Genomic DNA, 126,600 nt, shown 5'->3' with positions numbered 1-126,600 from the left:
GGCCTAGTCGGCCATCAATGGAAAGAGAGGCCCATTGGACTTGCAAACTTTATATGCCCCAATATAGGGGAATGCCAGGGCCAAAAGAATGGGAATGGGCGGGTAGGGAAGTGGGGGGCGCTATGGGGGACTTTTGGGATAGTATTGGAAATGTAATTGAGGAAATTATGTAATAAAAATATATAAAAAAAAAAAAAAAAAAAAAAAAAAAAAAAAAAAGAAAAACTTCAAGTTGCAGATTCTGATACTTTGGTAAAATTAAAAGTTATGGCTAAAGTACAAAAAGAGACTTCATAAATGTCAAAATATAGCTCAATTCTTACAGTTACCTTATTTACAGCTTCCCAATCCTACATTGTGCCAAAAATTTGTAGATAAGGATTTATTGGTAGTTAGGAAATAATTTTCTCAAACATATATAATTCATTTTGTGGGTGGTGTTTTTGTTGGTGGCAAAAAGTGGAGACCGGGCAAAGCAGGTTTTGCAGATGGCTGTAAAATGTTTGACTAAGTGTGGGCTGGTGGTCTCTTCAAAAGAGATTCAGCATGGTAAACTTTTAGGCTATTTGAGACATTTAGTGTATAGAGATTGTGTGGTTTATCAGTGAATTTCCCTCAGATTAAATAAATTGGAAGTTTCAGAGGCTTACCAGAAGCTGTTAGAGAATTTGGGGTTTTAATCCTGGTTTGACAAGCTGGCTCTTATAAGCAGGAAAGGAAGAAAAGAAAAGGAAAGGGAAGGGAAGGGAAGGGAAGGGAAGGGAAGGGAAGGGAAGGGAAGGGAAGGGAAGGGAAGGGAAGGGAAGGGAAGGGAAGGGAAAGAGGGAAAGAAAGAAGGGAAAGAAAGAAGAAAGAAGGGAAAGAAAGAAGAAAGAAGGGAAAGAAAGAAGAAAGAAGGGGAAGAAGGGAAGGGAAGGGAAAGGGAAAGGGAAAGGGAAAGGGAAAGGGAAAGGGAAAGGGAAAGGGAAAGGGAAAGGGAAGGGAAGGGAAGGGGAAAAGATAGAGGAAAATGGATTTTTGGAATTCTCCTAGAGACAGAAAAATTAGGAGATGTCCTGTTAACTTTCTCTGTCCCCTACAAGAGAAGTTCTCTACCCTCTTTGTATTGTCTATGTTTGGTGCACCAATCTTTCCATGTGTCAATTCAGGTATGTTTTTGTTACATTCTCTGAATGACTGACTGTTCTATGTTTAATGTTGGAAAGAAAAAAAATGGTTAAAACTTTATCTGCTGAATCAGTCTCATTATGCACAGTGGACCCTGAGAGTGGAATGCACATTAGCCAAGAATCAAGCACAAGGAGAGCTCCTGCTGAAAAGCTGTTCTTAAAAAGGACTCTGCAACCTCTTAGTTCTAAGGTAGATAAGCTGATAGTTGTTTTTTCCAAAAAATTCTCTGCAATCGTGATTATTGTGTTTAGCCATCGACAAAGTGCTTTTTATCGTATAATTACAGCTAGAAAAAGCAAAATTCTTTGATTGGAATAAATTTATAAGATTTGTGTAGCTGCTTCATTTGGCTTTTGGCTGGTCTTAAAAGTATAAATATGCTCTGTATGTCTTTGTCATAGAATATTGGCTTATAAATTATTGGGTATGATTAAAAAGGTGTAACATTGGTAACAAGACAGTTAGCTTTAAATTGGTAACTCAGAGTTGGAGTCATTTTAAAACAACATGTGGCATAAACTAGGCCAAAAACATAGGCCTTTAAGAATACTTCTAATTGAGACAATATTTAATGTGATTTTTATCTTAGATAGTAGATTTATAGAGATAAGATTCAAAACAATGTCTCCTTAATAAAATTTTAAAATTACACTGTCATGCACTCATGAATTGAAAGCCAAACTTCGTAATGTAATAGTGATGTTTATAATATTGATTTTAAAGAGAATAAATTGTTTAAAATTAGGTTTGCTTCCAAAAGTTGTAGATAATATTCTAATGTATCAAAAGAAACTTAAAAATTATGGTTAAAATTGCCAGTGTTCTATTGACTGCAATTTGGAGGTTGATCACAAATTTAAGATTTTTTACTCACCCATATATTATTAAGATTATTACAAGAGTAATCATCTTATGAGATCACTAATGCAGCTCATTGTGGCCATCAGGCCATACAAAGCAAAGACAGACTTATCTAGATATATTCGTCTTTGTACGGAAATTAGCCCCTCATACAATCTGTTTGGTTATGGTTGTGACCTTAAAGGAACATAAAAGGTTATAAAAAATGTTTTAAGTATAAGTCATCTTAAGAAAGACTGTGCAAAATTAGAGGCATAGATAGACAGTTGAGTTGTTCCCCTGGAATCTGTCCTTACTGCAGGAGGCCTGTATGCTCAGATTAAGAAATATTTACATTTGAGTTAATGCAAAACTCAGAGAAGCCTTGCCCAGGCTTCTGTGGCATTTTCTTTGTTTTGCAACTCTTGCCCAAGGAAGTTCTTAAAACCTAGCCTCTCCCTTCCTTCAGGGGAATTTCTTTTTAGCTAAACGACCTTGTTTCAGATCTACCCAGGTGTTGTTCATAGTAAAGTTTAAAGTTTAAATTTAAGATTTATAAAAGGGAGAGAGAAATCCGGCCTACATAGGGCCACAACCCTCTTCCAGTCAGAAAAGCACCTGAGCAGCTGGGGCGCAGGGTCTGCTGACACTCGCCAACTGCCCACAACACCCGCCACAGGATCTTAAGACTTCTGGTGAGTGGAGCACAGCTTCTGCTCCAATCCAATTGCGCGGGACCTGAGACTGCATTAGTTAGGGAAGCAGAAACTGGCCTGAGTAGGGCCACAGGTCTCACCCGGCCAGATCAGCGCCAGGGTAGCTGGAGCGCAGGGTTGCCTGACACCCGCCAGCTACCCACGACCCCCGCCGCAGGATTTTGGGACTGCTGGTGAGTGGAACACAGCTTCTGCTCCAGTCCAATCACGCGGGACCTGAGACTGCTCTGGTTGGGGAGAGAGAAATCCGGCCTACATAGGGCCACAACCCTCTTCCAGTCAGAAAAGCACCTGAGCAGCTGGGGCGCAGGGTCTGCTGACACTCGCCAACTGCCCACAACACCCGCCACAGGATCTTAAGACTTCTGGTGAGTGGAGCACAGCTTCTGCTCCAATCCAATTGCGCGGGACCTGAGACTGCATTAGTTAGGGAAGCAGAAACTGGCCTGAGTAGGGCCACAGGCCTCACCCGGCCGGATCAGCGCCAGGGTAGCGGGAGCGCAGGGTTGCCTGACACCCGCCAGCTACCCACGACCCCCGCCGCAGGATTTTGGGACTGCTGGTGAGTGGAACACAGCTTCTGCTCCAGTCCAATCACGCGGGACCTGAGACTGCATTAGTTAGGGAAGCAGAAACCGGCCTGAGTAGGACCACAGGCCTCATCCGGCTGGATCAGCGCCGGGGTAGAGGGAGCGCAGGGTTGCCTGACACCCGCCAGCTACCCACGACCCCCACCGCAGGATTTTGGGACTGCTGGTGAGTGGAACACAGCTTCTGCTCCAATCCAATTGCGCGGGACCTGAGACTGCATTAGTTAGGGAAGCAGAAACTGGCCTGAGTAGGGCCACAGGCCTCACCCTGCCGGATCAGCGCCAGGGTAGCGGGAGCGCAGGGTTGCCTGACACCCGCCAGCTACCCACGACCCCCACCGCAGGATTTTGGGACTGCTGGTGAGTGGAACACAGCTTCTGCTCCAGGCCAATCACGCGGGACCTGAGACTGCTCTGGTTGGGGAGAGAGAAATCCGGCCTACATAGGGCCACAACCCTCTTTCAGTCAGAAAAGCACCTGAGCAGCTGGGGCACAGGGTCTGCTGACACTCGCCAACTGCCCACAACACCCGCCACAGGATCTTAAGACTTCTGGTGAGTGGAGCACAGCTTCTGCTCCAATCCAATTGCGCGGGACCTGAGACTGCATTAGTTAGGGAAGCAGAAACTGGCCTGAGTAGGGCCACAGGCCTCACCCGGCCGGATCAGCGCCAGGGTAGCGGGAGCGCAGGGTTGCCTGACACCCGCCAGCTACTCACGACCCCCGCCGCAGGATTTTGGGACTGCTGGTGAGTGGAACACAGCTTCTGCTCCAGTCCAATCACGCGGGACCTGAGACTGCATTAGTTAGGGAAGCAGAAACCGGCCTGAGTAGGACCACAGGCCTCATCCGGCTGGATCAGCTCCGGGGTAGAGGGAGCGCAGGGTTGCCTGACACCCGCCAGCTACCCACGACCCCCACCGCAGGATTTTGGGACTGCTGGTGAGTGGAACACAGCTTCTGCTCCAATCCAATTGCGCGGGACCTGAGACTGCATTAGTTAGGGAAGCAGAAACTGGCCTGAGTAGGGCCACAGGCCTCACCCGGCCGGATCAGCGCCAGGGTAGCGGGAGCGCAGGGTTGCCTGACACCCGCCAGCTACCCACGACCCCCACCGCAGGATTTTGGAACTGCTGGTGAGTGGAACACAGCTTCTGCTCCAGTCCAATCACGTGGGACCTGAGACTGCTCTGGTTGGGGAGAGAGAAATCCGGCCTACATAGGGCCACAACCCTCTTCCGGTCAGAAAAGCACCTGAGCAGCTGGGGCGCAGGGACTGCTGACACTCGCCAACTGCCCACAACACCCGCCACAGGATCTTAAGACTTCTGGTGAGTGGAGCACAGCTTCTGCTCCAATCCAATTGCGCGGGACCTGAGACTGCATTAGTTAGGGAAGCAGAAACCGGCCTGAGTAGGACCACAGGCCTCATCCGGCTGGATCAGCGCCTGGGTAGCGGGAGCGCAGGGTTTCCTGACACCCGCCAGCTACCCACGACCCCCGCCGCAGGATTTTGGGACTGCTGGTGAGTGGAACACAGCTTCTGCTCCAGTCCAATCACGCGGGACCTGAGACTGCTCTGGTTGGGGAGAGAGAAATCCGGCCTACATAGGGCCACAACCCTCTTCCAGTCAGAAAAGCACCTGAGCAGCTGGGGCGCAGGGTCTGCTGACACTCGCCAACTGCCCACAACACCCGCCACAGGATCTTAAGACTTCTGGTGAGTGGAGCACAGCTTCTGCTCCAATCCAATTGCGCGGGACCTGAGACTGCATTAGTTAGGGAAGCAGAAACTGGCCTGAGTAGGGCCACAGGCCTCACCCGGCCGGATCAGCGCCAGGGTACCTGGAGCGCAGGGTTGCCTGACACCCGCCAGCTACCCACGACCCCCGCCGCAGGATTTTGGGACTGCTGGTGAGTGGAACACAGCTTCAGCTCCAGTCCAATCACGCGGGACCTGAGACTGCTCTGGTTGGGGAGAGAGAAATCCGGCCTACATAGGGCCACAACCCTCTTCCGGTCAGAAAAGCACCTGAGCAGCTGGGGCGCAGGGTCTGCTGACACTCACCAGCTACCCACAACACCCACCACAGGATCTTAAGACTTCTGGAGAGTGGAACACAGCTTCTGCTCCAATCCAATTGTACGCGGGACCAGAGACTGCATTAGTTAGGGAAGCAGAAAAACGGCCTGAGTAGGACCACAGGCCTCTTCCGGCTGGACCAGCACCGGGGTACCGTCAGCTACCCACAACCCCCGCCGCAGGATTTAGAGACTGCTGGTGAGTTGAACACAGCTTCTGGTCCAATCTTTAAATAGTGACAACGATAACAACTAACCCCAGAGATTACCAGATGGCGAAAGGTAAATGTAATAATCTTACTAACAGAAACCAAGACCACTCACCATCATCAGAACCCAGCACCCCCACTTCATCCAGTCCAGGGCACCCCAACACACCGGAAAAGCTAGACACGGATTTAAAAGCATATCTCCTGATGATGATAGAGGACTTCAAGAAGGACGTTAATAACACACTTAAAGAAATGCAGGAGAACACTGCTAAAAAGGAAGAAGACAATAAAGAGGAAGCACAAAAATCCCTTAAAGAATTGCAGGAGAACACTGCTAAAGAGTTACAAATCCTTAAAGAAAAACATGATAACATAATCAAACAGGTAGAAGTCCTTACAGAAAAACAGGAAAACACATCCAAACAGATGATGGAAATGAACAAAACCATACTAGACCTAAAAAGGGAAGTGGACACAATAAAGAAAACCCAAAATGAGGCAACACTGGAGATAGAAACCCTAGGAAAGAAATCTGGAACCATAGATACGAGCATCAGCAACAGAATACAAGAGATGGAAGAGAGAATCTCAGGTGCAGAAGATTCCATAGAGAACATCGGCACAACAATCAAGGAAAATGGAAAATGCAAAAAGATCCTAACTCAAAACATCCAAGAAATACAGGACATAATGAGAAGACCAAACCTACGGATAATAGGAGTGGATGAGAATGAAGATTTTCAACTCAAAGGACCAGCAAACATCTTCAACAAAATTATAGAAGAAAACTTCCCAAATCTAAAGAAAGAGATGCCCATGAACATACAAGAAGCCTACAGAACTCCAAATAGACTGGATCAGAAAAGAAATACCTCCCGACACATAATAATCAGAGCAACAAATGCTCTAAATAAAGATAGAATACTAAAAGCAGTAAGAGAAAAAGGCCAAGTAACATATAAAGGCAAGCCTATCAGAATTACACCAGATTTTTCACCAGAGACTATGAAAGCCAGAAGATCCTGGACAGATGTTATACAGACACTAAAAGAACACAAATTCCAGCCCAGGCTACTATACCCAGCCAAACTCTCAATTAACATAGATGGAGAAACCAAAGTATTCCACGACAAAACCAAATTCACACATTATCTCTCCACGAATCCAGCCCTTCAAAGGATAATAACAGAAAAAAACCAATACAAGGACAGGAACCACGCCCTAGAAACAACAAGAAGGTAATCCCTCAACAAACCTAAAAGAAGACAGCCACAAGAACAAAATGCCAACTTTAACATAAAAAATAACAGGAAACACCAATTTCTTTTCCTTAATATCTCTTAATATCAATGGACTCAACTCCCCGATAAAAAGACATAGACTAACAAACTGGCTACACAAACAAGACCCAACATTTTGCTGCTTACAGGAAACTCATCTCAGAGAAAAGGATAGACACTACCTCAGAATGAAAGGCTGGAAAACAATTCTCCAAGCAAATGGCATGAAGAAACAAGCTGGAGTAGCCATTCTAATATCTGATAAGATTGACTTCCAACCCAAAGTCATTAAAAAAGACAGGGAGGGACACTTCATACTCATCAAAGGTAAAATCCTCCAAGAGGAACTATCAATCCTGAATATCTATGCTCCAAATACAAAGGCAGCCACATTCATTAAAGAAACTTTAGTAAATCTCAAAGCACACATTGCACCTCATACAATAATAGTGGGAGACTTCAACACACCACTTTCACCAATGGACAGATCATGGAAACAGAAACTAAACAGGGACACAGTGAAACTAAGAGAAATTATGAATCAAATGGATCTGGCAGATATCTACAGAACATTCTATCCTAAAACAAAAGGATATACCTTCTTCTCAGCACCTCATGGTACCTTCTCCAAAATTGACCACATAATTGGTCACAAAACAGGCCTCAACAGATATAAAAATATTGAAATTGTCCCATGCATCCTATCAGATCACCATGGACTAAGGCTGATCTTCAATAACAAAATAAATAATAGAAAGCCAACCTTCACGTGGAAACTGAACAACACTCTTCTCAATGATACCTTGGTCAAGGAAGGAATAAAGAAAGAAATTAAGGACTTTTTAGAGTTCAATGAAAATGAAGCCACAACATACCCAAACTTATGGGACGCAATGAAAGCATTTTTAAGAGGAAAACTCATAGCTCTGAGTGCCTCCAAAAGGAAACTAGAGAGAGCACACATTAGCAGCTTGACAACACACCTAAAAGCACTAGAACAAAAGGAAGCAAATTCACCCAAGAGGAGTAGACGGCAGGAAATAATCAAACTCAGGGGTGAAATCAACCAAGTGGAAACAAGAAAAACTATTCAAAGAATCAACCAATCAAGGAGCTGGTTCTTTGAGAAAATCAACAAGATAGATAAACCCTTAGCCAGACTCACTAGAGGGCACAGGGAAAGCATCCTAATTAACAAAATCAGAAATGAAAAAGGAGACATAACAACAGATCCTGAAGACATCCAAAACACCATCAGATCCTTCTACCAAAGGCTATACTCAACAAAACTGGAGAACCTGGATGAAATGGAGAAGTTCCTAGACAGATACCAGGTACCAAAGTTGAATCAAGATCAGGTTAATGATCTAAACAGCCCTATATCCCCCAAAGAAATTGAAGCAGTCATTAATAGTCTCCCAACTAAAAAAAGCCCAGGACCAGATGGGTTTAGTGCAGAGTTCTATCAGACCTTCAAAGAAGATCTAATCCCAGTTCTTCACAAACTATTCCACAAAATAGAAACAGAAGGTACTCTACCCAACTCATTCTATGAAGCCACAATTACTCTGATACCTAAACCACAAAAAGGCCCAACAAAGATAGAAAACTTCAGACCAATATCCCTTATGAATATTGATGCAAAAATCCTCAATAAAGTTCTTGCTAACCGAATCCAAGAACACATCAAAACAATCATCCATCCTGACCAAGTAGGTTTCATCCCAGGGATGCAGGGATGGTTCAATATACGGAAATCCATCAACGTAATCCAGTATATAAACAAACTCAAAGACAAAAACCACATGGTCATCTCCTTAGATGTGGAAAAAGCATTTGACAAGATCCAACACCCATTCATGATAAAAGTCTTGGAAAGATCAGGAATTCAAGGCCCATACCTAAACATGATAAAAGCAATCTACAGCAAACCAGTAGCCAACATCAAAGTAAATGGTGAGAAGCTTGAAGCAATCCCTCTAAAATCAGGGACTAGACAAGGCTGTCCACTTTCTCCATACCTATTCAACATTGTACTTGAAGTCCTAGCCAGAGCAATTCGACAACAAAAGGAGATCAAAGGGATACAAATTGGAAAAGATGAAGTCAAAATATCACTTTTTGCAGATGATATGATAGTATATATAAGTGACCCTAAAAATTCCACCAGAGAACTCCTAAGCCTGATAAACAGCTTTGGTGAAGTAGCTGGATATAAAATTAACTCAAAAAAATCAATGGCCTTTCTCTACACAAAGAATAAACAGGCTGAGAAAGAAATTAGGGAAACAACACCCTTCTCAATAGTCACAAATAATATAAAATATCTTGGCGTGACTCTAACTAAGGAAGTGAAAGATCTGTATAATAAAAACTTCAAGTCTCTGAAGAAAGAAATTATAGAAGATCTCAGAAGATGGAAAGATCTCCCATGCTCATGGATTGGCAGGATCAACATTGTAAAAATGGCTATCTTGCCAAAAGCAATCTACAGATTCAATGCAATCCCCATCAAAATTCCAACTCAATTCTTCAACGAATTAGAAAGTGCAATCTGCAAATTCATCTGGAATAACAAAAAACCTAGGATAGCAAAAACTCTTCTCAAGGATAAAAGAACCTCTGGTGGAATCACCATGCCGGACCTAAAGCTCTACTACAGAGCAATTGTGATAAAAACTGCATGGTACTGGTATAGTGACAGACAAATAGACCAATGGAATAGAATTGAAGACCCAGAAATGAACCCACACACCTATGGTCACTTGATCTTCGACAAGGGAGCTAAAAACATCCAGTGGAAGAAAGACAGCATTTTCAACAAATGGTGCTGGCACAACTGGTTGTTAACATGTAGAAGAATGCGAATCGATCCATTCCTATCTCCTTGTACTAAGGTCAAGTCTAAGTGGATCAAGGAACTTCACATAAAACCAGAGACACTGAAACTTATAGAGGAGAAAGTGGGGAAAAGCCTTGAAGATATGGGCACAGGGGAAAAATTCCTGAATAGAACAGTAATGGCTTGTGCTGTAAGATCGAGAATTGACAAGTGGGACCTCATGAAACTACAAAGCTTCTGCAAGGCTAAAGACACCATCAATAAGACAAAAAAACCACCAACAGATTGGGAAAGGATCTTCACCTATCCTAAATCAGATAAGGGACTAATATCCAATATATATAAAGAACTCAAGAAGGTGGACTCCAGAAAGTCAAATAACCCCATTAAAAAATGGGGCTCAGAACTGAACAAAGAATTCTCACCTGAGGAATACCGAATGGCAGAGAAGCACCTGAAAAAATGTTCAACATCCTTAATCATCAGGGAAATGCAAATCAAAACAACCCTGAGATTCCACCTCACACCAGTCAGAATGGCTAAGATCAAAAATTCAGGTGACAGCAGATGCTGGCGAGGATGTGGAGAAAGAGGAACACTCCTCCATTGTTGGTGGGATTGCAAGCTTGTACAACCACTCTGGAAATCAGTCTGGCGGTTCCTCAGAAAATTGGACATAGTACTACCGGAGGATCCAGCAATACCTCTCCTGGGCATATATCCAGAAGATGTCCCAACCGGTAAAAAGGACACATGCTCCACTATGTTCATAGTAGCCCTATTTATAATAGCCAGAAGCTGGAAAGAACCCAGATGTCCCTCAACAGAGGAATGGATACAGAAATTATGGTACATTTACACAATGGAGTACTACTCAGCTATTAAAAAGAATGAATTTATGAAATTCCTAGCCAAATGGATGGACCTGGAGGGCATCATCTTGAGTGAAGTAACACAATCACAAAAGAACTCACACAATATGTATTCATTGATAAGTGGATATTAGCCCAAAACTTAGGATACCCAAGATATAAGATACAATTTGCTAAACGCATGAAACTCAAGAAGAATGAAGACCAAAGTGTGGACACTGTGCACCTTCTTATAATTGGGAACAAAACACCCAGGGAAGGAGCTACAGAGACAAAGTTCGTAGCTGTGATGAAAGGATGGACCATTTAGAGACTGCTGTATCCAGGGATCCGTCCCATAATCAGCTTCTAAACGCTGACACCATTGCATACACTAGCAAGATCTTGCTGAAAGGACCCAAATATAGCTGTCTCTTGTGAGACGATGCCGGGGCCTAGCAAACACAGGACTGGATGTTCACAGTCAGTTATTGGATGTATCACAGGGCTCCCAATGGAGAAGCTAGAGAAAGTACCCAAGGAGCTAAAGGGATCTGCAACCCTATTGTTGGAACAACATGATGTACTAACCGGAACCCTGGAGCTCTTGTCTCTAGCTGCATATGTATTGAAAGATGGCCTAGTTGCCCATCAATGGAAAGAGAGGCCCATTGGACTTGCAAACTTTATATGCCCCAATATAGGGGAATGCCAGGGCCAAAAGAATGGGAATGGGTGGGTAGGGAAGTGGGGGGCGCTATGGGGGACTTTTGGGATAGTATTGGAAATGTAATTGAGGAAATTATGTAATAAAAATATTAAAAAAAAAAGATTTATAAAAGGTCAATCAGGCTATAGAACTTATAAAGGCATTACAAGCTAGCTTGTCTGCTTCATATGAAATTATTATAGATTTGTAAGATTGTTTTTTTCCTTTGCATCCTGTTAATTGTAAAGACTTTCCTACTAGTGAACTGATGACCATTAAAAAGTTTTGCCCCTCAGTATGTCTAATAGACTTACATTATGTAAAAAAAAAAATTTATTGTCTCAGCTTCAATAGAAGAAGCTAAGACCTTGAATCTTTCAGTGTATTGTTTCTTAAATGAAAAGTAATTTATTAGCAAATGCTTCTAAAGAAACATTTACTTCAAATCTTTGCTGTCACATAATGAACTTTAAAGTTCTGGGGAGTAGCTATTGCTCCATAAAAAAAGATTCAGAGGCAATATCTTTTACATATTTAGGGTCTTAGTTATCCTAGAAAAAGTGTGGTGCATAAAATTTAAGAAAGAAATTATTTGCTTACTTCAAATTATTTTTGAAATCTTCTAGGAGATGTTAATTGGCTAAGACCTCACCTTAAACTCACCACAGGAGAACTTAACCTTTGTTAGGTGCTATTAAGTGAGATTCAAATTCACTGGTGAGAAACATGAAGGCTTTTCAGAAAGTAGAGGAAACTTCTGTGATCAATTGTTATCAATTATAATCAATGGTAATCAAATATTAGCTACTTATTCTAATTATTGTTATGACCGCACAGCAATTCTTTGACAAAGAAAACATTAATGTAAAATCATTTTTCTTCATGTCCAAGTAAAGTTTTAACATCCTATTATAAGGCTGCTGTGGTGCCAATTAAGAATTGTAAGGTAGAGCCAGGCATGGTGGCACAAACCTTTAATCTCAGCACTTGGGAGGCAGAGGCATGTTTATCCTGTACTTTATAACTAATGTCTATATCAGAGGTGAGTATATACAATGTGTTTTATTCTACGTCTAGGTTACTCTACTCAAGATTATATTTTCTACCTACATACACTTGCCTGAAAATTTCACGATATCCTTGTTTTTAATTGCTGAATAGTATTCCATTATCTACATATATCAAATTTTCTTTATGATTCTTCAGTTGAGGTACACCTTGGTTGTTTCCAGTTTCAGATAGAACAAATAAAGCTACTATTAGACTAGCTGAGCAAGTGTCCTTGTGTTATAGTAGGATATAATTTGGGTATATTTCCCCGAGTGATTTACCAAGGTTGTGGGGTAGAATTATTCCCAATTTTCTGAGAAACTGCCAAATTCATTTCTGAAGGGTTTTTTTTTTTTTTTAACTAGCTTTCACTTTTACGAGCAATGGAGCAGTCTTCACCTTTTTCACATCTCTCCAACATGTGCTGCCACTTGAAGGTTTTCTTTTGTACTGTTTTGTTTTCTTTTGTACTGTTTTGTTTTGTTTTGTTTTGACTTGTCTTATCTTGTTTTGTTTGTTTTGTTTTGTTTTTAATCTTACCTATTGCAATGGGTGTAAGATGGCATCTCAGAGTCATTTTTATTTGTATTTCCCTGATGACTAAGAAAATTGAACATTTCTTTAAGTGTTTCTTGGCTGTTAGAGATTCTTCTGTTGAGAATTTTCTGTATAGCTCTGTGATCCATTTTTAATTGGGTTATGTAGTTTATTGGTGATTAACTTCTTGGGTTCTTTATATATTTTGGATATTAGCTGTCTGTTGGATGTAGGTATGGTGAAGATTTTTCCCATTGTAGGCTGTCCTTTTGTCCCATTGATGGTGTCTTTAACCTTGCAAAAGCTTTTCAGTACCGAGTCTCAATCCTAGTGGTTCTTCTTTCTTGTTTGTTATTCCTAAGACAGTGGAGGGAAAAGAGTGTTGTGGGGTAAGACTTGGTCTTAGGAGATATTTAGGATTTCTATATAACAATAAAACATTTACATGTCTTATGTCTAGGTCACTATGCTTAAATAGCAGACATGCCTTCTGTGAGATCCTCTGAAGGGAAAAACTGTTTAGCACCTCATCATAAAAGAGCAAGGGATAAGAGAAAGGATTTATTGCTAGTGCTCCTTCTTTGGTGAGTCACCTAGAAGCCTCTCTGGCTAAGCTGGTCAACTATTTGTGAAACAGAAGAAGGGCAGGAAAAGGATGAAGATGTTCTTTACAAGTAAATATGCACAGACACATATACATTTAAATATTCATACACCGGTACACTGGACAGGCCGGATCATTCGTCACAATCAGTTCCACAAGTATTCATGCATGTTTACCCATATAGTCATATAGCTACATACAAACATTTAGACAAACAGACATACTTATTTGGATGGATGGAAGAATGGATGGATGGATGGATGGATGGATGGATGGATGGATGGATGGATGGATTGATGGGGCAAAGCTCCATGCTAAATCACTCAACTAAAAACTTTATTTCTTGCTTCTAGTCTTTGTATATTTTCTTACACAGAAAATGCTTTAGAAAATTACCTCAGACTTTAAGTGTTACATAAAATGGAAGTTACTGAAGGATGTTAATATTAAGTTTAAAGCAGTGTTTTGTTATAGTATACCCATTAAAAGTTGAAAGCAAGTTTTGCAGGGCCTTGCCTTATCATAGTACCTTTCTGTGACTTTATCCTTGGACCTAAATGCTTTTCTATGAACACAAAATTCTCCCAAGTCTTTCTCATTTTTGGTGTGATTATGAAAGTTGATTGTGCCTCTTATTATGCAGTCTTTACATACTATTCTGATGAGTAAGCATATTCTAGTCTTGCTTCTAAATTTATTACACCCTTTTAGCAACCAAGGCCATCTCTAAAAATTTTCTTCCCAAACTTGTTTGAATTAAATTAGGAATACTACAAAATCATTATCTGGTTGTATATATAGCATCACTCTAAGTCATACATCTTCAATATATACATACAGAGATCTGAATAAAAGGATGAGATAATACCTAGTGATTGATATATATTTTTATTAATAACAGAACAGTATATTAATAGCAGGAATATTTCCTAAAATGGATTTCTCATGAGGCTTGGCAAATCTGTTGTAAGTTTTTGATCTAACATAAACTTATCTCAGGATGATCACCTTCTACTTTTTAGCTTTGATTTGTTGACTCCTGACATTTCAGTTTTAAGAGGTCACTTTTATTAATAATTAATCTTTGTGCCTGAACTCTTGGTGTTTTGTTCAGGAATTTGTCTCCTGTAGCAATGAGTTCAGGTAATTTACCCCAATTTCTCTTCCATGAAATTTAGTGCATGTGTGGTTTCTTTTGTTTCATTTGAATGTAAGTTTTGTGCAGGGTGATTGCTATGGGTCTGTTTACATTCTTCTACATGCAGTTATTCAAATAGACCAGAACAATTTCTTTAAGATGCTTTCATTTGTCGATTGTATAATCAAATGTCAAGTGTCCATAGGTGTGTGGGTTCATTTTTTTTAATTAGGTATTTTCTTCATTTACATTTCCAATGCTATAGCCTCCCTCAGCCCTGAAGTAGGCTGATCCAGACTTTGCTGCCACTGTGAAGGAAATTGCCTAAGGTGGAGCCTTCCGACCTTGTTGCGGCCCGCCCGCAGTCCACAACACGAACGGTTCACTGAGAAAGGCAGTTCAGGCTGAAAAGAGAGGAAACTAGACGGGGCGGAAGAAACAATGGAGCCAAGACAAATCCTGATCAAGACTCAATTTTACTAATTCCAGACACTCAGTTTATAAAGGAAGGGGGAGGGAACCCAATTTCCCGCCAAGTAACTCAGGGTCCAGTAGCAGGACGAACACGTGTGTGACTCCAGGCAGCAAAGGCAGGTTCCAGCAGTGGGCGTGTCAGGACGAATGAGCCGGTAGCTCCACCCTTGAGCAGGCAGGTTCCAGGCTGGGGGGAAGGGAGGCCACAGGACCTAGATGGCTCTTTTGTTCTGCCACCTGCCACTGCTCCCTCCAAGACACTGCTACCTGGTGAGAAGCACCTGATACACTCTAGAGGAACATCCTATTCTGCACATCACCTACAGGCTGGCTCCAGACTCCAAGAATGGACTGGCAAGGGATGGGCCTTCCCACATTTTATAAGCACACTCTCTTAGTAAACAGAGGGCCTTGAACAGAATCATGTCTTGGCTCCATTAACCTCTCGCCATCGAAGTCTCTTTCAGCCCCAGCCTGCCTCCCTGGTGTACTCAGCCTTGTAAGCCACAGGCCGTCATACAACACAATGCTATCCCAGAAGTCCACCTTAGCCAACCCCCCACACCCTACCCACACACTCCCACTTCTTGGCTCTGGCGTTCCCCTGTACTGAGCATATAAAGCTTGCAAGACCAATGGGCCTCTCTTTCCACTGATGGCCTACTGGACCAATTTCTGATATATATGCAGCTAAAGACACAAATTCCATGGGGTACTGGTTAGTTCATATTGTTGTTCCACCTATAGGGTTGCAGATCCCTTTAGCTCTTTGGGTATCTTCTCTAGGTCTTCCATTGGGGGCCCTGTGTTCCATCCAATAGCTGACTGTGAGCATCCACTTCTGTGTTTGCTAGGCCCCGGCTTAGCCTCACAAGACACAGCTATATCAGGGTCCTTTCATCAAAATCTTGCTAGTGTATGCAATGGTGTCAGCGTTTGGAGGCTGATTATGGGATGGATCCTCGGGTATGGCAATCTTTAGATTGTCCATCCTTTTGTCTCACCTCCAAGCTTTCTCTAAGTAACTCCTTCCATGGGTGGTTTGGTCCCAATTCTAAGAAGGGGAAAATTTTCCACAATTTGGTCTTTATTCTTCTTGAGTTTCATGTGTTTTGCAAATTTTATCTTGTACCTTGGGTATTCTACGTTTCTGGACTAATATCCACTTATCAGTGAGTACATATCATGTGAATTCTTTTGGATTTGGGTTAACTCACTCAGGATGATGCCCTCCAGGTCCATCCATTTGCCTAAGATTTTCATAAATTCATTCCTTTTAATAGCTGAGTAGTACTCCATTGTGTACATTTTCTGTACATTGGATACATTTTCTGTATCCATTCCTCTCTTGAGGGGCATCTGGATTCTTTCCAGCTTCTGTCTATTATAAATAAGGCTGCTATGAACATAGTAGAGCATGTGTCCTACCTACTGATTAGAACATCTTCTGGATATATGCCCAGGAGAGATATTGTGGGATCCTCAGGTAGTACTCTGTCCAGTTTTCTGAAGAACCGCCAGAATGATTTCCACAGTGGTTGTACAAGCTTGCAATCCCTCCAACAATGAAGGAGTGATCCTCTTTCTCCACATCCTTGCCAGTATCTGCTTTTAACTGAATTTTTGATCTTAGCTATTCTGACTGGTGTGAGGTGGCATCTCAGTGTTGTTTTGGTTTGCATTTCCCTGATGATTAAGGATGCTGAACATTTTTTCAGGTGCTTCTCAGCCATTTGGTATTCCTCAGTTGAGAATTCTTTGTTTAGCTATCAGCCCCATTTTTTAATGAGGTTATTTGATTTTCTGGAGTCCACCTTCTTGAGTTCTTTATATATATTGGATATTAGTCCCCTATCTGATTTAGGATAGGTAAAGATCCTTTTCCAGTCTATTGGTGGCCTTTTTGTCTTATTGACAGTGTCTTTTACCTTGCAGAAGCTTTGCAGTTTCATGAGGTCCCATTTGTCAATTCTCAATCTTACAGCACAAGCCATTACTGTTCTGTTCAGGAATTTTTCCCCTGTGCCCATATCTTCAAGGCTTTTCCCCACTTTCTCCTCTATAAGTTTGAGTATCTCTGGTTTTATGTGGAGTTCCTTGATCCACTTAGATTTGACCTTAGTACAAGGAGATAGGAATGGATCAATTCGCATTCTTCTACATGATAACCACCAGTTGTCCCAGCACCATTTGTTGAAAATGCTATATTTCTTCCACTGGATGGTTTTAGCTCCCTTGTTGAAGATCAAGTGACCATAGGTGTGTGCGTTCATTTCTGGGTCTTCAATTCTATTCCATTTGTCTACTTGTCTGTCACTATACCAGTACCATGCAGTTTTTATCGCAACTGCTCTGTAGTAAAGCTTTTAGGTCAGGCATGGTGATACCACCAGAGGTTCTTTTATCCTTGAGAACAGTTTTTGCTATCCTAGGTTTTTTGTTATTTCTGATGAATTTGCAGATTGCTCTTTTTAATTTGTTAAAGAATTGAGTTGGAATTTTGATGGGGATTGCATTGAATCTGTAGATTGCTTTTGGCAAGATAGCCATTTTTACAATGTTGACCCTGCCATGAGCATGTGAGGTCTTTCCATCTTCTGAGATCTTCTTTAATTTCATTCTTCAGAGTCGTGAAGTTCTTATTATACAGATCTTTCACTTCCTTAGAATCACGCCTAGATATTTTATATTATTTGTGACTATTGAGAAAGGTGTTGTTTCCCTAATTTCTTTCTCAGCCTGTTTATTCTTTGTGTAGAAAATTTGTTTGAGTTAATTTTTATATCCAGCTACTTCACCAAAGCTGTTTATCAGGTTTAGGAGTTCTCTGGTGTAATTTTTAGGGTCACTTATATATACTATCATATAATCTGCAGAAACTGATATTTTGACTACATCTTTCCCACTTTGTATCCCCTTGATCTCCTTTTGTTGTCTAATTGCTCTGGCTAGGACTTCAAGTACTATGTTGAAGAGGTAGGGAGAGAGTGTGCAGCCTTGTCTAATCCCTGATTTTAGTGGGATTGCTTCCAGCTTCTCACCATTTACTTTGATGTTGGCTACTGGTTTGCTATAGATTGCTTTTATCATGTTTAGGTATGAACCTAGAATTCCTGATCTTTCCAAGACTTTTATGATGAATGGGTGTTGGATTTTGTCAAATCCTTTCTCTGCATCTAATGAGATGATCATGTGGTTTTTGTCTTTGAGTTTGAGAAGAAGGTATATTCTATTCTTTTAGGATAAAATGTTAGGTAGATATCTGTTAAACCCGTTTGTTTCATAACTTTTGTTAGTTTCACTGTTTCCCTGTTTAGTTTGTTTCCACAATCTATCCATTGATAAAAGTGATGTATTGAAGTCTCCCACGATTATTGCGTGAGACGCAATTTGTGCTTTGAGCTTAACTAAAGTTTCTTTAATGAATGTGGCGGCCCTTGCATTTGAAGCATAGATATTCAGAATTGAGATTTCCTCTTGGAAAATTTTATCTTTGATGAGTATGAAATGCCCATCCTTGTCTTTTTTGATAACTTTGTCTTGGAAGTCAATTTTATTAGATATTAGAATGGTTACTCCAGCTTCTTTCTTCAGACCATTTTCCTGGAAAATTGTTTTCCAGTTTTCATTCTGAGGTAGTGTCTGTCTGTTTCCCTGTGATGGGTTTCCTGTAAGCAGGGAAATGTTGGGTCCTGTTTCTGTAGCCAGTCTGTTACTCTATGTTTTGTTTTTGTTTTTGTTTTGTTTTTTTTGTTTTTTGTTTTTTCTTTGTTTTGGTTTTTGGTTTTTCGGGACAGGGTTTCTCTGTATAGCCCTGGCTGTCCTGGAACTCACTTTGTACACCAGGCTGGCTTCAAACTCAGAAATCTGCCTGCTTCTACCTCCCAAGTGCTAGGATTAAAGTCATCTGCCACCATGCCTGGCAGTCTAAGTCTTTTTATTGGGGAATTGAATCCATTGATATTAAGAGATATTAAGGAAAAGTAATTGTTGCTTCCTATTATTTTTGTTGTTAGAGTTGGCATTCTGTTCTTGTAGCTCTCTTCTTTTAGGTTTGTTGAAAGATTACTTTCCTGCTTTTTCTAGGATGTGATTTCCATATTGTTTTTTTTTTTCTGTTATTATCCTTTGAAGGTATGGATTCATGGCAATGTGGTTTTGTCATGGAATACTTTGGTTTCTCCATCTACTGTAATTGAAAATTTGGCTGGGTATAGTAGCCTGGGCTAGCATTTGTGTTCTCTTAGTGTCTGTATAACATCTCTCCAGGATCTTCTGGCTTTCATAGTCTCTGGTGAAAAATCTGGTGGAATTCTGATAGGCCTACCTTTATATGTTCCTTGACCTTTTTCCCTTACTGCTTTTAATATTCTATCTTTATTTAGTGCATTTGTTGTTCTGATTATTATGTGTCAGGAGGAATTTCTTTTCTGGTACAGTCTACAAGGAGTTTTATAGGCTTCGTGTATGTTCCTGTGCATCTCTTTCTTTAGGTTTGGGAAGTTTTCTTCTATAATTTTGTTGAAGATATTTGCTGGCCCTTTAATTTGAAAATCTTGATTCTCATCTACTCCTATTACCCATAGGTTTAGTCTTCTCATTGTGTCCTGGATTTCCTGGATGTTTTGAGTTAAAATCTTTTTGAATTTTGCATTTTCTTTGATTGTTGTGCTGATGTTCTCTATTGAGTCTTCTGCACCTCAGATTATCTCTTCCATCTCTTGTAGTCTGTTGCTGATGCTCCCATCTATGGTTCCAGATTCCGTTCCTAGTGTTTCTATCTCCAGCGTTGCCTCACTTTGGATTTTCTTTATTGTGTCTACTTCCCGTTAAGGTCTTGAATGGTTTTGTTCATTTCCATCACATGTTTGGATGCGTTTTCCTGTTTTTCTTTATGGACGTCTACCTCTATGGTTGTGTTTTCCTCTTTTTCTTTAAGGACTTGTAACTCTTTAGCAGTGTTCTCCTGTATTGCTTTAAGTGAGTTATTAAAGTCCTTCTTGATGTTCTCTACCATCATCATGAGATATGCTTTTAAATCCGGGTCTAGCTTTTCGGGTGTGTCAGGGTGCCCAGGACAGGCTAAGGTTGGAGTGCAGGGTTCTGATGATGGTGAGTGGTCTTGTTTTCTGTTAGTAAGATTCTTGGTTTGCCTTTTGCCATCTGGTAATCTCTGGAGTTAGTTTTTATACTTGTCTCTGGTTAGAGTTTGTTCCTCTCCTGATTCTGTTAGCCTCTATCAGCCAACCTGGGAGACTAGCTCTCTCCTGAGTTTCAGTGGTTAGAGCACTCTCTGCAGGCAACCTCTACTTTTGCAGAGAAGGTGCACAGATATCTGGCATTCTGACCTGCCTCCTGGCAGAAGAAGGTCTGAAACAGGGCCTGTCCCAGAAGCTGTTAGCTTCTGTAGTCTACACTCTCACCTGTGCAGACTAGTCTCTACAGGATCTGGTAAGCAAGGTGGCTCTCACAGGTGCTACAACAAAGCCATCCCGGGCAAGGCGAACACCTCTCCTCTGGCAGGGAAGGTGCCTGGATGTCTGGAGCCCAAAATGCTGTCTGCCTCAGTAGCTCTGTGGCTTCTGCCTGTCCCAGAAGCTATTAGCTTCTGTAGTCCATACTCTCACCTGCTCAGACTAGTCTCAGCAGGATCCGGGAACCAAGGTGGCTCCCCAAGGTGCCACAGCAAAGCCCTCCCCGGCGGGGCGAACACCTCTCCTCTGGCAGGGAAGGTGCCAGGAGGTCTGGTGCCTGAAACAGGCCTGCCTCAGGAGCTCTGTGATTTATTTACCAAAATCATTTCACTTTCCTCTTTTTTTTTTAAATCCAACACCTAAAATACTCAATTATTCTCTTTTTAAACCATGGTTTTTGGTCTTTTACACTTGTTTGAGATGTGTGTCTGTGTGTGTGTGTGTGTGTGTGTGTGTTTATACATATATATATATATATATATGTTTGTGTGTGCATAAAAACATATACTTATATATAGTATATATAGTTTACATTTATATATCATAAAGATGTAAATGCAATCTTCTAAATCTATGTAATGTTGATTGTAAGTATGTATTTCTTTTCATAGGCTTGGGGTCTATGGAGCTTCCTCTACCCCCTGCAAGTCTTTCTGTTAATGTTATTTCTCTTGGATATTTTTGGGCAGATATTTTAGTGAGATTTTATGGGTAGTCCTGCTAGTATTAATAGGGGACACAATCATGTGAGTTAACTTTTAGATGAATAAAAATTCCTCAAAAGTCTTCATTTGTAAGAAAAAGACCATGTGGAAATTTGTGTTTTATGGATATTTTGTGTTTTCCATGATATTTTTCATGGATATTTTGTGTTTTCCAGAAAGAAATGGGGATCCATGGAAGAAATGGGGATAATGGACACACTAAGAAAATTTTTGCTTCCTGTCCCTTCAACATTAAGTTCTGGGGGCCTGTATTTGGCTCCAGATTGGAGGGCACTACTGTCAGAGACATTCTACTGACCCAGTTGCATACACTTCCCATTGGCCCCTTGGGGCTTCAGAGGTCCTTTAACCCAAAGCTAAGAAATGAATAGGAGTGTTATGAGGGGTGATTGAGCCATATTTCCTTGGGAAAATTGGATTGCTTCTCTATGACAGAAATAAAAATGTTTATGTCTGAAATGAAGGTGATCTTTTAAGTCATCTGTTAATTTTAACAAATCCTCAGATTAAGTTCAATCAGAAACTACAATAGCCTATTCTGGGAATAATATCAAAGGACCCAGACTTGTCAGGAATGGACATGTACATCATTCTGACAGGATAGGACTCAAGATCTGCTGAGGTAGTAATGAGCATGGAGCAAATACAAAATGAATAGTAGTGAAAAGTAGTTCAAAATACCGTCTAAAGGTACCTGACCAGTTACAGAAATGAGGATTATAGTAGAAATGAAAGTTGAGGCTGAACTTTTTTTAGAAAGTGTTTGTACTGTAGAGTTTAGTTTCCCTAGAATTTGGGACATTAATGATCATGGATTACCAAGAAGAACCAACAATTTTGAAATCCATGTACTATAAACAATGGTAATATTGTTGGAAAATTCTTTATTTACATGCCATTGATTTAGGACAATATTTTACCTTAAGGTAAATAACTGCTGAAAAGATAACATAGATTGGTATAATTCAAGATAGGGAAAGATGTGATGCTCAAATATATTGGCCTAAAACCCCACTATACCATCTGCAAACTCTGGTATTGTCAAGATCCTGAATATCCAAAGCTGATCTTTTCATCTCCAAGTTCAATTAATTTTACCTCAGTAAACAACACAGAAAAAATGAAAAAAAGAAATGAGAGAGTGAGAATTGACCAAATTAGTGATGGCCAATACAATGTGATGTATGCAAGAATGAAAGAAACAATTTACCTTACTGAGGAATTTTATGAGTATTTGCTTAGTCAAATCAAAACAAGCATGCTAACATCTTTACAGAATGACTCTTTGCTTAAAAAGCCATTACTTCATCTGATATACAAGTCTCTGTAAAGGATGTCTCTACCCATTTTTGTTCTGCACTTTGATCCTTTTATAGTAATTTTAACTTGCAGAGCACCTATGCCCTGCATACACAAGACAAAAAGCTTCAGTATTGTGTATGCACCAACAGTGATCATAATTCTTAACAATGAGAGAGTATAAGGTAGAATGAGTGTCTGTATGGGTGCTTCAAAGTCAAAAAGACACTCTTCCTTAAATGCTTTTTGACTTAATCTTTGTGCTCAGTTATGCTGAGCCATGCTTACTTCTAAATGATTAGATTTCCTAGTGGTTGCAGATGATTTGTTAATCATGACATGATGGAGTACCTCCACCTACAAAGTAATGACATTCAATTCTAAGTTGTTCCCGGTATGAGCTATGAGACACTTGCAGTCATTCTGTCATATTGCTTCCAATTGAAATTAAAAAAAAAAAAAAAAAAGAAAGAAAGAAAGAAAAAGAATGGCCTGGAGCTCCCAGGATTTTGTTTCACAGTGGTAAAGGACAGACATCTTTCTCTAGGTAACAATTTAATATATTCTCTTACTAAAAATTATATGACTACTATATTTTTGATTAACAATGTTGATCTAAGCATAAATTGTCAAACTGTAAGTCTTCCCTTAGTAAGAACATAAACCTAAATGTTTAATTTTGCATGAACCATTTTAAATATACAGTTAAACATGCAGATGTTCTTGTGTGCATATATTTCTAGTAATTGGAGAAGGCACAAGAAGAGTTCTGAGTTTGATTCTAGTGTGATGTGTACACAGTGAAACATTATTAAATGAGGATATACCATGGGACACACAAATATCTATAAAACATTAATCCCTTCCTGGACTCTAACCTGCAAATGAAGACTTTGAGGAATTTTCATTCATCTAAAACTTAACTCAAACATTGTATCTCCTAGGAATGTCAGCATATCTACCCATAAAATGCACTCATGTGTTTGCTTCAAAATAGCCTAGATGGACAACATTAATTGAAAGGCTTGCATGGGCAGAGAAAGTTCAGGATGTCTGAAACCTCTACAAAAAATACAGACTACTAAGGAATGCTGACACAAAGAGAAATAGGTTGGCACTAATGAACTTAACAATTGATTATTCAATTTCAAATTGTCAGTCTTAAACACATATGTACAGCCAACATATAAAGACTTGATCCTAGAATGCTGATTGGTGAGAATATGGCTTTTTCTAAGGTGCTATATACTATGGTATAATTTCTAGGATGAGATTTGTAGTCAAACATTTGTGGTAATTGAATATTTATGATTACTACATTTCATCACAGGGCTCTCTAGTTTTAACATGTGTTGGGGGCCTCATAACAGCTAGTGTATTTGTCTGATTGGTAGCTCAGTGTCTTAGAGATCTCTGGAGTCCAGGTTAGTTGAGACTGATGGTCTTCCTATAGGGCAACCCTCCTCCTCAGCTGCTCCCAGTTTTTTCCTAATTCAACCCCAGGAGTCTTTGACTTCTGTACATTGGTTGGGGGTAAATTTCTGCATCTGACTCTTTCAGCTGCTTGTTGGGCCTCTCAGAGAGCAGCCATGATAGGCTCCTGTCTGTAAGCACACCATAGCATCAGTAATAGTATCAGGCCTTGGAGCCTTTCCTTAACTGTATCCCAGTTTGAGCCTGTCTCTGAACATCCTTTTCCTCAGTCTCTTCTCCATTTTTGTTGCTTCAGTTTTTTTTTTTTTTTAAACTGGAGCAATTCTGGGTCAGAATTTTTAACTGTGGGGTGACAAATCCATCCTTCCACTTGATTCCCTGTCATTCTACTGGAGGTGAAATCTACAGTACATTTTATTCAAGGTCCCTTATTTTGAGTCTTGACAGTCTCTCATCTTCCCTGGTCTCTGGTACATTCTCTATTCATCAATTATTGTATATGCTATTTTAGCCTTAGTTCAAATATTTTCATTATTTTTACATAGCATTTCATACTTTGCTTTATAAACTTTACTAAAACAAACTCCAACACAAATATTCAAAATGTATGCACTCACAAAAACTAATAAAATGATTCATTTAACTACACTAGAAGCACTCTTTGACTAGTGTTTTCCTATGCATCTTCAGAAGTGGAAGTCATATTCACCTTTATAAGTTTTGTATTAGAAAACTGATGACTGTTCCTTTGTTGGCAGGCTGGATGCTATTCACCTACTGTGTTCAAAGAAAGATTCATACTGTTTTATTTTATTTCTACATGAATAGTTACGAACATTTATTCTTCTAAATACAGTAAAAGACTGACATCAGATTTTCCATGTGAATGGCATGCACACTAAACAAGTAATCCCAGTATTTCACTTCATCTTCTTTGCTTAAATGAACATTATCTTATTACATTAAAAGGTGTTAAAATCCTGGTAAAACATTAGTAATCTCAAGGAACTCCACATGTTTAAACGCCCAACTTTGTTATCTCATATGACCTTTGTTTGTGTCTACATAGTTTAAGATCACCTTCAACACAACATCATAATTCTGAGGCTTAGATCACAGTAATTTCTACTACTGAAAGTAATATAAACAATCATGTTCTCATAGATTGTTATTGTTTTTGATCCTGTCCTAAAACACTGACCACACTAAATTGGTGTTGGGTTCAGTTGGTTTACAGGTTACAGCCCACCATTGAGGCAATCAAGGCAGGACCTCAAAGAAGGAACCTGGAGGTATTAACTTCAACAGAAAACATGAAAGATAGCTGCTCAGTGACCTATTCCACTTGTCTTTCTAGTTTTTTTTTCCTACTGCCCAACCATGTGCTCAAGACTGACATTGCCCATAGTGCATTTAGCTCATGTCCCCAACATCAGCAATGAAGAAAAAGAACAGAGACATGACCCCAGATTAGTTCCCAGGAGCAACTGAGGTTCCTGCTTATGGGTTGACGGTAGTTTGTGTCAACTTGACTAAAACTAACCAGCACAAAAGCTGATTATTTATATTCCTCACATGTAAAAATATACCTCATGACCAATATATTGTAAACATTGTAAACACATTTGTAATATAATATCTTGATACTTACTTAATGGAAAATATTCACAATTTTAGTCCTTGCTTAGATATATTAAATGTGAAGTTTAGCCATGATGAATATTTACTTTATTTTTAGTAAATGTTATTGTCTGCAATGTAATACATGTTGTGTCAAGATCATGAAGATATTTTTGTACTAGTAAATTAGGCATTTTGGCTTTACTTGCCTGTATTAGTCAGGGTTCTCTAGAGTCATAGAATTTGTAGTATCTATGTAGTAAAGGAATTTATTGATGACTTACAGTCCGCAGTCCAATTCCCAACAATGTTTCAGTAGTAGCTATGAATAGAAGTCCAAGGATCTAGCAGTTGCTCAGTCCCACAAGGCAAGTATGCGAAAGAGTTAGAGTGAGACTCCCTTCTTCCAATGTCCTTATATGGTCTCCATCAGAAGGTGTATCTCAGATTAAAGGTGTGTGCCACCACACCTTTAATCCCAGATAATCTTGAACTCAGAGATCTCCCTGTATTAATTTTCTGGAATCCATAGCCACGACGCTCAAAATCTCCATACCAACATCCAGATCAGAAACTTCTACCTCCCAGCCTCCAGATTAGGGTCACTGGTGAGCCTTCCAATTCTGGATTGTAGTTCATTCCAAATATAGTCAAGTTGACAGCTAGGAATAGCCACTACACTTGCCCTTATAATCTTTTTCCTCCTCCACTTTCTTCTATTATTCCTAGTTACTATCCAATTTTTGTTTTATTATACATTCACATTGGATATTACCGTAACATATGTATTAAATACATAGCAAAATTCATTTTTTGAAAGATGATCATGTGAAAAGAAAAATGTTCATTTGTTTTGCCATACATAGTGTTTGCTCCACCATATATTGACATTCATATCTTGATGTGTCAGTGAAAATAATCATGTATTATTTTATAAATATATTTTAATTACATCATGGGACTCTATTCATTTAGTAAATTCTTGCATTTCTTTTTAGGTTTGTCCATGAAGTCATAACATATTTTTTTAAATTATACATGTATTGAGTTACCTTTTAGAGAAAATAAAAGAAAATGAAGAATTGATTGATGTTACAAATCCTTAGGAATTCATTGATTACTTCCTAATTCAGAGGCATCAGGTAAAGGGTTAATAAATAATTATATAATTGGTTAACTGGTCTAGTATTTTATAGTTCATTTAATACTTACTACTTTATATGTGATGTTTAAAATCGTGCAAGTTATGTAGAAGAAGATGGCCTAGTCAGCCATTATTGGAAAGAGAGGCCCCTTGGTCTTGCAAACTTTATATGCCCCAGTACAGGGGAATGCCAGGAAGTGGGAATGGGTGGGTTGGGGAGCAGGGAGGAGAAGGGTATACGGGACTTTTGGGATAGCATTTGAAATGTAGATGAAGAAAATATCTAATAAAGAATTGTTAAAAAAAATAAAATAAAATAAAACAAAATCATGCTAGTATCAATTCTAAAACAATCCATTTTTTATTACATGTGTGGGTATAGCTGGGAAAAATAGGGTGAATTTCTTAATTTCAGAATATTACACTATTCTTTGAATTAAAAACAAAAAGAAAACTTAAAATAGTCAAGCAGAATAGAATGATAAGACAAATGGCAGATACAATGAGACAAATTCAAACTTGGCTATAAATCATAAATAGTTCTGTATTAACATGAACATTTTCATCATCCTTAGCCAGTATGTGGATCTCTTGTATATCATATGTATTATAAAAGTTATGGGTGTATTTGCAATGATAGACCCTACAGAGGTTTTTGGTATTTTTTTTAATTAGGCATTTTCTTCATTTACATTTCCAATGCTATCCGAAAAGTCCGCCATAGCCCCCCACCCACTCCCTACCCACCCACTCCCACTTCTTGGCCCTGGCGTTCTCCTGTACTGAGGCATATAATGTTACAAGACCGATGGGCCTCTCTTTCCACTGATGGCCAAATAAGCCATCTTCTGATACATATGCAGCTAGAGACACGAGCTCCAGGGGTACTAGTTAGTTCATATTGTTGTTCCACCTATAGGGTTGCAGATCTCTTTAGCTCCTTGGGTACTTTCTCTAGCTACTCCATTGGGGGCACTGCGTTCCATTCAATAGCTGACTGTGAGCATCCACTTCTCTGTTAATGGATGATTGTGTGGTACCATTGGAAAGAGTAGGTTGATGAAAGTTCTGAGAATAATTTTTGATAAATTTGCCCTAGTGGGGTTAAAGATAGGTGTCTATTGATATGCAAGATTAACTATTGGCATTGTGTAATTTAGGAAAAAGACAGTTTTCCCACAATTTCTTTGACATTCTAATTTATAAAATAATTGATGACATTCAGGTTGGTTGTGAGGAGTCACTTCTGTTACTTTGCCTTTTTTTATATCCTTTATTAGTGGTGCAGTGTCAGAGTTTCCCACTAATGAAACTATTTAACACTATGTAAAACTCCAGCACTGTGTGTCCCTAGACTATGCTTCTTGTTTTTCAAGACTGCTTGATCAATCTGCATTCTTTAAACTTCCATATAAATTTTAAGATATGTTGTCAGTTTCTGTAAGGAGGCCAGTGAGGATTCATACAGATTGCCCTTAATCTGCCAATCATTTAAGGGGACTGGGCCATTTATAAACAGAGATAAAATTAATATATGATGTCAGTCACCATATTTGGGGCACACTGCAGTAGGATCTCGGTCACTCACAAATACTGTAACTACCAGCTCTCTAATTTAAAAATGCTACATCATTCTATAAAACACAGCCATCAACAAGCCATAAACTCCACAGCATTATTAATAACTGTAACTGTGATTTTACTTTTTATGTACTTCCCTATATCTCTGTGACAGAGCATACCCACATCTAAACCAGATTATAGCATATGTGGCTTTACTTTCTGTGTTCTTGCATTTACATAAAACTTTGTGTATTCCTTAAGGTTCATCTTCATTTGTTTACTGTCTTTCTCTGATTCAACAAACTTCAGTTTACAAGCATGGAAGCCGTAGTGAATTATTCGGCATTCATATATCTTTCCGTTATTTCTACCTTAGAATTTTCTGAGCTATTTATCTGTAAATATCTGGGCACAAGTTTCATGGAGGTATGGTTTCATTTCTGTGTGCACATCCCATTAATGAGGTATTTTTCATTGAAACTGTAATTTCATATTTCCTTTGTCTAAAAAACAAACAAATATATACATAAATCAAAACTATTATTATTATAAAAATGAATTAGTAAATAAGAAAAAAAGGGGGGGTTTTCAACCCACAAGATAAATTCAGGCCTGCTGAAAATACTCATCAGAGAGGGAGGGGCCACCTGCAATGTGCACATGGCACTTCTTTTTTTTTTCCTTTTTAATTTATTTTTTTACTTAGGTATTTTCTTCATTTACATTTCTTTTTTTTTCTTTTTTTTAATTTTTAATATTTTTATTACATATTTTCCTCAGTTACATTTCCAATGCTATCCCAAAAGTACCCCATAGCGCCCCCCCCACTTCCCTACCCACCCATTCCCATTCTTTTGGCCCTCGCATTCCCCTATATTGGGGCATACAAAGTTTGCAAGTCCAATGGGTCTCTCTTTCCAGTGATGGCCGACTAGGCCATCTTTCGATACATATGCAGCTAGAGACAAGAGCTCCGGGGTTCTGGTTAGTACATCATGTTGTTCCAACAATAGGGTTGCAGATCCCTTTAGCTCCTTGGGTACTTTCTCTAGCTTCTCCATTGGGAGCACTGTGATCCATCCAATAGCTGACTGTGAATATCCACTCCTGTGTTTGCTAGGTCCCGGCATCGTCTCACAAGAGACAGCTATAATTGGGTCCTTTCAGCAAAACCTTGCTAGTGTATGCAATGGTGTCAGCGTTTAGAAGCTGCTTATGGGATGGATCCCTGGATACGGCAGTCTCTAAATGGTCCATCCTTTCATCACAGCTACGAACTTTGTCTCTGTAACTCCTTCCCTGGGTGTTTTGTTCCCAATTCTAAGAAGGGGCACAGTGTCCACACTTTGGTCTTCATTCTTCTTGAGTTTCATGCGTTTAGCAAATTGTATCTTATATCTTGGGTATCCTAAGTTTGGGGCTAATATCCACTTATCAGTGAATACAGATTGTGTGAGTTCTTTTGTGATTGTGTTACTTCACTCAAGATGATGCCCTCCAGGTCCATCCATTTGGCTAGGAATTTCATAAATTCATTCTTTTTAATAGCTGAGTAGTACTCCATTGTGTAAATGTACCATAATTTCTGTATCCATTCCTCTGTTGAGGGACATCTGGGTTCTTTCCAGCTTCTGGCTATTATAAATAGGGCTGCTATGAACATAGTGGAGCATGTGTCCTTTTTACCGGTTGGGACATCTTCTGGATATATGCCCAGGAGAGGTATTGCTGGATCCTCCGGTAGTACTATGTCCAGTTTTCTGAGGAACCGCCAGACTGATTTCCAGAGTGGTTGTACAAGCTTGCAATCCCACCAACAATGGAGGAGTGTTCCTCTTTCTCCACATCCTCGCCAGCATCTGCTGTCACCTGAATTTTTGATCTTAGCCATTCTGACTGGTGTGAGGTGGAATCTCAGGGTTGTTTTGATTTGCATTTCCCTGATGATTAAGGATGTTGAACATTTTTTCAGGTGCTTCTCTGCCATTGGGTATTCCTCAGGTGAGAATTCTTTGTTCAGTTCTGAGCCCCATTTTTTAATGGGGTTATTTGACTTTCTGGAGTCCACCTTCTTGAGTTCTTTATATATATTGGATATTAGTCCCTTATCTGATTTAGGATAGGTGAAGATCCTTTCCCAATCTGTTGGTGGTTTTTTTGTCTTATTGATGGTGTCTTTAGCCTTGCAGAAGCTTTGTAGTTTCATGATGTCCCACTTGTCAATTCTCGATCTTACAGCACAAGCCATTACTGTTCTGTTCAGGAATTTTTCCCCTGTGCCCATATCTTCAAGGCTTTTCCCCACTTTCTCCTCTATAAGTTTCAGTGTCTCTGGTTTTATGTGAAGTTCCTTGATCCACTTAGACTTGACCTTAGTACAAGGAGATAGGAATGGATCGATTCGCATTCTTCTACATGTTAACAACCAGTTGTGCCAGCACCATTTGTTGAAAATGCTGTCTTTCTTCCACTGGATGTTTTTAGCTCCCTTGTCGAAGATCAAGTGACCATAGGTGTGTGGGTTCATTTCTGGGTCTTCAATTCTATTCCATTGGTCTATTTGTCTGTCACTATACCAGTACCATGCAGTTTTTATCACAATTGCTCTGTAGTAGAGCTTTAGGTCCTGCATGGTGATTCCACCAGAGGTTCTTTTATCCTTGAGAAGAGTTTTTGCTATCCTAGGTTTTTTGTTATTCCAGATGAATTTGCAGATTGCACTTTCTAATTTGTTGAAGAATTGATTTGGAATTTTGATGGGGATTGCATTGAATCTGTAGATTGCTTTTGGCAAGATAGCCATTTTTACAATGTTGATCCTGCCAATCCATGAGCATGGGAGATCTTTCCATCTGCTGAGATCTTCTAGAATTTCTTTCTTCAGAGACTTGAAGTTTTTATTATACAGATCTTTCACTTCCTTAGTTAGAGTCACGCCAAGATATTTTATATTATTTGTGACTATTGAGAAGGGTGTTGTTTCCCTAATTTCTTTCTCAGCCTGTTTATTCTTTGTTTAGAGAAAGGCCATTGATTTGTTTGAGTTAATTTTATATCCAGCTACTTCACCGAAGCTGTTTATCAGGCTTAGGAGTTCTCTGGTGGAATTTTTAGGGTCACTTATACATACTATCATATCATCTGCAAAGAGTGATATTTTGACTTCATCTTTTCCAATTTGTATCCCTTTGATCTCCTTTTGTTGTCGAATTGCTCTGGCTAGGACTTCAAGTACAATGTTGAATAGGTATGGAGAAAGTGGACAGCCTTGTCTAGTCCCTGATTTTAGAGGGATTGCTTCAAGCTTCTCACCATTTACTTTGATGTTGGCTACTGGTTTGCTGTAGATTGCTTTTATCATGTTTAGGTATGGGCCTTGAATTCCTGATCTTTCCAAGACTTTTTCATGAATGGGTGTTGGATCTTGTCAAATGCTTTTTCCGCATCTAACGAGATGACCATGTGGTTTTTGTCTTTGAGTTTGTTTATATACTGGATTACGTTGATGGATTTCCGTATATTGAACCATCCCTGCATCCCTGGGATGAAACCTACTTGGTCAGGATGGATGATTGTTTTGATGTGTTCTTGGATTCGGTTAGCAAGAACTTTGTTGAGGATTTTTGCATCAATATTCATAAGGGATATTGGTCTGAAGTTTTCTATCTTTGTTGGGTCTTTTTGTGGTTTAGGTATCAGAGTAATTGTGGCTTCATAGCATGAGTTGGGTAGAGTACCTTCTGTTTCTATTTTGTGGAATAGTTTGTGAAGAACTGGGATTAGATCTTCTTTGAAGGTCTGATAGAACTCTGCACTAAACCCATCTGGTCCTGGGCTTTTTTTAGTTGGGAGACTATTAATGACTGCTTCTATTTCTTTGGGGGATATAGGGCTGTTTAGATCATTAACCTGATCTTGATCCAACTTTGGTACCTGGTATCTGTCTAGGAACTTCTCCATTTCATCCAGGTTCTCCAGTTTTGTTGAGTATAGCCTTTCGTAGAAGGATCTGATGGTGTTTTGGATGTCTTCAGGATCTGTTGTTATGTCTCTTTTTTCATTTCTGATTTTGTTAATTAGGATGCTTTCCCTGTGCCCTCTAGTGAGTCTGGCTAAGGGTTTATCTATCGTGTTGATTTTCTCAAACAACCAGCTCCTTGATTGGTTGATTCTTTGAATAGTTTTTCTTGTTTCCACTTGGTTGATTTCGCCCCTGAGTTTGATTATTTCCTGCCGTCTACTCCTCTTGGGTGAATTTGCTTCCTTTTGTTCTAGTGCTTTTAGGTGTGTTGTCAAGCTGCTAATGTGTGCTCTCTCTAGTTTCCTTTTGGAGGCACTCAGAGCTATGAGTTTTCCTCTTAGAAATGCTTTCAAAGCGTCCCATAAGTTTGGGTATGTTGTGGCTTCATTTTCATTGAACTCTAAAAAGTCCTTAATTTCTTTCTTTATTCCTTCCTTGACCAAGGTATCATTGAGAAGAGTGTTGTTCAGTTTCCACGTGAAGGTTGGCTTTCTATTATTTATTTTGTTATTGAAGATCAGCCTTAGTCCATGTTGATCTGATAGGATGCATGGTACAATTTCAATATTTTGTATCTGTTGAGGCCTGTTTTGTGACCAATTATGTGGTCAATTTTGGAGAAGGTACCATGAGGTCTGAAAAGAAGGTATATCCTTTTGTTTTAGGATAGAATGTTCTGTAGATATCTGCCAGATCCATTTGATTCATAATTTCTGTTAGTTTCACTGTGTCCCTATTTAGTTTCTGTTTCCATGATCTGTCCATTGGTGAAAGTGGTGTGTTGAAGTCTCCCACTATTATTGTATGAGGTGCAATGTGTGCTTTGAGATTTACTAAAGTTTCTTTAATGAATGTAGCTGCCTTTGTATTTGGAGCATAGATATTCAGTATTGATAGTTCCTCTTGGAGGATTTTACCTTTGATGAGTATGAAGTGTCCCTCCCTGTCTTTTTTAATGACTTTGGGTTGGAAGTCAATCTTATCAGATATTAGAAAGGCTACTCCAGCTTGTTTCTTCATACCATTTGCTTGGAAAATTGTTTTCCAGCCTTTCATTCTGAGGTAGTGTCTATCTTTTTCTCTGAGATGAGTTTCCTGTAAGCAGCAAAATGTTGGGTCTTGTTTGTGTAGCCAGTTTGTTAGTCTATGTCTTTTTATTGGGGAGTTGAGTCCATTGATATTAAGAGATATTAAGGAAAAGTAATTGTTGTTTCCTGTTATTTTTGTTGTTAAAGTTGGCATTCTGTTCTTGTGGCGGTCTTCTTTTAGGTTTGTTGAGCGATTACCTTCTTGTTGTTTCTAGGGCGTGGTTCCTGTCCTTGTATTGGTTTTTTTCTGTTATTATCCTTTGAAGGGTTGGATTCGTGGAGAGAAATTTGTGAATTTGGTTTTGTCGTGGAATACTTTGGTTTCTCCATCTATGTTAATTGAGAGTTTGGCTGGGTATAGTAGCCTGGGCTGGAGTTTGTGTTCTTTTAGTGTCTGTATAACATCCGTCCAGGATCTTCTGGCTTTCATAGTCTCTGGTGAGAAATCTGGTGTAATTCTGATAGGCTTGCCTTTATATGTTACTTGGTCTTTTTCTCTTACTGCTTTTAGTATTCTATCTTTATTTAGAGCATTTGTTGTTCTGATTATTATGTGTCGGGAGGTATTTCTTTTCTGGTCCAGTCTATTTGGAGTTCTGTAGGCTTCTTGTATGTTCATGGGCATCTCTTTCTTTAGATTTGGGAAGTTTTCTTCTATAATTTTGTTGAAGATGTTTGCTGGTCCTTTGAGTTGAAAATCTTCATTCTCATCCACTCCTATTATCCGTAGGTTTGGTCTTCTCATTGTGTCCTGTATTTCTTGGATGTTTTGAGTTAGGATCTTTTTGTGTTTTACATTTTCCTTGATTGTTGTGCTGATGTTCTCTATGGAATCTTCTGCACCTGAGATTCTCTCTTCTATCTCTTGTATTCTGTTGCTGATGCTCGTATCTATGGTTCCAGATTTCTTTCCTAGGGTTTCTATCTCCAGTGTTGCCTCATTTTGGGTTTTCTTTATTGTGTCTACTTCCCTTTTTAGGTCTAGTATGGTTTTGTTCATTTCCATCATCTGTTTGGATGTGTTTTCCTGTTTTTCTTTCAGGACTTCTACCTGTTTGATTATGTTATCCTGTTTTTCTTTAAGGATTTGTAACTCTTTAGCCGTGTTCTCCTGCAATTCTTTAAGGGATATTTGTGCTTCCTCTTTACTGTCTTCTACCTGTTTACCAGTGTTCCTTTGTATTTCTTTAAGTGTGTTATTAAAGTCCTTCTTGAAGTCCTCTACCATCATCATGAGATATGCTTTTAGATCCGTGTCTAGCTTTTCCGGTGTGTTGGGGTGCCCTGGACTGGGCGAAGTGGGAGTGCTGGGTTCTGATGATGGTGAGTGGTCTTGGTTTCTGTTAGTAAGATTATTACGTTTACCTTTCGCCATCTGGTAATCTCTGGGGTTAGTTGTTGTCGTTGTCACTGTTTAAAGATTGGAGCAGAAGCTGTGTTCCACTCACCAGCAGTCTCAAAATCCTGTGGCAGGGGTCGTGGGTAGCTGGCGGGTGTCAGCCGACCCTGCGCTCTAGCTACCCTGGTGCTGGTCCGGCTGGAAGAGGCCTGTGGTCCTACTCAGGCCGGTTTTCTGCTTCCCTAACTAATGCAGTCTCAGGTCCCGCACGCAATTGGATTAGAGCAGAAGCTGTGTTCCACTCACCAGAAGTCTTAAAATCCTGTGGCGGGTGTTGTGGGTAGCTGGCGAGTGTCAGCCGACCCTGAGCCATAGCTACCCCTGCGCTTTTCTAACTGGAGAGGCTTGTGGCCCTATTCAGGCCGGATTTCTGCCTCCCCAACCAAAGCAGTCTCAGGTCCCACGTGATTGGACTGGAGCAGAAGCTGTGTTCCACTCACCAGCAGTCTCAAAGTCCTGTGGCGGGGGTCGTGGGTAGCTGGTGGGTGTCAGCTGACCCTGCGCTCTAGCTACTCAGGTGCTGGTCCGGCCGAAAGAGGCCTGTGGCCCTACTCAGACCAGTTTTCTGCTTCCCTAACTACCATTTACATTTCAAATGTTATCGCAAAAGTCCCTCAGACCCTCCCCACTACTCCCCTACACAACCACTCCCACTTATTGGCCCTGGCATTCCCCCGTACTGAGGCATATAAAGTTTGCAAGACCTAGGGACCTTTCTTCCCAATGATGGCCAACTAGGCCATCTTCGGATACATATGCAGCTAGAGACAAGAGCTCCGGGAGTACTGGTTAGTTCATATTGTTGTTCCACCTATAGGGTTCCAGACCCCTTTATCTCCTTGGGTACTTTCTCTAGCTCTTCCATTGGGGGCCCTGTGTTCTATCCAATAGGTGACTGTGAACATCTGCTTTTGTGTTTGCCAGGCCCCTGCATAATCTCACAAGAGACAGCTATATCTGGGTCCTTTCAGCAATGGGTCCTTGCTGGTGTATGCAATGGTGTCAGCACTTGGAGGTTGATTATGGGTAGAATCCCTGGTATGGCAGTCTCTAGATGGTCCATTCTTTCGTCTCAGTTCCAAAATTTGTCTCTGTAACTCCTTCCATGCGTGTTTTGTTCCCAGTTCTACGAAAGGGCAAAGTGTCCACACTTTGCTCTTTGATCTTCTTGAGTTTCATGTGTTTTGCAAATTAGATCTTGTATCTTGGGTATTCTAAGTTTCTGGGCTAATATACACTTATCAGTGAGTACATATCATGTGAATGGGGCTCAGAGCTAAACAAAGAATTGTCACCAGAGGAATACTGAATGGCTGAGAAGGACCTGAAAAAAATTTTCAGCATTCTTAATCATCAAAGAAATGGAAATCAAAACAACCCTGATATTTCTACCTCACACCAGTCAGATTGGCTAAGATCGAAAATTCAGGTGACAGGAGATGCTGGCAAGGATGTGGAGAAAGAGGAACACTCCTCCATTGTTGGTCGGATTGCAAGCTTGTACAACTGTCGCGTCTGCTCTCAACCAGCAAGAATGACACGGCCACCAGTCCTTCTAACAGCAGTTTATTCAGTCCTGTTTCTTCTTGTTTATATCTCCCCCCACCCCCAGCCCTGGGCCTCTCACTCTTAAATACTCTCAGTTCTCATTCACACACAGCAGGCCACGACGCCTCACCAGGCGCACAACTTCAGCTAATCAGGGCAGCAGGGGCATATCTCCATCAAAATGGATTTACCGGTATCCTGGTACACCTGCGCAGCTCTCAAGATGTTTGTGGTTTATATGAGGAAGTCAGGTGCAAGTCATACGACTTAGCTGCAGTCCCTGGCGCCTTTGGGACTGCCGCCACACCCCCTCACCACATATAACCACTCTGGAAATCAGTCTGGCGGTTCCTCAGAAAATTGGACATAGTACTACTGGAGGATCTTGCAATACCTCTCTCCTGGGCATATACCCAGAAGATGTTCCAACTGATTAGAAGGACACATGCTCCACTATGTTCATAGTAGCATTATGTATAATAGCCAGAAGCTGTAAAGAATCCAGATGTACCTCAACAGAGGAATTGATACAGAAAATTTGGTACATGTATACAACGAAGTACTACTTAGCTATTAAAAGAATGAATTTATGAAATTCCTAGGCAAATGGATGGCCCTGGAGGGCATCATCCTGAGTGAGGTAACCCAAGCACATGGCACTTCTTACCCAAGATGTCATGTGGTGAGTTCCCACACTCTGAGAAGAATGGAATTTGCCAAATGGGTTTGTGTCTTACTAGTGGGGACCAGAGAGGCTTCTGCTCACTTCCTATGAGTTACATAGGTAAGACATCTATAGCATAGCCAGAGGACACCTTCCATTCACATAACAGTGTATGGCTGGATGAATTCCTGCAAGGTTCATAATTTTTCTGGAAACAATTATGTCCTAATCAGTCTGTCTGCCTTCACATATCCCTATCTTTCAGGAAATATTATGGCGAATCCCGACAACTAGTATTAAAAGCAAAGTTGCATTGACAGTATCTAGCTTGCTTTAACCCGGAGAGAAATTTGAATCCAACATACTAAGAATGAAGAGAAAATGGAAGAGTAGAAGGGATGTAAAAACTTGAATAAATATTTTATATTAATATATGAATTGGGCATGTTTTCTTTTATTGATTAACACTTCTATCAGTTTATTAACCTGGGCTAAAATGATTGGTTGTAATATATGTAATGCTTATTATATCTATGATATTTATATTTCAGAAAGATAAGTTGCAGTTTTTAATAAGCCTTCCTATTTTAACTAAATTACTAATTTTCTGAGAGAAATTGTGATTTAATCGTATTATAATAAACATTTATATGGTAATTTATCTTATCTGCTCAAAAAGCAAAAAAATTGCTTCAGCAGTAGAAAATAGAGTTTCAATAACTCTCCCTGTTATCAAAAGCCTGCCCTATAACTGAATCCCAGAATCCCATAGATTACATTACTAAAAGTGGTGGGAGAGATTCTTTCTAAATTTCCACAGGAAGACTGGCAACGTGGCAGTTTTTAAGTACATAAAGGATAAAACTTAAAAGTACTTCCCTGTGTAGCAGTGGGCCATGCCAGGAAACTTGGTAGGTTGAGCAGTACACTTTTAGACATAAATTGTTACTGAAGTCATCTATTTGATGCTGGACTCTAGAGAAATAAGTTGATGCCTAATTTAACTAAACACCAGTGGACATATAGTAATACAAGAAATGCAACAACAACAACAAAAAAGAATCCAAACTTTCAGCATAACTGGTGATATTCATATCTATTTTTAATTCATGCAAGCCTAAGTCTGGAGTTCAAAATGCTGTGAGATAAGGGACCGTTTTTCCAGAAAATACTGCATATGTGTGGTACAGCTTCTGGAGCTCCCACTTCTGTGTTTGTAGTAGCAGTAAACCAAATCTGGAATGATCAATAGAAAAATTTGTGGTGGATTAAAACTTTACACTTTAAACATCAAGTGAGCCAAGCTTTATTGCTCTATTTCTTTTTTTTTTTTTTTTGATTTTTAATATTTTTATTACATATTTTCCTCAATTACATTTCCAATGCTATCCCAAAAGTCCCCCATAGCGCCCCCCACTTCCCTACCCAACCATTCCCATTCTTTTGGCCCTGGCATTCCCCTATATTGGGGCATATAAAGTTTGCGAGTCCAATGGGCCTCTCTTTCCATTGATGGCCGACTAGGCCATCTTTCGATACATATGCAGCTAGAGACAAGAGCTCCGGGGTTCTGGTTAGTACATCATGTTGTTCCAACAATAGGGTTGCAGATCCCTTTAGCTCCTTGGGTACTTTCTCTAGCTTCTCCATTGGGAGCCCTGTGATACATCCAATAGCTGACTGTGAACATCCACTCCTGTGTTTGCTAGGCCCCGGCATCGTCTCACAAGAGACAGCTATATTTGGGTCCTTTCAGCAAGATCTTGCTAGTGTATGCAATGGTGTCAGCGTTTAGAAGCTGATTATGGGACGGATCCCTGGATACAGCAGTCTCTAAATGGTCCATCCTTTCATCACAGCTACGAACTTTGTCTCTGTAGCTCCTTCCCTGGGTGTTTTGTTCCCAATTCTAAGAAGGTGCACAGTGTCCACACTTTGGTCTTCATTCTTCTTGAGTTTCATGCGTTTAGCAAATTGTATCTTATATCTTGGGTATCCTAAGTTTTGGGCTAATATCCACTTATCAATGAATACATATTGTGTGAGTTCTTTTGTGATTGTGTTACTTCACTCAAGATGATGCCCTCCAGGTCCATCCATTTGGCTAGGAATTTCATAAATTCATTCTTTTTAATAGCTGAGTAGTACTCCATTGTGTAAATGTACCATAATTTCTGTATCCATTCCTCTGTTGAGGGACATCTGGGTTCTTTCCAGCTTCTGGCTATTATAAATAGGGCTGCTATGAACATAGTGGAGCATGTGTCCTTTTTACCGGTTGGGACATCTTCTGGATATATGCCCAGGAGAGGTATTGCTGGATCCTCCGGTAGTACTATGTCCAATTTTCTGAGGAACCGCCAGACTGATTTCCAGAGTGGTTGTACAAGCTTGCAATCCCACCAACAATGGAGGAGTGTTCCTCTTTCTCCACATCCTCGCCAGCATCTGCTGTCACCTGAATTTTTGATCTTAGCCATTCTGACTGGTGTGAGGTGGAATCTCAGGGTTGTTTTGATTTGCATTTCCCTGATGATTAAGGATGTTGAACATTTTTTCAGGTGCTTCTCTGCCATTGGGTATTCCTCAGGTGAGAATTCTTTGTTCAGTTCTGAGCCCCATTTTTTAATGGGGTTATTTGACTTTCTGGAGTCCACCTTCTTGAGTTCTTTATATATATTGGATATTAGTCCCTTATCTGATTTAGGATAGGTGAAGATCCTTTCCCAATCTGTTGGTGGTTTTTTTGTCTTATTGATGGTGTCTTTAGCCTTGCAGAAGCTTTGTAGTTTCATGATGTCCCACTTGTCAATTCTCGATCTTACAGCACAAGCCATTACTGTTCTGTTCAGGAATTTTTCCCCTGTGCCCATATCTTCAAGGCTTTTCCCCACTTTCTCCTCTATAAGTTTCAGTGTCTCTGGTTTTATGTGAAGTTCCTTGATCCACTTAGACTTGACCTTAGTACAAGGAGATAGGAATGGATCGATTCGCATTCTTCTACATGTTAACAACCAGTTGTGCCAGCACCATTTGTTGAAAATGCTGTCTTTCTTCCACTGGATGTTTTTAGCTCCCTTGTCGAAGATCAAGTGACCATAGGTGTGTGGGTTCATTTCTGGGTCTTCAATTCTATTCCATTGGTCTATTTGTCTGTCACTATACCAGTACCATGCAGTTTTTATCACAATTGCTCTGTAGTAGAGCTTTAGGTCCGGCATGGTGATTCCACCAGAGGTTCTTTTATCCTTGAGAAGAGTTTTTGCTATCCTAGGTTTTTTGTTATTCCAGATGAATTTGCAGATTGCACTTTCTAATTCGTTGAAGAATTGAGTTGGAATTTTGATGGGGATTGCATTGAATCTGTAGATTGCTTTTGGCAAGATAGCCATTTTTACAATGTTGATCCTGCCAATCCATGAGCATGGGAGATCTTTCCATCTTCTGAGATCTTCTATAATTTCTTTCTTCAGAGACTTGAAGTTTTTATTATACAGATCTTTCACTTCCTTAGTTAGAGTCACGCCAAGATATTTTATATTATTTGTGACTATTGAGAAGGGTGTTGTTTCCCTAATTTCTTTCTCAGCCTGTTTATTCTTTGTGTAGAGAAAGGCCATTGATTTGTTTGAGTTAATTTTATATCCAGCTACTTCACCGAAGCTGTTTATCAGGCTTAGGAGTTCTCTGGTGGAATTTTTAGGGTCACTTATATATACTATCATATCATCTGCAAAAAGTGATATTTTGACTTCATCTTTTCCAATTTGTATCCCTTTGATCTCCTTTTGTTGTCGAATTGCTCTGGCTAGGACTTCAAGTACAATGTTGAATAGGTATGGAGAAAGTGGACAGCCTTGTCTAGTCCCTGATTTTAGAGGGATTGCTTCAAGCTTCTCACCATTTACTTTGATGTTGGCTACTGGTTTGCTGTAGATTGCTTTTATCATGTTTAGGTATGGGCCTTGAATTCCTGATCTTTCCAAGACTTTTATCATGAATGGGTGTTGGATCTTGTCAAATGCTTTTTCCACATCTAAGGAGATGACCATGTGGTTTTTGTCTTTGAGTTTGTTTATATACTGGATTACGTTGATGGATTTCCGTATATTGAACCATCCCTGCATCCCTGGGATGAAACCTACTTGGTCAGGATGGATGATTGTTTTGATGTGTTCTTGGATTCGGTTAGCAAGAACTTTATTGAGGATTTTTGCATCAATATTCATAAGGGATATTGGTCTGAAGTTTTCTATCTTTGTTGGGCCTTTTTGTGGTTTAGGTATCAGAGTAATTGTGGCTTCATAGAATGAGTTGGGTAGAGTACCTTCTGTTTCTATTTTGTGGAATAGTTTGTGAAGAACTGGGATTAGATCTTCTTTGAAGGTCTGATAGAACTCTGCACTAAACCCATCTGGTCCTGGGCTTTTTTTAGTTGGGAGACTATTAATGACTGCTTCAATTTCTTTGGGGGATATAGGGCTGTTTAGATCATTAACCTGATCTTGATTCAACTTTGGTACCTGGTATCTGTCTAGGAACTTCTCCATTTCATCCAGGTTCTCCAGTTTTGTTGAGTATAGCCTTTCGTAGAAGGATCTGATGGTGTTTTGGATGTCTTCAGGATCTGTTGTTATGTCTCCTTTTTCATTTCTGATTTTGTTAATTAGGATGCTTTCCCTGTGCCCTCTAGTGAGTCTGGCTAAGGGTTTATCTATCTTGTTGATTTTCTCAAAGAACCAGCTCCTTGATTGGTTGATTCTTTGAATAGTTTTTCTTGTTTCCACTTGGTTGATTTCACCCCTGAGTTTGATTATTTCCTGCCGTCTACTCCTCTTGGGTGAATTTGCTTCCTTTTGTTCTAGTGCTTTTAGGTGTGTTGTCAAGCTGCTAATGTGTGCTCTCTCTAGTTTCCTTTTGGAGGCACTCAGAGCTATGAGTTTTCCTCTTAAAAATGCTTTCATTGCGTCCCATAAGTTTGGGTATGTTGTGGCTTCATTTTCATTGAACTCTAAAAAGTCCTTAATTTCTTTCTTTATTCCTTCCTTGACCAAGGTATCATTGAGAAGAGTGTTGTTCAGTTTCCACGTGAAGGTTGGCTTTCTATTATTTATTTTGTTATTGAAGATCAGCCTTAGTCCATGGTGATCTGATAGGATGCATGGGACAATTTCAATATTTTTATATCTGTTGAGGCCTGTTTTGTGACCAATTATGTGGTCAATTTTGGAGAAGGTACCATGAGGTGCTGAGAAGAAGGTATATCCTTTTGTTTTAGGATAGAATGTTCTGTAGATATCTGCCAGTTCCATTTGATTCATAATTTCTCTTAGTTTCACTGTGTCCCTGTTTAGTTTCTGTTTCCATGATCTGTCCATTGGTGAAAGTGGTGTGTTGAAGTCTCCCACTATTATTGTATGAGGTGCAATGTGTGCTTTGAGATTTACTAAAGTTTCTTTAATGAATGTGGCTGCCTTTGTATTTGGAGCATAGATATTCAGTATTGATAGTTCCTCTTGGAGGATTTTACCTTTGATGAGTATGAAGTGTCCCTCCCTGTCTTTTTTAATGACTTTGGGTTGGAAGTCAATCTTATCAGATATTAGAATGGCTACTCCAGCTTGTTTCTTCATGCCATTTGCTTGGAGAATTGTTTTCCAGCCTTTCATTCTGAGGTAGTGTCTATCCTTTTCTCTGAGATGAGTTTCCTGTAAGCAGCAAAATGTTGGGTCTTGTTTGTGTAGCCAGTTTGTTAGTCTATGTCTTTTTATCGGGGAGTTGAGTCCATTGATATTAAGAGATATTAAGGAAAAGAAATTGGTGTTTCCTGTTATTTTTGATGTTAAAGTTGGCATTTTGTTCTTGTGGCTGTCTTCTTTTAGGTTTGTTGAGGGATTACCTTCTTGTTGTTTCTAGGGCGTGGTTCCTGTCCTTGTATTGGTTTTTTTCTGTTATTATCCTTTGAAGGGCTGGATTCGTGGAGAGATAATGTGTGAATTTGGTTTTGTCGTGGAATACTTTGGTTTCTCCATCTATGTTAATTGAGAGTTTGGCTGGGTATAGTAGCCTGGGCTGGAATTTGTGTTCTTTTAGTGTCTGTATAACATCTGTCCAAGATCTTCTGGCTTTCATAGTCTCTGGTGAAAAGTCTGGTGTAATTCTGATAGGCTTGCCTTTATATGTTACTTGGCCTTTTTCTCTTACTGCTTTTAGTATTCTATCTTTATTTAGAGCATTTGTTGCTCTGATTATTATGTGTCGGGAGGTATTTCTTTTCTGATCCAGTCTATTTGGAGTTCTGTAGGCTTCTTGTATGTTCATGGGCATCTCTTTCTTTAGATTTGGGAAGTTTTCTTCTATAATTTTGTTGAAGATGTTTGCTGGTCCTTTGAGTTGAAAATCTTCATTCTCATCCACTCCTATTATCCGTAGGTTTGGTCTTCTCATTATGTCCTGTATTTCTTGGATGTTTTGAGTTAGGATCTTTTTGCATTTTACATTTTCCTTGATTGTTGTGCCGATGTTCTCTATGGAATCTTCTGCACCTGAGATTCTCTCTTCCATCTCTTGTATTCTGTTGCTGATGCTCGTATCTATGGTTCCAGATTTCTTTCCTAGGGTTTCTATCTCCAGTGTTGCCTCATTTTGGGTTTTCTTTATTGTGTCTACTTCCCTTTTTAGGTCTAGTATGGTTTTGTTCATTTCCATCATCTGTTTGGATGTGTTTTCCTGATTTTCTGTAAGGACTTCTACCTGTTTGATTATGTTATCATGTTTTTCTTTAAGGATTTGTAACTCTTTAGCAGTGTTCTCCTGCAATTCTTTAAGGGATTTTTGTGCTTCCTCTTTATTGTCTTCTTCCTTTTTAGCAGTGTTCTCCTGCATTTCTTTAAGTGTGTTATTAACGTCCTTCTTGAAGTCCTCTATCATCATCAGGAGATATGCTTTTAAATCCGTGTCTAGCTTTTCCGGTGTGTTGGGGTGCCCTGGACTGGGTGAAGTGGGGGTGCTGGGTTCTGATGATGGTGAGTGGTCTTGGTTTCTGTTAGTAAGATTATTACGTTTACCTTTCGCCATCTGGTAATCTCTGGGGTTAGTTGTTATCGTTGTCACTATTTAAAGATTGGAGCAGAAGCTGTGTTCCACTCACCAGCAGTCTCTAAATCCTGCGGCAGGGGTCGTGGGTAGCTGATGGTACCCCGGTGCTGGTCCAGCCGGAAGAGGCCTGTGGTCCTACTCAGGCCGTTTTTCTGCTTCCCTAACTAATGCAGTCTCTGGTCCCGCGTGCAATTGGATTGGAGCAGAAGCTGTGTTCCACTCTCCAGAAGTCTTAAGATCCTGTGGTGGGTGTTGTGGGTAGCTGGTGAGTGTCAGCCGACCCTGCGCCCCAGCTGCCCCGGTGCTTTTCTGACCGGAAGAGGGTTGTGGCCCTATGTAGGCCGGATTTCTCTCTCCCCAACCAGAGCAATCTCAGGTCCCGCGTGATTGGACTGGAGCAGAAGCTGTGTTCCACTCACCAGCAGTCCCAAAATCCTGCGGCGGGGGTCGTGGGTAGCTGGCGGGTGTCAGGCAACCCTGCGCTCCCGCTACCCTGGCGCTGATCCGGCCGGGTGAGGCCTGTGGCCCTACTCAGGCCAGTTTCTGCTTCCCTAACTAATGCAGTCTCAGGTCCCGCGCAATTGGATTGGAGCAGAAGCTGTGCTCCACTCACCAGAAGTCTTAAGATCCTGTGGCGGGTGTTGTGGGCAGTTGGCGAGTGTCAGCAGACCCTGCGCCCCAGCTGCTCAGGTGCTTTTCTGACCGGAAGAGGGTTGTGGCCCTATGTAGGCCGGACTTCTCTCTCCCCAACCAGAGCAGTCTCAGGTCCCGCGTGATTGGACTGGAGCAGAAGCTGTGTTCCACTCACCAGCAGTCCCAAAATCCTGCAGCGGGGGTCGTGGGTAGCTGGCGGGTGTCAGGCAACCCTGCGCTCCCGCTACCCTGGCGCTGATCCGGCCGGGTGAGGCCTGTGGCCCTACTCAGGCCAGTTTTTGCTTCCCTAACTAATGCAGTCTCAGGTCCCGCGCAATTGGATTGGAGCAGAAGCTGTGCTCCACTCACCAGAAGTCTTAAGATCCTGTGGCGGGTGTTGTGGGCAGTTGGCGAGTGTCAGCAGACCCTGCGCCCCAGCTGCTCAGGTATTGCTCTATTTCTGTATCATTTTTCTACTTCATTGGTCTACTTGTCTATTTTCTGCGAGTATTATATCACTATAGTTCTATAGTATAATTTCATGTGTTATAGTGTTGTACCATGAGCAGTATTTTTACTCCTTAAGAATTCTTTTACTACTCTTGGTCCGTTATGGTCCCATATGATGTCCTCTCTGTAAATATGGTATCAGAAGTTTGACATATAGTACTAACTCTATAAATTAAATTTAGTAGTATATGTATTTTGTACCTTGACTTCTGTTTTGTGTTCATCATGTGATCTGAGTGGCTTGTAGTTGAGTTGAAGGTTTCCACCCAAGTTGTAGTCTGGATTTCTGCAGAATAAGGTGGCCTCTGGTTGAGCAGGACATTTCTGTTCCAGTTAGTAGGTTGGAGAAGGTGAGAAGGGTGAGAGGCATGATTTCTGTTTGAGTTGATAGGTACTGAGGAAGAGAGGGTAGTCTGCAGCCAAGTGATAGCCTACCTGGAGTTCTGGTGACTGGTGTCCTGCTGAATGTTTTGATGTAAAAATTTACTGTAATCTTTGCATAACTGCCTGAACCCTATGCCATTACATGGTTGACTGCAGGCAATTGATAACTGACAATTGCCATAACGTTATATAAATTGCATTAGGTAAGTTTTCTTCTATAATCTTACTGAGGATACTCACTGGCCCTATAAGTTGGGAATCTTCACTTTCTTATATGCCACTTATCTTTAGGTTTTGTCTTCTCATTGTATCCTGGATTTCCTGGATGTTTTGGGTTAGGAAATTTTTCATTTTGCATTTTGTTTGATTGTTGTATCAATGTTTTCTATGGTATCTTCTATATCTGAGATTCTCTATCCTATCTTATGAATTCTGTTGGTGAGTCTTGCATCTATGGTTCCTGATCTCTTTCCTAGGTTTTCTATCTCCAGGGTTATCTCCCATTGTGATTTCTTTATTATTTTATTTCCATTTTTAGATCCTGGATGGTTTTTCTTAAATTCCTCCATGTTCTTGGTTGTATTTTCCTGTAAATTTTGAAAGGATTTTGGTGTTCCCTCCTTAAAGGCTTCTATCTCTTTCCCTGTATTATATTGTATTTCTTTAAAGGAGTTATTTATGTCCTTCTTGAAGTCTTTTATCATCATCATGAGCTGTGATTTTAGATTAGAATCTTACTATTCAGGTGTGTTGGTGTATGTAGGGCTTGCTGTGGTGGAAGAACTGGGTTCTGATGATGACAAAATATAGTGACTTCTGTTGCTTATGTTCTTGTTCTTGCCTCTCACTACATGGTTATGTCTAATACTAACTGCCCTTTCTGTCTCTGAATTCAGCCTGTCCCGCCTGTGATCCTGGCTGTATCAGAACTCATTGTAGTCCAGCTGTCACTATGATTCTGGGATTCTGGGATCCTGGAATCCTGGGATCCAAGACCTTGGGTGTGTCAAAGTTCCTGGTAGTTGTCAAGCTGCCTCTGTGATCCTGAAAACCTGGTATGACCAAGCTCCTGAGATCCTATTGTTTCAGAGCTCCTGGAAATCAAGTTTTCTATTGGTGTTGCAGAATATGGTGGGGAGCCAGAACCCTGGTTCTGCTCTAGCACACGTGCAAGCTCTAAAGAACATGTGACCCTGAGGGGATATTGTATTTTCTCAAAAGTGTTTGTGCATCTACTGAGATGGTCATGTGACTTTTTCTGGTGTTTGTTCATATACTATCTTAAATTGATGGATGTTCTTATATTGACACATCCCTCCATCCCTACAAGGAGGACTCCTTGATCATGGAGAATAGTGGGTTTGACGAGTTATCAGATCAGTTTGCGAGAATTTTATTGAGTATTTTTCCCTGATATTTATCAGTGAAAATGGAATGAAGTCCTCTTTCTTGTTTGGGTCTTTGTGTGAATTAGATAACACAGTTACTGTGGCTTTGTAGAATAAATTAGGTAGTGTTCCTTCTGTTTCTATTTTGTAGAATAGTTTAGAAATATTGGTAAGAGCTTTTCTGTGAAGGTCTGGTACAATTCTGCCCTAAAGTCATTTGGTTCTCGGCTTATTATGGCTGTGAGGTTTTTAATTACTATTTCTATTTCCTTGGAGATATAGGACTGTTTAGATAGTTTACCTGCTCTTGATTTAACTTTGGTATATGGTATCTGTTTAGAAAATCACTCATTTCACCTAAATTTTCCAGTTTTATTGAGCATAGGTTTTTGTAGTAGGATCTGATGATTTAGTTTTTTTTTTTTTTTTAAATTACTCAGTTTCTGTTGCTATGCCTCCCTTTTCCTTAGTAATATTGTTGACTTTGATACTACCTCTGTGTCCTTTAGTTAGTTTGGATAGGGGTTTACTTTGTTGATATTCTTAAAGAATCAGCTTATGGGTTTGTTGATCCATTGTTCCATTCATTCCCTTTTTTTCTACTTGGTTGATTTTGGCCCTGAGTTTAACTGTTTCCTACCATCTACTCTCCTTGGGTAGAAGTGTTTATAGTTTTGTTTTGGTTGGTTGGTTTTTGTTGTTATTTATTTGTTTGTTTGTTTATTTATTTTGTTTTTGTTTTTTTCTGAGACAGGGTTTCTCTCTATAGCCCTGGCTGTACTGGAACTAACTTTGTAGACCAGGCTAGCCTTGGATTCAGAAATTTGCCTGCCTCTGCCTCCCAACTGCTGGGATTAAAGGAATGCACCACCACTGCCCAGTGTGTTTATAGTTTTAATGTACTCCAAACAAACAGATTATATCTAAATCAGTATGTTTATGATTAGAAAATAATAATATCTAACTTCTAATACTAATATCTAACTCAATGATACATCATATACTCTAAGAGTAAAAAAAAAAGTTTTCTTTTACTCAATCTATATTATTTACTGAGTTTTATTCCTTCCTTTTTTCCTTTGCTGTATGAACCCTTAACTTTAAATTATCTCTTAAGAGAGCTCGGCACATTAAAAGAGAGGGGGAGGGAGAGGAGGAGGGGAGGAGGAGAAGGAGAAGAGAGAGAACCATCAATCTGTAACCTACTCTGGACAGTCAGAGTTTGTCAATTGCCTCTGTTTATATGTCACCAATTATACTGTTTGAATTTGTTCAGGGGGAAATACTCAAAGAAGATTCCTTGAGTAATTGCATAATTTAGCTGTGTGCAATTCTGTATGTAATGATCTCCGGGGCATAAGAAAGATGTCAAAATAGAGGCCAGATAAAGTTAAATTTGGACTTTTTCTAAAAGCCTCATACATAATTTTTGCAGAAAAGGACACAAAAATCATAATACAGAAAGTTCCCAAGAATGCATCATTGGGATCAAAACCCAAAAGTTCAAGATAGATTTTAGTCATCAGTGCAGCTTTGCTGGAAGTATGCTGAATTCCTGACTCTTGCCATTACTAATGAATTTCTCTTTGCCAATGTCTTCTCATTTAAAAATTTACAGTGTTATGGGAAGGAATTATAGTAACTAAAAATAATAAAATATGATGCTTCCTATGACTGTTATTCTTGCTAGAAAAAAGTAGAGAAGCTTAGAGACAATATAAAAAACATGAAAGCAAAGAATTTACTAATGTTTAAGATGAAAGACAACTATAAAATGCTTTTGCATATTAAACAGCTTTAAAATGTTTTGATTTTGATCTAGGTAAAAACAAAGCAGTAGTGGCTTTACCCTGCCAGTGTATTCCACCCTTGTTTCTATAGAGTGTGAAGCTACTCCTTGACACAGATTATTTGATTCAAATGTCAGTCCTTCCAGTAACTTCAGGTGATACCTATCTAAAGAGATTTCTCATATCATCCTCACCAAGTGCTCTGTCTCTGTCTCTGTCTCTGTCTCTCTGTCTCTGTCTCTCTCTCTCTCTCTCTCTCTCTCTCTCTCTCTCTCTGTGTGTGTGTGTGTGTGTGTGTAAAGGTGTAAGGCTTATGTGGAGGTCAGAGCTCAATTTTTGGTTTTGTTCCTTAGGAACTCCCAAAATAGGTTTAGAAACATGATATCAGAGTTGAACCATTTAATTTGCAATGACTTTTTCGCTAATGATCATTTACATTGACTTCAGAAACTACATAATGGAGAACTGTTATCCTTGGGCAATTAGAGAACAGAAGCTGTGATAAGAAGGAATATACAGTGACATTTCTGGGACTGGGTTAAATGAGGGCTTCCATGGGTAATTGAGAAAAACAGCATAGCAGAAGCGTTCCTCATCTTCACTTCTGTTTTATCATCTTCATTCCACAGGGATGAAGCACATCTGGAAATTGGGAGGAATTTTAGAAAATCCAGACCGTTTGGGTGTCACATCGATGTCCTTTGGGTCAACCAGAGGTTTCAGTTTGAAATTCTGTAAAATGGTGGTCAGGAATAGAAACAGCTCCATGCGGGCAAGGCTCTCTCCCACACAAATCCGCTTTCCTATGGGAAATAAAGATTGGAAGAAGGTAACTCTGCCTTGTACATAAGTGAGTTTGAGCGGCGTTCTGTTTGTAACTAGCATAAGAGAATAAAATTGCACGAGTTATTGGATGAGTGTTTAGATGTATTGACGATTGAATGGATATCTAGTTAAGCAAAGACACAATGATGAGAAATATTTTCCCTGCTAACATATGATGTTAAGAAATATAATGTGGCTTCAGGTTTCCACCCATGTCTGGAAGCTGACCCAAAGCCATAGCTCTTCCCAACTCAATCCTGACCAGTGATAACTTGTCCTCCAAGAGTGTTGACACACCTAACCTCACAGGTGAGACCATCACTTTTGTCCCAATACCTGGTTCAAGTGGCACCTGCCCAGAGCCCAACAAAGCCAGGAACAGAGGAACAGCCAGGGACATTATCCTGATTCTATCTGTCCCCAGGAACTGCCTCTGTGAAACAGCACACCATACCTAATCCCACCTAGTGATAACATGCCCACAGGAGGGTTGACACACCTAAGCTCACAAAATCACAGGCTCACACAAGGAAGCTCGAGTCTGCAGCAAGACCTGTTAACACTAGAGATGGCCAAATAGTGAGAAGCAAGTGCAAGAACATAAGCAATAAGCACAGAAACCAAGACTACTTAGCAGCCTTAGAACCCAGTTCATCCAACACAGTAAGCCCTGGATACTCCAACACACCTTAACACTAAGATTCTGATCTAAAATCAAATCTCATGATGATGATAGAGAACTTTAAGAAGGACATAAATAACTCCCTTAAGGAAATACAGGAGTACACAGGTAAAAAGATAGAAGCTCTTAAAGAGGAAACTCATGAATCTCTTCACTTGATCTTAGCCAAAAGGCCGAGAAGCGATGCTCATGAATCTCTTAATGAAATATAGGAAAACAAAAGCAAACAGGAAAAGGAATTGAAAAAAAAATCCATGATCTAAAAATGGAAATAGAAACAATAAAGAAACCAAAAAGGAGACAACCCTGGAGATAGGAAACCTAGGAAAGAGATCAGGAGTTACAAATGCAAGCATCACCATCAGAATACAGGAGATAGGATAATCTAAGGTGTAGAAAATACCAAAGAAAACATTGACACAACACTCAAAGAAAATGCAAAATTCACAAAGCTCCTAACCCTAAACATACAGGAAATCCCGGACATCATGAGAAGACCAAACCTAAAAATAATAGATACAGAAGAGAATGAAGTTTCCCAAATTAAAGGGTCTGTAAATATCTTCAACAAAGTTATAGAAGAAACTTCCCTAATGTAAAGAGAGATGCCTATGAACATAAAGGAAGCCTGCAAAACACCATATAAAATGGACCAGAATAGAAATTCCTCCCATTACATAATAATAAAAACAACTAATATACTAAACAAAAAGCTAGAAGATCCTGTGGAAATGTCATGCAGATGCTAAGAGAATTAAAAAAAAAAAAGCCATGGCTAATATACCCAGCAGAACTCTCAATTACCATAGATGAAGAAAGCAAGATATTTCATGAAAAAAAAAAACAAATTTAAACATTATTGTTATACAAATCCAAACCTATAATAAATAATTGTTGAAAAACACTAACACAAAAAGGTATACTACACCCAAGAAAAACAAAAAATTAATCTACTTGCAACAAACCCAAAAGAAGATAGCCACATAAACATAATTCTACATCTAACAACAAAAATAATAGGAAACAGCAATCATTGGTCCCTAATAACTCTAAATATCAATGTACTCAATTCCCCAATAAAAAGACTTAGAGTTACAGAACATATACTTAAACAGGATCCAGCATTTTGATGCACACAGGAAACACACCTCAGGAACAAAGACAGACACTCCTCAAATTAAAGGGCTAGAAAAAAAATTTTCAAGAATATGTTCACAAGAAAGAAGCTGGAGTATCCATTCAAATATCATATAAAATCTACTTGCAATGAAGTTATCATAAAAGATGAGGAAGGGTACTTCATACTCCTCAAAGGAAAAATCAATCAAGATGAACACTCAATTCTGAATGTCAATGCCCCAAATGCAAGGAAATCTACATTTGTAAAAGAAAAGTTACTAAAGCTCTAAACAAAACATTGAACCATGCAAAATAATAATGGACAGATCATGGAAACCGAAACCAATGAGAGACACAATAAAACTAACAGAAGCTCTGAACCAAAACAATTTAACAGATATCTGTAGAACATTTCACCCTAAAACAAAAGAATATACCTTCTTCTCAGTAATTCATGGTACCTTCTCCAAAATTGATCATATGATCCATTACAAAACAAGACTCAAGATACAAGAAGATTAAAGTAATCCCATGCATTCTATTAGATCTCCATAGACTAAGGGTGGTCTTCAATAACAAAAACAACAGAAAACCCATATGCATATGGAAGCTGAACAACTCTCTACTCAATGATAACTTAGGGAAGAAATAAATAAAGAAATTAAAGATATTTTAGAATTTAATGAAAATAAAGGGACAACATACCCAAACTTATGGGACACCATGAAAGCAATACTAAGAGGAAAAATCATAGCTCTGAGTACCTCAGTAAAGAAACTGGAAAGAGCAAATACTAGCAGCTTAACAGCACATCTGAAATCTCTAGAACAAAAAGAAGCATATTCACCCAAGCATATTCAGACAGCAGGAAATATTCAAATTCAGGGCTGAAATCAGCAAAGTAGAAAAGAAGAGAACTATAGAAAATATCAACAAAACTCTGGTTCTTTGAGAAAATAAACAAGATAGATAAACCCTTATCCAGACTAACCAGAGGGCACAGAGATAGTGTGGTAGTTTTACACTGTGGTCTCCCTTCCCCCACCTGCTTGAACCTGCTTGCTCAAGGGTGGAGCTACCTGCTCATTCGTCCTGCCACGCCTACTGCTGAACCCTGTCGCTTTGCTACTTGGAGGAGGCACACACGTGTTTGTCCTGCTACTGGACCCTGAGTTACTTGGCGGGAAATCGGGTTCCCTCCCCCTTCCTTTATAACTGAGTGTCTGGAAATAGTAAAATTGAGCTTTGATCAGAATGTTGTCTTAGCTTCATTCCCTTCTCTCGCCGCCTAGCCCCTCTTCTCTTCCAGGTTTCCAAAATGCCTTTCCAGGCTAGAACCCAGGCTGTGATCTGCTGGCCGGACACAACATTACACAATGAAGTACTACTCAGCTATTAAAAATATTTACTTCATGAAATTCTTTTGCAAATGGATGCAACTAGAAAATATCATTCTGAGTGAGGAAACTCAGTCAAAAAATAACACACCCAGTATGTGCTCAATGATAAGGAGATACTATACATAAAGCTCAGATTACACACCATACAACTCACAGACCATATCAAACTCAAGAAGGAAAACATAAATGTGGATACTTAAGTCCTACTTAGAAGAGGGAACAAAATAATCACGAGAGATAGACAGAGGGAGGGACTTGGGAGGAAGAGAGTCAGTAAAGGGGAAAAGGGGGCAGGATGAGGTATAGGAGGAATTGGGCTAGGTATTCAAAGGGTAAGGAAATTGAACAGAGGTGTATACCAGTGGGGGATGGGAAACTGGGGTTAGCTACCAGAAAGACCCAGATGTCAGGAAAGCAAGAGATTCCCAGGACCTAACTGAGGTGACATTGGCTGAAATACCCAACAAATGGGAGAGAGAACCTGTAAAGACCATACCCAGAGATTAGGTACTACCCTCTTTTAATGAATGGGACCACCTACCATCTCAAAATTTTTAACTCAGAATTGCTCCTGACGAAAGGAAATTCAGGGACAAAGAATGGAGCAGAGATAGAAAGAAAGGCCATGCAGAGACTATACTACCTGGGAATTCATCCCATATGCAGACACCAAACCCAGACAGTATTGCTGATGACAAAAGTGCATGTTGACATGAATCTGATATACCTATCTCCTGAGAGGCTCTGCCAGAGTCTGACCAATACATATGAAAAGAATTCTACCAGTTTCAATAAAAATTAAAGCCAGTAATCTCAATATTATTCCTCAAAATAGAAACAAAAGAACTTGCCTATTTCTGTTATGAGGTCACAATTATCCACACCCCTAAACCACCTAAACCCAAATTTGAAATAGAATTACAAACTAAATTGTCTTATAATCATAGATTTGACAATTCTCAATACACATACTTGCTAAAAAAAATACTAGAAGACAAAAAACTATCAAGTAGGTTTCATCCCAGAGATGAAGAGATGGTTTGACATACATAAATCAATGTAATCAACAATATAAATATACAAAAAGATATGATCACCATGATCATCTCATTAGAAGAAGCTTTTACTGAAACACAGCATTCCTTCACGAGAAAAGTCCTGGAGAGACTAGAAATAGAAGGAACGTTACTCAACATAACAAAAGTTATTTTAGGTCAAACCCACAAGCCAAATCAAACTAAACAGAAAGTCTTAAAACATTTTTACTAAAATCAGGAACATGAAAACAATGTCCAGTATCTTCATATTTATTTAATATAGTATTTGATTCTATGCAGGATCAATGAGACAATTGAAGGAGGTCAAAGCAATACAAGTAGAAAAGGAATATTTCAAAATACCCTTAATTGCAGATGAAAAGATTGTATCCATAAACTCCTAAAATCTCTACTAGATAACTTCAACATCTGATATCACATTAAGAAAAGTACCAGTATTCAAGATTAACATGCAAAAATCAAGAGGCTTTCTATATACAAATGACAACTGTACTGAGAGAAAAGTTAGAGCAACAGTATTGTTTGCAATATTAACAAGAAAAAACATCTTAGGGTAGCTGAACAAGTAAGTGAAAGACATAAAGACAAAAATTTAAGATATTGAAGAAATGAATTAAAGAAAAAATTAGAAGATGGAAAGATCCCAATGTTCACAGATCAGCAGGATTAATAGAGCGAAAAATTGTTATCCTACCAAAAGCAATCTACAGATTAAAATTCCATCACAAAGAAAGATTTTTTCAGCTTTATATAAAAGAAACACAAGAAGCCTTGATAGCTGAAACAATCCTGAATGATAGAAAAATGGACGGGGGTGGGGGGGATAAAACTATCACTGAACTCAAATTGTACTATAGTAATAAAGTCAGGATGGTATTGGCACAAAATCAAACAGGCAGAAGGAGTCATGTTATGATTTGTTCTCAAAATCATTTGACAAATGAACATGAAGCCATGTTAACACTTTAGGTAAGGAGATGTGATATTGTTAAAAAGTATCCTCACTAGTGGAGCAGCAGTGAGGTCCACGATCACAGCATAGTCTTCTGCCACAATCACAGGTTTTCCACAGTCTCATGGGGACTACAAATCTCTTACATCTGGAAGTAGAAAGTATTGTCTATCTGTGTTTCAACTTTTATATAAATGAATGTGTATTGCAGTTGCATCTGTGGTTGAATGAATATCAAAGTTAGCTGGTTTTGGAGTTCAGAAGCTACTCAAGGTCTCCAGGACGAAAAAATACAAGTGGTTTTTAGCACCCAAGATAGGTGCTAGGCATTCAACTCAGGTATATGGCAAGAGCTACATGTTCTCTTAAGTGCTGAGCCATCTATCAAGCCCTTTATTGCTTTTGTAAGAATATCAAACACCAGCCAAGGTTCCAGCAGTGACTGGGAATGTGCTCACAAAGCCTCAATCCTAACTCAGAGTTATGGGTAGCTGCAGGCTACTAAGAGATGGAAAGCCAATTTTATTTATCAATTAAACCATAGGTGGGTTACTTATTCTCCAGAGGTTGTCACTAAACAAATAAATGTATTACAGGACATAGTTCACACAGTAGCTTTTAAAAAGGTGTACAAGGGTGGAAAAAATTGTGCTGAAAATATGTTATGTACATGTGATGTTTATGTTGAAATATCAGGGTAGTTTTGATCAAAGGACTTGTATACACATATGAAACTAAAACAATAAAATTGAGATCCAAGAATATTATTCTCTTTTTCTCCTATCACTTATGTTCTCTGTGTCAGGTAGAAATGTCTCAATTACAATGTTGATTCACTTTTGCATTTTAAATTTGAGATACTGGAGAGCAAACCCTGTGGAGAATTCTATCCAGCAGCACACTTGTTCAGTGATATGCATATCTATCTAAACACAAGTCCAGTTATATTAGCCTCTTTGCTCATTGACTTCTATATGGACTTTATGCCTGTTGGAGAATTTCTGGTGTTTTTATTTTACATTTCAACTTTTAATTCTTTTAATATTTAATGTATAGCTGAGCCTGGAGGAGAGTGACATAACAAAGCCAAACGTTCAAATTATGGTTTAGTCTTTATCTCAATGGTGATTAATCAACGGCTAACTAACATTTATTCAATAGGGTAATGTCGTTTGCATTCACAAGATATACATAAAAGAAAATTTAAAGTGTATAAGCAATAGGATTGCTACGAAGGCATGAACACAGTGAATCCTTAATATTTGATTCTGGCAAGAAAATGTGTCATCATTACCAAGGACAGTGCATGGGCACTGGGATTAAAGCTGCAGATCATGCACAAATTGCAAGTCTACCAGCAATTGGGAGCCACTGGATAAGTCCCACAGATCCTCATGTCACTGGAGCCTTGGAAATGACTTTCTATTACCTGCTGAGAAAGGCATGAAGTAGTCACTTTTCTTAAAGTTTCCATTGTCATCTAGAAAGTGGCCAGGGTCAAACACCTCTGGGTTGGGGAACTCCTTACTGTCATGCAGCACTGATGTTAGTGATGCTATTACCTGTGTTCCCTGCAAACAACATACAACAAAGAAAGCAATGTATAAATGTCTCAGGGTGCTAAACATTGCTCACCTTCTCCACCATAGAGGAAGTACAAAGAATAGTAGATTCTTTTCAACACACTAATCATGGAAGGAACAGGGAGGAGTCTGGGATTGTCTAGAGTGGTGTGAGTAGGGAGCCTTCAGTGATATTTGAAGTCAGTATTGGGTGTTTGGTGCTAATGCTGGTGAGTCTTTACTATTTTCCTGCAGGTTTGTCTCATCACCTACCACTCTAGTTTGATTTTCTTAAGTCACATGGGTCATGGTTTCAAATGGAGACTTGTTTCCTATGTGAAGCAAACAGGAAGTCATTCATGCTGGTAAACAAGCAAGTTCTTCTAGAAAGACAATTTTACTTATTTTTTCTCATGAATATAATTAAGGTCTTACATGCCATGGATAGAAAAGCTTGCTCTCACACACAGAGTTTATGTATATAAAGACTCATGCAAATACACAAATAGAAGGGAGATTGTTGAAGGAAAGGAATTAATCATGTAGGATTGGAACCAGTAGAAACCCTTTCCCATTTTTTTATTTGTATTTATTCTTCTCTCATACAATTCATCCTGACAGGGTCCTCTCCTCTGTCCTCCCTTCCCTCTACCTAAAACAATTTATGAAGTCATACATTTCAATCAGGAGTGAGTTCTTCAGTTTTTATGTATTTGTAGGCTTTCTAATGTTTGTGATATTGTTGAAATGAAGCTTTCATCTGTAGTGGTCTTTGTCGATTTTAAATATTTGGTACCTTTTGACACTTGCTGTATGAACCAGTATGTGCTCAATTATGGAGAAATTTCTATGGGGTGTTGAGAAGAATGCATACTCATTAGTGGGGTAAATGTTCTGCAGATATCTCTCAGGATTGTTTATTTTATAACATCTCTTATCTCCACTATTTCTTATCTAGTTTTCATCTACATAGCCTATTAGTTCAGAAAAGTTGGATATTAAAGTCTCCTATTATCAATGTGTGAGTGTCAATATGTTATTCAAACTTTAGTAATTTTCTTTTACAAAAAGATGCACTTGTATTTGGGGCATAATAGTTAAGAAATAAAATATTATCTTGATCTTAAATGAATATTATGTGTCCTTATTCATTCCCACTGGAAGTCTATTTGTTAGATATTAGAAACTCTATATCAGATTGCTTCTTAGTTCCCTTTACTTGGAAAATACTTTTACAAACATGTACTCTGAAGCATTGCCTGTCTTTGATGATGCAGTGTGTTTATTTTATGTCCCTAAAGAAAGATAGAGCCTTTTTTCCATTCATTCTGTTAGTCCAAGTCTTTGGGAGAAGGGTTGAATCCATTAATATTGAGTGATATCACTGACCGATGATTCTTAAGTTTTGTTATTTTATTGTTTTGAGTGGTGGTGTTCATGCTGTGTGGGTGTAGTGGGTGGTGGGGGTCTTTCCGTAGTTTGGATTTGCTGCTGTGAAATATTTTCTGTTTTCATGGGTATAGTTAACCTTCTTAGGCTGGAGTTTTCTTTCTAGTATCATCTGTAAGACTGGATTTGTACATAGTGTTTGAGTAAAACTTTATCATAGAATATCTTGTTTTCTTTATGGTGACTGAAAGATTTCCTAAATCTAAAAATTTTGACTGACCTCTTTCATCTCTTAGGATCTGCCGTACATCCACACAGTCTCTTCTCCCTTTTATAGGCCCCATTGAGAAATCAGGTATAATTATAATCTATTATTTATATGTTACTTGATTTCCCTCTGTACCTCTTAATATTATTTCACTGTTCAGCATATTTAGTACTTCAATTCACATATTGAGAGGGAACTTTCATATCTGGTACAATATATTTCATGTCTGCTCCTTTCTTGTATTCTTCTAAGAATCTCTGATTTAACTTAGGAAAAATTTCATCTGTGATTTAGGCAAAAATATTTTGGGGGCTCTTTACACTCATTTCTTCTTCTATTCCTAGTATTCTTTAGTCAATTAAATTTAGCCTTTTCATACTACTGCAGAGTTCCTTGATGTTTTGTTTAGGATTTTTTTATATTTAACCTTTTATTTGATTGATGTATACATTTCTTCTATTATATTGCCAATACCTGAAGTTCAATCTTTCCTCCTTGTTGGTGATGCTTGTGTCTCTGACTCCTGTTTACATAGCTAGATTTTCCATTTTCAGAATTTTCTCTCATGTTTTCTTCATTGCTTATATTTCCATTTACATCAGCTGTTTTTTCATTTGCTTGTTTTTATTTTTGTTGGGAGGTGTTCTTCTTGTCCTTTGTCACAGGTTATTTATTTCCTCCAACTTTTTGTTTGTCTTTTCCTCAATTTCTTTAAAGAATTCACTCACTTCTTTAAGATCTTCTGCATTCCTCATAATGTTGATACTGAGGTCTTTTTCTTGTGCTTTAACTGCACTAAAGTATTCCAAGCTTTCTGCAGTAGCCTAGTTCTAGTCTAATAGTGAAATAATGCTTTGGCTATTGATTTTGTTCTTATCCTGGCATCTAGGCACATGGATTTGGTATGATTATATATTTAGGTGCTGTTTTTCAGGTTTAGTGTGATTATATACCTAGGTGCTTATTTTTCTAAAAACTTAGATACATAGAATTGTTCTAATATAGATTTATACCATCATCCTATAACATAGCTAATATGATTCATTATTATGTGCTAATTGTTTTTATCCTTTGACTACAACTTAATCTAATAAAATCATTTTCCAAATCATCTGAAGTCTTGGAAATTAACAGAGAAATGTTACAGTTATATTAACCATAAGTGACATGAATATGCCCATGTATCAGTTGTTTCTATTCATTCAGTCTTCTTTACCTCATAAGATTTATATCAAACTCATTATTTCTCTAGAGAATCCATAAATTAGTAGTAGTATAATTTACATTTTAAGTTTCTGCAGTCCTTTCTATTTTTTGATTGTACACATATTCCAAATGTCCTGAATTATTTCTATAAAAATTTTATTTTAATGAAATTAGAAATTAATAGCTGTACAAATTACTGGTTTCTGAAATTCATCAATAATATTTTAATGGATCAATAATAACTTAAATGGTAATGAAATACAAATATATGAAAAGAAAAGTATAGATAAAATGTTAACCAGAAGCCACCTTGAATTCTGCATATATTTTCAAAGAAAGCATCAGTAACTAGTAAAATATATGAGGGTAGGTAAAATAAAAATCACATAATAATTCATTTCTATACACCATATTTAAAAATAACAATAAAAGAATATTCATTGCTCAGTAAATCTCAAAAGCTAGATACAAGCTGTATCATTGAAAGAACATTAATATGACTAAAATAAACCAAACAAGTCAAAGTGTAATATGGCCTTTTCATAAGTTGAAGAATTAAGCATATAAATTACTTCTAGTTATTTGTAGATTTTCCTCTCAATAATAAAAATTCCAAAATGTATTGGTTGAATTCAACTTAAATTGAAAAATATATATGAGAATATAAACAACTAATCTTTATTCAATTGATCTGTGGAAGACAAAGCAAATGTCAGATTGCTACTACCATGTCCCTGCCTCATTATAGCTTCTTTCTCAGTTGTGAACCAGCATAAGAAATGGAAAGTAAGTGTGATGGAGAGGACTGGAATCACACTGAAATGGAGAACATCAAGATCACAGAAGTGTAACAGGGAGAAACGAGCTTACCTTGGGAATGAAGTAGTTTCTGAACTTAGTGTCACAGGTTACTTCATGCACCACACCATTTGGGCCAAGGTCAATGTATCGCTGGACCTCATGCACCATGGCATTTGTGTAAGGCATATGGTTCCTGTCCTGCATACAGGGGCTGCGGTGTCTTCCAATCACATTGTCAATCTCTTCCTGGACTTTAGCTGGATACAAGTAATGACAAATATTGGAATGGGAAAAATGTAGCCTGTATCTCCCATAAATGCACAGCTACCTCAGCTATGAAGAAAGTGACCCAGAAACATTTTGAACATACATTTTATGCTGACAAATAAACTTAGATACATAGGATTATTCTAATATAGTTTAATACCATCATCCTAAAACATTGCTAATATGATTCATTATTATATGCTAGTTGTATCAAATAATATGAGATAAAATAAATATTGATAACAATAAAACAGAGTACAATTAATTTGTCGATATTGATATTAATAAAAGATATCAGAAATAAGTTATTATAATGGTAAATATATGTAGTACTGATTGTAAAATTATGTATCTGAAGGTCTTTTTGTAATTTTATTCTCCCTATCTTAACTATCAGTGGTCAGGTTCATCAACAACAACTACTTAGAAATATATTTGTATTTTAAACAATAACTGTTTTATGTACTCAATCTTATACAATATTTATTGAGATATTGGTAGCAGAAAAGAACATATCAGTTATATCTATATCCTATTTACAAATACAAGTAGATAATGAACACACACACACACATACCATATACACGTGAATGCCCACACACATCATTCGTATATTACCATACTTGGTAATATAGACACATTGTGGAAAGAGATATATAAGTATGATTCCCTATCTCCAATATAAGAGTTTGTCCAAATTATTAATATACTTTTTGATTAATGCATACTGTTCACTTTAGTTTTTAATTGTCTCTTTCATGATTTTTACTTATTTCCAAGTATTTCAGTGGATGTTTCTGCTCCTAGAATAAATGTGCACTGAATGAAGACATGAGAAGACACAGTACATCTATGTGTTCCTTCATGCTCTGTTCATTCCTGAAGCATCTCCCAAGTCAATACCAAATCTGAGGCTTTCTAATTCTAGTACCCAGCATACTCTGTGAAAGTGTAGACTTGGCTCATAGGCTATAAAGATATTTGCAGTAAATTGCTTCGTGGAAAGTTACTTTAGACGATTGAATGGAAAAACTCCTACAGGGTTTCATAAAGAAAGCAGAAAAGGGAGCAAAATTTACAACTGAAGATCTATCTTTACATTTTTGCTTTTCTACGCATTAGATAATCAACACCTCCTCTTGAGAAATCTAGTGTAGTGGCACTATTTTAATGCGTATTGGGAATAAACCTGAAAATCTTTTTTCTTTCATTCCATTCCTTACATCCTGGTCTTTATATTGTTATTTCTGATGGATATTTGGAAAATATGTATTTGCATAACACAGAGATGTTTATAGTACAATACAATCTGGGTGGTAGATTCAGTTGTTGATACTCATGAAAGGGAGAAAAGAAAGAGCTCTGAGGCTATACAATATTGCCAGTTTTCTACTTTCATCCTCTTCATTATTCATCCTGTATCAACCATTCAATGTTCTTTTACATGTGGATTTCTTTTAATTTTAAAAGAAATTCTAAGATTTATGTGTTGGAAACTCTCACCAGAAGGGGAAAGTAATGAAGGGAATAGTGGGCAGAGCAGCTTCTGGTTCCCAACCTGGTATTCTATTTTAAATTATTAGAAACAAAGAGGGACCCTTAGGGACACAGGAGAGGCACAATAAGTATTTGCTATGCTATAGTATTTCTTCAAGCATATAATCCCTAATATCTTACAGGATCTTGCCCATGCCCCATGACTATCGTATCATTATTGTATTATGAAGAATTCTGTGTCTTTATTTGCTAGTCTAAAAAAAAACAAATTCTGTCTTATAATTCTTCTGTTGTCATTTCAGCGGATATTGGCAAAGGATGGAAGGCATGTTTTAGTAATGTGAAACACCTGGTTCTATTTAAAAATAAAATTTTACAATAATGTTATTTGTAACATGAAAGTTTGGTATATTTGCAAAAAAATTGTTCACCAGACCTTTTTTATTAGACAACTTCTTCATTTACATTTCAAATGCTATCCCCAGAGCCCCCTATACTGTCACGCCACCCTGCTCCCCAACGCACACACTCCTGCTTCCTGATGCTGCCATTCCCCTGTATTGGGACATATTATCTTTGCAATGCCAAGGTCCTCTCCTCCCATTGATGTCCGACTAGGCCATCCTCTGCTACATATGCAACTAGAGACATAGCTCTGTGGGGTACTGATTAGTTCATATCATTGTTCGTCCTATAGGGTTGGAGACCCCTTTAGATCCTTGGGTACTTTCTCTAGCTCATTCATTAGGGGCACTGTGTTCTATCCAATAGAAGACTATAGAAGACTGAGCATCCACTTCTCTTTCCCAGGCATTGGCATAGACTCACAACAGAGAGCTATGTCATGGTCCTGTTAGCAAAAACTTTCTTGCATATGCAATAGAGTCTGGGTTTGGTGGTTGTATAAGGGATGGATCCCCGGTGGGGCAGTCTCTGGTTGGTCTTTCCTTCCATGTTAGTTTCAAACTTTGTCTCTGTAACTCCTCCATGGGTATTTTGTTCCTCATTCGAAGAAGGAATGAAGTATCCAGATTTTGGTCTTTCTTCTTCTTCAGGTTCATGTGTTTTTCCAAATTGTATCTTGGATATCCTAAGTTTCTGCGCAATATCCGCTTATCAGTGAGTACATAACATGTGTGTTTTTTGTGACTGGGTTACCTCATTCAGAATGATATCCTCCAGATGCATCCATTTGCCTAAGAATTTCATGAATTCATTGTTTTGTTTTGTTTTTGAAATTTACACAAGGAAAGTTTATTTTTTTCTTCATTCTTTTTTTAATTAGGTATTTTCTTCATTTACATTTCAAATGCTATCCCAAAAGTCCCCCATACCCTACACCCACTCCCCTACCAACCCAATCCCATTTCTTGGCCCTGGCATTCTCCTATACTGAGGCATATAAAGTTTGCAAGACCAAGGGCCTCTCTTCCCAATGATGGCCGACTAGTCCATCTTCAGATACATATTCAGCTAGAGACACGAGCTCTGGGGGTACTGGTTAGTTCATATTGGTTTTCCACCTATTGGGTTGCAGACCCCTTTAGCTCCTTAGGTACTTTCCCTAGATCCTCCATTGGGGGCCATGTGTTCCATCCAATAGCTGACTGTGAGCTTCCACTTCTGTGTTTGCCAGTCCCTGGCATAGCCTCACAAGAGACAGCTATATCAGTGTCATTTCAGCAAAATCTTGATGGTGTATGCAATGGTATCAGCATTGGGAAGCTGATTATGGGTTGGATACCCTGGTATGGCAGTCTCTAGATGGTCCAAATATTAGTCTCAGCTCCAAACTTTGTCTCTGTAATTCATTCCATGGGTGTTTTGTTCCCAATTCTAAGAAGAGCAAAGTGTCCACACTTTGGTTTTGTTCTTCTTGAGTTTCATGTCTTGAGCAAATTGTATCTTGTATCTTGGGTATTCTAAGATTCTGGGCTAGTATCAACTTATCAGTGAGTACAAATCATGTACTTCTTTAGTGATTGGGTTGCCTAACTCAGTATGATGCCCTCCAGGTCCATCCATTTGCCTAGGAATTTCATAAATTCATTCTTTTTAATAGTTGAGTAGTACTCCATTTTGTAAATGTACAACATTTTCTGTATCCATTCCTCTGTCAAGGGAAATCTGGGTCCTTTCCAACTTCTGGATATTATAAAAAAGGCTGCTATGAACATAGTGGAGCATGTGTCCTTATTACCAGTTGGAACTTCTTCTGGGTAGATGCCCAGGAGAAGTATTGCTGAATCTGCCGGAAGTACTATGTCCAGTTTTCTGAGGAACTGCCACACTGATTTCCAGAGTGGTTGTACAAGCTTGCAATCCCACCAACAATGGAGGAGTGACTCTCTTTCTCTACATTCTTGCCAGCATCTGCTATCGACTGAATTTTTGATCTTAGCCATTCTGACTGGTGTGAGGTGGAATCTCAGGGTTGTTTTGATTTGCATTTCCCTGATGATTAAGGATGTTGAACATTTTTTCAAGTGCTTCTCAGCCATTCAGTATTCTACAGTTGAGAATTCTTTGTTTAGCTCTGTACCCCATTTTAAATAGGGTTATTTGATTATCTGGAGTCCATCTTCTGGAGTTCTTTTTATATATTGGATATTAGTCCCTTTGAGATTTCAGATTGGTAAAGATCCTTTCCCAATCTTTCAGTGGCCTTTTTATCTTATTGACAGAGTCTTCTACCTTATAAGACCTTTGCAATTTTATGAGATCACAATTATATTTTTAATATTTTTATTAGATATTTTCCTCATTTGCATGTCCAATGCTATCCCAAAAGTCCCCCATACCCTCCCCCCCACTCCCCTACACACCCACTCCCACTTTTTGAACCTGGCGTTCCCCTGTGCTGGGGAATATAAAGTTTGCAAGTCCAATGGGCCTCTTTTTACAGTGATGGTCGACTAGGCCATCTTTTGATACATATGCAGCTAGAGTCAAGAACTGCGGGGTACTGGTTAGTTCATAATGTTGTTCCACCTATAGCGTTGCAGATCCCTTTAGCTCCTTGGGTATTTTCTCTAGCTCCTCCTTTGGGGGCCCTGTGATCTGTCCAATAGCTTAATGTGAGCATCAACTTATGTGTTTGTTAGGCCCCAGTGTAGTCTCACTAGAGACTGATCAGGGTATCATCAGCACAATCTTGCTAGTGTATGCAATGGTGTCAGCGTTTGGAGGCTGATTATGGGATGTATCCCAGGATATGGCAGTCTCTAGATGGTCCATCCTTTTGTCTCAGCTCCGAACTTTGTCTCTGTAACTCCTTCCATGGGTGTTTTGTTCCCAATTCTAAGAAGGGGCAAAGTGTCCACACTTTGGTCTTCATTCTTCTTGAGTTTCATGCGTTTTGCAAATTGTTTCTTATATCTTGGGTATCCTAAGTTTCTGGGCTAATATGCACTTATCAGTGAGCACATATTCTGTGAGTTCCTTTCTGATTAGGTTACCTCACTCAGGATGGTGCCCTCCAGGTCCAACCATTTGCCTAGGAATTTCATAAATTCATTCTTTTTAATAGCTGAGTAGTACTCCATTGTGTAAATGTACCACATTTGCTGTATCCATCACTCTGTTGAGGGGCATCTGGGTTCTTTCCAGCTTCTGGCTATTATAAATAAGGCTGCTATGAACATAGTGGAGCATGTGTCCTTCTAACCGGTTGGAACATCTTCTGGATATATGCCCAGAAGTGGTATTGCGGGATCCTCCGGTAGTGCTATGTCCAATTTTCTGAGGAACAGCCAGACTGATTTCAGGAGTGGTTGTACAAGCTTGCAATCCCACCAACAATGGAGGAGTGTTCCTCTTTCTTTACATCCTCTCCAGCATCTGCTGTCACCTGAATTTTTGATCTTATCCATTCTCACTGGTTTGAGGTGGAATCTCAGGGTTGTTTTGATTTGCATTTCCCTGATGATTAAAGATGTTTAATATTTTTTCAGGTGCTTCTTTGCCATTCGGCATTCCTCAGGTGAGAATTCTTTGTTCAGCTCTGAGCCCCATTTTTTAATGGGGTTATTTGATTTTCTGGAGTCCAACATCTTGAGTTCTTTATATATATCCAATATATATATTGGATATTAGTCCCCTATCTGATTTAGGATCGGTAAAGATCCTTTCCCATTCTGTTGGTGGTCTTTTTGTCTTATTAGCCGTGTCTTTTGCCTTGCAAAAACTTTACAACTTTATGAGGTCCAAAGTATCGATTCTCAATCTTACAGTACAAGACATTGCTGCTCTATTTAGGAATTTTTCCCCTGTACCCATATCTTCAAGGGTTTTCCCTACTTTCTCCTCTATAAGTTTCAGTGTCTCTGGTTTTATGTGGAGTTCCTTAATCCACTTAGGTTTGACCTTACTACAAGGAGACTGGAATGGATCAATTCACATTCTTCTACATGATAACCACCAGTTGTGCCAGCACCATTTGTTGAAAATGCTGTCTTTTTTCCACTGGATGGTTTTAGATCCCTTGTCAAAGATCAAGTGATCATACGTGTGTGGTTCATGTCTGGGTCTTCAATTCTGTTCCATTGTTCTACTTGTCTGTTGCTATACCAGTACCATGCAGTTTTTAACACAATTGCTCTGTAGTACAGCTTTAGGTCAGGCATGGTGATTTCACCAGAGGTTCTTTTATCCTTTAGAAGAGTTTTTGCTATCCTCGGTTTTATGTTAACCAGATGAATTTGCCAATTGCCCTTTCTAATTCGTTGAAGAATTGAGTTGGGATTTTGATAGGGATTGCATTGAATCTGTTGATTGCTTTTCGCAAGATAGCCATTTTTACTATATTGATGCTGCCAATCCATGAGCATGGGAGATCTTTCCATCTTCTGAGATCTTCTTTAATTTCTTTCTTCAGAGACTTGAAGTTCTTATCATACAGATCTTTACTTCCTTAATTAGAGTCACGCCAAGGTATTTTATATTGTTTGTGACTATTGAGAAGGGTGTTGTTTCCCTAATTTCTTTCTCAACCTGTTTATCCTTTGTGTACAGAAATGCCATTGACCTGTTTGAGTTGATTTTATATCCAGCTACTTCACTGAAGCTGTTTATCAGGATTAGTTGTTCTCTGGTGGAATTTTTAGTGCCACTTATATATACTATTATATCATCTGCAAAAAGTGATGTTTTGACTTGTTCCTTTCCAATTTGTATCCCGTTTACATCCATTTGTTGTCTAATTGTTCTGGCTAGGACTTCAAGTACAATGTTGAATAGGTATGGAGAGAGTGGACAGCCTTGTCTAGTCTCTGATTTTAGTGGGATTGCTTCAAGCTTCTCACCATTTACTTTGATGTTGGCTACTGGTTTGCTGTAGATTGCTTTTATCATTGTTAGGTATGGGCTTTGAATTCCTGATATTTCCAACACTTTTGTCATAAATGGGTGTTGGATTTTGTCAAATGCTTTCTCTGCATCTAACAAGATGATCATGTGCCTTTTATCTTTGAGTTTGTTTATATACTGGATTACATTGATGGATTTGCATATATTGAATCATCCCTGCATCCCTGGGATGAAACCGACTTGGTCAGGATGGATGATTGTTTTGATGTGAACTTGGGTTCGGTTAGTGAGAACTTTATTGAGGATTTTTGCATCGATATTGATAAGGGAAATTGGTACGACGTTCTCTATCTTTGTTAGGTCTTTTTGTGGTTTAGGTATCAGAGTAATTGTGGCTTCAGAGAATGAGTTGGGTAGAGTACCTTCTGTTTCTATTTTGTGGAATAGTATGTGAAGAACTGGGATTACATCTTCTTTGAAGGTCTGATAGAACTCTGCACTAAACCCATCTGGTCCTGGGCTTTTTTTGGTTGGGAGACTATTAATGACTGCTTCTATTTCTTTAGGGGATATAGGATTGTTTAGATCATTAACCTGATCTTGATTTAACTTTGGTACCTGGTATCTGTCTAGAAACTTGTCCATTTCATCCAAGTTCTCCAGTTTTGTTGAGTTTAGCCTTTTGTAGAAGGATCTGATGGTGCTTTGTATTTCTTCAGGATCTGTTGTTATGTTTCTCTTTTCATTTCTGATTTTGTTAATTAGGATGCTGTCCCTGTGCCCTCTAGTGAGTCTGGCTAAGGGTTTATCTATCTTGTTGATTTTCTCAAAGAACTAGCTCCTCGATTGGTTGATTTTTGAATAGTTCATGGTTCCACTTGGTTGATTTCGCCCCTGAGTTTGATTATTTCCTGCCATCTACTCCTCTTGGGTGAATTTGCTTCCTTTTTTTCTAGAGGTTTTAGGTGTGTTGTCAAGCTGCTAATGTGTGCTCTCTCTAGTTTCTATTTGGAGGCACTTAAAGCTATGAGTTTTCCTCTTAGAAATGCTTTCATTATGTCCCATATGTTTGGGTATGTTGTGGCTTTATTTTCATTAATCTCCAAAAAGTCATTAATTTCTTTCTTTATTCCTTCCTTGACCAAGGTATCATTGAGAAGAGTTTTGTTCAGTTTCCACGTGAATGTTGGCTTTCTGTTACTTATTTTGTTGTTGAAGATCAGCCTTAGTCCATGGTGATCTGATAGGATGCATGGGACAATTTCAATATTTTTGTATATGTTGAGGCTTTTTTTGTGATCAATTATGTGGTCAATTTTGGAGAAGGTACCGTGTGGTGTTGAGAAGAAGGTATATCCTTTGTTTTAGAATAAAATGTTCTGTAGATATCTGTTATATTCATTTCTTTCATAACTTCTGTTAGTATCACTGTGTCCCTGTTTAGTTCTGTTTCCATGATCTGTCCATTGGTGAAAGCTATGTGTTGAAGTCTCCCACTACTATTGTGTGAGGTACAATGTGTGCTTTGAGCTTTATTAAAGTTTCTTTAATGTATGTTGCTGCCCTTGTATTTGGAGCATAGATATTCAGAATTGATAGTTCCTCTTGGAGGATTTTATCTTTGATGTGTATGAAGTGCCCATCCTTTTCTTTTTTGATGACTTTGGGTTGGAAGTCGATTTTATTAGATATTAGAGTGGTTACTCCAGCTTGTTTCTTCATCCCATTTGCTTGGAAAATTGTTTGCCAGCCTTTCATTCTGAGGTATTGTCTATCATTTTCTCTGAGATGAGTTTCCTGTAAGCAGCAGAATGTTGGGTCCTGTTTGTGTAGCCAGTCTGTTAGTCTATGTCTTTTTAATGGGGAGTTGAGTTCATTGATATTAAGAGATATCAAGGAAAAATAATTGTTGCTTTCTATTATATTTGTTGTTAAATTTGGCATTCTGTTCTTGTGGCTGTCTTCTTTTAGGTTGGTTGAGGGATTCCATTATTGCTTTTTCTAGGACGTGGTTTCCATCTTAGTATTGGTTTATTTCTGTTATTATTCTTTGAAGGTCTGTATTCATGGAGAGATAATGTGTGAATTTGGTTTTGTCGTGGAATACTTTGGTTTCTCCATCTATGGTAATTTAGAGTTTGGCTGTGTATAGTAGCCTGGGCTGGTATTTGTGTTCGCTTAGTGTCTGTATAACATCTGACCAGGCTCTTCTGGCTTTCATAGTCTCTGGTGAAAAATCTGGTGTAATTCTGATAGGCCTGCCTTTATATGTTACTTGACCTTTTTTCCCTTACTGCTTTTAATATTCTATCTTTATTTAGTTTATTTGTTGTTCTGATTATTATGTGTCTGGAAGAATTTCTTTTCTGGTCCAGTCTATTTGGAGTTCTGTAGGCTTCATGTATGTTCCTGTGCATCTCTTTCTTTAGGTTTGGGAAGTTTTCTTCTATAATTTTGTTGAAGATATTTGCCGGTCCACTGAGTTGAAAATCTTCATTTTCATCTACTCCTATTATCCGTAGGTTTGGTCTTCTCATTGTGTCCTGGATTACCTGGAGGTTTTGAGTTAGGATCTTTTTGCAATTTATATTTTCTTTGTTTGTTGTGCCAATGTTCTCTATGGAATCTTCTGCACCTGAGATTCTCTCTTCCAACTCTTGTATTCTGTTGCTGATGCTTGCATCTATGGTTCCAGATTTCTTTCCTAGGCTTATTATCTCCAGTGTTGCCTCACTTTAGGTTTTCTTTATTGTGTCTACTTCCCTTGGATGGTTTTATTCAATTCCATCACCTGTTTCATCGTGTTTTCCTGCAATTCTTTAAGGGAATTTTGTGCTTCCTCTTTAATGTCTTCTACCTGTTTAGCAGTGTTCTCGTGTATTTCTTTAAGTGAGTTATTAAAGTCCTTCTTGATGTTCTCTACCATCATCGTGAGATATGCTTTTAAATCTGGGTCTAGTTTTTCGGGTGTGTTGGGGTGCCCTGGACTGTGCAAAGTGGCAGTGCTGGGTTCTGATGATGGTGAGTTGTCTTGGTTTCTGTTAGTAAGATTCTTACATTTACCTTTTGCCATCTGGTAATCTCTGGAGTTAGTTGTTATAGTTGCCTCTGTTTAGAGATTGTTCCTCTGGTGATTTTGTTACCCTCTATCAGCAGACCTGGGAAAGAAGCTCTTTCCTCTGAGTTTCAGTGGCCAGAGCACTCTCTGCAGGCAAGCTCTCCTCTTACAGGGAAGGTGCACAGGTATCTGGCATTAGGACCTCCCTCCTGGCCAAAGATGAAGGCCCAAAACAGGACTGTTCCCAGAAGCTGTGTTGCATTAGCCTGTCCCCGAAGCTGTTTGGTTCTGTAGTGCACACTCTCCCCTTTGCAGACTACTTTCAGTGTAGTCCCGGAACCAAGATGGCTCCTGCCAATGCTGAGGGAAAGCCCTCTCAGCCTGGCAGATACCTGTCCTCTGGTCAGAAAGTGGCTGGATATCTGGAGCCAGAAAAGGGCGCTGCCTCAGAAGCTCTGTGGCTCCTGCCTGTCCCCGAAGCTGTTAGCTTGTAGTGCACACTCTCCCCTGTGCAGACTACTTTCGGCAGAGTCCCAGAACCAAGATGGCTCCTGCCAATGTTGAGGGAAAGCCCTCCCGGCCTGACAGATACCTGTCCTCTGGCCGGGAATGTGGCTGGATATCTGGAGCCCTAAAAGGGCGCTGCCTCAGAAGCTCTGTGGCTCCCGCCTGTCCCAGAAGCTCTTAGCTTCTGTAGTGCACACTCTCACCTGTGCAGACTACTTTAGGTGGCGTCCTGGAACCAAGATCAAGGTTCCAACTTTTGATCTTACAGTACAAGCCATTGCTGTTCTGTTCAGGAATTTTCCCCCTGTGCCCATATCTTCAAGGCTTTTCTCCACTTTCCCCTCTATAATTTTCAGTGACTCTGCTTTTATGTGGAGTTCATTGATCCATGTAGACTTCACCCTGCATCCCTGGAATGAAGCTTACTTGATCATGATGGATGATCATTTTGATATGTTCTTGCATTCAGTTAGTGAGAATTGTATTGAGTAATTTTGTATCAATATTCATAAGGGAAATTGGTCTGAAGTTCTCTCTTTTTGTTGGGTATCTATGTGGATTAGGTATCAGAGTAATTGTGGCTTCAAACAATGAATTTGGTAGAGTACCATCTATTTCTATTTTGTGGGAAAGTTTGCGGAGAACTGGAATTAGGTCTTCTTTGAAGGTCTGATGGAATTCTGCACTAAACCCATCTGGTCCTTGGCTCTTTTTGGTTGGGAGACTATTGTTGATTGCTCCTATTTCTTTAGGGGATATCAGACTGTTTTGGTCATTAATAAGATCTAGATTTAACTTTGATACCTGGTATCTGTCTAGGATTTTATCCATTTTATCCAGTTTTTCCAGTTTTGTTGAATATACTCTTTTGTAGTAGGATCTGATGGTGTTTTGGATTTCCTCAGGTTCTGTTGTTATATCTCCCTTTTCATTTCTGATTTTGTTAATTAGGATACTGTCCCTGTGCCCTCTAGTGAGTCTGGCTAAGGGTTTATCTATCATGTTGATTTTCTCAAAGAACCAGCTCCTCGATTGGTTGATTCTTTAAATGGTTCTTTTTGTTTCCACTTGGTTGATTTCAGCTGCGAGTTTGATTATTTCCTTTCATCTACTTCTCCTCGGTGAATTTGCTTCCTTTTGTTCTAGAGATTTTAGGTGTGCCTTCAAGCTGCTAGAATATGTTCTCTCTAGTTTCTTTTTGGAGGCACTCAGACCTATGAGTTTTCCTCTTATGAATGCTTTCAATGTGTCCCATAAGTTTGGGTATGTTGTGGCTTCATTTTCATCAAACTCTAAAAAGTCTTTAATTTCTTTCTTCATTTCTTCCTTCACCAAGGTATCATTGAGAAGAGTGTTCTTCAGGTCCACGTGAATTCTCTTTCTATTATTTATGTTGTTATCAAAGATAAGCCTTAGTCCATGGTGATCTGATAGAATGCTTGGGATAATGGGAACATTTTTTATCTGTTGAGGTCTGTTTTGTGACCAATTATATGGTTAATTTTGGAGAAGGATTCATGAGGTGTTGAGAAGAAGGTATAACCTTTTGTTTAAGGATAAAATGTTCTGTCTATATCTGTTAAATCTATTTATTTCGCAACTTCTGTTAGTTTCACTGTGTCTCTGTTTAGTTTCTGTATGAAGGATATGTCCATTGATGAGAGTGGTGTGTTAAAGTTTCCCACTATTATTGTGTGAGGTGCAATAAGTAGCATAGATATTCAGAATTGACAGTTCATCTTTGAAGACTTTATCTTTAATGAGTATGAAGTGCCCCTCCTTGTCTTTTTCGATAACTTTGGTTTGGAAGTCAATTTTATTCCATATTAGAATGGCTACTCCAGCTTGTTTCTTCAGACTGTTTGCTTGGAAAATTGTTTTCCAGCCTTTTACCGTGAAGTAGTATCTGTCTTTTTCCCTTACTCGGGTTTTTTGTAAGCAGCAAAAGGTTGGGTCCTGTTTATGTAACCAGTCTGTTAGTCTATGTCTTTTTATTTGGGAATTGATCCCATTGATATAAGAGATAATAAGGAAAAGTAATTGTTGCTTACTGTTATTTTTGTTGTTATAGTTTGGATTCTGTTCTTGCAGCTGTCTTCTTTTAGATTTGTTGAAGAATTACTTTCTTGCTTTTTCTGGGCTGTAGTTTCCATCATTCTGTTGGTGTTTTCCCATTATTATCCTCTGAAGGGCTGGATTCATGGAAATATATTGTTTGAATTTGGTTTTGTCATGGAATACATTGGTTTCTCCATCTATGGTAATTGAGAGTTGTGCTGGCTATAATAGCCAGGACTGACATTTTTGTTCTCTTAGGGTTTGTCTAACATCTGTCCAGGATCTTCTGGCTTTCATACTCTCTGGTGAGAAGTCTGGTGTAATTCTAATATATCTGCCTTTATATGTTACTTGACCTTTTTCCCTTACTGCTTTTAATATTCTATCTTTATTTAGTGCATTTGTTGTTCTGATTATCATGTGTCAGGAGGAATTTCTTTTCTGGTCCAGTCTATTTGGAGTTCTGTAGGCTTCTTGTATGTTCATGGGCATCTCTTTCTTTAGGTCAGGGAAGTTTTCTTCTATAATTTTGTTGAAGATATTTGCTGGCCCTTTAAGTTGAAATTTTTCATTCTCATCTACTCCAATTATTGGTAGGTTTGGTCTTCTCATTGTGTCCTGGATTTCCTGGAAGTTTTGGGGTTAGGATCTTTTTACATTTTTGCATTTTTTGATTGTTGTGTCTATGTCCTTCGTGGAATCTTCTTCATCTGAAATTCTCTCTTCCATCTCTTTTTGTTGTTGTTGTTGTTTCTGAGGCTCGCCTCTATGCTTCCTGATTTCTTTCCTAGGGTTTCTATCTCCAGAGTTGTCTCCCTTTGGGTTTTCATCATTGTTTCTACTTCCATATTTAGATCTTGGATGGTTTTGTTCAATTCCATCACATGTTTGTTTGTGTTTTTCTGTAATTTTTAAAGGGATTTTTGTATTTCCTCTTTAAAGTCTTCACAGTGTTTTCCTGTAATTCCTTCAGAGATTTTTGTGCTTCCTTTTTAATAAACAGGCTTCTACCTGTTTATTACTGTTCTCTTGTATTTCTTTAATTGATTTATGCATATCCTTCTTAAAATCCTCTACAAGCATCATATGATTTTAGATCCAAATCTTGTTTTTCCTGTGTGTTGGGGTATCCAGGGCTCACTGTGGTGTGTGTAAAGGTTTCTGGTGATGCCCAGTGGTCTTGGTTTCTGTTAGTAAAATTTTTTTCATTTGACTTTCGCCATCTGGTAATCTCTGGTATTGGATGTTCTAGCTTTCTCTGGAGGAAGTTGTTCCTCCTGTGATTCTCTAGCTTCTGTCAGCACTCCTGTGAGAACAACTCCTCCTGTGTCCCAGTCTTAGAACACTCTCTGCAAGCAAGCTCTCCTCTTTCAGGGAAGGTACACAGAATTCCGGAGCTCAGATCCACCTCCTGGTTCCTGCGGTCAGATCACTCCCTGGAGGCCAACTGTCCTCTGTCAGGGAATGTGTCCAATGGTCTGGGTCTCAGTTCTGTCTCCTGACTTAGGATGAAGGCCCAAATGGACCCTGTCCAAGAAGCTTTGTTGCTTCTACTGCCCATGTACTCTCCTGAGTAGACTGGTCTCAGCGATCCCAAGGTTCTGAGTATGCTAGGGCCTGCTTTTGTCTTTTGACCCTACTGCTGCTAGCTCAAGACCCTCTGGGTTTTTTGAACTGATGTTGTGTTCCACTCACCAGTGATCTCAAGATCCCGGGTGTGCTAGGGTGCCTGCAGTGTGGAAAGTTCTCTGGGGGCCTTGGGGCCCTCTGCCAAGATTGCACCCAAGATGGCACAGGTGTGGCAATGGATAAAAACGAACGCCATCCACTGTTCAGGCAGGTGTTCTTTGTCCCTGTTCCTGCTAGCACAAGACCCTCTTGGTTTTTTGGAAGTGATGTTGCATTCCACTCACCAGTGACCTCAAGATCCAGGGGGCTAGGGTGCCTGCAGCATGGACAGACAGACCTCTGGAGACCTTGGGGACCTCCACTGAGATCATGCCCAAGATAGCATGGGCACATCAGACCTTTTATAGAACATGATAAAACTCTCTATTCTCTAAATTTGACGCCATAACCTTGACATCAAGGGCAATACAATTATAATGAAACAAAAAATGTAAAATGCTTCACAGAATAAAAACATCCGAGGAAATTGCATTAAATATTGGACCTTATTTTATGCTTTAGTGAGCTCAGTTTTCTTTTATGTACACCATAGTTATATTTACCACAATTAAGAAAGCAACTGCAAGAACTCATCTGCTATGAAGGCTTGAATTGGAGGAAGAAGCATTATGAAACCATGGCCCAATATATATTCTAGATGCTTAGAAAACATCACGTGCCAGAGAACTCAAACAAAGTACTGGCCTTGATGGCTTTTCAACAGCTAAGGTATCTTCATGTAATCTGTCAATATTTTCATTAAAGCCAATGGGACAGAAAGTTAAATACTGACATTTTGAATAACAATGTGCAGGACACAATCTGCATTATTCTAGCAACTTTTAGGAATGCTGTGCTTCATTACCTGTATTCTTACCTGTGACATGTGTGTGCTTCATCAAGAGCAGGAGAGCAAATCTCATCGTTGAGCTTAAGGTCTCTGTCCCACCAAAAACCAGATCAGTCACTAATGTTGCCAGGTGTTCAATGGTATAGTCCATGTGCTCAAGGCCATTTTTCTAAGAACAGTTTGATACCATTTTCTGATAAATATTATCTTTGCATAATCAATTATAATTGAATAGACAATTTTTGACAAATCTATATTGTTGATAACACAAAATCTAAAATGTTCATCAGTGGCAAAACTATTATATCATTTCAGAGACTGTGGTGTAGATGGTCTAAACCTCATTTTCCACACATATATTCCCCGTTTCTTAAAATTGCATTCTGAAGATTATGTTCTTAAGTTTTGTGTGTGCATGTGTGTGTGTGTGTGTGTGTGTGTGTGTGTACAATGGATAATCAGTCTACAGAAAATATGAAAAAAAGCTAATTTTGTTTGTTGTCTAGTCTTACAACATGTAGTCTAGTCTTACCACATGCAAGAAATTTTTGTTTCATCTCATCTGAACATAAAGAGACACATTTATTCAAAGAAAGCCTACACAGTAAACATTGTAAGACTATTGAAAGGCACTTGACTCTAAAGCTTTACATCTCCTTCACTATATCAATATTGGGTAACAATAAGTTTCTTTGTACCTGAATTCTATAGATCCTTTATATTTTTAAGGCATTCATACCTAGACTTTCCCCTGTTGGTTAGGAAGCACAATTTGCTTTAGTACAAATAGGAAAGTTGGAGCCATTATGCTAGCTACTTCAAGTCTGTATGAAATTTTTCCTTTAGTTTGTTCTCAAAGTTTTTTATGGACATACAATAGCTGCAGGCTCTGCACAAAGTTCAAATGTTATAAACAGTGTGATGAATCACTCCCAGGCAGTACAACTAGGCTCCACTCTATATGAAAGGCAATTATCAATATGATCTTTATAAAATATAAAGGTTGATAACTTATATGTTAAAAAAATTCTAAGTCACAAAGACAGAACATGACACATTTGTGACTTGCAAAAGATAAAGCAGAGAAGGAGAGGAATGCAGGTGACAAAGCTGCAAAGATGATATGCTACAAGATTATCAACAAGGTTATAGATTTAAATGTTGAGGCAGGAGCAGAAATAAAACATAATTATTTTCTAACTGTCATCTTGATATCATCATGATCCCTAGATGGCCTTCAGGGCATATAATATTTTACAACCAACACTAGCAAAAGCACTAGCATTCTCTGTATTGATACCAACATGACAAAGACTCCTCTCCCTTTGCAATGTAGCTCCATGGATTTATCTAACCATAAATGTGGCATTTATGGCTTTAAAACATCTTCAATAAATGGTGGTGGTCAATCTGGAGGTCTGTATGTAGGAGAATGAGTATAGATCCATATTTATCACTTTGCACAAAGATCAAGTCCAAATGGATCAAGGTCTTCAACATGAAACCAGATACACTGAACCACTTTTTGGTTTTTTTCTCTATTTATGTATTTTATTAATTAGATATTTTCTTTATTTACATTTCAAATGTTATCCCCTTTCCTAGTTTCCTCTCCTAAAATTCCCTATCACCTTTCCCTCCCACTCCCCCTGTTCCCTGACTCACCCATTTCTACCTCCTGGCCCTGGCATTCCCCTATACTGGGGCATAGAACCTTCATAAGACCAAGGGACTCTATTCCTATTGATGACTGACTAGGCCACCCTTTGCTACATATGCAGCTAGAGACATGAGTCCCACCATGTGATTTCTTTGATTGAGCTGAAGGGATTTGCAACCCTATAGGAAGATGAACAATATGAAGTAGTATATACCCCCCAGAACTCCCTGGGACTGAATAACTTTTTATTAATCATTTTATTTGTTTACACTTTAAATTTTATCCCCCTTTCCAATTTCACATCTGCCAATTTTCCATCCCATTCCCCTCTACTTTGATCCAACTAGGATGTACCCATCCTTCCACTGACTCCCACCTCACACCTTTGGACTCCCTCTTCTCTGGGGAAATCAAGTTTCCACAAGACAAAGTCCCTCCTCTCCCACTGATGCCAGATGAGGCAGTCTTCAGGTACAAATGTAGTGGGACCCATGGACCAGCTCATGTATACTCTTTGGTTGATGATTTAGTCTCTGAGAGTTCTAAGGGATCCTGTGAATTGATACTGTGTCTTCCAATGGGTTTGCAATCCCCTAAGGCTTTTGCCCTGACCCTTGCATTATGGTCCCCAGGCACAGTCCAATTATTAGCTGTGAGCAACTGCATTAGTCTTAGTCAGGTTCTGGCAGAGCCTCTAAGAGGACAGGAATACAAGGTTCCAGTCTGTAAGCACATCATTTTTAGTAGAGGAAGGCCACTGATTTGGTTGAGGTAATTTTATATTCAGTCACTTTGTTGAAGTTGCTTATCAGGTTTAGGAGTTCTCTGGTGGAATTTTTGTGGTCACTTAAGTATACTATCATATCATCTGCAAATAGTGATAGTTTGACTTCTTCCTTTACACTTTGTATCCCTTTGACCTCATTTGGTTGTCCAATTGCTCTGGTTAGGAAGTCCAGTACTATATTGAAGAGGTAGGGAGAGAGTAGTTAGTCCTCAGAGACTGCCCCATCTGGGTATCCATAACATATACAGAATCCAAACCCAGATACTATTGTAGATGCCAAAAAGTACTTGCCCACAGGAGCCTGATATAGCTGTCTCCTGAGAGGCTCTGTCACATCCTGACAAATAGGCAGATGGAGGAGTTAGTTAGAGAAAGGACTGAAGGAGCTGAAGGAGTTTGCAACCTCATAGGAAGAACAACAATATCAAACAACCAGACACCCCCCCATCCCCACCAGAAGTCCCAAGGACTAAATCACCAACAAAGTATGTAGCAGATGATGGCCTAGTCGGCCATCAATGGGAGGAGAGGCCCTCAGTATTGAGAAGATCATATGCCCCATTACAGGGGAATGCCAGGGACAGGAAGCGGGAGTGGGTGGGTTGGGGAGCAGGGCAGGAGGAGGATATAGGAGGCTTTGGGTATACCATTTTAAATGTAAATGAAGAAAATATCTAATAAGAAATTGCCTTAATAAAAATTAAAAAAAAAAAAGGAGTACGCATGGAGCAACCCATGGCTCCAGCCAGATGTGTAGCAGAGGATGGCCTTGTTTCAGGCATCAGTGGGTGGAGAGGCCCTTACCCCTATGAAGTCTTGATGCCTTAGTGTAGGGGTTTGACAGGACAGGGAAGCATGTGTGGGTGGATAGGTGGGGAAGCACCCTCATAGAAGCAGTGCTACGAGAGATGGGATAGGGGTTTTTCTGGAATAGAAACTGGAAAAGAATCTAACATTTGAAATGTAAATAAATAAAAAATCCAATAAAATGATAATAATAATAAAAGGTTTTCCCTGCTCTCTTTATCACCTAAACTTATGCTCTGCTCCTGCTCTCCTCCTGTTTTTGCTCTCTTCCCTTGCTCCCAATGCTCTTACTTCCAATTTGCTTTACTATGAATGCTTTAACTCACTAGGCCTTTGAAACGTAATTTTCCCAGTCTATTGTAACTTTTCTAGGAGAGTAGATTACATGGTTATTCCAAGTACTCGTTAATTTTTTTTACAAAAGTTCACTAAATATTCAAACATAAATTCATATCATGAATTGAATAAGTTTACAAAAGTGAATTTTTAAAAGCATATCTATTAAAAGTGGTTATCTAATAAACATTCATTATCTTTCACAAGATGAATAGGTTCATTGAAAGTTAAAATCCATACATTTTGTGACAATGGTATTAATAAAGTTTTGTATAGATAAATCCAGCCAATTTTGTATCTTCTGTCCTTGCACTTATAATATATCCTTGCTTTCCTTTATTTCCTAATATCATTTTAGGAATACTTATAGAATCTTCATTAAGTATTAAGAAATTATCCTTTTGTATATAGTACTTCTAAAAAAAGAGTACAGCTTTGTTGTTATACAGCGGGGTGGATTAATACTTAGTTATATATATGAAGAGCAAATTAATATCAAAAAATTTTCCTCAAATGAAGTCTTCTTACCCTAGCCTAAAGAACCAAAACAATCATAGTTTTACAGTTCATGGTAGAACAATCTTAGGAAGATTACGTGCTAACTTTTAACTTCTTCAAAATGGTTCCTGGCAATTTATAAAATATAGTGTTACTCAACTGTTCAAAATGATTAATAAAGTTAAAAAAATAATTGTGTGTAGAATACTTGAAAACCATATATAAGATCACTGTAATATAATCATGCACAATGATCAAGTCAGCTTCATTACAGAGATGCAACACTTCTATCAAGATATAAATAGCTGCCCTTCCGGTCCCACCAGTACCTGGGTAGCTTGGGCTCGGAGTCTGATGACACCTGCAAGCTACCCACAAGACCCGCCACGGGATCTTAAGACCTCTGGTGAGTGGAACACAGCTGCTGCTCCAATCCAATCACGTGGGACCTGAGACTGCATTAATTAGGGAAGCAGAAAACTCGGCCTGATCAGGGGCACATGTCCATTTGGGTCCACACCAGCACTGGGGTACCTTAGGTGTGTAGTCAGCAGACACCCGCAGGTATACACAGGACCCTCCACGGGATCTTAAGACCACTGTGAGTGGATCACAACTTCTGAAAGGAGGCAGGGTAGAACACAAGATATCTGGGTACCTTACATGCAAGAAGGAGAGCTTACCTGCAGAGAGTATTCTGAACATTGAAACTCAGGAGAGAACTAGTCTCCCAGGTCTGCTGATAGAGGCTAACATAAACACCTGAGGAATAAGATCTAACCAGAGACAACTACAACTAACTCCAGCCAGAGATTACCAGATGGTGAAAGGCAAACGTAAGAATCTTACTAACAGAAACCAAGACCACTCACCATCATCACAACCCAGCACTCCCACCCTACCCAGTCCTGAGCACCCCAACACACCCGAAAAGCTAGACCCGGATTTAAAGGCATATCTCATGATGATGGTAGAGGACATCAAGAAGGACTTTAATAACCCACTTAAAGATATACGGGAGAACACTGCTAAACAGATAGAAGACCTTAAAGAGGAAGCACAAAAATCCCTTAAAGAATTGCAAGAAAACACGACGAAACAGGTGATGGAATTGCATAAAAAACCATCCAATACCTAAAAAGGGAAGTAGACACAATAAAGAAAACCCAAAGTGAGGCAACACTGGAGAAAGAAAACCTAGGAAAGAAATCTGGAACCTTAGATGTGAGCATCAGCAACAGAATACAAGAGATGGAAGAGAGAATTTTAGGTGCAGAAGATTCCATAGAGAACATCTGCACAACAATCAAAGAAAATACAAAATGCAAAAGGATCCTAACTCAAAACATCAAGGAAATCCAGGACACAATGAGAAGACCAAACCTACGGATAATAGGAGTAGATGAAAATGAAGATTTTCAACTCAAAGGACCAGCAAATATCTTCAACAAAATTATAGAAGAAAACTTCCCAAACCTAAAGAAAGAGATGCACAAGAACAAACAAGAAGCCTACAGAACTCCAAATAGACTGTACCAGAAAAGAAATTCCTCCCGACACATTATAATCAGAACAACAAATGCACTAAATAAAGATAGAATATTAAAAGCAGTAAGGGAAAAAGGTCAAGTAACATATAAAGGCAGGCCTATCAGAATTACACCAGACTTTTCACCAGAGACGATGAAAGTCATAAGATCCTAGACAGATGTTTTACAGACCCTAAGTGAACACAAATCCTAGCCCAGGCTACTATACCCAGCCAAACTCTCAATTACCATAGATGGAGAAACCAAAGTTTTCCACGACAAAACCAAATTCACACATTATCTTTCCACGAATCCAGCCCTTCAAAGGATAATAGCAGAAAAAAAACCAATACAAGGACAGAAATCACGCCCTAGAAAAAGGTAGAAAGTAATCCCTCAACAAGCCAAAAAGAACTCAGCCACAAAAACAGAATGTTAACTCTAAAATAAAAAATAATAGGAAGCAACAATTACTTTTCCTTAATATCTCTTAATATCAATGGACTCAATTCCCCAATAAAAAGCCATAGACTAACAGACTGGCTACACAAACAGGATCCAACATTCTGCTGCTTACAGGAAACCCAACTCAGGGAAAAAGACAGACACTACCTCAGAGTGAAAGGCTGGAAAACAATTTTCCAAGCAAATGGTATGAAGAAACAAGCTGGAGTAGCCATTCTAATATCGAATAAATTAGACTTCCAACCCAAAGTTTTCAAAAAAGACAAGAAAGGACATTTCATACTCATCAAAGTTAAAATCCTCCAAGAGGAACTCTCAATTCTGAATATCTATGCTCCAAATGCAAGGGCAGCCACATTCATTAAAGAAACTTTAGTAAATCTCAAAGCACATATTGCACCTCACACAATAATAGTGGGAGACTTCAACACACCACTTTCATCAATGGACAGATCGTGGAAACAAAAACTAAACAGGGACATAGTGAAACTAACAGAAGTGATTAAACAAATGGGCTTAACAGATAACTACAGAACATTTTATCCTAAAACAAAAGGATATACCTTCTTCTCAGCACCTCATGGTACTTTCTCCAAAATTGACCTCATAATTGGTCACAAAACGGGCCTCAACATATACAAAAATTTTGAAATTGTCCCATGCATCCTACCACACCACCATGGACTAAGACTGATCTTCAATAATAACATAAATAATGGAAAGCCAATATTCACGTGAAAATGAACGACACTCTTCTCAATGATACCTTGGTCAAGGAAGGAATAAAGAAAGAAATTAGACTTTTTAGAGTTTAATGAAAATGAAGCCACAACATACCCAAACTTATGGGACAATATGAAAGCATTTCTAAGAGGGAAACTCATAGCTTTGAGTGCATCCAAAAAGAAACTAGAGAGAGCACACACAAGCAGCTTGACAACACACCTAAAAGCTCTAGAATAAAAGGAAGTAAATTCACCCAACAGGAGTAGAAGGCAGGAAATAATCAAACTCAGGGGCGAAATCAACCAAGTGGAAACAAGAAGAACTATTCAACGAATCAACCAAACGAGGAGCTGGTTATTTGAGAAAATCGACAAGATAGAGAAACCCTTAGCCAGACACACTAGAGGGCACAAGGACATCATCCTATTTAACAAAATCAGAAATGAAAAGGGAGACATAACAACAGACCCTGAAAAAAAAAAAAAAAAAAAAAAAAAAAAAAAAAAAAAACAGACCCTGAAGAAATCCAAACACCATCAGATCCTTCTACAAAAGGCTGTACTAAAAAAAAAAAAAAAAAAAAAAAAAAAAAAACCTGGATGAAATGGACAAGTTTCTAGACAGATACCAAGTACCTCCCATATCCCCTAAAGAAATAGAAGCAGTTGTTTGGTCTCCCAACCAAAAAAAGCCCAGGACCAGATGGGTTTAATGCAGAGTTTTATCAGACCTTCAAAGAAGATCTAATTCCAGTTCTGCACAAACTATTCCACAAAATAGAAGTAGAAGGTACTCTACCCAACTCATTCTATGAAGCCACAATTATTCTGATATCTAAAACACAGAAAGATCCAACAAAAATAGAGAACTTCATACCAATTTCCCTTATGAATATCGATGCGAAAATACTCAATAAATTTCTCATTATCCAATCCAAGAACACATTAAAGCAATCATCCATCCTGACCAAGTAGGATTCATTACAGGGATGCAGGGATGGTTTAATATACAGAAATCCATCAATGTAGTCCAGTATATGAACAATCTCAAAGACAAAAACCACATGGTCGTCTCATTAGATGCAGAGAAAACATTTGACAAAATCCAACACACATTCATGATAAAAGTGTTGGAAAATCAGGAATTCGAGGCCCATACCTAAAAATAATAAAAGCAATCTATAGCAAACCAGTAGCCAACATCAAAGTAAATGTTGAGAAGCTGGAAACAATTCCACTAAAATCAGGGACTAGACAAGGCTGCCCACTTTCTCCCTACCTATTCAACATTGTACTTGAAGTCCTGGACAGAGCAATTTGACAACAAAAGGAGATCAAGGGGATACAAATTGGAAAAGAAGAAGTCAAAATATCACTTTTTGCAGATGATATGATAGTATATATAAGTGACCCTAAAAATTCCACCAGAGAACTCCTAGACCTGATAAACAGCTTCATTGAATTAGCTGGATATAAAGTTAAGCCAAATAAGTCAATGGCCTTTCTCTACACAAAGAATAAACAGGCTGAGAAAGAAATTAGGGAAACAACACCCTTCTCAATAGTCACAAATAATATAAAATACCTTGGCGTGACTCTAACAAAGGAAGTGAAATATCTGTATGATAACTTCAAGTCTCTGAAGTTAGAAATTAAAGAAGATCTCAGAAGATGGAAAGATCTCCCAAGCTCATGGATTGGCAGGATCAACATTGTAAAAATGGCTATCTTGCCAAAAGCAATCTACAGATTCAATGCAATCCCCATCAAAATTCCAACTTAATTCTTCAACGAATTAGAAAGAGCAATCTGAAAATCCATCTGGAATAACAAAAACCTAGGATAGCAAAAACTCTTCTCAAGGATAAAAGAACCTCTGGTGGAATCACCATGCCTGACCTAAAGCTTTACTACAGAGCAAATGTGATAAAAAACTGCATGGTACTGGTATAACGACAGAAAAGTAGATAAATGGAATAGAATTGAAGACCCAGAAATAAACCCACACACCAATGGTCACTTGATCTTCGACAAGGGAGCTAAAACCATCCAGTGGAAAAAAGACAGCCTTTTCAACAAATGGTGCTGGCACAACTGATGGTTATCATGTAGAAAAATGAGAATTGATCACTTCCTATCGCCTTGTATTAAGGTCAAATCTAAGTGGATGAAGGAGCTCCACATAAAACCAGAGACACTGAAACTTATAGAGGAGAAAGTGGGGAAAAGGCTCGAAAATCTTGGCACAGGGGAAAACTTCCTGAATAGAACAGCAATAGCTTGTGCTGTAAGATCGAGAATTGACAAATGGGACCTCATGAAACTGCAAAGCTTTTGTAAGGCAAAAGACACCGTCGCTAAGACAAAAAGACCACCAACAGATTGGGAAAGGATCTTTACCTATTCTAAATCAGATAGAGGACTAATATCCAATATATATAAAGAACTCAAGAAAGTGGACTACAGAAAATCAAATAACCCCATTATAAACTGGGGCTCAGAGCTGAACCAGAATTCTCACCTGAGGAATAACAAATGGCTGAGAAACACCTGAAAAAAATATTCAGCATCCTTAATCATCAGGGAAATGCAAATCAAAACAACCCTGAGATTCCAACTCACACCAGTCAGAATGGCTAAGATCAAAAATTCAGGTGACAGCAGATGCTGACGAGGATATGGAGAAGGAGGAACACTCCTCCACTGTTGGTGGGATTGCAAGCTTGTACAACCACTCTGGAAATCAGTCTGGCATTTCCTCAGAAAATTGGACATAGTACTACCGGAGGATCCTGCAATATCTCTCCTGGGCATATATCCAGAAGATGTTCAAACTAGTAAGAAAGAAACAGGTTCATAGCAGCCTTCTTTATAATTGCCAGAAGGTTTAAAGATCCCAGATGCCCCTCAAGAGAGGAATGGATACAAAAAATGTGGTACATTTACACATTGGAGTACTACTCAGCTATTAAAAAGAATGAATTTATGAAATTCGTAGGCAAGTGGTTGGTTCTGGAGGGCCTTATCCTGAGTGAGGTAAACCAATCACTAAAAACCTCAAATGATACGTACTCACTGATAAGGGGATATTAGCCCAGAAACTTAGAATACCCAAGCTATAAGTTACAATTTGCAAAACACATGAAACTCAAGAAGAATGAAGACCAAAGTGTGGACACTTTGCCCCTTCTTAGAATTGGGAACAAAACACCCATGGAAGGAGTTACAGAGACAAAGTTCGGAGCTGAGACAAAAGGATGGACCATCTAGAGACTGCCATATCCAGGGATCCATCCCATAATCAGCCTCCAAACGCTGACAGCATTACATACACTAGGAAGATTTTGCTGAAGGACCCTGATATAGCTGTCTATTTTGCGACTACGCCTGGGTCTAGCAAACACAGAAGTGGAGGCTCACAGTCAGCTATTGGATGGATCACAGGGCCCCCAATGGAGGAGCTAGAGAAAGTACCCAAGGAGATAAAGGGATCTGCAACCCTATAGGTGGAACAACATTATGAACTAACCAGTACCCCGGAGCTCTTGACTCTAGCTGCATATGTATCAAAAGATGGCCTAGTAGGCCATCAGTGAAAAGAGAGGCTCATTGGACTTGCAAACTTTATATGCCCTAGTACAGGGGAACGCCAGGGCCAAAAAGTGGGAGTGGGTAGGTAGGGGTTCAGGGAGGGTATGGGGGACTTTTTGGATAGCCTTGGAAATGTAAATGAGTAAATTACCTAATTAAAAATAAATAAAATAAAGAAATAAAGAAATAAAAAGATATAAATAGCTTTGATCTCCAAATTATGTAGACTTATACGTAATTCTTATACACATGGTATAAGAATTTAGAAATAAAAAGTAAACGATCTTATTTCTATTAAAATATACACTATCTTTTGAAAACTTTAATTTTTTTCACAGTAGCAAATTTGAAATTACAGGAGGAGAAAGCTCATTATTGGAGATGTATATATAACATACCATCAAGTAATATCTGCACAGACATTCATAGATAAATAACTCAGAAATCTCTAAGGAAGAAATAATGCAAAGGTATATGAATGATATGTAAGTTCATTGTAGTTTCCATGCTTGTAAAATGAAGTTTGTTGTATCAGAGAAAGATAGTACAGAAAGAAGTTGGCAGATTGAGGGCAATCTCTAAAGATTACTAGCTTGTCTGCTCCTCTGAATACACCATAGTCTGAAGGCCTCCCAGGAGGCTGCACATGGGGCAGCCAATAGGGGACAGTCCCAAACAGCTGCAGTAGATGGGAATCTTTATGAGGTAAAGTGGACTTGGGACTCATCAGTTCTCACAACCCTGGTCCTCCGAATTCCACTCCCCTTCTAGCCTAAACCTTCTGCAGGAACAGACTATCAGCTTGCCTGCTCCTCTGAAGAAATTAGAGTCTCAAGGCTTCCCAGGAATTCCACTGCTAGCAGGACAATAGACACTATAACCTAAAGGCCAGGTAAGAGTTCCACTGCATGCAAGGCAACAGACCACATAGACTGAAGGTCTCCCAAGAGAACAGGGCACAACAGGTGAACTGCTCTTTTGAAGAACCATCAGTCTGAAGGCATCCCAGGACATCTGCAGCCACCAGGAAAACAAATCAGCAGCTTGAATGACTGTTGAAGACACCACATTCTGAAGGCCTCCCTGAAGAGCCACTGTAGCCAGGGCAACAGGCCAATGGCATACATGCCCCTCTGAAGACCCCACAGTCCCAAGGCCTCACAGGAGGTCTGCTACAGCCAGAGTCATAAGTCTGCCAGGAGACCTGCAGCAACCAAAGGACACAGGAGGCAGCCTCCAGACTGAGACATCCAGACCAGCTAACACTAGGAATAACAAGGTGGCGAGAGTTGAGCATGAGACCACAAGCAGTGGAAGCCAATATACTTTAGAACAATCTGAACCCACTTCTACCATGGCAAGCCCTGGATACACAAAACACCTGATTATCAGGAAGTTGACCTAAAATCCTATATCATGAAGATAATATAGTCCTTTAAGGAGGATGTAAATAATTCACAATACATGAAAACGTGTAAACAGGTAGAAACACTTAAAGAGGAAACAAATCCCTTAAAGAAAAATAAGGAAACAAAATCAACAGGTGAAAGAATTGAACAAAGTGGCCAAAGCCCTAAAAGTGAAAGTAAAAACAATTAAGAAAACAAAATGGATGCAGCCCTGGAAGTAAAAAACCTAAGAAAGATTTTAGGAACTACAGATATAAGCACCACCGACAGAATACAAGAGATAGAAGAGAGAATCTCACTCATAGAAGTTACCTTAGAAGATATTGCCACAACAGTCAATGGAAATACAAATCATAAAATACTCATGAACCAAAAAAGATCCAGGAAATATAGAACACAATGAAAGTACCAAACCTAAATATAGTAGGAATGAGGACAGCAAAGATTCCCAGCTCAAAGGACCCACACACTCATTTAGCAAAATCATAGAAGAACACTTTCCCACACTAAAGTAAGAGATACCCATATATGTACAAAAAGCCTACAGAACACGAAATGGATGGGATAAGAAAAGAAAATCTTTTCATTATATAGTAATCAAAACACTAAATGCACATAACAAAGAAAGAATATTGAAAACTTCAAAAGAAAATGGCCAAGTAACATATAAAGGCAGACCTATGAGAATTACACCAGACTTCACAACAGAGAAAATAAAAGCCAAGAAAGCCTGGAAAGTAATTACACATATCCTAAGAGAACATGAATGCCATGAATATTATACCCAGAAACACTGTCGATCAACATCAATAGAGAAACCAAACTATTACAGGACAAAACAAAATTCAAACAATATCTATCTACAAATCCACCCTTCAAGGATTCTAGAAAGAAAAATCCAAAGCAAGGAGGGTACCTACACCAAAGATAAAAACAAGATATTAATCATCCCAATTAAGTTTTACAAGAAAACCAAAATGAGAAAATCACATATATAAAGCTATCTACAATAACAAACATACTAGGAATTAACAATCATCTATCTTCAATTCTCTCAATATCAATGGATACAACTCCCCTATAAAAAGATATAAACTAACAGACTAAATACCAGTCAGTTTTAGTGCAGAATTCTATTTGACGTTCAAAGAAGATCTAATACCAACACCTCTCAAACTACTTCGTAAAATGGAAACAGAAGGAACACTACCCAATACATTTTATGAAGGCAGAGTTACACTGATAAGCAAACCACACAAAGACACGACCAAGAAAGAGAACTTGAGACCAATTTCCTTCATGAATGTTGATGCAAAAGTACTCAATAAAATTCTTGTAAACGGAATCAAAGAACACATCAAAATGATCATCCACCATGATCAACTAGGTATCATTCCAGGGATGCATGGATGGTTCGATAGATGGAAATCCATCAACATAATCTACTATATAAACAAACTCAAAGGAAAAAACATCTTCTTATTAGATGCTGAAAAAGTTTTTGACAAAAAAAAAAATCATGCTAAAAGTATTGCAGAGAATAGGAATTCAATATCCATACCTAAATATAAGTGCAATATAGGGCAAGCCAATACATAACATCGAACTGAAATGAGAGAAACTTCAAACAATTCCACTAAAATCAAGGACAAGACAAAGCTGTCCACTCTCCCTCTATCTACTCAATATAATACTTGATGTTCTAGCCAGAGCACTTACAGAACAGAAGGAGGTCAAAGGGTTACAAATTGGAAAGGAGGAAGGCAAGATTTCACTATTTGAAGATAATATGATAGTATATTAAGTGTCCCAAAAATGCCACAAGAGAAATCCTATAGCTGATAAACCACTTCAGCACAGAAACTGGATACAAAATTATCTCAAACAAAAGAGTATCTTCCCTCTAAACAAAGGATAAACAGAATGAGAAAAAATAACAAAAAACACACACTTTACAATAGTCACAAATACTATGAAATATCTTGGTGTGACTCAAATCAAACAAGTTTTCACTTACTGTATGTTTTGTCTGTTGACAAAAATTCAAGTCTTTGAAGAAATAAATGGAAGAAGACCTCAGATGAAGGAACGAACTCCCGTGCTAATGGATCAGCAGAATTAAAATAATAAAAAATGGCCATCTTATCAAAAGCCATCTACATATTCAGTGCCATCCCTATCAAAACTCCAACTAAATTCTTCACAGAGGAAGAAAGTGAAATTCACAAATTTATCTGGAACAACAAAAATCCCAGTATATAAAAAACCATTCTCAACAACAAAAGAACTTCTGAAGGAATCAGCATTCTTGACCTTAATCTAAACAACAGAACAATAGTGATAATAATACTATGGTATTGGTACACAGACAGAAAGTTACATAAATGAAATAGAATTGAAGACCCAGAAATGAATCCACACACCTATGGTCACTTAATCATTGAAAAAGGATCCAAAACCATCCAGTGGAAAGAGACAGCATTTTTAACAAATGGTGCTGGTTCAACTGGTGGTCAGCATGTAGAAGAATGCAAATAGACCTGTTCTTATCTCCATGTACAAAGCTAAGTCCATGTGGATCAAGGACCTCCACATATGCTGAATCTAATAAAAGAGAAAGTAGAAAAGAACCTTGCATCACATTGGTACAGGGGAAATTTTTTTGACCAGAACACCAATGGCTTGTTCTAAGATCAAGAATTGACAAATGGGAACTCATAAAATTAAAAAGCTTTTGTAAGGTGAAGGACACTTTCAAAAGAAAAAACAAGAATCCACAGATTGGGAAAAATCTTTACCAACACTACATCCACTGGAGGACTAACTTAAAAAATATACAAAGAACTCAAGAAGTTAGACTCCAGAGAACCAAATAACCCTATTAAAGTGGGGTACAGGGATAAAAAAAATTCTCAACTGTGGAATCTCAAATAACTTAGAAGCACTTAAAGAAATATTCAAAACCCATAGTCATCATGGAAATGCAAATCAAAGCAACCCTGAGATTACACTTTATACCAGTCAGAATGTCTAAAATCAAAAACTGAGATGACAGCAGATGCTGGTGAAGATGTGGAGAAAGAGAAACACTTCTCTATTGTTGGTGGGATTACAAACTGGTACAACCACTCTTGAAATCATTCTGGTGGTTCCTCAGAAAATTGAAAATAGTTCTAACTGAGGAAACAGCTATAACACTCCTGGGCATATACCAAAAAGATTCTCCAACATATAGAAAGTATACATACTCCACTATGTTCATAGCAGTGTTATTTATAATATTCATAAGCTTGAAACAACCTAGATGTACCTCAACAGAGTAAAGAATATAGAAACTGTAGTACATTTACACAATGAAATAGTACTCATCTAATATCACATAAAATTGACTTTCAACCAAGAGTTATAAGCAAAAGATAAGAAAGGACACTTCACACACCTCAAAGGAAACATCTACCAAGATGATCTCTCAATTCTGAACTACTATGCCCCAATTACAAGAACACCTAAAACTGTAAAAGAAACATTACTAAAGCTCAAGGCACACATTGAACCTTACACAATGATAATGGGAGACTTCAACTCTCCACTCTCATCAATAAACAGGACATGGAAACGGAAACTAAAAAAAGACACAGTGAAACTAACAGAAATGAGAGCTAACTTTATTTAACAGATATTTTATAGAACATTTCACACTAAAACAAAAGAATATAAGTTCTTCTCAGCATCTCATGGTTCCTTCTCCAAAATTGCCCATATAATTGGACATAAAATGATTCTCAAGTAATACAAGAAGACTGAAATAATCCCATGCACATTATCAAATCATCATGGAATAAGACTGGTCTTCAATAACAACAAACAACAGAAAATCCACATACATGTGGAAACTGAATAAATCTCTACTGAAAGATAACTTGGTCAGGGAAGAAATAAAGAAAGAATTGAAGGCCTTTTAGAATTTAATGAAAATTAAGGTACAGCATACCCAAGGTTATGGGACACAACTAAATCAGTGCTAAGAGGAAAATTGATAGCTCTGAGTACCTTCATTAAAAAAAAATTGGAGAGGGCATCATCAGCTAGCAACTTAAGAGCACATCTGACAGCTCTAAAACAAAAAGAAGGAAATACACACAAGGTAGTAGACAGCAAAAAATAATCAAACTCAGGACTGAAATCAGCCAAGTAGAAACAAGAGAAGTATACAAAGAATCAACAAAACCAGGAGCTGGTTTTTGAGAATATCAACAAGAAATCTAAACCCTTAGCCTGAATTACCAAAGGGCAGAAAGACTGTATCCAAATTAACAAAATCAAAATGAAAAAGGAGACAAAAGAACACAAACTAAAGAAATTCAAATACACATCATATCCTACCACAAAAGCCTATACTCAACAAAACTGAAAAATTTTGATGAATAGATAATTTTCTAGACAAATACCAAGGACCAAAGTTTAATCATGATCAGGTGAACCATCTAAACACTCCCATAAACCGTAAAGAAATAGGAGAAATCATTAAAATCTCCCAACCCAAAAGAGCCCAGGAGCAGACAGTTTTAGTGGAGAATTATATCAGAACTTCAAAGAAGACCTAACAACAACACTGTTCAAACTATTCCACATTGACTTCTTTGGAAAGATCAGGAAATCAATGCCCATATCTAAACATAATAAAAGTATTATAAAGCAAACCAACAGCCAACATAAAACTAAATGGAGAGCATTTGAATCATTTCTACTAAACTTGAAGCAATCCCACTAAAATCAGGGACTAGAGAAGGGTGCACATTCTCTCACTATCTATTAAATATAATATTCAAAGTTCTAGCCAGAGCAAGTAGACAACAAAAATAGGTTAAAGGGATAACAATTGGAAAGAAAATAACATAGGAAAGAAGAAATAACATAGTAAAATGGCCATGCTACCAAAAGCAATCTACATATTTAACACAATAACCATAAGATTTCCAACACAATTCTTTAAAGACATGGAAAGAGCAATTCTTAAATTCATCTGGAAAGGAAAATTGATATCAAAAACAACACTTAACAATAAAAAAAAAAAAAACTGCTGCGGGAATAACTATTCCTGACCTCAAGCTACACTACAGAGAATAGTGATAAAAAAATGCATGGTATTGGTAGAGAGACAGAGACACTGAGCAGTGCAATAGAACTGAAGACACAAGGTCCCCAATGGAAGAGCTAGAGAAAGTAATCAAGGAGCTGAAGGGGCCTGCAACCCTATAGGAGGAACAACAATAGGAACTAGCCAGTACCCCAGAGCTTGTGTCTCTACCTGCATATGTAGCAGAAGATGGCCTAGTTGGCCATCATTAGGAGGCCATCATCATTGGTCTTGTGAAGATTATATGCCCCAGTACAGGGGAATGCCAGGGCCAGGAAGCAGGAGTGGGTGGGTTGGGGAACAGGGTCAGGTGAGGGTATAGGGGACTTTGGGGATAGCATATGAAATGTAAATGAAGAAAATATCTAATAAAAAAGGTTTTTGAAATAAAATGTGAAAAAAATATTAGGGCAATAGGAGGACTGTGATTGGACAGGGAAAATGAAGGTGGAGCTCAGAGTTGCAAAGACAGGGTGTGACACAGAAGAAGGGATAAGGAAGCATGATGGAGGACAAACAGGATGATTTAGATTCCACATAGTTTTAAGTAGCCACAGTTAGAAAAGTTATAATACTGTATAGGAATAGAATAATTGGGGTAACTTGTCTAATCTAGGAGGGCAGCTTGTACCATCATCAATTGGCCCTAAATTTATTACATGAGCATCTTGTGTATTGAGAATGTATTGATATATAAACCTAAATAATTATAAGCTTCTATAGTTTGGTTTTACTGGATTACTGGAATGTGGGACCAGCGACAACAGGGGTTTATGGCTGAGAAGTTAAAGGCTGCACTGAGACAAGTGAACCATAGCTGGGAAGCCCACAGGATCAGGGGCTACTGGGGTAGTTTAAAGACAAAGGCAGAGAGACAGCTGTCAGGACAGAGAGTAGGTGGAATAGCACAGGAACTTGCCACACATTTGACTATTTCCTGCAATATACAGCCTTTATCTCAACTCTTCATCTGAAGAAATAAAAGACATAATTATTATTATTATCATTATTATTATTAAAATTTTTGAGACAGTTAAAAAAAAAGAATTGAAGACCCAGAAATAAAACCATATATTTATAGACACTTGATCTTTGACAAAGAAGCCAAAAATATACAATGGAAAAAAGAAAGCAACTTCAATATATGGTGCTTGTCTAACTGTCTGACTGTATGAAAAAAAGAAAATAGACCCATATATGTTACCTTGCACAAAGCTCAAGTCCAAGTGGATCAAGAACATCAACATAAAACCAGATACACTGAATCTAATGGAAGAGAAAGTGCAAAAGAGCCTGAACTTATTGGCAAAGGAGGAAATTTCCTAAACAGAACTCCAATGATTCATGCACTATGATCAAGAATTAATAAATGGGACCTCAAGAAACTTGAAAGATTCTGTAAGGCAAAGGGATGGAACTAGAAAATGTCATCCTGAATGAGGTAACTCAGACCCAAAAGGACATGCATGGCAAGTACTCACTAATGAGTGGATATTAACCAAAAAAGTACAGAAGATCCAGGATAACATTCTCAGAACACAAGAAGGTTGACAAGCCAAAAAGCCCAAGTGAGGATAACTCAGTACCACATAGTAGAGAGAAGAAAGCAATCACAGGGGTTGGGAGAGGGCAGAAGGTGGAAGGGACCTGGGAGAGGGCACAGAAACAGGAAAACGGGAACATGATCATGTATTCTGGTGGGAAGCAAGACAGGAGCCCTGAGAGCCAGCAACCTCAGGAGGTAAGAGGTAAGGATCCTCAAGTATGTACCAAAGACTTGGGAGGTGAGAGACTCTCGGTACTCAAAGGGCAGAACCCTAGACAAAAGGCCCTGCAGTGGGAAGAAGGATCTTTTAGCGTCTACCTCCAGTAGAAAGACAGGATATCAAGTGGAGTGAAGGTATAGCCTTCCCACAGTCAAAAAATATGGGACCCAGGTTTGTTCATTTCTAAAAGAACTGCACAGACAAAAATGGAGAAGAACATGAGGGAAAGGAAGTCCAGTGACAGGCCCACTTTGGGATCCATGTCAAGGTAGTGCTACAAGGCCTGACACTATTACTTCCACTATGGTGTACTTACAGATAGGAGCCGTGCATGGCTGCCCATTGAGAAGCTCAACAAGCACCTGACCTAGACAGAGGCGCATACTTGCATCCAAACAATGGACTGAAGTTGGGGATCATTGTAGTTGAATTAGGGAAATGGTAGAAGAAGCTAACTGAGGAGGAGGAGGGTGACCCCATAGGAAGTCCAGCACTGTGAAGTAACCTGGATCCCCAATATCTCTCAGACACTGAGCAGCCAACCATGCAGCATACACTAGCTGATCTGAGGGCCCTGAGACATATACAGCAGAGAATTGACTGGTCTGGCCTCAGTGAGAGAAGATGCATCTAAGCCTGCAGAGACCTGAGCCCCCAAGGAGTGGGAAGTTCCAGTGGGGTAGTGAGTTCTAGATAGGAAGATCCTATTAGAGACAGGAGAAGAGGTATATTTTGAACAGTCAGAGGGCAGACCTAGATGGGGATAATGACTGGACAGTGAAAAAAGATTAATAATAGTAATAATAATAAAAACTGAATGAAAATCAACATACACTAAAGGGCAATCTCTGTATGAATGAATACTCACTGGCCTCCTTACAGAAATTGACAACCTATCTTAAAATTCATATGAAAGTTTAAAGGATGCATATTGGCCAAGCAATCTTGAAAAACATGGAGCATATTCAAGGGACACACAGTGCTGGATTTTTAAATAGTGTTTACTTCATCAATGGAGAACTGTAACACTGCACCAGAATTTACAGCTAACAGCAAACCTGATTGTGATCAATTGTTTTGTAAATTTGAGTGTCAAAGAAATTGTGGGAAAACTGTCTTTTTCCTAAATTACACAATGCCAGTAGTTAATCCTGACAGCAAAGCCAATAGATACTTATCTTCAACCCCACTAGGTCAAATTCATCAAAAATTATTCTCAGAAATTTCATTCATCAATTCTTTCCAATAGTACAACACAGTCATCCATTTACAAACATCTATAGGGTTCAGCTCAAGGGGAGGCCCCAAGACCTCACTCTATTACTGAAGCTATGGAGTGCTCACAAAAAGGGATCTATCATGCCTGCCCTTCAAAAGACCCAACAAGCAGCTGAAAGAGTAGGATGCAGATATTTGCACCCAAGAAATAAACAAAAGCAGCAGACCCCTGTTGTTGAATTAGGGAAGATTGAAAGAAGCTGAGGAGAAGGGTGACCCTGAAGGAGGACCATCAGTCTCAATTAATTTGGACCCCTGAGATTGTTCAAACACTGGACCACCAAAAAGACCATATACATCACCTGATATGAGGCCCCCAACACACTTAGAGTATACAATTGTCTGTGTTCATTCAAAGATGATGCACCCAACCCTCAAGAGACTGGAGACCCCAGGGAGTTTAGAGGTCAGGTTGGGTGGGGCATGAGGGCATCCATATGGAGACAGCGGGGTACACAGGAGGTATGGGATGTGGAGCACTTGGAGGGTGGATGGAGGGGTAGGTAATGGAATATGGAGTGTAAAAATTAACAATAAAATTAAAAGAAAAACCTCTATAGGGTATATTGTTGCTAAAAATTCCATATCTTTTAAAATACATAGGATATAAAATTGATCCACACAATAGAAAATAATGCTGAAAATGTTTATTTTAATACAGAATTAGTTATGATGTATGATCAAGTTGGAATTTATTTCATTTTTTTCCTGCCATTTGTCTTATTATTTTATTCTGCTTGACTATTCTAAGGTTTTTTTTTTCTTTTAATTCAAAAAATAGGGCAATGTGCTTAAATTAACAAATCCACTCTATAGCAGAGACCTGGGAGGTGAGTGAATCTCAGGACTCAAAGGAAGAAACCTTAGATGAAATGCCCTACAGTAGGGAGAAGGAACTTGTAGAGCCCACCTCCAGCAGAAATATAGGGCATCAAGAGAGGTAGGGGGTTGCCATCCCACATTCAAAAACTCTGACCCATAGTTGTCCCTGTCTGGAAGAACTTCAGGGATGAAATTGAGAGGAGTCTGAGGAAACCAAGGTCCAGTAACAGTCCCAAAGTAGGATCCAGCTCAAGGGGAATTCCCAAGGCCAGACACTTACTGAGGCTATGGAGTGCTCACAAAAAGGAACCTATCATGACTGTCCTCTGAATGATCCCAGGAGCAGATAAAAAAGTAAGATGCAGATATTTGCACCCAACCAATGGACATTACCTGCTGACCCTTGTGGTTGTATTAGGGAAAAGCTGGAAGAAGCAGAGGAGGAGCATGAGCCTGTAGGAGGACCAGCAGTCTCAATTAACCTGGAATCTCGAGATCTCTAAGACACTGGACCACCAACCAGGCAGCATATACCCATTTATATGAGGACCCTAACACATATACAGTAGAGGATAGCTGGGTCTTAATTCAGTCAGAGAAGATGCACCTAACCCTCAAAAGACTGGATGCCCTCAGGACTTTAGAGGTATGGTGGGGTGGGGGTGTGGATATCCTCGGGAAACAGTGGGATGGGGATAAGGAGCAATTAGAGATGGCCAGGGCAGGGAATAAAATATGGAGTGTAAAAAAACATAATTAATTAATAAAAGAAAAATTTTAAAAAAACCACAAAGTCACTCTATTTCTCTCAGCCATACCTACACATGTAATAAAAAAAATTGTTTTTTAAAGTGATACTTGCATGATTTTAAACATCATTTGTAATTCAGGAAGTATTCAATGAACTCTACAGTCCATGACAATGTCGATAATTTTACAATTATATATTAACCCTTTACCTGACGTCTTTGAATTAGGAAGTAATCAATGAAGTCCCGAGGATTTGTAACATCCAATGATCCTTCATGTTCTTTTATTTTCTCCAAAAGATAGCTCTTAATCCATGTATGATTTTTTAAAAATTTGTTATGACTTCCTGGACAATAATCAATAAGTATAGGGACTGCATTGAAAATCTACCAAAAAAAATGACAGAATTTATGAAATAAATAAACTGTAATGAAGTAATTAAGACATATTCCTAACAATGCATGATTGTTTCCATTGATAGATCAAGATATGAATGAAATTCACCTTAGGTCATTTACATATATAATAATTCTCCATTCTAATAGATTTGATGAACAAATTTCTGCAAAATGAACAAAGATCATAAAAAATATTTCCACACTCACATATCTTTTGAGTGTAAACAATGTTCATGTTAGTTACACAATGATTCAAATAAACTGTTCTACAAGTTTGAATAACCATCTGATATAGATTATTAACTCTCACACTTCTAAGGTGATAATAGCAGGTTAAATTTTGGGATGACCTGATTTATAAAAGAAATCTAATGCCTGTGCTTCATTTCTATCTACCTGTTTCTGACGTGTAATATCTATTTAGATGTATGTGGGGCTTCAAGATGCCCTGAAATCAAGAGCATACCATATCACTTTATAATGTCTGCATGATCACACAATCATTTTATTTGAAGTGTGCAGTAGGACAATTCTGTATGTCTGAGTATATAAATGGTCCACACAATATTAAAATATTCATGTTCTCATTTTGACCTTTCCTCTTGTCAACAATTATCCCAGCAAACCCATCAAACAACTGTAACTACTCAGTTCTCCTGAAAGCTTACATTTCCATTAATACTCTTCCTTATTTGAAAGAATTTTATTTCTATACTGAGGTATTCTTGCCTAGTAATATGATGAAAATGTGTTTAATTGTTTTAAAGTAGGAAAGGAATTTCCATAGTAGGAGAATGGCCTATATGTGACTACCCACACTTGTAGAAGTGAATGGAATTATTTTACACACAATTCTGTAGTAGTCATTGAGAATATTTATGGATAAGCAGATAACAGGCTTGAACTGTTTTGGCGTTTGCCCTAGTTTTAATGCTTATATAGCTGAGGGTTTCGAACTCCATTTCAGAAACTCTCTGCATATGATACTCAGAATTGAAGTACTTGTCTGACAAGTCTCTATTGATTTGGACCTGTGAGAAAGAAAGATGTTACATGTGTTTTCAGAAATAGAAGACCTTGGCTTTACCTGACACCCAGGAGAGCTCAAAATTTCAGTGCATTCATTCACTTTTACTATCAAGCTAAGAAAATCCTTATCCTTATAATCAAAACGATTCTGGAAAACAATGGAGCAGATGACATTGCAGGGAGCACATCCTATGATGAATTGGGGATCACAGGGTGAGCCTGAAGATTGGAAGCAATTGTAAAATTCTTTTAAAATAAACACGTACATTTGCCCTTGTTAACATGATAAGGTACTTTTGAAATTGTAACAAGTAATTTAATTATAAATATACTTAACTGCTAGGTACTTACCTGCTGAAGAATGGTGATCATCCTAACATTAAACCTGACTTAGTTTTCATTCTCACTAGTTAACGTGTTCACTGCTTCATTCAAGGACCTTAATTTAAATGGCATAACATCCTAAAATTTAGCCAATTAGTTAAACATATATTATTCAAAACCAAGGTTTAAAGAATGACTACAGTAACATCTTTATTTTTATAACCATATAAATGCGACCAAAATGTGTCCACCATGAGTGTTCCAAAAGAAACACGCAATAAACATCCAAACACCAGTGTATGTTTGGACTTCCAGGAGGTCTCTATTCACGGACCACTCACACTAATAGAGTTTTTGTATTACGTGTAGCATATTAAGACACTTCAGTGTTTGCACATAAGTGTTGCACTTCTAGCGGAGAATGGGGAAAAGTTTTCAGTATTACACTACTAAGCTAAGTTGCATCTATCTTTTCAAAATTTGCATCAATATCACTGTCTTCATTTTGTTGTTAAATTCCATACATTCTTCCTTTGGTACACTGACACCCTTAGAATATACCACTTAAATATTGTCACAATCAATTTCTCAGTCCCATAAACTTGTTCCTTTTCTTATACCAAACATTTTATAGAAAATTCAAATTTAACATAGATCTCTTTGATATGATTTTTATGGCATGTTTCTTAGAGACCTTTTCTGATCACCTGATGAAGACTTGTGTCCCTCAAAGGTCTGCATGATAAATCTCCTTCAAGATACGTAGAATTCTTTCCTATTTTATTTATTTTTATTTATTTTTATTTTTTGTATAGCTGTCACAGTCTCATGTGTTAACTTTCCGTTTTTCTTTTGATTTTTGAAAGAATGTACAGAATTTATGGTATGTAAATATTTCATGATCCACTTATATGAATAAATGGTGTAAGGAACTTTGTTTTTAATGTCCATATAAGGTGAGACAAACACTATTATGAAACAAATGAACCCTTTCCTTTTTGCATGTTCATCTTTCAAACACTGAATTTTACTATCTATGAAATACATATGCTATTGTAATATCCATTTTGAACCAAGTATAATAAAGGAAAATATGTGTGGTAACTAGGAATAATAGAAGAAATGGAAGAGGAAAATACTGTAATGGCAAGCAAACCAAAATGCATATACTACAATTACAAAACTGTACTAATGTTTTAGACCCAGTACCTAGTACAATTACAAAAATAACATTTACTGAAAAGAATATTCAATATTATGGTTGGGGAAAATCAGAAGCAAAGGGAGGGGCAATGGAATAGGGGGTTTCCAGAGGGGAAACCAGGAATGGGGATATCATTTGAAATATAAATAAATAAAATATCCAATAAAAAAGAAAGTAAATATTCATCATGGACAAACTTCCTATTTAATATATTTAAGCAAAACCTAAATGTGTGGATATTTTATATCAAGTAAGTATCAATATATTATATTACAAATATGTTTATAATGTGTGCATCCTTTTAGTCATGTGATTTATGTTACATGCAAGAAAAACAAATAATCAGTGTTTGTCAAGTAGTTTAGTCAAGCTGACACAAATTACAGTCAACTCAAAAGAAGGAACCTCAGTTGAGTAATTGCTCCAGGAAACTATTCTGAGGTCATGTCTCTCTGTTCTCTTCCTTCATTGTTGATGATAGGGACATTTGCTAAACCCACTGTAGGCAATGTGAGTCTTAGGCACGTGATTCTAGGCAGTAGGAAAATGAAAGTGAGAAATACAAGTGGAATAGGTGACTGAGAAGCTATCCTTCATGTTTTCTATTGCAGTTAATGCTTCCAGGTTCCTTCTTTGAGGTCCTGCATTGGTTCCCTCAATGGTGGCTATAACTTGTAAGCCAGTTATTTTATGACAGAAACAAAAACAGCAATATATGAGAGAACGATTTCAGTAGTGAAATTGCTGTGATCAAAGGATCAAAATTGTGATGTTGTGTTGAAGGTGATCTTAAATTGTGTACCTTCAAACAAAGGTCACATGAGTTAACAAAGATGAACACTTAAATATGTGGAATTCCTTGAGATTACTGATGCTCTATTAGGATTTTAACACCTTACAATAACTAAGATATCACATTCTTTTAAGGAATGAGGGTGAACTGAAGTACTTTGAGATTACTTCTTGTGAGCATACCTTTCCCATGGAAAATCTGATTGTATGTGATTTACTGTATTTAGAAGTAAAAGTGCTAAAACTTTTCATATAGAAATTTAAATAAAAAATATAATATTCTTTCTTTAGCCGGGCACTGGTGGTGCACGCCTTTAGTCCCAGCACTCGGGAGGCAGAGGCAGGCGGATTTCTGACTTCGAGGCCAGCCTGGTCTACAGAGTGAGTTCCAGGACAGCCAGGGCTATACAGAGAAACCCTGTCTCAAAAACTAAAAAAAAAAAAAAAAGGCACTAGGTGAGTAGCATCAAGTGTGCTAGCAAAGTAACAGCCAGCAACTCAACTTTCTCATACCAAAAGCCTGTAAAGGTGAATATGACTTCAACAACTGAAAACCAATAGGAAAATACTAAAGTCAATGAAACTGTTTTGAGTTTTTTAAAGGAATTATTTTACTAATTTTCATGTGTGTGTAAATTTTGACTATTTGTGTTGACGTATGTTTTAGGAAAGTTCATAAAAAATATGAAATGTTATGTAAAAAGAAATAATAACATGTTGAAATCATGCTAAAATCAGAGATATAATAATTTATAAAAATCTATTACAATCAGCTGAGAAATGAAAATAATCCATCACACTACTGTTACCGAGAACTACAAACAAGATTATAGAAGGACAATTAGAAACTTCAGTGGACAAGTGCTATCCATTGCCAGAAAGAAAGAAAGAAAGAAAGAGAGAGAAAGAAAGAAAGAAAGAAAGAAAGAAAGAAAGAAAGAAAGAAAGAAAGAAAGAAAGAAAGAAAGAAAGACAGGGAGGGAGGGAGGGAGGGAGGAAGGAAGGAAGGAAGGAAGGAAGGAAGGAAGGAAGGAAGGAAGGAAGGAAGGAAGACAAAGAAGAGAAAGAAGAGGAAGAAAGACAGAAAGACAGAAAGACAGACAGGAAGGAAGGAAGGAAGGAAGGAAGGAAGGAAGGAAGGAAGGAAGGAAGGAGAGGGAGAGAGAAAGAGAAAGAAAACCAATACTACAATACTACATGGTCTATGCTCCTTACTTTTACATGGTAACCATTATCACTGATAATCACCCTCTCATTCTGGTATGCAAAGAACAAATGACATTTGTGATTAGGGAAATTTATGGATTATAAAGCACTAAAATTATGATGGTACCTATACTCATGACATCTCATTAGAAAAATATTCATAGAATAAGATAGAAACAACATGACTCATATACAGCCATGTATAGACCAAGATATAAAAGGAGAATCTGACCTGCACTTACCATTTGTTTTCTTCAGTTCCTTCATGAGCCACTGTGCTTCCTCTTGCACTTTGTTCTCAATGGTCCTTTTTCCTATGCCCAAGTTCCTTAGGGTATTGACTGTGAAGACCCTGGTGGCTTTCCATACATTTCCATGGCTAAAACCAATGCCTAAAGAAATTTGAACAGACACTGGAAATCCCAGACACAAAAGGAGCTAACAGGTGGCAGCGTTATAGAGTCCAAAGCAAGCATGACCTCTACTCCCCACCTTTCAGTTGCTCTGGAACCTGCCCAGTATACACATAAGCACACACACACACACAGTTACCCTTTCCTTTAGAAACTTTGTCAAAAACCGGAATCTTTCCTCTTCCAGAGAACTCTTCTCCATGGTCGATGAAGGCTTCTTTTATTGCCTCATAACCATGTAATACCACAATAGGCTGTGAGCCAAAATGCAGAGTGAACACAGGGCCATACGTTTTAGAAAACTGGAAAGAAATAGCAAACATAAATATTAGTAAAAAAAAAAAAGTCATTGTATTTTCAATAGAGTCAATCTATTCAGTTTAATTATCTTATTGGATTAGGATATTTTTAGTCAGAAAACCTCAGTTTAAAGTCTATATAATTCTGTACATTATGATGATTATCATGTATTCATGGCTTACAGTATGCCAGAAAATCTTTCAGGCTGTTGACACACTAAAACCAAAGATTTATCACACTAAGATCTGATCTGTTCTTCATAGTACACAAAGATACTGAAGGAAAAATATCCACATTTATTTACAGGATTCTATTGAAAATAAGTACACTCGAATTTGACACCCTGCTTATTCATTATTGGATACTTGAGCATCACTCTCATGATAACTTCATACTGAAATGGATTTAAACTGTCAGAAGAATGCTGCAGAACCAGCTGGGAACACTTCTTGTCAAACCTAAGAGAGCCCTGTGATAAAGACTAGAAAACTAAAATCTTAGATTACCAGAAATGTTTGATTTCCATTCTTATCTATTGTTACAAATGTACATACAAAGTGTACCATAGTATGAAGCATCACAGAAAAACCACATTCTTGCTAATCAGCATCCTAGGTCCAAGTCACAGGCTATGAATGGAATAAAAGGTGATTGGGAAAATACCACATATTCAGATGCACACTATGTTTTTTTATTTCATGTATGAGCTCATGCACATTGTATTTACTGCAATTCAGACACCAATAAATTCTTCAGAGTACAAAATTAATGTCAAATTCAAGAACAATGCATGTCTAAAATTCTGATTTGTTTTATGAAATTTTCCCTACTCTTCACCTTCAGTCAAAATAGTAGAAAATGTGTGTAAAAATAGTATATAATTACCGCATTTGTTTAAAAAGAAGTGTATATAACTACCTGCATTTCACGTACTTCAATCTGAAACTTAGAGCATTACTAATTTTCTGATCAGAACTAGAGGCAAATGTCAGAAAAAAAATATTGCGCTTTTCAGGTTTTTATATCACATTCATTTCCACCATATTTCCTCCACTAATAGAATTTTATGAAAGTAGCAAGACTTCTATCTCGATTTGAAATGTCCCTGAAGAACATAAGGCATACTTACATTGGCAAGGCACTGGCCAATGTCCTTCATATCTATTAGGTGGTAATTGCCAATAATTGGGAGAGGAGTGGGGCCAGGAGGGAGGTTCCATCTTGCAGAGCTCTGTCTCCACAGTGACAGGAGAAGCAGAAAGGACAGACAAAGCACCAAGACTACAAACGGATCCATGGAGACCCTTCTTACTGACACAGGTATGATCAGGCACACCAGAAACTTTATATAGCATTCGCAAATCAATATTTGTGTTTGGGCATCTTTGTACAATCAACTAGTTACTGTTTAACTCATTTCCAATTGGACTTTGTCTCAAAGATAAGAAAAAACAAGCACTTTTAACATTTTCATTTTTGTATAGTGCCTGTAAGACTTTTGGGCTTAATTTTGTTGAGTTGTGACAAGTAAGGCTGATAAATAATAATCATTCAAAACTTGAAATACACTTGAGTTAATTTGTAAAAGTTATAAGATTGTACAAAAATTATGTCAATTTCTTCTGTTCTTCTTTATCAAAAACAACATATATAATTTCCTTATTCACTTTCTAACACATGACTTTTCTTTTATCTTTTTAAAATTAATTATTTTATTTTTTACCTTCCATATTTTATCCCCCGTCCTGTTCACCCTCCGATAATCCACATCCCATAACTCCTCCCCACCCCTGTCTCCACATGGATATCCTGACCCCTACCCCACCTGACCTCTAAACTCCCTGGATTCTCCAGTCACTTGAGGGTTAGGTGCATCATCTCTGAGTGAACACAGACTCAGCAGTTCTCTAATGTATGTGGGCTGAGGGGCACATATCGGCTGATGTATGCTGTCTGTTTGGTGGTCCAGTGTTTGGTGGACTATTTGGTGAAGAGATCTAGGGGAGCCAGATTAAATGACACTGCTTGTCCTCCTACAGGATTGCCCTTCTACTCAGATTCTTTCAGCCTTCCCTAATTCAACAACAGGGGTCAGCTACTTCTGTCCATTGGTTGGATGCAAATATCTGCATCTGACTCTTTCAGCTGCTTGTTGGGTCTTCTGGAGTGCGGTCATGCTAGGTCCCTTTTTGTGAGGGCTCATAGCCTCAGTAAGAGTGTCAGGCCTTGGGACCTCCCCTTGAGCTGGATCCCAATTTGGGCCTGTGGCTGGACATTCTTTTCCTCAGGATGCTCTCCATTTCTATTCCTGTAATTCTTTCAGACAGGAACAATTATGGGTCACAGTTGTAACTGTGAGATAGCGATGCTCTCCCTCATTTGATGTCCTGTCTTCCTGCTGGTGGTGGGCTCTATAACTTCCCTCCCCTTACTGTCAGGAATTTCATCTACTGTCCCTACCTTTGAGTCCTGAGAGTCTCTCACCTCCCAAGTCTCTGGCACATGCATGTTTAACTGTGGTTTTAAATTGGCTCTTAAAACATAAACATATGGACATATGCTTTAATTATAAAGGCAATAAAACTTTCATATATGCTTTGAGCAACACAGCTAAGCAAAAAGACAAAAATGCCTTACATTAGTAACACACATTTTAGTAAGAAAATATATTAAGTTGATATCGAGGAAAAGCTATATAGCTTTTGCCACTGTGAAATTCAATGGAAGACCTAGGCTTATCCTTCTTTCTTTCTTTTCCTTCCTTCCTTCCTTCCTTCCTTCCTTCCTTTCTTTCTTCCCTTCTTTCTTTTATCTTGCATTCTTTCTTATTTGATTGCTCTCTTTCTCTTTCTCTTTTTCTCTCTTTCTCTCATTCTTTCTTCCTTCCTTTCCTCCTTTCTTTTATCCTTTATATTGTCATCACTGTAAAAGAATGACTATAAGTGTTTCACAACTCATTGCTGGAAGAATTTAGAATTCAATGTGATTACCTTGTAGTAGCAGATATTCCCTCTGGCTTTACAGTTATTAGGATTCTCCACTTATCATCATTTAAGAAATGAGACTATCTCAGCATAACTGAACAGACGACAATAAATGAAAATTCTTGAGAAAGTTTATCTTCTAGAATTTGAAGCACTTCAGAATCATTGCTTGTGTTCATTTAATTATCCCATTGATAATAATCATAAATAGTTGGTCCACTATAATGAAGGTTTGTTAAATGTGAAGCAGTAATGGAACATTTATGGCCTATAGATGTCAAAATTGTACTATAAAATGACCAAAGTATGCGGAATTAAATAAGTAGAGGCATATATTTCCATTACTTAAATTCCAGAAGAATGACATTTATTATTTGAGCAGTAATGGCATTGTTCAATGCCATTACTTCTTCTGTAAAGATATCATTATATTGCCTCAGATTAGACTAAGTAGGTACACAAAAATGTGCTCAGTATAAGAAGTTCTCTTCTTGATACTTTCTTACAACACATTTTACTAGGAGTTATTGAAGTGGTTCTGTCAATTGTTATTCTTGTATTTCTTTATATTTGTTCCACTTTCATTACTGTGGCAATTTTTTTTACATATGAAGATGAGAAGCTGGGACTTAGTGATTCAAAACCATGACAAATTTCGTTACCCCAGTGATTAGATTGGGGCTCTAGGCCATACCAATGTGTCCCATATTTTTTTTCCTGAATAAATATATTCCATTCAATTGTATCAGTCTACAGTGCTGATTTTGTCCTAAGGTTCAATCATGACTATATTCATTAAGAATCAAAATAAATAAATAGTTGCTCAATAACACGCTCATGATTTAGAACATGCATTTTATAACACTTTGCTTTTTATACTTTATACAACATTAGTGACCCAATGTTTTGGAGATCTCTATTACCTATAACAGAATAAGCAGTAATTTGTGACTGACACATTTTGCTCTAAAATTCTCCACTTATGAACAATTTATATTGAAGAAACATGCTCAGTATATTTCTTTAAAAAGCAGAATTATTTTACATCCAAAAGAATGGGTGCTCCTTCTCCATTTATCCATTTCTTACAATGAGAATTTGTACAAACTTTTTATTTCCTAGAGTGAAAACAGCATATCCATTTAACCATGGAAATCGTTAATATATTTCTTAATTATTTAAATTTTGTACATTAGATTATGACTTCCTCCTTCCCTACTTCTCATATCACCAACCTTGTCTTCTCTTTCTTAACCCATCAAATCTAGTATGAACTCTTGGCTGTATGGTGTTTCATCTTATAGGGGACATACGTATAAGGATACCCAGTTTCCTATTTCTGGTAGCTTTCAATTACTGGTTGCTACTTCCAGTCCAGTGCAGTCTGCTTGGTAGGTCTAAAAGCCTGGAAGCAGTCAGGAGGCAAAGAGTTTCATGGAAACAGCCTCCTGGAACCTTAACATTCCAATAGCCTGTATACCCAAACCCTGTCCCCGAATTAGTCTGGTGTATGGATCCATGTGCTCTCTTTCAGTATTGTTTTATTATAACTGCCTTGAGGATTGATTTTGACATATAGCTAAACCTCCACCAGTGTTCCAGTGGTTCCTAGAAAATCCTTGAAGCTGACAGTGAGCTTGGAATTCAGTTAAGAATGTTACCTATTCAGTAACATTCAAATTCACTTCTAGTAGAGACAGTGAAACTAATTAGGCATTACAATGTACTCCAGAAAGAGAGCTAGAAAAGCTCAGGGCTAGTCTGAATAGTAATTAATTAGGACAATAGTCAAGTCACACCCAAACACAGGAAAACACAATGGCCTAGGAAATAGGTAGAATATCACATGAAAGGGTTATTGGAAGGCAATTCAGGTGATGCAGGCTTTTTCACTAGGTCCAGAACAATAGCATAATCAGGTATTTACTAAAAACCCCTGGTGGTGGGTTTAAAAATAGACTAGCATTGCATCAGAGCATTCACCTGGCTTCTGTGTTTAGCAGACCTTTTTAATTAAAGGAACAATCCTATTCTCAGTGGTAAATGAGGCCTGGCTCCCGCCATCTTTTTATGTATACATTACTTTTGGTTTTGTGTCAATGTAACTTGGCAGATGTGATCATCTGGTTTTCTTGTTTTTCTTCTGTATTAAATGTCTGGTGTTCATTTGGACAAAATACATTCAGATTCAGCTCTCCCTTGAGTTTGTGTCTGTCTGTCAATTCTATCCAACCCTTGTTCACCTGCAACCAGAAACCCATTCCCCACAGATAGGAGACCCAATAGAGGTTAGTCAGTGGCAGCTGGCACCTTTTAACAGGGACTTTGAAGCAGGTAAGTCTTTATCTCTTTTTCTTTTCTTTTCTTTTCTTTTCTTTTCTTTCCTTTTCTTTTCTTTTTCTTTTTCTTTTTCTTCTTTATTTCTCAAGCAAAGATAGGATCTCGTTTCAGTGCTGCAGATCAATTAATAAAGGCAAATCAGTTTGAGGATGAGCAAGTTTTTTTTTTACCATAGGGCAGTCTGGCATTAAAACATGTTTAGATGCCTCACCAGCTGTAGTAAAGGCCTACACTGTAGTGATGAAAGGAGAGAAACTGGGCACCAATTTTAAGAACACCTGTGAGAATGAAAAGCGTTCTCAGGAGAATGAAAGCTGCATATTTCAGTTGTAAAAACCAGGCCACCTGGGGAAGTATTGTAAACATCCCCCAGGAAACCAGAAAGGCCTTTCTTCAGGTCTCTCTGCCCATGCTATGGTGGAGAGAACCTTGGAGGAATGATTGTAAATCAAAGTCCCATAAAGATGGGACTCTGCTCACTAAAGAAGCAGGTAGGACAAAAAACTAGATAAGGGGCAGCCTTTAAGCCCCATTCAGGAACTGTGGACCTTGTTATAGGACACAGCCCCAGGTATAAGAAAAACTTCAAGTTGTGAATTCTGATACTTTAGGTAAATTAAAAGTTATGACTAAAGTATAAAAAGAGACTTCATAAATGTCAAAATATAGCTCAATTCTTACTGTTACCTTATTTACAACTTCCCAATCCCACATTGTGTCAAAATTTGGTAGTTAAGGCTTTATTGGAAGTTAGGAAATAATTTTCTCAAACATATATAATTCATTTTGTGGGTGTTGTTTTTGTTGGTGGCAAAAAGTGGAGACCGGACAGAGCAGGTTTTGCAGTTGGCTGTAAATGTTTGACTAAGTGGGGGCTGATGGTGGCTTCAAAAAAGGTTCAGCATGGTAAACTTTTAGGCTATTTGAGACATTTAGTGTATAGAGATTGTTTGGTTTATCAGTGAATTGCCCTCACATTAAATAAATTGGAAGTTTTGGATGCTTGCCAGAAGATGTTAGAGAATTTGGGGTTTTAATCCTGGGTTGACAAGCTGTCTCTTATAAGCAGGAAAGGAGAGGAGAGGAGAGGGAGAGAGGGAGAGAGGGAGAGAGGGAGAGAGGGAGAGAGGGAGAGAGGGAGAGAGGGAGAGAGGGAGAGAGGGAGAGAGGGAGAGAGGGAGAGAGGGAGAGAGGGAGAGAGGGAGAGAGGGAGAGAGGGAGAGAGGGAGAGAGAGGGAGAGAGAGGGAGAGAGAGGGAGAGAGAGGGAGAGAGAGGGAGAGAGGGAGAGAGAGGGAGAGAGAGGGAGAGAGGGAGAGAGGGAGAGAGGAAGAGAGGGAGAGGGAGAGGGAGAGGGAGAGGGAGAGGGAGAGGGAGAGGGAGAGGGAGAGGGAGAGGGAGAGGGAGAGGGAGAGGAGAGGAAAATGGATTTTGGAATTCTCCTAGAGACAGAGAAATTGGGAGATATCCTGATAATATTCTCTGGCCCCTACAGGAGAAGTTCTCTACCCTCTTTGTATTGTCTATGTTTCATGCACCAATCTTTCGACTTGTCAATTCATGTATGTTTTTATTTCTTTGTCTGAATGACTGAGTGTTCTATGTTTCATGTTGGAAAAAAATGGTTAAAACTTTATCTGCTGATTCAGTCTCATTTTGCACAGTGGAGCCTGAGAGTGGCCTACACTTTAGCCAAGAATCAAGCACAGCAGGAGACCCCCTGCTGAAAATCTGTTCTTAAAAAGGAGTCTGCAACCTCTTAGTTCTAAGGCAGATAAGCTGATAGTTGTTTTTTCAAAGAAAATTCTCTGCAATCGTGATTATTGTGTTTAGCCATCGACAAAGTGCTTTTTATCTTATAATTATAGCTGAAAAAAGTAAAATTCTTTGATTGGTATAAATTTATAAGATTTGTGTAGGCGCTTCATTTGGCTTTTGGCTGGTCTTAAAAGTATAAATATGCTCTGCATGTCTTGGTCATAGAATATTGGCTTATAAATTATTGGGTATGATTAAAAAGGTGTAACATTGGTAACAAGATAGTTAGCTTTAAATTGGTAACTCAGAGTTGGAGTCATTTTAAAACAACATGTGGCATAAACTAGGCCAAAAACCTAGGTCTCTAAGGATACTTCTAATTGAGATAATATTTAATATGATTCTTATCCTAGATAGTAGACTTATAGAAGTAAGATTCAAAACAATGTCTCTTTAATAAAACTTTCAAATTATACTGTCATACTCTCATAAATTGGACGCCAAACTTCATAATATGATAGTGATGCTTATAATATTGATTTTAAAGAGAATAAATTTTTTAAAATTGGGTTTTACTTCCAAAAGTTATAGATAATATTCTAATGTTTCAAAAGAAACTTAAAAATTATGGTTAAAATTGCCAATGTTCTATTGACTGCAGTTTGGAGGTTGATCACAAATTTAAGATTTTTTTACTCACCCATATATTTTTAAGATTATTAAATGAGAAATCATCTTATGAGATCACTAATGCAGCTCATTGCGGCCATCCAGCCATACAAAGCAAAGACAGACTTATTGTTAGACCTAGTGGGGAAACCCCCACCCCATTCCCGATTCGGCGTGCACCCAAAAAATCACGAATGACCATCTCTTGCTGTAATTACATGAGGACGTTTAATTACAGAGCTCTGGACCAGCATGTACCCCACACAGAAGATAACGAATATCGGCCCTGAGGCTTGAAAACCAGGGGGTTTTATGGGGTAAGGGGCTTAAGGGTGTGGAATTCAGCATAGCGACACACTATTGGCTTATTCAAACATTAACAGAAAGCAGGGCTTTGTTCCTGTGGGCTGGGAGCTTATCTTTGTTCACATAGCAACCAGTTGATGTATGACTTTACCCAGTGCCAAGGGACAATAGACAGAGGGGAGGTTCCGGCCAGATAGCCTTGCCTGCTTCCTTGCATTCTTTTCATCTTTACAGTCAAGATGCTCTTAGGAATGCCTTCACAACAGCCCTGCCCTGGCATGCCTGAGGGCTGTTCTGCTTTGTTCTCAGTCCCAGACCGGGGCAGTGGGCTCTTAAACAACTCACAAGTTACAATATTTTATCTTCTTTCATTATCTAGATATATTCATCTTTGTGCAGAAATTAGACCCTCACACAATCAGTTTGGTTATGGTTGTGACCTTACAGGACCATAAAAGGTTATAAAAAAATGTTTTAATTATAAGTCATCTTAAGAAAGACTGTCCAAAATGAGAGGCATAGACAGACAGTTGAATTCTTCCCCTGGAATCTGTCCTCACTGCAGGAGGGCTGTATGCTCAGATTAAGAAATATTTACATTTGAGTTAATGCAAAACTCAGAGCAGCCTTGGCCAGCCTTGTGTAGCATTTTCTTTTGTTTTGCGAACCTGGCCCAAGGAAGTTCTTGAAACCTAGCCTCTCCCTGCCTTCAGGGGAATTTCTTTTTAGCTAAATGACCTTGTTTCAGATCTACCCAGGTGTTGTTCATAGTAAAGTTTAAAGTTTAAATTTAAGATTTATAAAATATCAATCAGGCTATAGAACTTATAAAGGCATTACAAGCTAGCTTGTCTGCTCCATATGAAATTATTATAGATTTGTAAGATTGTTTTTTTCCTTTGCATCCTGTTAATTGTAAAGACTTTGCTATAGTGAACTGGTGACCATTAAAAAGGTTTGCCCCTCAGAATGGCTAATAGTCTTACATCATATAAGAAATTTTTATTTTCTCGGCTTCAATAGAAGAAGCTAAGACTTTGAATCTTTCAGTGTATTGTTTCTTAAATGAAAAGTAATTTATTAGCAAATGCCTCTAAAGAAACATTTACTTCAAATCTTTGCTGTCACATAATGAACTTTAAAGTTCTGGGGAATAGCTGTTGCTCCATAAAAGAGATTCAGAGGCAATATCTTTTTAATATTTATGGTCTTAGTTACCCTAGAAAAAGTGTGGTACATAAAATTAAAGAAAGAAATTATTTGCTTACTTCAAATTATTTGAGAACGCTTCTAGGAGATGTTAATTGGCTAGGACCTCACCTTAAACTCACCACAGGAGAACTTAACCTTTGTTAGGTGCTATCAAGTGAGATTCAAATTAAATGGTGAGAAACAAAAAGGCTTTACAGAAAGTAGAGGAAACCTCTGTGATCAATTGTTATCAATTATAATCAATAGTAATCAAATATTAGCTGCTTATTCTAATTGTTATGAGCACACAGCAATTCTTTGACAAAGAAAACATATATGTAAAATCATTTTTCTTCATCTCCAAGTAAAGTTTTAACATCCTATTATAAGGGTACTGTGGAGCCAATTAAGAATTGTAAGGTAGAGCCAGGCATGGTGGCACACACCTTTAATTCCAGCACTTGGGAGGCAGAGGCATGTTTATCCTGTACTTTATAACTAATGTCTATATCAAAGGTGAGTATATACAATATGTTTTATTGTACGTCTAGGTTGCTTTACTCAAGATTATATTTTCTACCTACATACACTTGCCTGAAAATTTCATGATATCCTTGTTTTTAATTGCTGAATAGTATTCCATTATCTACATATATCAAATTTTCTTTATCATTCTTCAGTTGAGGTACACCTTGGTTGTTTCCAGTTTCGGGATATAACAAATAAAGCTACTATTAGCCTAGCTGAGCAAGTGTCCCTGTGTTATAGTAGGATATCATTTGGGTATATTCCCCCGAGTGATTTACAAGGGTTGTGGGGTAGAATTATTCCCAATTTTCTGAGAAACTGCCAAATTCATTTCTGAAGGGATTTTTTTTTTTACTAGCTTTCAGTTCTACGAGCAATGTAGGAGTCTTCATCTTTTTCACATCTCTCCAATGTGTACTGTCACTTGAACGTTTTCTTTTGTACTGTTTTGTTTTGTTTTGTCTTGTCTTGTTTCGTTTTGTTTTCTTTTGTTTTTAATCTTACCTATTGCAATGGGTGTAAGATGGCATCTCAGAGTCATTTTTATTTGCATTTCCCTGATGACTAAGAAAGTTGAACATTTCTGTAAGTGTTTCTTGGCTGTTAGAGATTCTTCTGTTGAGAATTTTCTGTATAGCTCTCTGCTCCATTTTTAATTGGGTTATGTAGTTTATTGGTGTTTAACTTCTTGAGTTCTTTATATATTTTGGATATTGGCTGTCTGTTGGATGTAGGTTTGGTAAATTTTTCCCATTGTAGGCTGTCCTTTTGTCCCATTGATGGTGTCCTTAAACTTACAAAGCTTTTCAGTACTAAGTCCCAATCTTAGTGGTTCTTCTTTCTTGTTTGTTATTCCTAAGACAGTGGAGTGAAAAGAGTGTTGTGGGGTAATACTTGGTCTTAGGAGATATTTAGGATTGCTATATAATAATAAAACATTTATCTGTCTTATGTCTAAGTCACTATGCTTAAATAGCAGACATGCCTTCTGTGAGATCCTCTGAAGGGAAAAACTGTTTAGCACCTCATCATAAAACAGCAAGGGATAAGAGAAAGGATTCATTGCTAGTGCTCCTTCTTTGGTGAGTCACCTAGAAGCCTCTCTGGCTAAGCTGGTCAACTCTTTGTGAAACAGAGAGGAAGAGCAGGAAAAGGATTAAGATGTTCTGTACAGGTAAATATGCACAGACACATATACATTTAAACATTCATATACCGATACTATGAACAGGCCTGACCATTTGTCACCATCAGTTCCACAAGTATTCATGCATATTTATCCATATAGTCATATAGCTACATACAAACATATAGACAAACAGACATACATATTTGGATGAATGGAAGAATGGATAGATGGATGGATGGATGGATGGATGGATGGATGGATGGATGGATGGGGCAAAGCTCCCCATGCTAAGCCACTCAACTAAAAACTTTATTTCTTGCTTCTAGTCTTTGTATACTTTCTTACAGAGAAAGTGCTTTAGAAAATTACCTCAGACTTTAAATGTTACATAAAATGCAAGTTACAAAAGGATGTTAATATTAAGTTTAAAGCAGTGTTTTGTTATAGTGTACCCATTAAAAGTTGAAAGCAAGTTTTGCATGGCCTTGCCTTATCATAGTACCTATCTGTGACTTTATCCTTGGACCTAAATTCTTCTCTATGAACACAAAATTCTCCCAAGTCTTTCTCATTTTGGTTTGATTATGAAAGCTGATTGTACCTCTTATTATGCAGTCTTTACATACTATCCTGATCAGTAAGCATAGTCTATTCTTGCTTCTAAATTTATTACATCCTTCTAGCAACTAAGGCCATCTCTAAAAATTTTCTTCCCAAACTTGTTTGAATTAAATTAGGAATACTACAAAATCATTTTCTGGTTGTATATATAGCATCACTCTAAGTCATACATCTTCAATATATACATACAGAGATCTGAATAAAAGGATGAGATAATACCTAGTGATTGTTATATATTTTTATTAATAACAGAAAAGTATATTAATGCAGGAATATTTCCTAAAATGGATTTCTCATGAGGCTTGGCAAATCTGTTGTAAGTTTTTAATCTAAGGTAAACTCATCTCAGGAAGATCACCTGCTACTTTTCAGCTTTGATTTTTTTGGCTCCTGACATTTTAGTTTCAAGAGGTCACTTTTATTAATTATTAATCTTTTTGCCTGAGGTCTTGGTGTGTTGTTCAGGAATTTGTCTCCTGTAGCAATGAGTTCACGTAATTTACCCCAATTTCTCTTCCATGAAATTTAGTGCATGTGTGGTTTCTTTTGTTTCATTTGAATGTAAGTTTTGTGCAGGGTGATTGCTATGAGTCTGTTTACATTCTTCTACATGCAGTTATCCAATTAGACCAGCACAATTTCTTTAAGATGCTTTCATTTCTCGATTGTATAATCAAATGTCAAGTGTCGATAGGTGTGTGGGTTCATTTTTGAGTCTTCAATTGTGTACCATTGATTGACATGTATGTTCTTATGCCAAATCCATGGTGGTTTTTTATTGCTATTGCTATTGCTCTGTAGTATAGCCTCACATCTGAAATAATCATACCTCAAGAAGTGATTTCATTGTCCAGAACTGTTTTATCTGTCTTGTGGGTTTTGTGGAATAGTTTGAAATGTGGCACTGATTTTAGCACTATTTCCTGCTGTCTACTCATCTTGAGTGTGTTTGCTTCTTTCTGTTCTATAGCTTTCAGGTTTTATGTTAAGTTGCTTGAATGAGGTCTCTCCCATTTCTTTATGAAGACACTTAGTTCTTTGAATTTTCCTCTTAGAACTGCTTTTAATTGTGTCACATAAATTTGGGTATGATGTGTCCTCATATTCATTGAACTCTATGAAGTCTTTAATTTCTTTCTTGATTTATTCCATGACCAAGTTGTAATTGAGAAGGGCATTGTTCAATTTTTTTGACTGTGTGGGATTTCTGTTGGTTTTGTTGTTTTTAAGTCTACCCTTAGTCAGTGATAATTGGATAGAATGCATGGTATTATTTCAATATTCTTATATATTTTGAGTCTTGTTTTATGTCCAATTGTGTGATCAGTTTTGGAGAAGGTACCAGGAGGTGCTGAGAAGAAGGAATATTCTCATATTTGGGGGAAGGGTGGTGAAATGTTCTGTAGATATTTTGAATACTTTTGGTTCATATCTTCTGTTAGTTTCACTGTATCTATGATTCTGTTTATGACCTGGCCATTGGTGAGAGTGAAATGATGAAGTCTTCCACCATTATTTTGTGAGTTTCAATGTGCGTTTTGACCTTTAGTAAAGTTTCCTTATGAATGTCCTTCCCCTTCTCATTTGATAACTTTTGCTCAAAAGTCTATTTTATCAGACATAAGGATGGCAACTCCAGCTTGTTTCTTAGGGCCATTTGCTTGGAAGACTTTTTCCAACTTTTTACTCTGAAGTAGTGTCTGTCTTTGTCACTAAGGTGGATTTCCTGCATGCAGCAAAGGTTGCCTGTGCCTTTTTATTGAAGAATTTAGTCCATTGATGTTGAGAGATATTAAAGATATATGCTTCTTATTTTCTGGGGGTTTTTGTTGTTGTTGCTGCCGATGAAGGCTGTATTATATGTGCATTGTTCTCTTCTTGGGTTTTTTTGTGATCTATTTAGTTTCTTGTGTTTTCTTGGGTATAATTACCCTCTTTGTGTTGGGAATTTTATTGCAGTATCCTTTTTAGGACTAAATTGGTAGAAAGATATTGTGATTTTGTTATGGAATATCTTGATTTCTCCATGTATGATTGTTGAGGGTTGTGCTGGGTTACTATCCTGGGATATAATTTGTGTTCTCTTAGAGGATGGTTGACATCTGTTCAGGATCTTCTGGTTTTAGTGTCTCTGTTGAAAATTTTCATGTAATTCTTATAAATAAGAGTTTATATGTTACTTAAACTTTTCCCCTTATATTTTTAATATTCTTTATTTGTTTTGTGTATTTAGTGTTTTGATTATCATGTTACGAGAGGATTTTCTTTTCTGGTCCAATCTATTTGGTGTCCTGTAGGCTTTCTTTTAAATTTTTGGCCATCTCTTTCTTTAGGTTAGGGAACTTTTCTTCTATGGTTTTCTTGAAGATGTTTTCTGGTACTTTGATCTCGGATTTTTCACGTTCTTCTATTTCTACAATTCTTGGGCATATACCCCAAAGGTGCCCTACCATACCACAAGGACACATACTCTACTATGTTCTTATAAGCCTACTTTGTACTAGCCAGAAGCCGAGAACAAATCAGATGCCCCATAACAGAAGAATGGATACAGAAAATGGGGTTCATTTGTACAATAGAATACTATTCAGTTATTAAAAATGAGGACATTCATAAATTTTGCAGACAAATGAATGGATTTAGAAATTATAATCCTGAGTGAGGTAACTCAGACCCAAAAGGACATGCATGGTATATTCTCACTCACTGATGAGTGAATATTAGCCAAAAGTACAGAATACCTAGGATACAACCTACAGACTAGAAGCAGAAGGTCCCAAGTGAGCAGGTTTCAACCCCACATAGAAGAGGGAAAGAAATAATCATGAAAAGAAAATATCATTCATTCTTTGAAAGCACTAGGTGAGTAGCAGCCAGAGTGCTAGCAAAATAATAATCATCAATATTCTAATACAAAAGCCTATAAAGATGAACATGACTTCAAAGACTGTAGAAACAGAGGAATGCTAGGATCAGTGAAACTGTTTCTAGTTTACTCAAATGAATCATACTACTAGTTTCCATGTAGGCATACATTTTAAATATTTGCCTTAAAGTTGCTTTAATGAAGGTTATAAATAAAAATATTAATTCTCATGTAAGAATAAATTATGATAATATTTTGAAATTACGCAATGATCAGAAATACTATAATTGATGGAAATTCTATTGTAATCAGTTGAGAAAGGAAAATAAACCATAACAAAACATTTACCAAGATCTACAAACATTATTCTAGAAAGACACTTAGAAACTTGAGTGAAGCAGTTCCTCTTCAAAAAAGAAAGGAAGGAAGGAAGGAAGGAAGGAAGGAAGGAAGGAAGGAAGGAAGGAAGGAAGGAATCCTATAGTACGTGGTCTAGGCTCCTTATATTTATGTGTTACCCATTAACATTGACAATAATTCTCTCATGACACTATGCAGAGAAAAAATGACATTTGTACTTAGGGGAATTTATGGCTCTACAATGCACTAAAAGTTAGCATGAGACCTGTACTCATGAAATCACATCAGAAAAAAATCTTAGAATAATATAGAAACAACATGGCTCTTACATAGCCATGCATAGACCAAGATATAAAAGTCAGAATCTGACCTGCACTTACCATGTGTTTTCTTCAGTTCCTTCATGAGCCACTGTGCTTCCTCTTGTACTTTGTCCTTAATAGTCCTCTTTCCAATGCCCAAATTCCTCAGGTGATGAGTGTGAAGTGCCTTGTGGCTTTCCATACATTTCCATGGCTAAAACCAATGCCAGAAGAAATTGGAACAGACACTGGAAATCTCAGACATAGAAGGAGCTCACAGGTGGCAGTAATAGAGTCCTAACATATCTTTGAAAAACAGGCATGACCTCTACTCTCCACCTTTCAGTTCACTCTCAAAACTGCCTACTGCACACACAAGCACACACACATTTACCCCCTCCTTTAGAAATCTTTTCAAAACTTGGGAACCTTCCTCTTCCAAAGAACAATAATCCATGATCAATGAGGGCTTCTTTTCCTTCCTCATAGTCAAACAATACCACAGTAGGCTGTGAGTCAAAATACAGAATGCACATAAAGCCATAGGATTAAGAAAACTGGAAAGAAAAAGGAAACAAAACTAATAATTGACAATTAACTTGCATTTTCATAGAGATAATCTATTTAACCTGATGATAGAATCATGTTATAGTATTTTTATTCAGAGAAACTGTGTCATTCCTTACATTATGAATACTGTTACATATATATGGCCTACAGTGTGCCAGAAAATCTGCAAAGATATTAAAACACTAAAGCCATAGAATTATCACACTAAGATATTAATATCACCTGTTTTTCAAATTACACACAAAAATGCAGTAAATTTAATATCAATGGACTCAATTCCCCAATAAAAAGACATAGACTAACAGACTGGCTACACAAACAGGACCCAACATTCTGCTGCTTACAAAAAAACCCATCTCAGGGAAAAAGACAGACACTACCTCAGAGTGAAAGGCTGGACAACAATTTTCCAAGCAAATGGTCTGAAGAAACAAGCTGGAGTAGCCATTCCAATATCGAATAAAATCGCCTTCCAACCCAAAGTTATCAAAAAAGACAAGGAGGTCCTTAATCATCACAGAAATGCAAATCAAAACAACCCTGAGATTTCATCTCACACCAATCAGAATGGCTAAGATAAAAAATTCAGGTGACAGCACATTCTGGTAAGGATGTGGAGAAAGAGGAACACTCCTTCATTGTTGGTGGGATTGCAAGCTTGTACAACCACTCTGGAAATCAGTCTGGTGGTTCCTCAGAAAACTGGACATAGTACTACCGGAGGATCCCACAATACCACTCCTGGGCATATATCCAGACGATGTCCCAACCGGTAAGAAGGACACATGCTCCACTATGTTCATAGCAGCCTTATTTATAATAGCCAGAAGCTGGAAACAACCCAGATGCCCCTCAACAGAGGAATGGATACAAAAAATGTGGTACATTTACACAATGGAGTACTACTCAGCTATTTAAAAGAATGAATTTATGAAATTCCTAGGCAAATGGATGGACCTGGAGGGCATCATCCTGAGTGAGGTAACACAAGCACAAAAGAACTCAAATGTACTCACTGATAAGTGGATATTAGCCCAGAAACTTAGTATAGCAAGATATAAGATACAATTTGCAAAACACATGAAACTGAAGAAGAACGAAGACCAAAGTGTGGACACTTAGCCCGTTCTTAGAATTGGAAACAATCACCCATGGAAGGACAGAGACAAAGTCTGGAGCTGAGACAAAAGGATGGACCATCTAGAGACTGCCATATCCAGGGATCCATCCCATAATTAGCTTCAAAACGATGACATCATTGCATACACTAGCAAGCATTTGCTGAAAGGACCCTGATATAGCTGTCTCTTGTAAGACTAGGCCGTGGCCTAGCAAACACATAAGTGGATGCTCACAGTCAGCTATTAGATAGATCACAGGGCCCCAAATGGAGGAGCTAGAGAAAGTATCCAAGGAGCTAAAGACATCTGCAGTCCTGTAGGTGCAACTACATTATGAACTAACCAGTACCCCGGAGCTCTTGACTCTAGCTGCATATTTATCAAAAGATGGCCTAGTAGGCCATCACTGGAAAGAGAGGACCATTGGACACACTAACTTTATATGCCCCAGTACAGGGGAATGCCAGGCCAAAAAGTGGGAATGGGTGGGTAGGGGAGTGCAGGGGAGGGTATGGGGGACTTTTGGGATAGCATTGGAAATGTAATTGAGGAAAATACGTAATAATATATATATATATATATATATATATATATATATATATAATAGCCAGAAGCTGGAAAGAACCCAGATGCCCCTCAACAGAGGAATGGATACAAAAAATGTGGTACATTTACACAATGGAGTACTACGACAGGGCCAAGAAGTGGGAGTGGGTGGGTAGGGGAGCGGGGACATGGGGGACTTTTGGGATACCATTGGAAATGTAAATGATGAAAATACCTAATAAAAATATTTAAAAAAATGAAAAGAAAGAAAAAAAGGAAAAAATAGTTCTGTATTAACATGAATATTTTCATCATCCTTAGCCACTATGTGGATCACTTGTATATCATATGTATTATAAAAGTTATAGGTGTATTTGCTATGATAGACCCTACAGAAGTTTTTGTTTTTGTTTTTGTTTTTAATTAGATATTTTCTTCATTTACATTTCCAATGCTACCCCAAAAGTCCCCCATGTCCCCCCTCCCCTACCCACCCACTCCCACCTCTTGGCCCTGGCGTTCTCCTGTACTGAGGGCATATAATCTTTACAAGACCAATGGGCCTCTCTTTCCACTGATGGCCAAATAAGCCATCTTCTGATACATATGCAGCTAGAGACACGAGCTCCAGGGGTACTGTTTAGTTCATATTGTTGTTCCTCCTATAGGGTTGCAGATCTCCTTAGCTCCTTGGGTACTTTCTCTAGCTACTCCATTGGGGGCCCTGTGTTCCATCCAATAGCTGACTGTGAGCATCCACTTCTGTGTTAATGGATGATTGTGTGGTACCATTGGAAAGAGTAGGTTGATGAAAGTTTTGAGAATAATTTTTGATGAATTTGCCCTAGGGGGTTAAAGATAGGTGTCTATTGATATGCAAGATTAACTATTGGCATTGTGTAATTTAGGAAAAAGACAGTTTTCCCACAATTTCTTTGACATTCTAATTTATAAAATAACTGATGACATTCAGGTTGGTTGTGAGGAGTCACTTCTGTACCTTTGCCTTTGTTTATATCCTTTACTTGTGGTGCAGTGTCAGAGTTCCCCTCTAATGAAACTATTTAACACTATGTAAAACTCCAGCACTGTGTGTCCCTAGACTATGCTTCTTGTTTTTCAAGACTGCTTGATCAATCTGCATTCTTTAAACTTCCATATAAATTTTAAGATATGTTGTCAGTTTCTGTAAGGAGGCCAGTGAGGATTCATACAGATTGCCCTTAATCTGCCAATCATTTAAGGGGACTGGGCCATTTATAAACAGAGATAAAATTAATATATGATGTCAGTCACCATATTTGGGGCACACTGCAATAGGATCTCGGTCACTCACAAATACTGTAACTACCAGCTCTCTAATTTAAAAATGCTACATCATTCTATAAAACACAGCCATCAACAAGCCATAAACTCCACAGCATTATTAGTAACTGTAACTGTGATTTTACTTTTTATGTACTTCCCTATATCTCTGTGACAGAGCATAACCACATCTAAACCAGATTATAGCATATATGGCTTTCCTTTCTGTGTTCTTGCATTTACATAAAACCTTGTGTATTCCTTAAGGTTCATCTTCATTTGTTTACTGTCTTTCTCTGATACAACAAACTTCAGCTTACAAGCATGGAAACCATAGTGAATTATTCGGCATTCATATATCTTTCCGTTATTTCTACCTTAGAATTTTCTGAGCTATTTATCTGTAAATATCTGGGCACAGGTTTCATGAAGGTATGGTTTCCTTTCTGTGTGCACATCCCCAATAATGAGATATTTTTCATTGAAACTGTAATTTCATATTTCCTTTGTCTAAAAAACAAATATATACATAAATCAAAACTATTATTATTATAAAAATAAATTAGTAAATAAGAAAAAAAGGGGGTTTTCAACCCACAAGATAAATTCAGGCCGGCTGAAAATACTCATCAGAGAGGGAGGGGCCACCTGCAATGTGCACATGACACTTCTTTTTTTTTTTTTCTTTTTTTTTTTTACTTAGGTATTTTCTTCATTTACATTTCAAATGTTATCACAAAAGTCCCCCAGACCCTCCCCACCACTCCCCTACACAACCACTCCCACTTATTGGCCCTGGCATTCCCCCGTACTGAGGCATATAAAGTTTGCAAGACCAAGGGACCTTTCTTCCCAATGATGGCCAACTAGGCCATCTTCGGATACATATGCAGCTAGAGACAAGAGCTCCAGGAGTACTGGTTAGTTCATATTGTTGTTCCACCTATAGGGTTCCATACCCCTTTATCTCCTTGGGTACTTACTCTAGCTCCTCCATTGGGGGCCCTGTGTTCTATCCAATAGCTGACTGTGAGCATCCACTTTTGTGTTTGCCAAGCCCCTGCATAATCTCACAAGAGACAACTATATCTGGGTCCTTTCAGCAATGGGTCCTTGCTGGTGTATGCAATGGTGTCAGCGCTTGGAGGTTGATTATGGGAAGAATCCCTGGGTATGGCAGTCTCTAGATGGTCCATCCTTTCGTCTCAGCTCCAAAATTTGTCTCTGTAACTCCTTCCATGGGTGTTTTGTTCCCAATTCTACGAAAGGGCAAAGTGTCCACACTTTATTCTTTGATCTTCTTGAGTTTCATGTGTTTTGCAAATTGGATTGAAGAAGTATTAAAAAAGTATAGCAAAGTAAAAACAAAATTCGAGGCTTTTGGGCCCAGGCTTGGGAGTGTAGCCTTTGTGGCTTAGTGCTCCAGGTGCTGGTCATAAAACAGATAGCTACATTCCTTCCTCCACCTACCCGCTTCCTGGGTTCAATTCAAAGAATGGCACCCTGACCATTACTGGAACCTACAATGCAAATGTGCTATCTTTAGGGGCTCTTAGATTGTTAGGGGCTCTTAGAAACTGTCTTGAGAGATAACCTGACACTTGTGACTTTATACTTCCTTGTGACTCTTAACTGGTATTTTTGGTATTTTCCAACAACGCCCTCCCCACCTTCTTGAGTTGTGGGTTCTTCCTTTAAATACCCCCTTACTCAGCTACTCGGGGCACCATGGTCCTCTACCCCACGTGGTGTATGACCATGGGCCCTAGAGCGCTCTCGAATAAAAATCCTCTTGCAGTTGCAGGAAGACCGTTTCTTGTGTAATTTGGGGTGTCGCCTCTCCTGAGTCAGAACGTGGGGGAGTCCTCACCTTGTGGGTCTTTCATTTGGTGCGTTGGCCCGGAAACGCGACCACCCCTCACACCCGAGAACCGACTTGGAGGTATGGGGATCCCCTCTTGTGTGTGTGTCGGCCGGTGTCTCTGTTTTGAGTGTCTGTTTTCTGAAACGAACATTGGAACATGTGCTTGTTGTGTTGGGTTATGTTTCTTTGCGCAACCACCCAGGGGTCCTAGACCCACTTGGAGGTAAGATTCTCTGTTTTGTCTCAGTGCTGTGTCTGTATTCTGTTCTGTGCGATCGCAGTTTCGGTTTTGCAGACGCTCAGTAGTGAGACTGCGCTCCAGGAAGGAGAGTGGGGTGGGTAAGGGTAGACGTATCCAGGTGCCCACCGTCCGTTCGCCCTGGGAGACGTCCTGGGAAGACAGGGGGAGGACCAGGGACGCCTGGTGGACCCCTGCGGTAGTCAAGAGATAGTTTTTCTCCTTGACAATCTGTGTCAGCGGCCTAACTCTAGGCCGGCTGACTCTGGTCGACATGAAGTCGACGTCGGTTTTGGTTTCTTTTTTCCTTTGTGTTTGTGTCTGCTTGTGTGGTGTGTATTGTCGAGCTCGAGATGGGACAGACAGTGACAACTCCTTTGACTTTGACTCTCGATCACTGGACTGAAGTAAGGACTAGGGCCCACAATCTGTCAGTGGATGTCAAGAAGAGCGAGAGAGAATTAAATAAACAGTATTAATTGGTCTTTGGAGCCCTGCACCTGTAGTTAGGAATCTAGTGTGGCTGGAGAAGCCCTGCTAGGAGCTGATTATAAATGCTGCTCTTATAGGGACCAGCAGCTTCTAAAGTTCTATGGTAAGGGAACAAATGGCTGTTTTTCCTACAAAAATCTCTGTGCTTGTAAAAATTGGATTCATCAGGTGACAAGGTGCTCCTCTCTTGAAATTATAGCTAGAAAAATTAAGGATTTTGTTTGGTTTAAATGAGCAAATGTATACGGCCATTTCATTTTTGTTTCTAAATAGTTTCAAAAGTATAAATATGTTTTATATATCTTGGTTATAGATTAGTGGCTCATAAGTTATTGGTTATGATTAAAAATTTGTAACATTGGTAACAAAAAGTTGGCTTAAAACTGGTAACTCTGGGTTAGAGTAATTCAGAACATGTGGCATGAGCCAACCCATGGGAAAAGGTCTCTAAAGATACGCCTGAATTGTTTTTAGAGTTAATTTTTAAAGAAAATAGATTGTTTAAAGTTTGGTTTTGCTTCTCAAAATTGTGGTTGTATGAAGCCTCCTGAGTGGCCTGGTCCACAACCTTCCCCTTATCCACAGCCTCAACCCCAGCCACGGAGGGAACCCCAAACCCCTCAGGGTGTCGAGAGGCGGACCGCTGCGGGTACATGGAGCTGCAGAGCACAGAGTCCGGGCAGACTCTGGTGGACCCGCCCAAACTTTAACCCTTCAGTACTGGTCATTTTCCTCTGCTGGTATTTATAACTGGAAAACTAACCACCCCCTTTCTCAGGATCCCCAATGCCTCACAGGGTTGGTAGAGTTCCTTATGTTTTCTCATCAGCCTACTTGAGATGATTGTCAACAGCTGTTGCAGATGCTCTTAACAACCGAAGAGCGAGAGAGAATTCTGTTAGAGGCTAGAAAAATAGCCCGGAAGCCAACGGGCGGTCTACACAGCTACAAAATGAGATCTACATGGGATTCCTTTTGACTCGCCCCAGTTGCGACTGCGACATGGCTGAAGATAAGGAGAGCTTGAAAATCTAACGCCAGGCTCTGGTCTCCAAGGTGCCTCAAGACCGGCCCACTAATTTGGCTAAGGTAAGAGGTAATGCAGGGGCTGATCGAACCTCCCTCAATGTTCCTTAAAAGGCTTATGGAAGCCTTCAGGTGGTTCACTCCCTTTGATCTTACCTAGGAAGAAACTTCAGAGATTAGAAGGTGTATTACAAGAGAGAGACAGTTATGTGATCTAGTGAAAGAGGCAGAGAAAGTGTGTGTGTGAGAGAGAGAGGCGGGAAGCAGAAGAAAGAGAAAACAGGAGGGATCTTAGACAAGAGAGAAATTTGACTAGAATCTTGGCCGCAGTGATAGGAGAGAAAGAAAAAGACAGGATCTCGACAGGAAACCTGGGCAACTGAAGACTGAGCCTCAGCTAAAAAGACTCAGCTGTGTCAGACTGAAGTTACTTATTTGAGATACACCCTTTGAGACGGGAAGTAGTGGCTAACTACACCAAGGCAAGTAAGAAAATTCTTGGGTATTGCTGGCTTCTACAGACTCTAGATACCTGGGTTGGCGACCTTAGCTGCCCTGTTGTACCCCCTAACCAAGGAAGGGGAAGTGTTTGTGTGGACCCCAGATCACCTGAAAGCCTTTAGAGAAATAAAAAAGGCCCTACTGATGGCCAGCCTTTGCCTGACCTAACCAAGCCTTTCACTCTTTATGTGAAAGAGAGATCAGGGGTCGCCAGAGAAGTCCTTACTCAGACTTTGAGACTTTGAAAAAGGCCAGTGGCTTACCTATCCAAGAAGTTACACCCTGTTGCCAGCGGGTGGTTTTCTTGCCTGTAAACTATTGCTGCCATAATCTGCTTGTCAAGGATGATGATAAGCTCACTCTGGGACAGCAACTAGCTGTAATGGCATCCCACGCTCTTGAAAGCATTATCCAAAAGCCCCCTGACTGATGGATGACGACCAACGCATCTGTGACACATCAGAGCTTTTTGTTGACTGAATGAGTGACCTTCGCTTCATTCCACCTGCTGTCCCACTGCGTGAGACTGCACCTACTCATCACTGCGCTGAGAAACTGGTACTTGAAATGATCTGAAGGATCAGATCAGCCTTGGCCTGAGGGTTCGAGCTGGTACACTGATGACAACAGCCTCGAGGTTAAAGGTAAGCAGAAGGCGGGGACAGCAGTACGGTGGTGGACAGAAAGCAAGTGATCTAGGCCAGCAGCCTCCCTGAAGGGACGTCGGCCCAGAAAGCTGAACTTGTGAATTTGAGACAAGGTCCATAAATGGCAAAAGAAAAGTCTACACTGACAGCAGGTATGCTTTTGCCACTGTACGGAGCAATATACAGACAGAGAGGACTGTTGACATCTGCAGAGAAAGACCTAAGATGTTGTGGCTAAAGAAAATCAGATGGCAGATCTAACTGTCAAACAGGTGGCCCAAGGAGCAATGATCCTGGCAGTCAAGGAGCCTAAAGATTATTATGACATCAGAGAGACCAGCTTTAGATACACCCCTGAGCAAATCAAGTTATGGATTTGACTTGGCCTGGGGGCCAAAATAATTCAAAGGTGTGGTTAGGTCCTTTGACTAATATGTTACAAGACTCTCTGATTGGCAGAAAAAATAGTCAAAAGCTGCAAGGCCTGTGCTATGACAAGGTAGAATTTCTAAAAGAAATCTTCCCAAGGTAATGGACCTGCCTTTGTTGCCCAGGTAAATCAGGGACTGGCCAAGATATTAGAGATCGGTTAGAAGTTACGTTGTGCATGCAGGCCCCAAAGCTCAGGACAGGTAGAGAGAATGAATAGAACCATTAAGA

General features: G+C 38.6%; 1 protein-coding gene across 2 annotated transcripts; it reads right to left on the bottom strand.

Annotated features, from left to right (window-relative positions):
• Positions 1-49,262: 49,262 nt before the first annotated feature.
• On the bottom strand, positions 49,263-103,926 carry LOC147000135 (cytochrome P450 2C40). Of its 2 annotated transcripts, XM_085834145.1 has the most exons (9): positions 103,708-103,926; positions 102,418-102,580; positions 102,108-102,257; positions 98,398-98,558; positions 97,122-97,298; positions 75,380-75,521; positions 60,210-60,397; positions 56,344-56,485; positions 49,263-49,681 (listed from the first exon to the last, which is right to left on the bottom strand). In XM_085834145.1, the coding sequence occupies exons 1-9, from the start codon at positions 103,873-103,875 to the stop codon at positions 49,497-49,499; spliced, it is 1,476 nt and encodes a 491-aa protein (XP_085690271.1). In that variant the 5' UTR covers positions 103,876-103,926; the 3' UTR covers positions 49,263-49,496. The 2 variants fall into 2 exon arrangements, with proteins under 2 accessions (XP_085690271.1, XP_085690272.1); XM_085834146.1 differs by lacking the exon at positions 56,344-56,485.
• Positions 103,927-126,600: the final 22,674 nt, after the last annotated feature.

This window comes from Mus caroli, unplaced genomic scaffold (assembly GCF_978045245.1).
Source record: "Mus caroli unplaced genomic scaffold, Mus_caroli_1 scaffold_20, whole genome shotgun sequence".
NCBI lineage: Eukaryota > Metazoa > Chordata > Mammalia > Rodentia > Muridae > Mus > Mus caroli.
The sequence above is the reverse complement of the archived record's forward strand: the minus strand, read 5'-3'. Positions and strand labels throughout refer to the sequence as shown.

Bases quoted from the DNA above. Each gene is read 5' to 3' on its own strand.
- LOC147000135 (XM_085834145.1), bottom strand. From the start codon at position 103,875: ATGGATCCGTTTGTAGTCTTGGTGCTTTGTCTGTCCTTTCTGCTTCTC. The intron at 102,258-102,417 runs GTAACTGTGTGT...AAATTTCTTTAG, and splicing joins CAAAGTTTCTAAAGGAAAGG to GCATTGGTTTTAGCCATGGA. The intron at 97,299-98,397 runs GTAAAGCCAAGG...TTTTTTTGGTAG, and splicing joins TGAGCTCTCCTGGGTGTCAG to ATTTTCAATGCAGTCCCTAT.